The sequence below is a fragment of the Camelus bactrianus genome, chromosome 10 (genome assembly GCF_048773025.1).
Source record: "Camelus bactrianus isolate YW-2024 breed Bactrian camel chromosome 10, ASM4877302v1, whole genome shotgun sequence".
Classification (NCBI taxonomy): domain Eukaryota; kingdom Metazoa; phylum Chordata; class Mammalia; order Artiodactyla; family Camelidae; genus Camelus; species Camelus bactrianus.
In genome coordinates this window covers 29,500,009-29,644,187 of record NC_133548.1, presented here as the reverse complement: position 1 = coordinate 29,644,187, position 144,179 = coordinate 29,500,009, and the positions used below count along the sequence as shown (strand labels likewise).

The 144,179-nt window shown below is 39.4% G+C and overlaps 2 protein-coding genes across 4 annotated transcripts; both read left to right on the top strand.

Annotated features, from left to right (window-relative positions):
• Positions 1 to 50,404: 50,404 nt before the first annotated feature.
• FIBIN (fin bud initiation factor homolog) lies at positions 50,405 to 52,515 on the top strand. The gene has a single exon (XM_010964751.3). It carries the CDS (start codon positions 50,889 to 50,891, stop codon positions 51,522 to 51,524), a length of 636 nt encoding a protein of 211 aa, XP_010963053.1. The 5' UTR covers positions 50,405 to 50,888; the 3' UTR covers positions 51,525 to 52,515.
• A 28,763-nt stretch (positions 52,516 to 81,278) lies between these two features.
• On the top strand, positions 81,279 to 136,261 carry BBOX1 (gamma-butyrobetaine hydroxylase 1). 3 transcript variants are annotated; one of them, XM_010964750.3, is made up of 8 exons: positions 81,279 to 81,435; positions 86,452 to 86,708; positions 87,905 to 88,019; positions 106,258 to 106,456; positions 123,437 to 123,542; positions 128,381 to 128,577; positions 134,190 to 134,356; positions 135,688 to 136,261. In XM_010964750.3, the coding sequence occupies exons 2-8, from the start codon at positions 86,490 to 86,492 to the stop codon at positions 135,846 to 135,848; spliced, it is 1,164 nt and encodes a 387-aa protein (XP_010963052.2). In that variant the 5' UTR covers positions 81,279 to 81,435; positions 86,452 to 86,489; the 3' UTR covers positions 135,849 to 136,261. The 3 variants fall into 3 exon arrangements, with proteins under 3 accessions (XP_010963052.2, XP_045379843.2, XP_045379842.2); XM_045523887.2 differs by having other exon boundaries at positions 81,283 to 81,435; positions 86,449 to 86,708; XM_045523886.2 differs by lacking the exon at positions 81,279 to 81,435 and having other exon boundaries at positions 86,365 to 86,708.
• The last annotated feature ends 7,918 nt before the right edge of the window (positions 136,262 to 144,179 follow it).

Genomic DNA, 144,179 nt, shown 5'->3' with positions numbered 1-144,179 from the left:
ACCTTGAATCAGAACCTCGGTCTCTTTAAGTCTTGGTTTCATTATTTGCAAAATGAGGATGAGAATCTTCTTATCCCTTATAGGGAAATTTAAGGCTCAGGAGAGGTCCTCTGGAAGCACTTTGCAAACCATGATACTCTGATCAAGTATCAGTTACGAGGTTATTCTGACCCTGGTTCTAACACATGGAAGTGTCATGCTAGACAGCAAAGCAGAACTCAGAGCCAGCCTGACAGCTAGAATCTCTGGATGGTCAGCGTTTCCCAGAAAAACTCTTCAAGTTTTCTATTACATTCATCAAAACCCAAATGGTTGCCTCTTTAGAAGACCAACCCAAGGAAATAAAATTCCCAGAAGGGAACTTTAGGAAGGAGCAAGAAGTGAGAAAGGAGATTCAGGGAGAAAGAAACCACAAAGCTTCCATGATGCTCCTGAAATCCCAGCCCTGGAAATTTGTATCTTTTGTTTCAGTTCAGATCCGCCCTGCTCTTCGAGTACTGATTCACACTGATGTAAGTAAACTGCCCGCCACAGAGTGGACACATAAATGTCAATTAGAATGTTGTCTAAAATCTCGATATAAAGAAATACTCTCATTATAAGCTTGCATCTATTACATGGGCACAATCTGAACCCTACAGATATAAAGAAAGGGAGGAAGGAAGGATGTGTTAGCCGTGAAGGACATGAGACAAAAGGGTCTGTCCACACAAGCTGGATCGTAATGTCGTTAACCACCGTCCCAGGAACCGTTTGGGGCTATCTATATCTGCTGAAAGTCCTCAACCCCAGCCTCTAAACATAACCCGCTGGGGCTCCCAGCAACCACTACACTCTAACTGGTGTTAAACTGTCATAATCACTGTAGGAGCAAACAGAGATCAGGGAACCCTGGGGGAGGCCTTCAGGAGGAGGAGAGGTCTAAGCTGAAACCCAAAGGTGGACAGGACTGAACAAACTGAACAAAAAGGGTGGGTTAATGGAGCAAACAGCACGACTAAAAGCCAAGCTGCAGGCTCAATAAATGAGATAGCACTCATTGTAATCTGTTTTCATGTAAGAAGGACCAGCTGCCGGATTACGTCGGGGTAAGGGCAGCCCCTGGAGAGGTCAGTGTAAACATAGCAGGTTTCTCTATCATATTCCTGTGCGTGGGTGACTTCCAGGAAAGCTGATTGGAGAATCATGGTTGTTAGTAGAGGAAACAGCTTTCTACTGTAAAGGCACAAACTTATTACCCATTCATTCAGCATCTACTCATTCCACAAGTGTTGAGTTTAGGGGTAGGTGTTGGATTTGAGAGGTTTTGTTTGTTTGTCTTTTTTTAAATGGAGGTACTGGGGATTGAACCCAGGACCTCTTGCATGTTAAGCATTGAGCTATTTCCCTCCCCCTCTTTTTTGCTTTTTTTCAGAGCATCTTCTGTGAGTGAGACTCTATGCAAAGTATTGAGGATTCAGTGCTGAGAAGTTCATGATTCCTGCCCCCAGGGAGCTTACACTAATCCTGCCATTGAGAAAGTAAAGGAAGTAGGTGGAAAAGCTGTGTGACCTTGGACAAATGACCCACCTTCTTGAAGCTGCAGATGTCAGAATGTTCAACTGGAGTAATATTTAGAACCACTTTATAAGGTGGTTAAGAGTCTTTAATAGGATAAAGCACTCAGCACAGTGCCAGGAACATAATAAGCACTCTATAAATATATTAACCATTGTTATTCCTAAGCACCTCACTGGGCTTGGTTAGGGCAAGCAAATGGGGGTGGGGTGGGGGGGCTAGGTTATTCTCTGGTGCTGAGACCACTGTTAGCACTCAGCCAGCAGGCTCTGCAGACCACATGAACATGCATTTGGCTAGATTCCACAACTAACCTTATGACTTCAGTTTCTAAGCTTTTCCCAGAGATCCGCCCTCCTAGAGTTGATGAAAGACAACTGGTCATGCTTAATGGTTTAAGCCAACTAGTCCCCCACCATATGCTGGACATATGTGCTCCCATTGTAAACAACCGTGTATGAGAAGAAGAAGGAGCGAAAATGACGATTGTTGCCTCTCCAGTGGAAAGGATGGGGGTAACTTACAATGCAGACATTGTCATTTACAAGAAGTAAAAGGAGCCCTTGGACACAGCAGCTGTGAGCCAGATGGTTGCTTGTGGGCAGATCCAGGCTGGGAAACTACACGTGGCTTGTGATGAGGAGGAGCAAATGCAAAACAAAACTCACTTTCCTTTGGAAAATATTGCCTCAGCCTGCAGAGGGAATTTACTGCATCCGTAAACCACAGTCAAAGTGATGGTGATTAACCAGAGATGATGAAGATGAGCCTCCCCTTCTTATCCTCAAACCAAGGAAGCTCCGGACTCCATGCAACACTCTCATTTCTGGCACTGAGCGAGGTGATGGGTAGGATGTGGTCATAAATGACTCAAAGGCAAGACTGTTTTAGAATTGTGTCTTTGGTGCTTGGGGATTTGGCTTCCTTAATGGAAAAGTTCTTTTGAGAGACATATTTATTTTTAAAGGCCGAAATTTTTGATCTCATCTTGATGATGCAGGTTCCTTTATTTGAGAGCTTCTTAAAACCAAGGATCACATTTTAGCAACTTCTGTAGGTCTGACACTTACTATGAGATCAATAAATGGTATGTGTGTGTCAGGGGGTTGGGTGGTCAGATCGTGAGAGAGAAAGAGACAAGGAAACAAACGAAGGAGAAGGGGAAAATGAGAAGGTAAGAGGGATGTCAGAAAGTGGAGGAAGAAGGGAGCAAAGGGAGGAAGAAGGCAGCATAGACTGTGGACCATGGAAGCCAGGTGGTGGCACAGACCTCTCAAGAGACGCAAATATGGGGAAGGTTCAGCAGATGATTAAAAAGCAGGCTAGACAACTGTACCTCCTAGAAGATACAGGGTGATGACCATTGTACAGACTCCCATGGCAGGAACTGGGGAAAACTGGAGGACAAAAAGAAAATTCTGAATGGGTCAGAGCTTTCCATCTGAATTGACAGAAATCACCTGGAAGTGACTAGATCACATGATCTGCAGCAAGTCAAATGGCGGGTAAGATGAGAAAGACCAATTATAGGAAAAATTAAGTGAGTTCATGCATACTCGAAGTTTTAACATCAGCTGTGGGCTCCATAAAAGTTTCCAACTTAATTCAATAGGACAAGTATTTGTGGAGTGCCTGCTAATTCAGCTGAAAAGCTGTGTTCTTCCCATGTGCAAAATTTTCCTGCTTTGAGTTGAGAATTAAATGGACCAGGAGCTCTCTCAGTGGCGATTTAGACACTCACTTTTCTAAAGGTAGGGTCTCAAAGAAACCATCTCTCAAATGCCTTCCAGCTACGGGAATACCAATTTCAGTGTTTCTGCATCACAGTGATACCACATGTCTACAGAGCACTCCTCAATTACAGAGTGTGAAATTGTCACTATCATCCCTTTAGTAAGGAAAGGGGGAAAGAGAAAGCAGAGGGTTTAACTAAGGACTTGCCAAAGACAGTTAATGCAAACCTGAGACCCAAACCCTGGTGTTTGAACATCAAGGGCACCGTCTTTCTGCTCTATCGCATCCACTCACAGATACAGTTTATGGGCTTAGTTTTGCTGGATCAGAAACTAGATTTTTTAGCAGCTTACTCAGAGATGACTAGGTTCTGGAAGATGGATTTGCTAACCCTATTCACAAGAGACTAACTTCTACTGAATCAAGGAGAAAAAATCACTGGTTCTAGAGTAAGAGACAGTTATCTGCCCAGGAAATTCCGGAGTTATCTGGAAAGCACAGAGAGAATGTGTGTGTATGTTGTGTGTGTGTGTGTGTGTATGTGCACATGAACATGTGTCTGTGTTTCTCTTTATTTCTCCACTTATTGCCTGAAGTCTGCTAACTTGACTAAGCACCTTGCTGTTTAAAGTGGTGTCCAGGAGGGGTCCAAGGTATCTTAGGTCCTACTGTAGACCATGTGCTCATTACTCTACCTTGAGTTCTAGGCATAAGGGTCATTGCCTCTCCTGGCCCCTCTTTGTGCTGAGAGGGCCGTTTCATTCAATGGGATATCTGCCCAGGTCTAGTTGTGAGAAAGTCTACTTTGCCATAGGTCAAGGCAGAAAGCCATTGTTTGTCAGCACTTAAAGGACAAGACAAAGGCATAATCAGAGACCGGAGAGCCAGTAAAAAGAGGTCTTTCTTTGCTGGGTCACATGATCTTCACCTGCATATTCATCCCTAAGCATTGCAGTGAACCCAAATTTTTCAGGGACCATATTTTCTAAACCAAAGCTTGGTACAGGAATTTTGACAACAACTTTTGCTCTTCTTGGTGAATTAGTTTTTTTTTTTAATCTATAAGGTTATAAACGCTGAATCACATTAAGCATTCTCTTTTATGTATGTATATGAGCACATCTACATTTTTTTCCAGAGAGCTTTTATAAAAAGAATTTAAAGCACCCATTTACTTTTTAAAATTGCATGTATTGAGAATAATAAAATTATATGGAATTGGAATCATCACATTTCTATACTATTTACAGTCTTTTATATAATAATTAGCAAAATAATATTCTCTTATTTCTCAAAGTATACAAATTATATCAACTGCTTCTATTTTTAAAAATAGTTTATTGCTAAAAGCAAAAAAAAAAAAAAAGATGGATTTGGGATTTAGGCTCACATATTTTAAGTATACCTATACGGGAACTATATGGTATGTGGCACATAACATACGATGCAGTGGATATGATGATGTCCTTCCTGCTCATCAGAGAGCCTTCAGCTGTCTGCCCCTGAGCCACAGACAGCCACCTTGCCCAAAGTCATTCCCTTCCTGGGAGATCTCAGACACAGTCATTAGTCAAGGTGAAGAACAAGGGCCCAGTCATTTCAGTAGGGACAACTCTGATGGCCATTTTTAGCTCCAAGTCTCCCTGTGGGGTAGCCAAGACTGTCACTGAGCTTGCATCGCAGCTCAACTTTCCCTCTTTTTAATCCTACGTCCTTTCCTTTCTTTCAATGGATTTTGATACCAAGAATACCTCATAATTAACATCTTGGCCCTTAAACTCCATATCAGTGTCTGCTTCCCAGAGAACACAACCTGTGGCTTACAACAAGAATATAAAGTTCTTGAGAATAGAGATATTTGTCTGCCTTGTCCACAGATGCCAATATATCTCCAGTGCAATAAATACTTGATGGTTATATAAGGTTTCACCTGCATGGTAACGAATGTCAGAGAACAAAATAAGATACTTATGAAAACAGGGTGGAACTTCCAAACCAAGAGCACGCTTATGGTTTTCACTATAAACCAGCCAACCCAGAGAAGCAAAGCTGTGGAGATAGCATATAATCCAGCCAACCACTCTACTCATTCTTTCAACATTTATTGGGTCAACTATGTGCCAAGTACTAAGCGGGAGAAAAACATAATCAAAGCAGACAGTGCCTTCTCTCAAGTAGTTCACCAGGTATTTGTGGAAAGGAATATAGAAAGAAAAGAAAGGGAAAAGAGGAAGAAAGGAAGAGAGAAAGAAAGAGAGAAAGAGAAAGAAAAAAAAGAAAGAAAGAGAAAGGAAGGAAGGAAGGAAGAAAGAAAGAGAGAAAGAGAGAAAGAGAAAAAGAGAAAAAGAGGAAGGAAGGAAGGAAAGAGGGAAGGATGGACTACAGCACAGTGAAAGTCCAATGACAGTGAACACAAGGGGCTGTCAGAGCACTTGGGAAAAACAAAATATAACAATAAACCCTGCCTTAGAGAGAAGGCTTCCCAGAGAAAGTGACATCTGTGGGGTGATTTGGGTGATTTGGTAAGAGCATAGCATACCACAGAGAACACATACTGAAATCTGCCTACGTGGGTTCAAATCCCAGTATTATACACCAGAGGCAGTAGGTGGACAAGTTATTCAACTCTCACCTCAGTGATAACTGTTCAAATTGGAGAAATAAGAGTATTATGAGGGCTGAATGAGTCAGTGTCTGTGAAGAACACATTTGTCCAATAGCAATCTCTCACTAAGTGAGAGACTGTTTAATTAAATAGATAAAATTAAAATGCATAAATTGGATTATCCCAGTAAAGAAGCTCTTTCCAGACAGTAAGTAAAAGACCAGAAATGTGAGCCTGGAGCCTTCAGCACTCATTATTTTCAGGACAGTGGGGACAAGGGTGTGAATGGAGGAGGGACCAGGGGGAGAGACAGTTGGGTTGTAGGGAGGCCCTTGATGAAAGCCATCTCCCGGGAGCAGATGCAGGCCGACCAGGTTTAGGTCATAAATTCCTTTAAAGGGAGAGTCTGTTTAAAGTCCCAGTGCTTAATGTCTAAAAGTTCTTCTGAAAATGTTAACAAATTGGACTGAGTCTGAAACACTCAGTAAATATCACAGTCATCTTGCTATTGGAGCTTCTGTGGATGATAAATTAAATCTATAGGCTGAAGAGAACATGAAAACTCCCTTCCCACAGAATTTTCTTTTCTTCTCTGAAGACATCATTCACTATAAGGCCACTACTGTCTCCGAGAAAAAAAAAACATAGTATCTGGAATATTTCATTTTACACATTTACATCATTAAGGGCCCCATCTCCAAATATAACTACACTAGGGGTTAGAATTTCAACATGTGAATTTTGGAGGGGACACAAATATTCAGTCCATAACATTCTGTCTCCCAAATCCATGTCCTTCTCACATGCAGAATACATTCATTCTGCCCCAACAGTCCCAAAACCCTTAACTCATTCCAGCATCAATTCTAAAGTCCAAAGTTTCACCTAAGTATCATGTAAATCAGTTATGGGTGAGACTCAAGGTACAATTCATCTTAAGACAAAAATTCCTCTCCAGCTCTGACCCTGAGAATACAGATAAGTTATGTGCTTCCAAATACAATGGTGAGAAAGGCACAGATAGGCACTCTCATTCTGAAAGGGAGAAATAGGGAAGAATGGGATGCAAACTCTATTAAATCTTAAGGTTTGGGAAAACTCTCTTTGGCTTGATGCTCTGCCTTCTGGATCCACTAGGGCAATGGTCCCACCTTCCAGACCCACTGGAGCAAGAGCCCCACCCTCACGGCTCTGCCAGGCAGGGATCCCATCTCCCTGGTCTGCCAAGCGGAGTTACCCCCACCATGGCTTCAGGCTGAGGCCATCTAGCCTGTTGAAACCAGGGTGGCCTCCCTACCCTTTGAAACCAAGGAGGCAGCCCAGATGATCTTTGAATCAACTTCAGAGTTCTTCTTTCTTTTCCTTGATGAATAATGCACATTTGCAGCTGAATAGCTCAATTATCCCATCCTGTAGAATCCAAGTCCTTTCTTCATTTCATCTCGCCTCCATCCCATTCAATTCAAACTACCAGTGTCTCTGCTCATGTAGTTCCATAATCTCTTCATCAAGTGGTAGTCCAGACACACTCTTGGTACCCTGTTCACAGCGTGCTTTCTCATTTTTTGAAATATAAACATACTGAGAATTTTCCAAATCCTTAAGTTCTGGTTCCTTTTTGCCTAAACATTCTTTCTTCATTTCATCTCCCTCCTCTCACACTGTAATATAAGCAGTCAGGAGGACCCAGGTCATACTTTCAACATGTGGCTCAGAAATCTCCTCTATTATATATCTAATTTCATCACTCACAAGTTTTGTCTTCCACAAAAAACAAACAAACAAAAACAACAAAAAAACTAGAACACAATCCAGCTAAGTTTTTGCCACTTTATAACAAGAATTGCCTTTCTTCCAATTTCCAACAGTTTGTTCCTTTTTTCCATCTGAGACCTTGTCTTTTTCCATCTGAGGTCTTTAAGATTCACATTTCTACCATCATTCTGTTTCAGGACCATTTATATATTCTCTAAGAAGATAGATTCTTTAAGCAGCTTTCTCTCCAGCCCACATCTTTTTTTTTTTTTTTTTTTCTGAGCCCTTGTCAGAATCACTTAAACATCCTTATTTCTAACTTCTTGGCAATCTTGGCTTCTTCAAGCATGCTGCTCAAAACTCCTCCAGCCTCCACCCCTTACCCAGTTTCAAAGCTATTTCTACATTGTTAGGTACTTGTTACAGGAGCGCCCTATTCTTAGTACCAGAATCTGCCTTTGTCCACTTGTGCTGCTGTAATAAAATTACACAGACTCGGTCAGTGGTTTAAACAACAGAAACTTATTTCTCACGGTTCTGAAGGCTGGGAACTCCAAGATCAAGCTCCCAGTGGAGTCGGTGACTAGTGAAGTCTCTTTTCCTGGCTTGCAGATGGGCCAGCTTCTTGCTACATCCGCACGTGAGATTTCCTCAGTGTGTGTGGTGAGGCAGAGACAGAGAGAAAAGGAGAGAGAGGGAGGGCAGAATAAGCTTGCTCTCTGATATCTCTTTTTATAAGGACACTGATTCTCTTAGATCAGGGCCCCACCCTTATGACCTCATTTAACCTTAATACTTTTTTAGGGCCCTCATCTCAAATACCATCACACTAAGGGCACTACACGATACGAATTTTGTGGGGACACAAACTTTTAGTCCATAACAAATACACACCCCCATGATTCCCTTCAGAGTGCTCTGAATTACAAGAATTTCTAGTTGATATGCAACTAGTATAATCACAATTAGATGAAACATGTCCTGTGGCCAGCTTTAACTTCATTTAGCAAAGAATTAAGCTTTGACAAATATGAATGACCCAATCAGTGTCCCCAGTCCTCTGGTAGAGGATATGGTAGAAATGCTGACACTATAAACAAACTTCTCTGTGAGCTGCAGATGTCCTCTATCATTTTGCCCCAGTACAAAACAGTCAGCAAAGCATTGTCTTGAAAAACAAAGCAGTCGGGCAGAAATGACTGTGTTCGTTTTCCCAGAAAAACAGAATACACGGTCTATTTGCAAAGAGGATTCAAGAAGTTTGCATGATTTATGAATTATCTTGAGAGCTGGACTTAAATATTTCAATAGAAAGTCCAGCATCCATTCCTTTTGCTGAGTCCCCAGGACAGGCCAAGGTTGTCTTTATTCTGCTTGTCAAACCTTCGAGGTTTCACTTAATGAGGACCACTTTTACCGGAGTGAGACAGAACTCCTGTCACGATGTGTGAGATCACACTGGAGCAGAACCAAGAAAGACTGGAGCAAGCCGGCCCCCCTGCAGCAGTGTGAACTCCCTTTCCACTCCCTTGGCCGGCGTGCATTTGGGAGTTGAGCCTTTTCATGTCTGGCTAACTCAAGGCCAGAACCCTCCACTCCTTTTGGAAACGGAAAACCGAGACTTCCAGGTTAGTTTTCAGATGTGGGCTGGGACACAGAAGGATCCCATGCCTTAGGTAGTCTTTTCAGCAGAAAAACATTTGGAGAAATGCCAGGGTGGAGACTGTTTCCTGTTCAAATTGCATTTTAAGGCTGTGGTTAAAACAGGGATTCAGAAGGTATCGCTTCAAATGCATAGACCTGGCTGAAACCATTTTAACTGAGTTTCTTTTTTCTCTGCCTTTCTAACTTTTCCTATTGTCCCACTCTCTCTCTCTCTCTCTCTCTTTTTTTTTTTTAATTTGAAGTATAGTCAGTTACAGTGAGTCAATTTCTAGTGTACAGCATAATGTTTCAGTCATACATATATATTCATATATTCATTTTCATATTCTTTTCCATTATAGGTTACTACAAGATATTGGCTATAGTTCCCCCAAAACTGAATCAAGGATGGTTCCAGATAAATCATTTTTATTTTCTTTGCTTTCTTTCTCCTGTTTGTCTCTTGGCTTTCTTCTCATCCCATTCTTTTTTCTTCCTTCCAGTACTTTTCTGGACTTTTCATTCCTTGCTTCTTCCCTATCTCAGTTTCCTCTCTTAATTTATTTTTCTTTCCTTTATTTACTTCTTCCTATTGTCCTTTTTGTCATATTTGCCAAAGCTTAATGGTTTATAAAATAAACTTATAGCCAGCCACAAACAATGTTTTATTTGACTGAGACAATACTAGATCCGTATTAACCAGGACATCCCAGAATATCAGGCCAATCGAAAGAGAAATATGAGTATCTATCCTTCACTTTTTGCAAGGAGGAAAAGAGAGGGAGATGCTATTGAGACATGAGCAGGAAAGAAGTTGTACACATTCCCCTAGATGTGGTTAGTCGGTTTGCCTTGATTCTTCCTTTATTTTTCCCCCACCTTTATCATAATCATTCTTCAAGGTAAGGACATAGGATATTGCTAGTCCATATTATAGATTAGAAAACCAAAACTCCAAGGGATTTTTTTAGTCCAGGGTGGCGTAGTTAGTGACCTCCTCATCTCCCTCATGAGGTGGCAGGATTAACAAGTCCTTTCCCCAAAACATACCAATGGCTAAGACCACCAATAGTTTATCATTTGAATAAAAATAACAGAGGAATAATTCTAAAATAACCCTATCATGTAACACAGGTTTGTATTCTTAAGCCACAGATGTTTACTGCATGCTTATAGGTTTGCTAGCATTTGGCTACAACCATAGGTTAAAACCAATACACTTTTTATTGAGTAAATTAAGTTTAAAGTAGGATTTGTTTTTTCTTATTTTAGAAACATTATGTCATATTGCCTAAAAACAGGGTATTTGCAGTCAGGCAGGTCTGGACTCCAATGCTGACATCACCTCCTAATGGTTGTGTGACTTCAGACAATTAGTAACATTTCTAAGCCTTAAGTTCTTCACTCATAAACTAGAAATAATTACTGCCTTCAGAATGGTTGTAATTATGAAAGTACTAGGCTGATCACGGTGCCTGCACTCTAGACATTATTACTAAGTTAAAATACAGAACCATAATGTGGGGTTGATGATCATGGTTGCACAACTCTGTAAATTTACTAAAAAAAATCATTGAATTGCACATTTAAAATGGGTGACTTTTATGGTATGTAAACCATGCCTCAGTAAAGCCATATGTATATTTTTTTCATGCTTGAATATATTTATTGAGGCTTTGAAAAGAAGTGTAGGTATAGTGACATGGAAGTTCACAGGAAAAAGGTATATTCTGCAAAAGGAAGAGAGGAGGAGAAGCAGGTGGCGGGGGGAAGTGTCAAGGGACGCTTGAGAAAGAGTAAGAGTTCTGTGAGCCAACATGGGGTCACCAGGTAGAGGGAAGCATTTTAATCAGAACAGGAATCAAAGTTTGGGGTAGTGAGTCTTGAATATCATGCTGAGGATTTGGGATGTAATCTATGAGACAGTGAAAAAAAGTATGGTTTTGAGGCAAAGATTAAAAGAAAAATGCAGCTGTGTTTTGTTGATGCAGACAAGACAGCCAGTTAGAAACTTACTGCCAAAGCACCTTAGAGGTAAAAAGGACCTGACTAGCTAAGGGAGCAGTGAGGAGGGAGCAGACGGAAGAGACCCCGGGGAGGGGGCTACCGGGGAATGGATAGATCTGTTGACTGACTGATGAGAGGAATAGAGAAGAAGAAATCAAAATGACTTAGGTAGTGAGCTTGGAGTTGAAGTTGTAGGTAAGGTTGAACTTGAATTACTAATGACATGTATGGATAGATATTCAGTAGGGATGTTTAGCAGAATATTGAAATATGGGTCTGATACTCTGAAACCAGAGACAGCAATTCAGGTGAAAAATCATGATAGTTGTGTTTTGAGCTGCGAATTGAACCTTAAATTTACTTTGAGTTTCTACCCTCTAACCTCCTTGCCTGTAACTCCTGTTTGATCTCCATATAACGAAAATTACCCATGTAAGAAAGAGATTTTTTTCTAAGGAGGATGCCTGAAGCTTTCATCAAATTCTCAAAGAAGTCTGTGACCCCTAAAAGGTTAAGAACTATTGGGGTAAGCAATGTCAGTTGAATGAAAGAAACCAGAGAATTGTCTGAATTTCTCGTTGTCTTTTTCTGTCCAAAGGTGTGGCTCAGGTGAATGCATAGAGACATAGCCTTTGGCTCCACTGTTGGTTCATGGCACCAATCCCCACTTCCATATTTACATGTTAGCTTCACTGTCATGCTCCTGGGCCCAGATAATTTGTTTGTGGCTGCTCTGGTTACTGTCTAAAGAGAAATAATTTTTAAAATGCTCTGCTAGTTCATATTTACTTATGAAGAAATAGCTTCGAAAGCATTTCTTTTTTAAATTATTGAAATATAGTCAGTTACTACATGTCAATTTCTGGTGTGCAGCATAATGTCCCAGTCATGCATATATATGCATATATTTGTTTTTATATTCTTTTCATTAAAGGTTATTACAGGATATTAAATATAGTTTCCTGTGTTATACAGAAGAAACTTTTTTTAAAATCTATTTTTATATATAGCGGTTAACATTTGCAAATCTCAAACTCCCAGACTTTTCCCTTCTCACCCCCACCTCAAAAGCATTTCTGAGCTAGAACATCTCTATTAATTGCACTGGCACATCTAAGACTAGCTTTCCAGGAGTAGAATAGGCCTGAGAAATCCAGAATGTCACATAAAGTAGGCAGATGGAAAGTGAAGAAAAAAATTATATCCAGACAGTCATTATTTGATGCCATTAGCATGGGCTTGCAAGGCCAATTAGTGAAGAAAATTTCAGAATACATTGTTTTACCAACAAGTGAGCCTAAATTAGAAAAACTGCAAAATAACTCAGACATTTTTTGTTGATACGGCTCATTTTCCTTTATTGCTTGGTTTTGCTTTTTCCTGGAGAAGATATTGAATCTAAAATGCTGCTGTGTGTGGGAGTGTTTTAATTAGGCTGCGTGGTACAGGGAGTGGTTCAGTGAGGGAAACACAGATGCTCTGGGAGAGAAGCACACCCAGTTTTGCTGCTTCTTTAGCTCTGTTCTGCACTTGGAAACCACAGAATAAAGACCAGCTGGAAGATCTCAGCCTTCCGAGTGGTTGCGTAAAAGGAGAGGACGTCTCCTTCCTGAATAGGTGAATGTCCTTACAACCTAGAGAACCAGCTGACTTTGCATTGAGAGAGAATACAAATTGAGGACTCTCTAGGTCTTTGCTCTATCTGTTCATGGGAGATGAAGGCAACCAGCAGAAGGGAGACCAGGGGAGAGAGATCTCAGGATAGAAGGATCCCAGACCGAGGGGACCAAGAGCTGGGCTTATCCTAGGCGCTGAAAGGCAGCATCGCTGGGTTAAAGAGAAGCCAACGTGCTAACCAGAGTCACAGGACAAAACGTCAAGCCTTAGGGGTGAGAAAGGGATGGCTTTAAGAGAATCACAATAAAATTCATTGCTGCAAGGAGAGAATTCAGATGGAGGCAGATACAAAGAATGCTATAAGAAACCTTGGGAAGGGAGCAAAGATGGAAAATGGCAAGCGGTATCTGGGGCTCAAAAGTGGCTGAGTGGCATAGGTATAATGGAAACCCTGGAAAGCCCATAGGCTTAACTGCTCTACTGTCTGTCGTGTGCCAGAAGACTGAAAGTTTCTTTGGTTCATGTTTACTGTTCCCTGGAAAGCATATCACATACCAGGCAGTACATTTCACCTTCTGGCAACTCCAGCTTCTAGAAGGACATCCTTTTTATTAAACAGATCTACCTCTCCACAGGAGGTTGTAACGAGACCAGACTTATGCCCCCTGGCAAATCAGTGAGGCTCGGGCTCTTTCCATGACCTCAAGAGCCCACTGCCACTATGAGAAATAAGTGAAGATGATAGAAATCAAATGGTTTTCAAATTTTGAATATATTTGATGCTCTGCTTACTAAAATGCTTCAGCAGCTTCACAAAGGGGTGGATCTGCTGGATTTGAGGACCCAAGTCCCATAGTTTAGAGTTTAAGAATTATTTAGGCTTGTTTGCCAGGTGACACGCTTCCCCTCTCAGATTCATTTTCTGGCTGACGATGTCCACAAGCAGGACATGGGCACCAAATATTTGCTCCCATGCAGCAATACTTCATCCTGTATCTCATCCAAGAAGGAACGTTGAGTCCTGTGTGATAAATGCACGTCCTTGAAGCTGGTAAACACACTGCAGTCTGGGGATTTTGTGATTTCAGGCATACACCCAGAAGAGGTGAGTGTGAGCCAGTCCATGGAGCATACTGAGAAGGGCTCCCATCTCCACCCTTGCCTCTTTCTGGTACCCACTCATCCCAGATCTGCCCACGAAGATTCCCACAGTCATCTCTTAATCCTGCTGCCACGTGGCAGCCCTGCAGAAATTTTTTGGAAACTTTCATGCCAGCTCTAATCCGTTTCTTTCCTCGAGTAAATGCTTTGAGGGGATCAAACCAGTCTTCACATAACATGCTTTCCGGTCAGTCACCAACCTTGCCCCTCTCCTCTGAATGTGCTCCAGCTTGTCCCCATTTCTCTGAAGATGGCAGTGGCTAGAACTAAATATAATTCATTACCTAACCAATCTGGGGGACTGCCTCACCCTGTAGTCTCGAGATTATGATTCTGTCTACACGGCTTAAGGCCGCATTAGCCCGTACCATAATAAACCTCCCTCTCCTGCCTTGGTACTCTCATCTTAGAGACTATTCTGCCATGGCTGTGGATTTATAGGTTACTGCTAAGTAGTTACTAAATGCTGACTATGCCATGGGTCCTGTGGTAGAAACAAAGAGAAGTAAGATAATATCCTGCCTGGGGGACTTAGAGGCTAGTTGCAGATACATGTGTTCAAATGTATCTAGCGACACCCCACAGTCAGCTGTTTCCAAAGTCAGGGATGCTAAGGCAGCTCACAGAAGGGAGATGTTAGATAACGCTAGGGTGAGTTGGTGACCATTCCGGAGAGGACGTGGCACTTGGCAGTTGAATTGCTGGCTAGAAAGAAGCCTAAGGATTCATTCATTCTACAAAGATTTATTTTCACACTTCTTATGTGCCAGGAACCAAAAAGGGGAAGTAATTTAATTAGGACTCAGAATATTCTGATGTGACCTACTTTCCAAAAAATATCAAGGATTCCCTAAGTGCTCAAATTGTTTGCTAAACGGGCCTCTGGAAAGCAGATGAGGATGCCAAAATCAGTTACCACTTCCTCTGTAGTTGTCCACTGAGAAGACGAGAGATACACGAAAATAGTACATCCACATCTGTCCCTGTTACAGTCATATTTCACTCTGCTCAGATGTTTTCGGTGTGGAAACCCCCTTGGCTTATGAGACCAAGTAAGTGGCTTTCTGCTTGAAACATAGACTGTTGATTACTCACAGTATGGTGATTATATATGGATCCATCATCAAAAAGCCCAGCCATTCCCGGGATCTGGGCATGGTCTTCTCCTCATTGTGATGCTCAGAGGTTAGAAACCTAAGTACAAACACACCAAAAGCCCACCATGGATCTATCGGAAAATAGCAGAACTGGAGGGGACATCAGAAAATGTCTACTGCCAGGAACAGTGAAGGGTTTCTTTTGTTTTGAGTCTCATGTACAGTCTTGTCATTTACAAAACTCCAGTGGAATAGAAGTGGCTTCTTGTAGTGTTATGTAGAGTGTCATATCAGAAAAGAGCTCCGGCCTTACATATGGGTTCAACGAGAATGAGTTTATTAATTGATTAGCAATGTCTGCCTTGAGCATAGAAGTAAAATGTGATACAAGGAGTGCCACACGCTCACAGTCAAGGCCAATGTCCTCAGTATGCTAGTGGAAAACTGGGACCAGAGGGAAAGTCCTCATCCAAGGTCATACAGCTGATGCAACGTAGGACTAACACTAAGATCAATAACTCCTTTCCTCTTGCAATGGCTTCTTATTTCATTTCAATCTTTGTTTTGAAATAATTAAGCATTTTAAATATATATAGATACCAAGTCAGAAGATGTTGAATTTGGCCATGGCTTTGTTAACTAAGAAAATGAGAAAACTCATTAGAATTCCTTACAGTGTTAAATCCTCAGCACCAGATTATATCATACACATAGTCCAAACAAGTGCCTTCAATTTATAGATGAGGAGACAGGTCCAGGGAGGTTACAATGAGTTAATGGAAGAGCTGAGATTAAAACGCGTCCCCAAATTTCCATTCCCTGCCACTCTCTCAGGTTCTTTCCTTATTTGTAAACTCCATTTATTAAACAAATATTTGTTGAGTAACTGCTATGTGACAGGTGTTAGGCTATAGTTATGGGTGGTACAAAGACAAGCTGATGGCCTAGTGGAAGAACCAGTTACGCAAACAGTTTTCTTCCAGATTGATGAATGCCAGAAAAGATTTTTCTAAACTGCTACATAAAGAGGCAGTTGATTATTCCTGAGTCATGGCAACTTTCACAGATGAGGTGAGTGTTTTGGTGAGTCTTAAAATGTGAATAGGAGGTTTGCAAAAATACAGAGTAGACCAGGACGTTCTGGATAAACATTACCACATGGGGAAAGACATGGAAGTGTGAAGGGACGTGAGATGTCTTAGCAAGCACAAGCAGAGGTGGGCAAGGACCCAAGCAAGAATCTTATGCATCACATTAATGGGTATGGACTTGACCTAGTGGGCAGTGGAGAGTTACTGGCATGCCGGGAAAAGGGAAGTGACAAGCTCAACTCCTTGCTTTAGAAAGATCATGAAAATACTGTGACAGTAAAATAGAAGTTAAGGAGACCAGCTAGGATACAATTACAAGGATTTATTTGAGAGAAAAATGGCAGTCTGGGTCAAGCTGGCAACACTGTTGGATAGTATCAGGGACTAACTTGGGAACCATTGCAGAGGCAGAATTAATGGCCTGGATTTTATTGGATATAAGAATTGACAGAGAGGAAAAACCAAGAAATAAACATAATGCATTTTGCTTACCCTCTGGGGCAGTAAAAATGAACAAAGATTATGGATAAGAAAGTACCTTAAAAATGCAAAGCTCTTTATGCATGCGGGTAGTTTGATCACCACAATTTCAGTTTACACCTTAGGGCAAGGAATCCTGTCCAATCCACTGTGGACAAAGTAAAACCGCGACAAAGAGAAGGATGCAACATACAAATTTGAATGTGTTCACTGACTCCCCCAGCCATCATGAACACCGTTATAGACTGGGCACTGCAGAGTGGGAGGGACACAGAGATGAACCAACCACACTTGCTGTGAAGGATCAAGAGGTTACTGTTTGAGTTTCCTTTAAGAAACACACCTACCTCTGTAAAAAGACACCCTCTCAGAGCTACTGCAACCAAATTACACAACAGCCCTGGAACAGAACTTCACTCGGTGAGTGGCAGAAAATATTTACATGCATGGATCTGATTTAGCTACTCTACCAACAAGCTGCCAAACTGAGCTTTTGGGTGATTAGCAGAGCATCTGCACTAGGATGAGTATCTCAGAACCAGATGCTGCTTTCTTGGCCAGAGAAAGGAGTGGGGACATTGAGAGGGAAGAGGGTAGAGAATTTGGACACGGGCTTGACTTTAGCCCAGCTGTTTCCCATTTGAAGAGAGGTTAAAGGATAGACACTGAGTCAGTGGGAAAGCATCAAGACAAAAGTGGAAAAGGACTTGATATCAAATCACACTGGCCCTAAGCTGACTCAAGTGCATACCATTGGCATGTGGTGAGGAAACCTTCCCTTCTCTCCACAGTCCTGGGAGCTAGCCTGGGTTGCCAAAATATTTCCCAGTGAAAATATTTATATGAAAACAATACAAAGGCAGTGGTAAGAGCGCCGCTGACCTCTTAACAGTTTGACCTCATCTCTTCACAGCAACAAGAACTTGGAAAACCTCCCTCTCTTTGTGAATGATGCAAGACTCTTGGTTACACTAGATGGTTCGAGCACTTCCCCCTGGCCCTGAGCCTTCACAGACTGGCAGGAGCACATGGGAAGCACCAGTGGATTATAGGAATCTTCCTATGGAAGATGTTCCTACTGAGAAAGCCTGGGGCAAGATTTGGGCTCTAGCTCCCTAACTCGGAAAAGAGCCTGGCTGAATTCAATCATTCATTCAATCAAAGTCTTGGCAAGTATTATTGGGCACATACAGTGTGTGAGGCGATGTGCTCAATGCACAGGACGGTGTGTTACAAGGGACAGACAGGGTCCCTGCCTTTGTAGACTTCACAGCCTAGGGAGGGTAAAAGGCGTGAAAATAATGAGCCCTGAACCTCCTGATCTTTTATCAGATGTTCATAGCATCTCTTGCTTTGGTCCTACCTGTGCTATTTTCTGTATTCCCTTCTTCCAATATCTACTCAGCCTTTAACCCATTAACTCCACTCTATGCCTTATTCCTATTGATCAAAATTTTATTTCCCCATCCTGAGTATTCAATGAGACACCCATTCTAGAAAAGATTAGACGAAGTTGACTCCATTTCAGTAATGGCCAGGCTCATACCAGAGCTAGACTCAGAGGAGGCCTTTAGGCATAGGGCTGAGCAAAGCATTTGGTCAAGTTAGGAAGTAGGCAAGGTTGTCCTTGATGGTCTGTACCTCCTCAGTAGACACTGTTCCTTCCTGTTCTAGACTCCCTGGCATTGTTCAACTTCTTTCTCTGCTTGGACCACTTCTCTTCCTTGTCTCTGTCTTTCAGAATCCTATTTGATCTTCAAATCTCAACTTAATTGCATCCTCTTGGTGGGCTTTGCCTACTTCCACTTGCCTGGCGTGCACCACTTTTCAACTCCCCTAGTGTTCTGTACTATCTTGGGCGATCAGAGACTGCTTTATTTTGTTTTGGTATTTCAGTTTGCTTCTGGTGAGCTAGCGCTGTCTTACTCACCTCTGTATTTTACACAGCTAGAAGTGCAGAACTTAGCAGAGAGGAGGTGCTTAATTAGATCACTTTAATACAGGCTCTTGGGTTAGAGGGAACCTGTTATTGAACCCTGACACTGCTTTTTACAAAGTCACTATTCATTCATGTCTAAGTCTCAGTATATTAATCTCATCAAAAAAGGAAATAATAGTAATAATAGTAACAGGATTGCTCAGAGTAATAAATATTATATCATACGGAAAACCCTAGCCAAGACCCTGGCTTGTTGGAGGCATTCAATAAGAGTTTGTTCTCTTTCCTATTCTCCACATGTTTTTACTGAATTACATTGAATTGAAATTAAAGAAATTTAAATTGAGAGACATTAAACAGCCCATATCTTTCCAAAATCCTGCTTTATTTGTTTTTCTGTGGTTCTATCATTTATAGAAAAAGTCTGCAACTACAGCCCATGGGGCAAATCTGACCCCAGACCTCTTTTTGTAATAAAGTTTTATTGGCACACAACCATGCCAATAAAATTTACATTTTGTTATAAATGTAAATTTACATATTTGCTATGGCGTCTTTCTTATTACACCTATAGAGTATAATGGTTGTAATAGAGTCTATGTGGCCATGGCTGGGAGCCTAAAATACTGACCATCTGACCCTTTACAGAAAAAGTTTGCCAACTTCTGGTTTCCAATTAAGGCTCTTTTTCTTCAGAAAACCTCTGTGAAAATTCCAACATACTATCTCCAATAGGTGACATAGTAAGCCTCTTGCCCCGTTACCGTATTATCTTTGATTGAATCACCCCATGACATTTGAAGGCAGGAAATGAGAACTGATGTAAGAGCTCTTTGGCAGGAATAAAAAGAGGGAGAAAAAAAAATCTGGACCAAAGGTGTGGACTCATAAAGCGGAGAAGTAAGCTTCACTTTGCTAGTAGGAGAGTGGGGAGCTGATAATCAGCTAATAATCAAATTGAATCTGAACAAGAGGAGAGGTAGTGGTAATAGTAATAATATTGAGTGGCTTTGCCAGGATTCCCAAGAATGCAGAGACTGAGACAAAAGTTTATACACTAACTCCCAAAAATGTACTGAGATTCCAATCCTAGAAAATGGGAGTGAAGGCAAGAGGATTGGGGCAGGGAAGGAAGGAGAATCATTCTAATAGCATATTTGTAACAAGCACACTGAGAGCTCAGTCTCACGGGGCATCTCCGGAAAACTGCCTGGAACCACTGCTCACCAAAACTGTCTGTCAGGGAGTGAAAAGGAGGGATGGCTCCTGGCCTATCAGTCAAATTGTGCCCCATGGGACACTGATGCCACCACCCTGCAGGATTGTCCCTCTGGCTTGTGGAAGCCAGAACCCAAGGCAGCAGTAGTGACATTGACAGAGCAGATCATGACACAAGGGGCCAACCTGTCAGGGACTGTGAGCCTCATCTCTGCTGCCTGTAACTGAGACAGGAGGAAGGGGGCAGGGCACAACAAGTAAAAGAACAACATAGCAATGGAAGATAGGCCATAAACTGGTTAGAACCAACTCTGCCCAAGATGGTGGAAGATCTGGCTTCCAGCAGACTTTGAGCCTCATTATTCGCTCACTGTAATGTATTAGCATACTAAATGACACACCCACAGGTGTCATGACAGTTCTGAGGATGGCCGTTAAAGGCCAAAAAGTGGGCGGGGCCCAATTCCTGGAAATCACCACCCCTCTCCCCAAATAGTTGGAATAATCCTCCCACTTGTTAGCAAATGAAATTACCAAGCCCATAAGAAACAAAACACTCCCACACCTGGGGGACTCTCGCCATTTGAGACGGCCCACATTCTGCCAATGGAATGTGTATTTATCTCCTAAGCCACTTCTCCTACCTTCTGAGATGGCCCACACTCTGTCTATGGAGTATGTACCTCCCTGAATAAATCTACTTTCACTTTACTGTGCCTCGCTCTTAAATTCTTTCCTGTGCGAAGCCAAGGACCCTCACTTGCGGGGCACTTTCCAGGGACTCACCCGAGACCTGGGACGTGGCCGTCCTCTGGTGCCCCATTTTCCTGCAACATAACTAGCATCCTTGCTGGCCTGGCCAAACGGACCAAAGCACACACATCGGCACCAAGGACGTCTCGAGGTCCACAGAGCCCTGGGAAACAGGGAAGCCCTGGAGCAGGTGGAAGAGGTCAGGCAAGGCACTGCTGGGGCATGACCAGTGATATGGGGGACCAAGAAAAGTCATCTCAGCAGGGCTGGCTGACCATATGAGAGAGAGCATAGAAGACACAGCCACCCACTATGGAGTGTTGCCATGTAGCTCCCTGGAGAGCAAAACCTCCCCTTCTGTGTCCAGGAAAGCAGTTGACACCAGGCAATTTCCTCCAGTCAGTCACATAGACTAGAAACTTGTGGAGTCTGGGAAGGCACTTCACCTGGGTTTGGCACACAACAGCTTACTCAGCGCCTGCCGTGTGCTGACCTCTTTTAAAACACGTATATTTTTAATTCTCAGGAAATTCCCCTTACGGATGAAACAATGATCTCCATCTTACATAGGAGTAAACTGAGGCTCAAAGCAGTTAAGTAACTTGCCCACGTATCCTCATGTATTTGGGGACCTGTCATATAGAAGAGGGACTAGACCCATCTTAGGTGGCCCCCAGGAGCTGAACTGAAGCCAACTGGTAGAAATGACTGGACAGCAGTACTTAGAACAGGAACTTTCTGAGAGTCTGAGCCAGTTTTCCAACAATACAATGAGCTATCATGAAAAGAGGGGAGGGTAAGTTCATCAATAGCATAATGAGCGCACTGTGGATGCTTCTGGGAGAAGGAGGCAGGGTTCTCTAGTCTAGTAGAGCCTGGACCAGATGAAGGCTGAAGTCTTCTAAGGTTCCTCTGAATGACAAAAGAGTTAATACCAATACAAATATTTTGACTGTTGTCATTTTAATGTCAATGCGGGAGAAGAAAAGATACTTAAAATGATAATAATACAATAGTAGTAGCTACTGGTATTGGGCTCTTAATCAGTACCAAGCCTATTTGCAAGTAACTTCGCAAGTAGCTTTATACATATCATTTCATCTTAACAACTATGAGATAATTACTATCATTATCCCCAATTTACAGATGAGAAAACTGAGACTAGCAGAGATAAAGCAGAGAAACCTGCCCCAGGCCCGCTTGCCCATGTCCCTGCGTGCTCTACTCTGCTGCCTCCATTATTCTGCATTGATCTGCTGTCGTCAATTCAAAACCTTTGGAACCTGCACTCCTGGGAAAGATGAGCCATGTGTAAATAGACCAGAATTGTCACTCTGGCAGACAAAAAAGTCTTTTCAACAGCCTGAACATTTTTTTTTTTTCTGTGCAAATTCCCTGCAAATCCCTTCCTCACGAAACCCTTATTTTTCCATTGCATTTAAACACCTCCCAGACTGTTTGCATTGAAAATGTTCTGAAAAGCATTTTTGCAAATTTCTTCCAATGAAAAATCAACAGAATCATTAAAAAAATTGGCCTTTTTTCCTCCCCTTGCAGGATGAAAATTACTTTAAAAGATGAATGAGTCAATTGAAACAAGGGAAAAAGAGCCTCAGGAACAAGATTTTAGCCAAAGGGCACATCACAGGTAATAACTTGAGATGATTCAGGGATAGTCAAGTCTTCAGGAAATAAAGAGAAAAATGGAGAGGAACGTCAGCATTCTGAAGGCTCTGGCACCAAGAAGCGAGAGACAAGATAACCCAAAACTGCATCAGTGGAAAATCACAGCCGCAGGAAACCACAGCGGACAGCTCAGAACTACCGCTGCACTGCTTCCAATCTCTGCCTGGAACGGTGCACATTCATCAGACGTCTGTTATGCCTCACAGCTAAAAAACCTTTAAATACTTAAACCACATTTTAATTTTGAAAGGACACATCTTGCTACAATTTACTCCTTTGATTTTTTTTCCACCATAGCTGAAATGTTTTGCCTTGAATTATAAACTAACAGTTTCATCGCTTTGGAATTTAAAGCGTAGGCTCTGAAATCAGCCTGCTGGAATTGTCATGTTGGCTCACTCACCTACTAAGAGATGTGAACCTTGGATCAGTTACTTAACCTCCCCTGAATCTCAGTTTTCTCATCTGTAAAATGAAACTGATTATAGCTCATCCTTCATAGGGTTTTTACTTGAGTTAAATGAAATCATGTATGATAAGTACTTGAAATATTTCCCAGCACATAGTAAAGCCTCTTTAAAAATTAGTAATCACTATTATTTTTTATCTGATTCCATCTGTAGGAAAGAAAGAGAAAGTGATTTTCCTAAGGAAGTAAAAATCTGACAATAGACCACTTATCAAACTGTTAAAGGTCAAATTTTGACATAGACTTTCAGAAAAAGTTCATTACACACCTGGTCCTTCTGTGTCCATCATCCCTCCCTTCCACTGGTTCTTTTAAGACTCAATATCTTACACATTACTAGATATAAAATAGATAAGCAACAAGGACCTGCTGCATAGCACAGGGAACTATATTCAATTTCTTGTAATAACATATAGTGGAAAAGAATCGAAAAGAAAAAAAAATATATATATATATATGTGTGTATGTATAACTGATTTCTTTGCTGTACACCTGAAACTAACATTGTAAATCAACTATACTTCAATTAAAAAGTAAAACTAAAAAAATAAGACTCAAGTGTATTCATGCTGCCTCAGATTCTAGTCCAAGAATCATGTCCTCTAGGTGGGATGCTCTCTTAGACGCTTTCTCCACAGTTCTCTCCATTTTTACCCCTTGCTCTGTCTTCCATAGTGGAGCACTTACTTGCCTTGGTCTGCAACGTCTTCCCTCTCTTTCTACAGAAAGTTCTCATTTGCAAGATGATATTTAGCCAACAGGGCTGTTAGAGGATTGAATGAGATGATGCACGTCAAGTCCTTAGGATACTTCCTGGCACATAGTAAGAATGTCAGAGGTAATCTATAAATATTAATCCTCCTCACTTCCTCCTGCCTGTGTGACATCTTGGCACTTTTGCTCTCTGTTGCAGCAGGTCATCCTGCTGTCTTATTTTGGGCTTCTACAACCTCATACTATATACTTGGTGGCTTAAACTACAGGTATTTACTTCTCACAGTTCTGGAGGCTGGGAAGTTGAAGATCCAGCACTGAAGATTCAGTGTCTGGTGAGGGTGCGCTTCCTGGCTCACAGACGGCCATCTTCTCCCTATATCCTCACACGGCTGAAAGCGGGCTGAAGAGCTCTGTAGGGTCTCTTTATACAAGGGCACTCGTCCCACTTAGAGGGCTCCACCTTCATGACTTAATTACCTCTCAAAGGCCTCATCTTTTATACATCACTTTGGGGTTAGGATTTCAACATACGTACTTTGGTGGAGACACAAATTTTCAGTCCATTAACACCTGCCCACGTGGTATATTTCATCTTAAATACCTCCAACTCCAGGGGCATGAAAGAGTGAATTAACTAATGGTGAGCACCTGGATTCTGACCACCATCATCTTTCCCTGAAGGTGCCTGTGACCCTTTCCCTAGTTTGTTAGATGTCCTGTCATTGTACAGCCCCCGTCATAGCTCTTCTTACACTGAATTGCTTTTGCAAGTTACACTGTCTCTCCTTGAAGAGCAAAACACCAATCTTATTTATCTTTTTTTTTCCCCCAGAACCTCATGCAGAGCCTGGTATAGAGTAGGTATTCATTATTTATTAGACAATACACTTATTTACATTTTTAGATAGAGGATCCCTTGGGACCAAGTCCAAATCACAGCACAAATACAACTAAATCCTGGGTCTCCATGGGGGCCAAGCCACACCCCTTACATGTAGCAAATTTGGATGCATCATACTCGTGTGCAAAATTTAAGCAATCGGGTCTACTTTACTTTAAAACTCTAAACTCAAGAGATGTGTGACACTCTGCTGGGAAACTGCTTTACATCTAACTGGGTAGTTACCGTCTTTCTGGCTATCTTCACTGGGGCTGTTTTACAGAAAATTCAAAAATACAACAATGGAAGAAGTCTGTGGTTGCCTGTGGTATTTGTCCATCCCATCCTTGCCTGGGCCTCTTGTATCCTTGTCCACTGGGGTCCGGGACCTACTGACAGCCCTCAAGTCTGGTTGTTTAGTACATTAAGCAATATGCTAATGCTTATATATGCCTTTGTCTATACTTTTGTTTCTGGCATCAAATCTTTTGCTTTTCAATTTTTAATAGAAACCAGACATCACGTCATTAATGTGTCATCAAAAGCGGTGCCAGATTTCCTGTTCTCTCTGGGAAGGATTCAATGGCTAGTGAGTGTACGTGGAATAGGTCACCCTGGGGATTCATCTCAAATATATGCAGATCAGGAAAGCACCAATTCAGGGGCCCAAGATGTAAAATCAACTTTGCACAGAAGGCACAGGGTGGCTTCCAAATTGAACTGCTTGCAGACCTCAGATTTCCCATATTAATTCATTCTCTGGACAGATAAGGATTTGCTAACTATATGCCATTGTCAGCCAACAGGGCTGTTAGAGGATTAAATGAGATGATGCATGTCAAGTCCTTAGGATACTTCCTGGCACATAGTAAGACTGTCAGAGGTAATCTATAAATATTAATACTCCTCACTTCCTCCTACCTGTGTGACGTCTTGGCTATCCTAGAATCACAAAGATGAAATATGTGTCTATTTACATACACAGACAGATACGGTGCATTTAAAGAACAAATAGAAGATTGAGTCAATCTTCCAAAATACATTAAAATTGCATAATACTAGAGGTAACAGATGAATTATGACATAGCAATTGTGTGGGTAAACAGCAGAAAACTCTAGATGTATTATAATCAAAGGAAAAATAACCCTACGAAATTCTTCTGGTACAAACCATGTGTATGATTTTTGTGTGTGATATTATTAACTATTAATATCATTGACCATAATTGTTAAACATGTTGTGCCAAAGAGAGCTACGGTTTCATGTGGAACGTCTGCGTATTTGCACCTAACATTTGCAAACTGCTTAACTCTCTTTGCTAGCCTTGCTTGCTCACTCTATTAAATGCTTTTGGGAAGAGGCTTGTTTCTTTGTTAAGGTCTCACACAATTGCCTACAGGATGTCCATTGTGAGCGAATCTTGAAAGACCATAAACTCCACGCTTTCCAAAGGGCTGTGAAGAGGCAGGCAATGGAGAGACGGCCAGAAGCCTGCAGAGCTTCCAGTATAAAATCCAGAAACTCTTCTGTGTTCATTCACTTCTAATGCATGCTTTTTCTGGGGCAAAGGGCACTCAGAGAGAGTATAGGCTCACACCTAACAAAGGCTAAAAGCAGTAAGGGCTGTAGCTAATAATGTGTGATTGTTGCATTTAATAGGGAAATAAAAAGTACAGGAAACCCTTGGACTAATTTTGATGATGTGAAATTTTATTCTCATTATAAATAAAGGAGATTTTTCTATGTCTTGCACAGAAAAAAAAAAATGTCACCAGATTTTGGGCTTGTTGCTAGAATGGGGGGATGAAGAGATTTCCAAGCGAAAGGAAAGAGCATTTAAAAAGACAAAGTGGAGTAATAATGATGTGCACTTATTCTGTGATTGTGCTAAGTACTGAACTTAATAAGTTACATATATTATCTCAAGACACCTCAAGCAATCCTTGAGTTTTAAATTCTTATCAATGTTTTATGGGTGAGGCCAGAGTCTCACACTCACACAAGACAGAGCCAACATTCAGGATTAGGTTTTTCTAATTCCAGAACAAAATTTCCTAAATGTGAATCTATACCAACTCTTAATGGAGAAATAGAGAATGCTCCGGTTTGTTAGTTTGGAAGTAAAAGTGCACCTGAGTAGTAAAAGTAGACTTACGTTATTATTTACATTCATTATACATAGTGTATGTGTATATATAATATCATATATAATATATTATATGTATCACATTTTTATCTACTCATCCATCGAAGGACATTTAGGTTGTTTGCCTAGATATCTATTCTTTATCACAATTTTTTTTAACTTGAGTGCACTGGATTGGATTGAACAGAGCCTTGATTTACAACACTGTCTCATCATCAGTCTATGTGTGGCCCACTTATTTATTTGTTTGTCTGTGGTTAGTTAGGTATTTTAGAGAGTCTGCTATCCAAAATCTAAACCTGTTATACAACCCACATCAAACGTTTATTCCCACCCCAAGTCATTCTCTGCCTCCCCTAAATAAAGTAATCATCATCCTAAATCCTGTGTTTATTATTCCATTTTTTAACAATAAATTTTTGACACAAAATAAGCACAAATAATAAGATCCCACTGTTGAAGTAAATTGAAGTATCTATTTCATTGAAGGTGATTCTAGTAACAGCACAATCCATGCTGAGTTCAACCTCTGACCAAATTGATTCAATCCTCCACATGAACAACCTGTAGAGGAAGAAATATTGTCCATTTTCAGGTGTAGGTATTATTCACATCAAATTGTACTGTTTTTCTACACATGATATTCTACATTTACTTGAAATTAATCACACACAAAACAAGATGGATAAGAATGCTAACTCATTGTCAAGAGATAAAGCCATCAGCAGAACCAGACTTAAAGTTGACCACGATTATGGATTGAATTGTCTCCCTAGAATTCATATGTTGAAGCCCTAACCCCTAATGTGACTATATTTGGAGATACGGCCTTTAAATATATAATTGAGGTTAAATGCAGTCATAAGCATGGGGCTCTATTCCAACAAGAATGATATCCTTATAAGAAGAGGAAGAGACACCAGGCAAGTGTGTGCATAGAAAAAAGACCACCAGTAAGCCAAGAAGAGAGGCTTCAGAGAAACCAAACCTTTGAAAATCTTGATCTTGAATTTCCAGCCCCCAGAACTGTGAGAAAATAAATTTCTGTTCTTTAAGCCAAGCCACCCAGTTTGTGGTATCTTGTTATGGCAGCTCTAGCAAACTATTACAGCTATTGTTGCACTTAAAACATAAATATCGAAATAACTATGACTGATTTTTTAAGATATAGTGGAGAAGGTGAGCAAAATACACCAACAGATGGGGAATTTCAGAAGAAAGAAAGAAATGATAAAACAGTCAAATTAAAATGATCAAAGTAAAAATCACAATAATAAATATTAAAAATTATTTGGCAGTTTTACCACAAGATAGGACACAGGTGAGAAAAGAATCAGCAAATTTGAAATTTATTATAAATTATTGAAGTTGAAACACAAAGAGCAGAGAGTGGAAGGAGAAGAGGAAGGAGAAATGAGAGAGAAGACGGAAGAAAGAGAAAGGAAAAGAAGAGAACAAATGAAAAGAGAAATCAACAGAACAGAGCATCCAAACTGTAGGATTAGATCCATCTAGTATAGCTGTAATTAGAGTCCCAGAAAAAATAAGGATAAAAGAAATATAGGAAGATACATGGCTGATGATATCCAAAAATTAATGCAAGCTAGCAATCCACAGATCCTATAAGTAGAATACTTACACACACACACACACACATGCACACGCGCGCACACATGCACGCGAGCACGCACACATGCATAGATAGTTTAAGAGACTTAAAAAAGAAAGAGAAAATGTTGAGAGCAGTTAGGAAAAAAAGAGATATTACATATAGGCAAACAAAATTATAGCAGATATGCATGCCAGAAGAAAATGAATAACAGCTTTCAAGTACTTAAACAAAATTATTCAAGCCAGAATTTTACATCAAACAAAAATTGTCTTTCAGACAAACAAAAGCTGAGAGCATTTACTGCCAGCACATCTGCACCATAAGAAATGTTAGAAAAAAATTCTTCAGACAGAAGTAAGACATCAGATGAGTATCTGGATTTTCACAAAAAAGGTGGTGCCAGAAATGTCAAAAGGAGAGTAAGTATTAAAATACTATTGTCTTCATTTTAGTTGCTTTAAAAGATGATTGATGGCCAAGTGGAAAATACTAGCAATGTATTGAGGGGCAGATAACATATGTAGAAGTAAAATGCATGCCATCAATAACACAAAGGATGAGAAGAAAGAATTGAAAGTGTATGTGTTAAAGTTCTTATTCTAAACATGCAGTAGTATGATATTACTTAGAGGTAGATCTTTATAAGTTAAAGATATATATTGAGAACCCTAGAGAAAACACTTAATAAAACATAAGAGACATAATAAAAAATAGGGAAATAAAATAAATCATAAAATACTCAATTTTTTGAAAAGGGGAAAAAAGAAAAGGAAATAAAAAGCAAATGGGATAAATAGAAAGCAAGTAGGAAGATAACAGATTTATGTTCAACCACATCAGTAATCTCATAAAATATAAATGGTCTTAATCACGTCAGTTAAAAGGCAGAGACTGTCAGGTTGGAAAGAAAAAACAACTATGTGTCATTTTCAAGAAATCAACTATACATATAAAAATAAAATTAAATTAAAACTAAGAGACAAAAGAAATCAATATTTCTGTTTTGAAAAAGGGGGAAGTTAAGAATTAAAGTTTTGCTTTGAGTAACTTGGGTAGTGATGCTATTCATAAAGGTGGAGAGGTTAGAAAAATTACAGGTTTGGGAAGTAGAAACAATAATTTAGTTATGGACATTGTATTGGTCAAGATCAGAAGTTATTAACCTATGGACTTTGGGCCAATTCAGCTGGCTTTCTATTTTTGTATGGCCTGTGAGCTAAAAATAGTTTCTAGATTTATAAATGGGGGAAAATAATAAGAGGGAGAGTATTTTCTAAAATGTAAAAATATATTAAAATGTAAGTTTTAGCCTCTATAAGTAAAGCTTATTGGAGCATAGCTGCATTCATTAATTTACCCGTTGTCTGTGGTTGCTTTTGCACTACAATGCCGAGGTGCAGCAATTGTGACAGAAACCATATGTGGTACTAATCTCTTTCCACTACCACTTGGAGCACTATAAATCGCAGTATATAGTTACTACTCAACAGCATGTCATGTCACACATATTGTCATGCAGTTATATTTTATGTAATTTTTATTGCTAGTTCCTCTCCATTGTGTCAATAAAAGAAAAGAAAAAACTGGACTTTGGATAACATGTTTTTAAGGCACACTAAAGTGTAGATTATTTTGTTATTGAATTAGATAGCAAAGCATCATGTTCATCAGGCAAAGACACTATAGCTATAGAATACAATATATGATGACATTACCAGATCAAGTTTTTATCACAGTATTTCCAATCCACAGGAAAGCAGCAGGTTGAATAATTATTAGAAAGCTTAAAACTGAATATCTTATCACAGCAAAATTTCTTCACACAATATAAGTAAGGTTACAATGAAAGTAAATTACGAAGGGGCATATTTATTAGCCAGTCAAATAGTATTTGGTGAGTTAATTAAATCATGTATGATTGCAGCTGCCAAAGAAATATGTCCAGACAAAACTAAGATTATTAGCCTTTTAGCTAAAACAGTTGCTCAAAGAGTTGAGAACACTGAGAACAACATCAATAGTCAATTAAAAGTGAAACAAATGATTGTGAGTGGTTTTATGGCTCTTAATGAGTCAACAGATATTACCAATACTGCTCAGTTTTTGTTTATTCAAGGAATTAATGCAGAGTTTGAAGTAACGGAAGAACAAGCCTGAGTGATCTGTGTGGAATAACTACAGGCAGGAATAATTTCAAAGTTTAGAAAACATAATTCAGTATAACATGAAATGGAACATTTTCCATTAAGATATGTTGCAACTAATAATGGTAAAAATGTGCATGAGCAGAAAAAATCACAGTTGAGCAAAATTGCAAAGCTTGTAAGAGGTACAGTTTATATAGCCTATGATTGTTTGTTTTATTATTCACCAGCAGATATTTGCAGAAAAATTTTAGTTATCATGTAATATTATACCAGCAGAGTCAATGGTGAGCTTCCCTTGCTTTCATGGACTTAATCATCGCCAATTCTTCAATTTATGAATTGAAGCTGTTAATTGCAGCTGAATGTTACGACTTTTTCTACCACACAGCATTCAGTGACTTAGCACTGGTAAAATTTTGCTGATAATTATTGGCGTGCACAGATAGGCTTGGAATTTTTCTGAACAAAATGAACCATACCCAATCACTGTTATCAAACACCAAACAACTTTGAAAATTACATTTTGTCGTGAACTTGACAGTGTTTATTTGTGAATTCAACTTAAAATTATAAGGCAGAACAATGCTTACTCGAGATAGTTACAGTAGTTATTTCAATGGCAACTAATGTTTGGATTACAATGATGTCAATCTGCTTTATATGCTTCCTGTGCTTTCAAAAGTTAAAACAGTAAGTGAGATCTCCATTTCCACACAAATTTGCGATAGATATGTCTTCTAAATTCAAAGTACAGTTCCATCAGCTTTTATCACGTTTCAAAGCAAGGGCAAAAGAGATGCTCAAATTTCAAGATCCATGAACTGTGCTATCAGAGTTCACCTGACCTTCAATTTAAAGTGATTAATCTGCAATGTAATGACATGCTAAAAAGTAACTATCAAGAGAAGAATCTAATGGAATTCTACAAATACTGTCCAAGCAATGAATATGCTCAATTGAAATCATATACACATGGATTGATATATGTATTTGGTAATATCTGTTTTTGTACTTTTACATATAATATTACAGCTTTCTTATTAACAAAAGAAAATTTGCAATTGGTTTTGTTAATAGGAAAGACAACCTTTGAACTTCAATTAGGTGAAATATTATTCCCCCCTCAAAATGTTAATTCCATTTTTCTCATTAATGGATCTGTATTACAAAAAGTATTATATTATTTTTAACATAATATAATATAATTATTATATTTTATTTCATCAATAAAAACTTATGGAAATTTGTCTCCTCTACTGCTATAAGTGCTTATAATGTTTTTAATTTAGCTTCTTGACCAACAAAGTCTCAAGTATTTATTATATGACTCTTTACAGGAAAAGTTTGCCAATCCCTAGTCAAGATAAAGTATGTTGTAGTAGCAATGAGCCCTGAATTATCAAGGACTTAACACAGTGGGGTTCTTTTTTTTTCAAACCCATGAATGAAAGCAAGAGAATATGAAGAATTCACAATTGTTTTATCTACCATGGAATAGAAGTGACAAATCCTTTCTGCTCGAATTTGAGAGTCAGCAGAATATGGATGGTATTTAAAGACATGTGAATAAATGAGATCATCTATGAAGAAAATGGAGTGAGAAAGAAAAATTACTCAAGGAACATGCCCCAAGGCACCTCAACATATAGAGGCCGGGTCAACAAGAAGAAAATGAATATGAAAAGGTCATTGAGAGTATAGCAGCTAGGAGAGTAGAATCAGGAGATGACTCTGATGTCACAAAAGCCAAAGAAAGCCTCAAAATGAAAAGGGGGAGCATCACTTCTTGTCTAAATCATCAGTTACCACCCATAGCCTAAGGCAAGCCACAACTTCCCTGAACTGCATTTCCACATCTGTATATTAATATATCGATAGTGTCTACCTCAAAAGATCCATTATGAAGATGAAATGCAATAGTGCACATGAAAGTATTGGAATCCCTACACAAATTTGGACACTACTTGTTTTCATTGTAGTCACATGCAGATGCTCCTTGACTTTGGACCAAATCTTTCTGAAGAGTTATAATTCTCCCATAACCTACCCCAACCATTGTCTCCAAATTACCACAGCAGGTTTCACCAAACTGGTTTGGTTGTGGATAACCACAATCTAATTGAAATTCAGTGATTCCTAATCTGAAGCATTTCAGAGGCAAGATCTGCCCAGGGATATGAATCTCTCTTTCAGTAAAAAGAGTGGTGTGAAATCCTTACGATCTTTCTAAAACAAAGATCCAAGTCAGCTGGCATCTCCTGAGCCACCACATGGCCATAGGCAGACACAGTAAGCTATAGTCTGAAATTCTGGTAAACAGTGCCCCAAACTTCGGGGAAATCATAAAAGCAGCTGAATGAGAGCTGTGTCTAAAGCTCTCTGGCTGTTAGGTATGATCAACACTGAACGTAAAAATAAGCAAATATAAATGAGTCTCCACTTAACTCTAGACCTTTTGCTTCATAGATTTTTATTAAAACACATTTGAGAAAGTACAAAGGTTAGTTTGTGTTTTCTTTTTCCCTCTTTTTTCCCCCACAATGATCTATTAGAATTCTTTAATTGAAACCATATGTTGGCTCAATAATTCTCAATTGCAAAATGTGTACCATTTTAAGACCCAATAAAAAAGCAGGGGTGGGGGACTGATGTTGCAGGATAAATACTCTTGGACAGATGGAAATACTGTGTTTCCAGTCTGTTGGAAAGGAGGAAAAGCCATCTATTTTGTTAATCACCTACAGAACAGAAATATAATGAAACTGAGGTAATGACACACTGATGTACTGGGAAAACAAAACAACAACATATAACTTGGAGGGAAACACACACACACACACACACACACACACACACACACACACACACACCTTGGTTCAAATCCAGCTTTTCTACCTGTTGGCTCAGTGTCCTTCTAAAGAATTTTAATCTCACTGAGACTTAGTTTTATTTCCTGCAATATGAAGATAATAATGCCTATCTTGGATAATGGTTACATGCACTAAACAGACATAATAAGACAAAGCATATATGTGTATGATATAGGGTTGGAGCTTGACATTGAATGAAACGGACAACAACTTAGCCCGTTCTAGTTTCTGCTACTTTTCTCTGTTTTCTTCTTTTTTTTTTTTCTGTTTGTTTTTCTGGAGATTAATTATGGAAAACTGAAAAGTTGAGTGGGATAGCAAATTCGATATAATATGTCAAAACTTAAAGCACAAATAAGAATGAAAATGAATCTGATCAGTCATGAGAGCCTATGATGCACCCCTCCAGCTAGTTCGAGCTTCTCCAAAGCCAATATGCACTCCAATTTACCTAAGACCTTGATAAAATGCAGATTCGGATACAGTGAGCCTAGGGAGCATTCTGAAATTCTGTATTTGTAACAATTTCTAGGTGATGCTAATGCTTGACCATTAGTGAGCAACATTTTTGCACAAGGAATAATTTAAGGAAGATAAATGCTTATGAGTCACTTTTTTTTCTTCCAAATTCTAGTAGCTTTGCTGAATTTCAGAGAGAAAAATGCTTATTATTCGAATTTAGGGTAATAATAATAGCCAACATTACTGAGAGTTTACCATGTGCTTTTACAAAGATTATATGTTTCATCCCCTCAAGAGTCCTTAAGTACCTACTACTGTATTAGTATCTTCACAAGGAACTGCAGGACCAAAGAAGTTAAGTAACTTGACCACAATCATGTAAATATCAGAGCCAGGTTTTTAAAACAAATCTGTTAGATTTCTGAGCCTGTGAAACTTTCTGCCTCTCTTTTACTGAAAAGTAAAATATCAATGAAAAATTAGGCACCAGACTTTACAAAAATAATGTTAGTAAGAGAGCAAATTTGAAATGGAGGAATATGAAAACGTTCTAATCTTTCCCCCTCATTAAATAGAGTTTTAGAGTCCACAAATGATATTTATGTGCACTGTCTTATTTCACCTTTGAAACTCAAGTTCAGTTTAATGATAACTTCCAGTTTATATTCAATGCCTAGAATAGTGCTTGGTATATAACAGTCAACAAATGCTTGCTGAGGTCATGAACATATAGATGAATGAATGAATTTATTGGTAGTAGTTGCCTGGAGCCCTGATGAGGAAGGTGTAAGGCTAAGACAGAAAGCGTGTTGTGACAGATTTGTTATGTATGCATGGCTGTGACACAGGCTGTGTCACGTAATTCACATCTTTGTCCTGGGACACTGGTCCTAGAGGGCAAGACTGATTTAGCCTTAAATCCCCTGGCTTAGTAGTACAGACATGATGTGGGAGAAAATGAGGTCAAAAATGGAAAAATTGATGTAAATAGACTGGAGAGTCCAATTTCAAAATAAAGGCACAATAGGAGACTAGAAATTGAAATGTGCAGGGATTGGCTCAAATACAAATTAGATGTGGCAGTAACTTATTCATGGGCTCACTTTGAATGTGTCAGTCAGAAGGAAGCAGAGAGAGGATTGACGGTTGAGCCACAAAGAATGTAATATAGAAAAAAGGAGAGTCAAACAGTGCCAGCCAAGGATGTCTCAGTGAAGAATATGCTGTGGTTAAGGGTGTGGTTTCTTAAGCTCTCTTGTGGCAGGTAAAGGATGTCTGGACTTAATTTAGCCTGGTAAAGTTAAATATTCAAAATATTTATAGCTAAGTCATCTTTTGTCTAGGGTGTGCAAACTAGAGGACTTGTGTGTGCAGGCTTCCCAGAACAGATGCAATAATAATCACTAATAATTTGACATTCTCATATATAACACTGCATAAAGACAAAGACTGAGGCAGAAATTGTTACCTGGATCTTTCAGGATAAACCCGGTTATGGTGTCATAAAAAACAACTGTAAAAATCTTAGTAGCAAGCAGATGGAAAGTTTATTTCTCACTCATGTTAAGTGTCCAAGTGGCCCGGCAGTGGGCTTTGCTCATTGCAGCCATTCAAAGAAGCAGGATGATGGAAGTTCCTTCTTAACGCCTGCTTCCATAGTCACTTCTGCAGGTAGAGGGATGACCTTCAGATAAGGATACCTATTACCAGAGTTCCTCAGGAATTAGGTGATATCTAAGAAAACTCCTAGTCATAAGATCCCATGATTTATTGACTCCACGCTTTACAATGTATCTCCTAACCCAGTCTGTGCTGTGCATTCCCCAGGATGGACACTGTCTACTTGATCCCCAGGAAAAAGCTGAGAAATTATAAAAAGGGGCCTTGGTATCATTGTGAGATGTTATTTAGTTGCAGTTACATTCTGGGTTCTATCAGTGGGTGGGGATTTGGCTGGGAGAAAACAAAGGAGAAAGGAGAAAACAACGTGATTCTCAATACAAAGATTTGTATTGGAAAGCGGTTGACCCTTCACTTTTTTACTGACTCAGAGAATAAAAAGAGGAGGCACAACCTGTAGGTGTTTAACAAATACGCTTGGTAATCTCCTGTGAGTTTGGTAATCTCCTGTGACTTTTCTCCTGGGGAGCTTTAGGTAACACTTCTGCAAGGCTCAAATGCGTGCTGTTAACACTTAGGTTAACCTTTTTAAATGATTTGTCTATTTAGTCCAAGAAATGATTCAATAGGTTTTTTCCCCCAGTGAACTTTCTGCCAGGGCTGTCATCACAGCCTGAGTAATAGTCTCAGGCCAAGGAAGGACATAGAGAGGGTTCTGAAGGTCATAACCAGGGATAGCCCTTGAGAAAATTTACTCTTCACCTAAATTTGTCTCGAGTGTTACTCTCCTTCCCCTTCAGTTACTCAGTTTGGGTGTGCACACATGAACAAATAGACACACAAACACACAGTACTTTTCAGACTCTTAGCTGGCTAATAACAGAATAATAGAAAGTTAAACACAAGCAATATGACAGGAGAAAATATTTGCAATACTAATAGGATGTGGTATTTGTCCCTTACACTCTATTTATGAAGGGATGGAATGGAAGAGATGCTAATAAAAACAAAAGAACTTACTTTGTGGCTTTTAAGCTCCCAGCGGTTCAGATCCTGAAATCAACAATAGATTTGGAGGAATACTTAGCTAGCCAGAATTTCCTACTAAAGAGAGAATGCATAGAACTTCTATGGGCTAAAGGGCAGAAAATTTTCAAAGAAAGTGAAAGAGTTAGAAATAATGTGGTAAGCCTTGACTTTTTTCCACTCCAAGAATAGAGCCCTGGAGTGGGAATAAGGGAAAACAATAGAACCTCTAATATCAACTTAAACCCCAAAGTAGACAACTCCTGGATCATTTTTCTTGAGTGCAGCCTAGAAAAACGATAAGCACCTTAAACACCCCATGCTTGCTAAGAGCAGCTATAATTGATATGGTAGTGGGACTGTTGCATCTGGAGGTACTGGAAGACAGAAAGATGCTGAGAATGTTTCATGCTACCATAGCACCTGAAAGGAGTGTAAGGATGCTTAGGTAAACTGTCAGTCTTATGCTGGCTCTAGCTTCTAGTGTCCTTACCATGTCTAGCCTCTCACTCTAGCAACATCCCACTTCTGGATTCACTGAATGTGGTATATTTGTAAGTCCAGTGACTTACACCACAGTAGCAAAATGGTACTTCCAGGCTGCCTTTTCCATGGCTTTATTTTTGAAAGGTAGTTGTGCTAGAAATGAATTCTTGGTTGAGAGGTTTGGGTTTTTGTTTTATTTGGGGTTTTTTGTTTTTGTTTTCATTACTTTAAAGATGTTACTGTACTGTCTTCTACCTTGAATCATTTACCATGAAAGAAATTTGCTGCTGTCTGCACATTTGCTCCTCTGTTCACAATTTGCCCTTTTTTCTCTAGCTGACTTGTAGGTTTTCTCTTTATCACTAGTTTTAATTAGTTTGATTCATTATTCTTTTATTAGGTTTCTTGAGCTTTTGAAATCTGTGGCTTTATAGTTCTAATCAAATTTGGAAAAATATTGGCAGCTACATCTTACAGTACTCTTTCATTTATCCCATCACTTCTCCTTCAGAAAATACAATTACATATTCATAAATCTGCTTGAAGTTGTCCCACAGCTCACTGATGCTATCTTCATACTTTTCCAATCTTTTATATTTCTCTTTTATATCTGTATATTTTATAAATATATAAATGCATTCATATTTTAGATTCTTTTATGTCTTCAAGCTTGCTAATCATTTTTTCTGTATAAGTTATCTACCTTTAATCCACTCTGGTTTACTTTCCACCTCAGATGTTTTAGTTTTCATATCTATAGTTGATCTGGTTCTGTTTTATATTTTCCATGTCTCTACTTAACATCATCAGTCTTTCCTCTAGCTTCTTGAATAAGTGGAAAAAAGTTATATAACTGCTTTAATGTCCTTGTCTACTGACTCAATTATCTGTGTCATTTCTGGATCAGTTGTGGTTGATTGATTTTCCTTCTCATTATGAGTTCTGTTTGCCTAAATGAAAAGTGCCTAGTAAATTCTATATCTGGTCATTCTTAATTAAATGCTGGACATTAGTAATTTTACCTTGTTTGGTGTTGGATATTTTTTATTCTTATATTCTTGAGTGTTTTTCTGGGATTGGGTGTGTTACCTGGAAACAGTTTGATCTTTAGCGGTTTTGTTTATGAGCTTTTTTAGCCCGCAGAACAGTGTTCAGAACATGACTAACATTTCCCCACTACTGAGGCAAAATCCTCTTGAGTAATCTACCCAGCCGTCAGTGAATTATGAAGTCTTCTATGCTACCTGGATGGAACTGGACCTCTTTCCAGCCGTGCGTGAGCTCTAGAGATTGTTCCCTCTAATTCCTCTGGGTGGTTCTTTCTCCTCTTCTGGTAGTTTCCTCACATGCATGTGCTTACTAACACTCAGCTTAAGACTCAAAGGAGACCCTCTACACATTTCTAGTGCTTCTACTCTGTACAGTTCTAGCCTCTTTATAACTCTTCTCTGTGAATTCTAGCCAACCTAGCCTCCCGTACTTAGAGCCCCATTTTTTTCAACTCAAGAAGGCCACTGGGTTCCACTTAGGTCTCCCTCCCTAGACCATGTCCGGTTTCCCATCTTCAGGGGTCACTGTCCTCCATTATCCAATGCCAGATGCCTTGAAAATTGTCATTTAATATACTCTGCTTGGTGTTAGTCATTTTCAGGTTGGAAGATACTTTCAAACTCTGTTACACCATCTTGGTCAGAAGCACAAATGAATGTGCTACTTTTTAGTGTCTTAAGTTTACCTGTAGTATTTGAGTTTCCATGCTCTGATAATATCCTGGCTGAGGTTATTGGGGATAGCATTTTCCAATCAACAATCTTTCTTCCTCAAATTAAAATATACCTGTTAACCTCTTCAGGTTTAGGAGTCTAAGTCTATGTTCTTGATGGAGCAAAATATCTAGAGTAAGAACAAAACACAGATACGTTTTGCCTACACATTGCCTAGCATCCAAAATCTAATGTATCCAAATAGTCTGACGTTTGGGTTCATATAGACCTAACATTTGAATGCTTACTTTTTCCTTCCTGTCAGCTGTTGGACCTCCACGTCCACAAATACAAACCACAGTGAAGTCACCATTCCAAAGCTAATCCTTTCTTCTCTTCAAGCAACCTTGGAATGCGGCCATACCTGAGCCATGGAGGACCCAAGAGGTTAAAAATTCAAAATATTTTCCTTTAACTGGAGATTGTAAAAATCAATCTACAAGTGGAAAGCCCATTTTTCATGACAAATCACTTTTAGTTATTTTTACAGTTGTTTATGTTATTCCTGACTGGAATATTTTTCTTCTCTGGGGATCACTTTGTCCTTTTCCATTTGGCTCCTGTTTCTGAGATAAAGCCATTATCAATAAACCATTTGGGAGGAGAAAAAAGGAAGATGGCTTAAGCGGGCAGCAAGCCTCCTTCTCATCTTATCCAAACATCCACAGGCCCCAGTGACATATCCCACAGGGAAGTAGCTCAGTATCCCTTATACTAACTAAAATCTCTAAGAAAATAGTCTGAGAACATTTTTATTTTGTGTTCTCTCCATATTAAACATCAACCTAATAGTCAACCCTATTATATTACAGAGCTGTCACAACAGGGTTATTATAAGTCACAAGTCTTTCCGCTATTCATAAATTATAATTTGTTGTCAGTTTGTACCAGACACTAGTCTACTTTGAGAAAAAGAAAAAGGATTCTCTATCTTTTTATACCATTAAGAGTCTCTCTAAACATCATCAGTGACTTGGTTACTTGACAGACCTCCCTGGTAGCACATGCTCTATTTTTAAACTTTCTTAAAATCCAAGCTTTGGTGTTTTGTTTTGTTTTTTAATTTCACAGCATTGAAAAAAAAATACTCCTAAGGGCACTTTCCATGATTAATGTTAATACCCAGACAAATTTGGTTGTTAAGTTTTATTAAAACATGCTTTCTTTATTTTTCATCTTTAAAAATGGGAAATTATGACATTTCCCCCATTTTCTTTACAAGAACCACATTTTCTAGACAACTATGTATCTTCAAACTTGGTTTAAACATTCCTGAAGGAAATCTTTATTTATATTAAAGTAAATGAAAGAGAAAAAATATATAGTGTCTAATGCTATGGAGTTTTAAATTTTCTCGTGTACATTACAGAATACAAATTAGGCTATGAAGCTACCTAGGACAAATCCATTCCCTTTAGGTGATGGTTTAAAGCAAAATCTGGAAAGCAGTAGTCTTAATAAATATACAAGGGACTCGGAAGGGAGAAAGGGAAAAAAATTAAAATCCAGTTGTCTCAGATTATTTAGCTTGACTATAATTCCTGGATTTTAAGATTTCTGGTTAGAAGCTTTTCACCCAGACTAGTATAGAGAGGTTTTATCCCAAAATAACCAGCTCTACAACCTACAGGAACTGCATCTCCCCTCACCTTGCCCTCCAGCCCAACCCCTAATACTGGCAAGGAAAATTCCAATCCACAAAAAATCTATAAATTTAACCTCAAAGTCTATAATAATGGAACATGCTGTGGTTTGTGTGTGTGTGTGTGTGTGTGTATTTTTTATTGAAGTATAGTGAGTTTACAATGTTGTGTTGATTTCTGGTGTACATTATAATGCTTCAGTCATACATGGACATACATATTCATTTTGACAGTGGAATGAATCTACCAGAGGCTCCTGAATCCGAAGGGCTCAGGTATCAGGCTCCAGAGCCAAGTGCTTTAAGAGAGTAATGCACATGAGAGTCTGCTGTTTCCAGACTCAAGATCAGGATGCCAGGGAAGCATTCTGCCTAAGGAGTGTGAAGTCAGGAGCTCCGTGGGGCGAGTGCTTTCAGAATGTGGCCCAAGTTTTTCTATTTATATATACTATTTTCTTTCTTTGTTTCTCTTTTTCTTCCTAAAATTCATCTTATCTCCTATTGAGGAAAATGTGAAGAATGCACACCAAATTAAAGAAGAACACAGCATTGCCTACAATCCCTCCATAGAAATAAATATACTACCTTTTGTTATATCACCATCTTGGCTTTATGTTGCTGCTTTTGTTGTTGTTTTCTTTACCAATCATTTTAATAAAATGGGAAACAATTATAGTACAATGCCATATATAAAAACAGTATATATTATTATATGTTATATATTATATTATTAAAATATCATTAAATCTAGTTTTCAAAAGATGCAAAATATTTCCAACATATGGGTGTACCATGTATTTAGGTTTTTTCTATTTGGGACATCTTGCTTGTTTCTAGGTGTCTATTCTTGGACACAATGAAACAATGAACTTCTTTGTTCAAAATCTTCCTATGCATTTCTGTTTATGCTTCTGGTATGTATTCTAAAAGCAAAATTACTAGGTCCAATGATATGAAAAAATTTTAATTTCCCAATACAAATAATCATATTGCTTTCAGAACGGTCAACTTCATTAATATCCCACCTTCAATATATGAATATACTTGTTTTCTGTGACATTATAGCATTAAGAAATATAATTATTTTATACTAAGATATTAAGACAAACATTATTTCATTGTTATTTTAATATTTGGTTATATGCTTTATATGTTAAATATGAACAAATTTGCTGTGTTGAAAATTGCCTATTCATGTCACTTGCTCATTTAATTTCTGGGGTGCTAGTTTTTCTTACTGAGTTTTATGAACACTATTTAACACTAAGAATATTAAGCATTTCTTATCAAAATATGTTGCAAATGTCCCAATCTATTTGTGACTACAATAATTTTAATTCAATTTAAACTTAAAAAAAAAGATCATTTATTTCTCCCACCTACCCCCTCTGTTCTGGCAACCACCAATCTATTCTCTGTGTCTATGAGGTTAGTTTATTTTTAATTAAAGAAAAGAAATTTTTACATTCCCTATATAAGAGAGATCATATGGTATTTATCTTTCCCATCTGACTTATTTCACTTAGCATAATGCTCTCAAGGTCCATACTGTTGCAAGTGGCAAGGTTTCACTTTTAATGTCTGAATAATATTTCTTTATATATAAAGGAATATTATATATTACACATGTATGTGTGTGTATGTATATATATAGTGTGTGCATGTGTGTGTGTGTGTGTGTGTATATCTATATATCCATTTATCCACTTATCCACTGATGGACTCTTAGTTTGTTTCTACATCTTGGCTATTGTAAATAATGCTGCAATGAACAAGTGGGTGCATATATCTTGTTAGTGTTTTTGTTTTTTTTGGATAAATACCCAGTAGTGGGATTGCTGGGTTATACAGGAGTTCTACTTTTAATTTTTTGAAGAATCTTTATACTGTCTTCCATAGTGGCTACACCAATTTACATTCCCTCCAGCAGTGCACAAGTTTTCTCTTTTCACCACATTCTCGCCAACACTTGTTAGTTCCAGTCTTTTTGATAATAGACATTCTAACAGGTGTGAGATGATACCTCATTATGGTTTTGATATGCATTTCTCTGATAATTAATGATACAGAGTATCTTTTCATGTACCTATTGACCATTTGTATGTCTTCTTTAGAAAAATGTCTATTACAATCTGCCCATTTTTTAAACAGAATTTTTTTTTGCTCTTGAGCTGTATGAGTTCTTTACATATTTTTGGATATTAGCCTCTTATCAACTACATAATAATTTTTACATACACTTTTTTATGTAGCCAAATATATCATACTTTTCTTTCATAGCTCCTTATGATGTTTTGCTTGCTGTTCATTACAGAGCTGCAATAGCTTGCTAAAGATAAGATAGACTGTGACTCAGACTCACTCCCAACAAATCAAGGGTTGTCATAAACAAAAATTTTGCAGAAAAAGCTCAGTAAATGAGAATATTTGCCCAGTCTAAATAATCTTCAGCTACATAACATGTAAACTCTGTCAAAAAATCAACCACACTAATGAATCGTATCTCAAATCTATACTACTGAGTCCTTTTACATCCAAAGTTCAAAGCATACACTCAGTATTAAATTGGTAACCTCACTTATGTCATAGTCACTTTTGAATATTTCTGTCGACAAATATTTTCTGAGCACTTACTCTGAACTTGATCAGATTGAAAAGCACCCCAGTTTTACACAAGAACATGCCCTAACTTAAGATTCAATACCTAAAGAGCATATTTAAGTGAATTGTTATATGACAAATGTCTAGATGAGCTTACTCTTTGACCTCCATCTGCTTGACTTTTGGGGTCTTCGGGGTCATCAGAAATAAAAGCCAATGAGGAGTAGGTGGAGAAAGTGAGAAGTAAAGTGTGGGTACTCATTAGGCTACATAAACAAAGCTGCAAAATAAGAAGTGTAGTAAATTGGGTCCAGCCTGGAACTAGAGTCTGGAAATAAGCTTTTGGAAGTCTATTCAGACTTCTCCTCCCAAAGGCAGTCATGACCAGCCCTTTTTGACTCATCTTCCAAATAGCCTCTATCATCCTCTTCCAACTGCATTTCTTTAGAATTAAAAATTGGATTTGGATTAAAAACATAATCAAGGACTTGTTCATTACAGGACCATTTAAAAGTTTCCAAGTTCTGTGGGGGAAAAAAAAAAAACAAAAGCAGCCAAAAATCAAAAAACAAAACAAAACAAAACAACAACAAAAAAAACAAACCAAAAAAACCCCAAAAAACCCAAGTGTGGAAGATATTCCTCTTTACTAACAAAGAAAAGAAAGACAAATGTGAATACTAACACCCTGCCTCAACGCTCCATTTCCCACCCTCGCTGGTTTCTCAGGGGCATCTGGTTGGCCATTTTATGGGCTCCTTTATAAGCTTTATTAAGACCAGAAACAGCAGAATGTCTTAAATTAGGGGACTGACTCAGCCCCATTATTCCCCAGTAACTTCAATCAGTGGCTCTTGGCCTAAAAATTTCATGACACTTGCCCTGTTCCCAATCAGACATGAGCCATGAGCTTCCACTCCAGCGCAGTCCCTCTCCTGTGATCCTCACCAGGCACCTCAATCTGCAGCCTCTTCATGCCTAATGTTCCCCACAACCTCAACAGATTGTATAACTGTATCTACTCCTCCTTGCTTCCACATGGTTACCGAACAAAGTGCTTGCGGAACTGAAGTTACACCAATCTATTGGCTCTCTCATACTCTCTAATTTTTCTCATCTTCCCCGATTCTCTTGGACCTGACAATTAAAATGATAAGGAAAAATGAAAACACTGCTCAAAGAGGGGAGATAAGAGAGGCCAGATTCTTCTCCATCCTGGCTTGATCAAAACCGAAGCATGTGCTTTCAATAGCAGAAAAGTGAAAATCTTTACCAGGCAAATAGAAAACTATCCTGCAGGGTAGGTTATTTTTTTTTTAACACTTAAAAATCATTCAATTTTATTAATAAACATATATTAATTTCACACATGTCTAAATAAAGCCTTTTGCAATACACCATGTGATCTAGGACCATACGGACAGACTGCTGCATAGTTTACTTAGAATGGGTAAAAAGTCACTCTCTTCCAAATGTTCTGATTATTGCAAGTCACAGGGCTCCTCCCCTCCTCTCCTGCCAGGATCATCCAGATTAAGTGTGAGACAATGCTGGCTGACTGATGCCTGGACAAAATGTGCCCAAATAAAATAAATTATCTGACTATCATTAAGTAATAGAATTCCTTAAATTCTATAATTTAACTATCACAACAACTAACAAATATTTGACCTTTGCTATATTCTTGGCTCTGTGCTAATCACAGAGAAAATAAAAGCACATAAAACACATCCTCACCCTTGGGGTAGACAGACCAGTTTAACAGACAACTCAATACAAAGTGATACACATTATAAAAGAACAAAGAAAAAGCACCACTGAAACACTAACTACAAAAAGATTTTGTCAAACACTAAATAGAAAGTGATTGGCTTAACCTAGGGTGCCAACAAATATTCATGAAGCACGTCCTATGATCCAGGCACTACGCCAGGCTCTGGGGAGACAGATGTGAACATAGCTCCTATCTTCACATGGTGTCAGTTGAGCTGGAATGACAAATCTAGAACAAATAAATACATAAAGTACAATTATAAATAGGGGCAAGTCCATGAGAAAAAGAACAGCATGGTATAAAAAAGAATGCTAGGGAGAACCAATTAAAATCTGGAAATCAAGGAGGGACTTTTGGAGGAAATGACATTGCAGTTAAGACATGAGAGGTGAGCAGACACGAGGCAGGAAAGGAGTTGGGTAAGAGGATTCCAGGCAGGGAGAACAGAATGAGTGAAAACCTAGAGATGAAAACAAATTTTACTGAGAAACCCATGCGGTTTGAGCATAATGAACAAAGTGAGGAGTCTCAGGAGGTGGAAATTGAGAGTCTGGGACCAGACAATGCAAGACCTGGTAGGCTAACTAAGGAAACTGAATTTAGTCAAAGCGCAGGGGGAAGCCATGGAGGCATCTAAAATGGAGGCTAAAATCCCTCCTAAATGACTCTGGGTCCTTACAATGTGCTTAACTGACATGACCTGGTACCATATAGACAGATGGTTTTTGATCCTCTGGTTTAAGACCCAACCTCTTCGTGGCACTCTTTTTCTCTCCTCTGGACCTCCCAGCTCTCCTTTCCAATGATTCATCTTTTCACTGAGGATTTAACTGTCCCCTCCCCTCCCTACTCCCCCACCCACAGACATGATTTCTAGTAGCTGTGTCCTCAGAATCCCCCAGAGTTAAGCTGATCTGTCGTCCTCTACCTGATAGCATGCTTTCCCTCTGAACCTTCCTGGAAACCCTCCTCATGCCCTCCCTTCCTTCAGACTCTCATACCTCCACTTCCCTCCTTAGCTCTTTCCTCTGTGATGGGTGAGGACCGTGTTCATGGGTGAAATGGGTGGAAAGGATCACAGACTCCTTGAATCTCTGGTAGTGACAATAAAGTAAGTGCTTATAGCCTTTCTCTTTAAGTACACTTTCTATCCTAACTGAAAATAAATATTTGTATTATTGTGGAATATATTTCACAACCTACATACTCATTTCCTGTTTGGCAGTTCTAGAACATTTCTAACAGCCTTTATTATTTTTTTTTTTTCCTGGAAAGTGTGGTAGAGATATCTAGTGTTTGTCCACATCTCGTTTTCCTCTTCTTCTGGGCACATGAAAGGATTAGACTCCCCCTCGCTTTGTACCGAGGCAGGGTCTTGTTGGCCAATGGGCAGTGTGCAAAGTGGCATGTGCCACTTCTAAGCCAGTGCGTTTAAGTGCGGCGTGCGGCTCCCTGGAGCCCTCTTCCCCAGCCACATTAACCAAGGAGGTTTTGTGTTGTAAATGGTGAGGCAGAGTTGCCACACAGAGGAGAGTTACTCAGTCACCTTGACTTGTGGTAGACTTGAATTTGGTGTTAGCATTTAGGGGTTCTTGTTACCATAGCACAGCGTGCCTATTCTGACTAATAGAGAAAGACTGGGAGAACAGATCTCTCTCCTCACACATTACATTTATCTCCTTGTAAACTTTCTAATTATGTTTTCACAGGTGTGTTTATTGCCTATCTCTGATGGGAACTTTGTGAGTTTGTGATTATTTTTGTTAATTAACTCTCCTCTGCCCCTAACTAATGTTCTCATAGTAAATAATAATAACCACTTCACTGAGTTACGTGACAAATAGACTAGAAAATCAAAATGTATTCCACTCCCTCCCTTCTTTTCTTCATTCTGTCTTTTCTTCCTTTCTTCCTTGCTAACATTCTTCCTTCCCTACTTCTCTCTGCTTTCTCTCTCATCCATTTTTATTCCACTTGCCTTCTCACCCTCTGTAAACAATGGCTGCTTATAAATGCTACTGACATGTTCACTGATCACATAATCCCCAAAGTGCTAAATACTGTGTCCTTCTGCTCATCGTCCCCCTTTTCTTCCTTTCCTCTGTTAAGGACCCCTATTCTGGTCTAGGCTAATTCCCTTTGTTCATTTGTCTTTTTTGACATGGTCCAGGGATGAATTCCACCTGACAGTTTTGGGAAGATGTTGGGAGTGTGAGCTTCTACTTCCTAGAGGCTCCTTTTGGGTTTGTAGACTATAAAGTGGAACTTAATCTCCCCAACCTTTCTTATACTTAATGCACACAAGCCTCTTTTCTATAGAAGTTCTACCATTACCATAATCAGAAAAAGTCAATATTATGCTGTACACCAGAAATTGACACACTGTAAACTGACTATACTTCAATAACAGGAAAAAAGAGAGAGAGAGAGAAAAAAACAGGCAAAGGGTCACAAAAACCTTAAGCAAGGAGAAGCTACAGAGCTTAAGAAATCTCACAGGTCTTTAGGCTTGTGGTGCCCGCCTGAATTCCTGCTTCCCTCTCTGAAGTGGTAACTGGACCAAAAGGACAAGATTTTAAAGTGCACTGAAAAGGATAAAGGATAAGCAAGTTTTAAGCTAGCAGACCTTGATGGTAAGGATTGCATAAAACATCTGGTATTGGGCAATGGTGCTCATCTACATGACATCTACATGACATCTACATGCCTCTGGCCCTGCCCCTGAGGTTCTCCTTTATTCTTGAATTTCCCTAGTTCCTCTCCTTGAACTTGACCTCTAATTTTCAACCCTAAAACCAACTGCTGTCCCTATCAGCAGACAGTGCTTCTTGATTTGACTATTCAAAGTCCTCTGAGTGGTATGCCTGAATTGAGACATTTCTTCTGGCTCCATTTACTTTAGACCAATCCTCAGAAACCCACATTAGCTCTGACCCTAGCAGATCAGCCCAAGATGGAGCTGGACACATGTGAAGAATGTACAAACAAATGCCTTTTTAAAGTGAACAAAACAAAGTGTTTAATGCAGAAGGCTGCCTGGAGCTGGCTAGCACTGGCTCACGAGAGCCAGCTGCTAGGTTTTCAGGAATTTTTCGAGTCAGTTGTTAAATAGAGTCATTATTAAAAATTAAGTTATTTAAACTTACAATTAAATAAATTATGCTAAAATAACGTGAATGCATAAGTAAAATTCACTCTTTTCTCTTTTCTATGCTCTTGTGGTCCTCCGTGTCTGATGCATCTGTAGGATGGGAATGCTATACAATGCTGTGTCATTGCACGTCTTCCTAACTCTGCAGTCACTGACATCGGCCGTGGAGAGAGTATTTACCCCATGGAAATCGGCAAATGCTAGAAAAGGGGCTTTTTCTCCCCTCTAGTCATCTGTTAAACACTTATCAGCACATCACACAATAGGATGCCAGTACTTTTCAGAAGTGGTTACTGAAGACAAAAGCATGGGGGAGGGAGGACATTTGCAATTTACATCCCCAGAATCTATTCTCATGCTGTCCCCTCCCAAAAATGTCCCTAAGCTTCCCAGCCATACAGTTTGCATGGTACCTTGCCTTCAGCTGCAAAACCGGGTCATTATTTTCTTAAGCCCAGTGGCTTATCCCAAACCTCTGATTATAGTCAGCCTGGTTCTAGGACAGATTAATGATCTAAATCCAGCCAACTGTGGCCACTGAGGTTGACCTGAAGGACCTGCATTTGAGCTACCAGGAAATCTAACCTGCCATTCTTGCTACATGTGAACGAGAAAGTTTGTAGCCCTGAAAGACACAAGTAGCCATCTTGGAACAAAATAAAAGAGACTGCCAAGAATGAATATAAGCTGAAGAAGTAGAAACAAAAAATGGTGAGAGAAAAGACTAGGTTCTGGACCAGGCCAAGGCTGAAAATCTAATTTATATTTTCTGTAAGTCAAGGAATTCCCTTTGCTTTTAGTCTGATTAATTTGGACTTTCAGTTACTTGTACCAAAATAATTCCTTCCTGATTGGTGACATGGGGTTTGTGTCTTTAAATGCGGGAACTGCAGGAAAAACTGGATATTGTGTGTTTATATATGCCTGACTCTCCAACCAAAAAAGACTTGTTTTTGCACACCTTTGTATCTGTGCTGACTTAACACTGTTCCCTGCACGTACTAGGGGACGAGTAGTAGTAAGTGCTTAAGATAGGCTTGTTTAGTTGCATTGGTTAGTGAGTCAGGGAGGGGACTGTGCAAGTGGAGTGAATCAGAGTAAATTCCTCTTCTTTTTTTTGGCCAAATGGCCAATTTGAATCCATGTGTTGTCATTTGTAAGTATGCCAGGGGAGAAAGGATGAAGCAAGATGGTTCTCAAGTCCAAGAGTCCAGCCTCTCAACTGGAGAAGGTTGTAGTTTTCTGCTGAAACTACAGTGAAAATGTCATAGGTTTTAGTTAGCATAAACACTAAGAAAATCCCTTTAGTCTATGTTTTCACGATGCCAAGTATCTGGATAAAAATGAAAATGTGCGGCCAACATGCTCCCCCAAATCTACGCAAGTGATGCTGCATTGACAAACTATCCGATTGCTTAACCAGACCTCTCATTGTCTACCCAGAATTGTTTATGTCATAAAAAGTGATGGCAAGAAGGATGGTACTGCGGTGCTGAATGACACCAGTCCATTATGACTCTGAGAGGGAGCTAAGTATAAACACAGGCAAATCACATGAGTGTTTCAGTGACATATCAAGGCAGAAAGAGGAACTCATGATAGAAATAGGGAAAGTGCCTTTGTTTTTCCCACTCCTTCCCTGCCTTTTTCTCTATAACCCTATTGCTGTGCAACAAAAAATGTCTCTTATTTATTTATATTAATTCTCTTTCCATGTCCCAGAATGTAAGTTCCAGGAGGGCAAGACTTTGTTTTTGTTCACTGCTGCTCTTTTTGTGGCACCTAATATAGATTTTGATGTATTGTAAATGCTTAATAAACATTTGATAAACAAAGGAGATGCCCTGAATGATGGTGATTTGCTAAGCAATTCATAAATCAGAAACCAAAATGGCCTGATGAAAAAACAAATACTTTTTTTCCTAAACTAAATTAAAAGACCTGGTGACTTAGTGAGTGGCTGGCTCAACTGCAATCTTACTGGGTGACAATAAACAATTTGTTGAACGAGCATTCTATTCCTTGGTTTCTGCATCTGGAAAAATGGAGATACCAGTATCAGCCTTATACTCTTCAAAACTTTTAAGTGTCCCAAAAGAGGCAACAGCTGTAAATGCGTTAGATTAAAGGCGAATTAGAGGGGCTTACCAGGATACTTTTTCATCAAATTCAACAATTATCTCAGCTGTCCATTGACTTATTAAACTGGCAAAACTCCATTTATCAGCTTTTGTTCTTATACACACTAGCAACCACGCATTAATCAGTTTTCTACATTCCTGTTTCTTCCAAAGTATGGTTATTTCACATTGAAATTAACTAACCATTTCATTCACTTCAAATTTGCCTTCAAAGTCATAAACTTTTTAATGATAAAAATAGACATACTCAGGGAATCCAATCTAACTGATACTTATTTTAAACGGTGAAATGGCATTTCTCCAGGGTAATTAGCCTTCCTCTCAACACGTTAATAGCAAAACAGCCTTCCTGTTGTGGGAATTGTATTTATCCTCTTCCCATTTTCTCCTGCAAGCTAAATTCTATTTTCCAGGATCTCCCTTCCAATCCTCAAAAAGAGACCCTGTACCTTTAATAGCAGAGACCTGGTGAAAGGTTTCTTTCCAAACTTGTTCCCTGGCTTCCAAGTGACGAAACCAGCTGTAATTTGAGAGCAGAGAGATCCTCAGGATATCATTAGCCAAAGGAAAAGCTCTGCGTTCCCACCCAGTCCAGGAGTTGAAACAGTATCAGAGGGCAAGAGCCTTTTTCTCCAGCTACAGGCTCCATCTCCGAGGAGCGAGTGGAACTCCGAGAGCCAGAGTGGGGCCACCGAGACTGCGTCCAGCCAGAGCCCTGGAGGAGGGGTTCCCTGTCAGCCAGGATCCCACCAGGAAACAGCCGGCTGAGTTCCAGCCATCGGAGCGCAGGAGCACAGAGCGCAGGAGCTCAGAGCAAGGGTGCATCCCGTGCTGCTGGCTGCGGGGGCTGCTACCCAGGCTCTGGGGCTGCAGCCACATGAAGCCAGCTGGGGAGGGGGGGCCAGGGTGCAGCAAGCCAGCCGGGACTGAGGCTGACGCCGTCTCAGGGAGGCACTGACTCCCCAGGGGACCCCCCTTCCTCGTGCCTGGGCGACAAGTCTTCTCCAGGGGCCCCCGGTCCTCCTGGATATCCAGGATGGTGTTCATGAAGTTCCTCTGGATGGGTTTTCTGTGCCACCTGTGTCAGGGCTACTTCGATGGCCCTCTCTACCCAGAGATGTCCAACGGGACTCTGCATCACTACTTTGTGCCCGACGGGGACTATGAGGAGAACGATGACCCTGAGAAGTGCCAGCTGCTCTTCAGGGTGAGTGACCACCGGCGCTGCTCCCAGGGGGAGGGGAGCCAGGCCAGCAGTCTGCTGAGCCTCACCCTGAGGGAGGAATTCACCGTGCTGGGTCGCCAGGTGGAGGACGCCGGGCGCGTCCTGGAGGGCATCAGTAAGAGCATCTCCTACGACCTGGACGGGGAGGAGAGCTATGGCAAGTACCTGCGCCGGGAGTCCCACCAGATCGGGGATGCCTACTCTAACTCGGACAAGTCCCTCACCGAGCTGGAAAGCAAGTTCAAGCAGGGCCAGGAACAGGACAGCCGGCAAGAGAGCAGGCTCAACGAGGACTTCCTGGGGATGCTGGTCCACACCAGGTCCCTGCTGAAGGAAACGCTCGACATCTCTGTGGGGCTCAGGGACAAATACGAGCTGCTGGCTCTCACCATCAGGAGCCATGGGACCCGGCTAGGTCGGCTGAAAAACGATTACCTTAAAGTGTAGGTGGAAGGGCACATTGCTGGGAGCCGGCATCAAAGCAGCCCTATCGCAGAGGGTGGGGGACAGAACGGGGCTACCTTTTCCCTTCTGCTTGTTATTTTTTATAACCAGATTTGCACTTGGAGAATGATCCGAAGTGATCTTTGAAAAAAAAAAAAGGAGTGAGAGTTGAGTGGTTTTAGTTCTGTTCATTATTTATGTGCTTGCCATTGATTTGTCACCTGGAAAGAACAATTTAAAGCCACGCCTCCCATCTTTCCTAGAGGGCTTTATAACTCTGCAGAGACACCTGTTTCAGCCACATCTAAACGGACACAGTTCGTGCAGTAGGGGCTGACTAAACTGCTCCATCCTGGAGGTGATGTGAGAAAACCCAGGGAGCATATGCAGAGCATCTTTCTGCCTTCAGCCTTCTCTCTTGGGCTCTGAAAGCTGTCAAAGTTGCCTGTTTCTCAGATGAGGTCAGAGGTGCCGCTATGCACGCCTGCCAGAGGATGGAAGTTGCCTGTTTCTTCTCCTTTTCCCTCTTATTTATTAACCATGGTCTCCAAGGTTTTGTTTGTAGTTGTTTTCTTTTGGGTTTTGGTTTTGGGGATTTTTTTTTTTTTTGAGAGTATGGGCTAGAAACTATATGCAAATCGTCTTTTGCAGGGAGATGTCTGCAGTGCCTCTGTGGGGAGTTGCAAATTAAAGGGGCCACGGTGAAGAAGTCTGAGCTCTGTGGTTACACACTCATGCTGATATGCTGATTTGCTGTTTCTCTCATTGTGTGTCTGTGTCCTCAGTGCTGCAGTCCATCACAAAGAAGTAGGTAGGGTGCCTGGACACACCCCCAAATGCTTGTGACTTAGGTTACCAATGTATTCTTTCTCATTTGGGGGCTTTGCTTCTTTTTTGCTTATTGGAAACTTGTACTCTAAGTAGGGGGAATTCTAATTCTCCTAACTCCTTAACTAAGTTTTGTTATTCAGCCAATAAATACGTTCTCGTACAATACTGGCTTATTTTCTAATTTATATCTGTTAACTTTCACACTGCAAAGATGGGCCAATGCAAAAAAAAAAAAAAAAAAGAGAGAGAGAGAGAGAGAAAGAGAGAGAAAGAAGGCTGGGATTTAAGCCAGTTTACTTAGAGTATATGATAAAGAAGGCAGAGGGAGAGCTACATATTTGGCAACTCTCCCTTCCGTGGCCACCCTCACCATCTTTAAAAGAAAAAAAAAAGTCTAGGCTGGGCTAGAACTTGATCTCTGCTGGTCTGCCTAAAAACTCCAGTTTTCTCTGGTTTTTCCTATAGAATCAACTGGAAAAGTTTACAGCAAGGCTCAGAGCTTATACACCCTCAGAATGCAGAGGGAGTGCTTTGTTCTGTTATAGGAATGACATGATGTTTAATTGTTTTGAAGACAAGTCTACGTTATTTAATGAATAATTTTAAAAGGAGGAAATGCACTTTATTTCATATCTTTTCCCAGCCAATCCTCACCATCATCTTAAATATGCTTTTCTTTCACACATATGCACACACATTGGAAAATAAGTGTTCATAACCTACTCTTCAACAGGGAGCCATTTTTCTTTCCCTCTCCTATGCATGAGGAATCTGATTTTATATTCCTCTAAAATATCCAATATCCTCTTACGACAACAGGGGAAACTGAGGCCCAGAAACTAACTGATTCTCAGCTAGTTCTAACAGCTCCTGGTCTCTTACATTTAAGTACAAGATCTTCCCACACTGTTCTTTTCAAGGATGCTGAGAGATGGGAGGGAGTGGCCTGAGGCCTGAGCCTTTGCATAACGATCTTATTGTTTAACATACAAAAGGAACAAAATATGGAATAATACTTAAAGTAATCTTTTGTAATTTCTTTTCATGACCCAGGGGCCTGCTTTTAGCTGTCTCTTGTGTGTGAGAAGAAGACTGGTGTGTGGGAAGCAGGTAGATGATCTTTGAAGAGGGTTCCCTTCTTCTATGAAAGATGAGGAAAAAATTACTGCAGAGGCAAAGAAGATGATCTTTGGAACTTAAATGGTTGTAGTCTGTAGTCATAATCCTTCATATCACAAAACTTTTATATCACTCACAGTGATCACGTCTAATCCACAGACATATTAAATGTCATCTCAATTTTCCCAGCTGTGTTAAGAGGATATTAGACACATGATACAGGTGGAAAACTGGTTTCCTCGTGAGGGCTAATTTCAATCAATGGGTAATGGCTACATACAGTAGTATATTAAAAAGGATTTAAATGACACAGATTCCCCGGTTCAAGATGTCTTCCATGCATGCAGGTAGGCGAGTGGTGACAGCATTCACTACTAATTTGAAAACACTGAAACAGATGATGTGTGCGGTTCTTTCTAGTGCTAACATTCTGTGATTCCTACAAAACCAGAACTATCTGACATCGACTCATCCATTGAAGGCTAGAGGGATGGCCAGTAATCCCAAAGAGTCTGGCATAAACCCAGAGGGAAAAGCAGGAATTTCCAGGTGGGGAGCTTGAGCCATCCCGGCCCGCCAACCCAGAGGCTGGCATCACCAGGTGCTCCCCAGTCCTCGTGATGGGGAGCCAGGTCCCCGCAGATCTTTCTTCTCTACTTCCCCGTTATTCTTATTAACACTTTACTCCTCATACAGTGACAAATCCTTTTTTTTTTAAGTAGTGGTTCTTTATTTTTGAGACCATGAAATATTTTGAGAATCTGAAGAGAAATTATATACCTTCTTCCTTCAGAAATCTACTTCCAAGAACATTCATACAATTTAGGATATTCTTTTTTTTATTTTTAATAAATATTTGTCAATTGCTCAATATGTGTCAGGCACTGAGTTAGGTTGTGGGTAATTCTGAGATACTACGCAGTCTTGGGACACCATCTAAATCAAAGTTTAAAAAGCCTGTTACAGTTTTACTTGGAGTGGGAGGTATTTATTACTATCTTTACTATTATTGTTATTATTATTATTATTATCAACAACAACAAAGTAGCCAGTTTTCTTGAGAACTCAACTCAGCATTTTTGCTTTAGGGCCTGTGCTAATAACTTTGCTTGGGTATTTCCCTTAATTTTAACAACAAACTGTGTAGGAAAGTATTATCTAAAAGGAATTAATATATGCCAAGCACCTAGAAGAGTACAGGACACAGAGTGAATCCCCAGTAGACGTTAGTTGTTGCTATGACCATATTTATTACTATCCTTCTTTTTATAACTGAGGCCCAGAAAGGGTCGGTAATTTTCCCAAGGTTAAAACTGTGATGTCTCATTTACTTCACTACCCTCCCACGTTCTAAGCTGATGATTATCCAGTGGGATACATGACCAGATAAAAGAAGAATGTGGTGGGTAAGGGTCCACCTGGGCTGCCAGTTGTCCCCTCCAAACACCGTCCCCTCTAGGCCAGTCGGCCTATAGCCCACGGCAGTTTAGATGTCTGAGTGCTGCCAGTCAGAAGCTGAGTGGCTGCACTGTTGACAGAATTCCTCGTTGACACTTTCTCTGTGTGATGCATTGCTCAGCACCACTCATCCTCACACTCCCAGTCTGACCATGTGAAAACGTCCACAGACCTACGACGGAGCATTCCGTAGATATCTGTCCATCTAGAGTCTGCTGATAAAGGACACCAGGCCGTGTTACCCTCTGTAACTGCCAAAGCCACGTTCCCAGAAGCTGGCAGGTGTGGGTGTGTTATGGCTGGCAGCACGGAGAGGCTGTCCCATAGTTTACATACTTCTGTTGCCTTTTCAACTATCGTTTACAATTCTGCTAAGGAAACAGACTCAAAACTTTCTGAGACAAGCCTTGAAATTTCAATTGTAAACCATTTTAACAAGTAATAAAAGCGTCCATGAAAACCACTAAAGATACAAAATCTCCCCAAAGGGTAGTATGGTTAAATTTCCTTGGAGCATTTTTTCAGAGGATGGTTATTAAAATCTTGATAAGGAAGAATACTTGGGTGTGAAATATAAATACTAAATGTGGTTAACAAATGTTTTAACATAACAGGAAAAACAACTGGAGACTTAAAAAGTTTTGGTGAGAAACAGAATACAGAAATGTGTAACAATCATTCACCAGCACAGAGACTGAGATTCTGCGAGTCATCTTAGGAATTATGGAATCGGGTGGTCCTTAGGAAGACTATTTCTAGAGTCAGGATCTCCATGGATGTGTTACTTACCAGGTATTTTTAAAGTGCCACCATAGAAATAGTACAGTCGGCCCCCTGTATCTGTGGGCTCCACATCCATGAACTCACCCAACTTCCGAAAAGTTTCTGAAAAAAAAAAACTTTCTGAAAAAAAAAATTCCAGAAAATTCCAAAAAACAAAACAAAAAGCAAAAAATAGAGCACTGGCAACTATTTACATAGCATTTATATTGTAATAGGTATGATAAGTGGTCTAGAGGTGATTTAAAGTATATGGGAGGATGCGTGTGATTATATGCAAATACTACACCATTTTACATAAGGGACTTGAGCATCCCTGGGTTTTGGTATCCAAGGGTGTGCTGGGACCAATCAACTGTGAATACCGAGGGATAACCGCGTATAGATGTGTGAGGAAGCTGACACCTAAATAAAGAATTTGAGTGTGGCATCCTGGGGAGGGTGGCATATGAGCAAGTTTCTACAGAAGCTTAGCAGCAGTCCAAACTGGAATTGTCTGGAAAATGTAAAACAGTGTAAATAAAATACGGACTTTTTATAACCACCCATTCAAGAGATAAGGGAGTTTCATTGTTGCTGTTATTATTGTAGTTTGGCTTTTTAAGTAGCTTTTTTTCTGATTCTATAAACCATAGCTGCCGAATTCTAATAACATAGCACACAAGAAAATACAAAGAAAACAAAATCATTCATATTCTCAAATGTCCCCTGCCATACACCCACTATTTGCATATTGGTGTGCATTCTTTTAGTACTTTTCACATGTATCTATGTATTTTTTCTTCAGAAAAAAATGATATTATAATAATACATTGTTATGTAGTCAATGTCTATTTTAGGTGTTATATGCTCAATTGCAAAAATCTACCTCGAGTGCTTCAGGGGGCAGAAGTTCTGGGTTCAGATCTTGGGACAAGTCCCTTCAATGTTCTGAAATTCAATCACTTTGTTTGCCCAATGAAGATAATAATAGCTAATATTTACTGAACAGGCACTGCTCAAAGTGTTTTCCATAGGTTATCTTAGGTAATCCTCCCATGTGTATATTTCAGATAGATGTAATAGTTTTTGGGTAAGAAAGCTGAGGCACCAAGAAGTTAGGTCTCACAGCTAGACGAGAATGGAGTCAAGATTCAAACATAGGCGATCTGACTCCTCTACTGACCTGATAATCACTAACGATGCTTTTCCTTTCTGAAGGCAGGAGACAGGACACATGATTTCTTAACTCTCTGCTATTCCAGGATCTATGATAAGTGGCCTGTGAAATGAACGTTTTTCCTGTATGACTTCCTTCACTGTAAAAAGTTAAACCCAATTTCTCTCTAAGAACTTTTTCTCTGCTAAATGTTATGTTAGGCAAAATATCTCCTTACACCTTATGTCCCTCTGGGATTCTTTGCCTAAGAACAACCGGCTTCTTGCTCAATATTACATTTTCCAAGCACTTTCCCATGTTTTATCACATTCGATCATAACACGTGCGATTGATGCTGCATTGGCCAGGACATTTCACGATATTCACCATTTGGAGACGGTAGCCCAAAGCTCACAGCTAGAAACTGAATCCAAACATAAAGATTTCTTGTCCAAGCACTGCTTGCCTTGCAGGTCTACCTCTGACTCCTCTATGCATTCATTCAAAATACGTTCATTGGATGCCTTCTACGTATCTGGCCCTGCTGAGGATACAGTAATCAGACAAAATCCGTGCCCTCTTTGATCTTATATTTAAATATGCAAATGTAATGAATTCATTGGGACTCCTTTAGTGGGGGAAGAGATAAATAAACTAAAATACATATCTAGAATGTCAAGAAGTGAATTGTGGTATTTTAGTTAAGATGGTAAGAAAGACCTGAGAAAGCAGAAGTTGTTTGAACTGGGTCTTAAATCTTGAGTAGAAGGCCAAGAATGTAAATATTAGAGGAAAGAGTGTTCCTGGTAAAAGAACAGCAAGTACAAAGTCCTTCAGGCAGAGATAATTTTATATGCTTGAGATGATGGGTGGAAAAGCCAGTGGGATTACAGCACAGTAAATCAGAGAAAGAATTAAAGAGCTTGAGGTCAGGAAGGAGAACTGGGGCTAGATAATATGGGAACTAGAGGATTATCATAAGAAATTTGGAAATGATTCTAATTTCAATGCACTAGAAGTCTAAGGAGAGAACATATGTGGATAGTCATCAATGTATTATATATAATATTTGAGGTATTAATTAATTAATAATGTTTGGATGTTGTTCTAATTTTAAAGAACTTGGACGTCTAAGGTGAGGAGTGATACGATCTGATTCACACAAAAAAGGACCATGCTGGGAGGAGACTATAGGTAAGGCAGCATGAGTGGAAGCAGGAAAGCCTCTTGGTGAGATGGCCGCTAGGTCCTGGTGATGAGAGATGATGAAGGCTTGGTCTCAGGTGGTAGTGGTAAAGATGGCAGGACCTGGCCTCGATCCTCTACCAATACGTCCCATTTTGCTTTGGTCCCAGAAGAATGTGTGTCATTATTCCCAGCCTTCTTCTGCATTGACCCAATTTGCCAACTCTTGGCTCCATTTCTTCTGTTCCCCACCCTTTGGATTTGATGTTAGCATTGTCCCCCTTCCACTCCCCCCCAGAGGTGACTGGATATGTATGAATGACTACATCAGGCACTATATGGACCCCAGCTGATCCCTGTCACTCGAAACCCAAACTCTGGCCCACCAGCCCAAGTCTTGTCTACCTTACTTGATGGGCTGGAATGGACAGACTCGTGAAGGCAGAGGTTTGCACTCAACCACAGGAATGATTCACATGATTGACTATTACACAAAAATAACTGTGATTGCACCAAAGTTTAGACATCTTCCCTTTACTAATAATCTCAAGCATCACCACTACATCTCTATTTATTTGCATTTCTCTTCATAGGAGCTTTAAGACAGATAAGCTATATCCAACTATAAAACTTTTCTCTTGAGGGTTTTGAATGACTTCAGAATTTTGCATTGCCTGGTATTTGATAAGAGCACAGAGCATCCTATTTTGACCCTAACAAGCATTTACTTGTATGTTTCACCATCTCCCTTTTTGGCTTTTCCACGAAAAACAGAAGACATTTTGTGTGCTGATAGCTTGCTGTTTACAGAGAGGAACCTGACATCTATGATTAATGAGGCAGAGCCTCCATGCTTTGGGGTTGGCAGTAGTGGCTTGCATTTTCTAGTTGTGAAAAGTTTCCTTCTGCAGGAGTTAAGGAAATGTGTTTCCTGAATGTCTTTTCTTGCTTTGATCTTGGCCCAGCTTTCATGCCAAGACCAAGCAAATGCGGGTGCTCCACTCTGCTTTCAAAATGTGTGCTTTGCTGGCAGTCCCACTGAGTCAACCACTAACATTTTCCACATGATTCTACTATGAATTCAATTATAAAGACCAGAAAACCTAGTGGGTTCGCTTTGCTCTGAGGTATATTTTTGCTTACCCTTCAAGTGTCAGTTTCCTCCTGCCCTGGTTTCCCCTCCCCTTGCCTTAGCCAAGCTCTTTCCTGTTTCCTCCTTTGCTCGCTGTCTCTCCCTCTCCTCTTGCTATTAGGAGCATGGGAAATAGAGGCAGAATTCTGATTTGCATCATGCCTCTGCAACTTATTAGCCTCAGTGTCCTCTGTGCATGGTAGGAATCATGGCATATGGTTTGCAAGGTCTTGTGAGGATTTCATAAGTCAATGGATGGAGAGGACTTCCTGTAATAACCTGAGCAAAGGAAGTGCCACTATTCCCACATGCTAGTCACGGGCACCTCATCTTTAAGAAGGGACTCCTTGTATGTTCTTCGGTTGAAATGAAAAAGACGTATTTCAAGTAAGCCTGAGACATTATATGTATCTCATGAACCTATATGGACCTCCCCATTCTAGGCAGGCATCTCAGAAGCCAAAGAAGTGTTGCTCCCGTTCATATAAGGGAAGCTCCTAAGCTTGGGTGTGTTTATACTGCAAACATTCCTCCATATTTGGGCCAAGAGAATGAAGGCTGCAGCAGGAAATAACAGTGAGCCAACTTGCTTACCCTTTATTTCCAAATGGTAACAGTGCCTTTGCTTTGTGCCTTGAATGTGGGGGTGATGCACACGAAATAATCTCTGGAATTTCAGTATATGGGCAGCGATAGTGAGAGAACTTGCCCATCTGGGCAACAGGACTACCAAGTGAAAGAGAATAAGAATATTAATTCCTAAAATCTCTTGAGCATAAATATATATTGAGGCCTGGGTGCCCTTGAAAAGCCCAGCTTTCGGGTCTATAAGACTGAAGACCAGAGCCCATTTGGGGCACGCTGCATATGGGAAGCGTTTGGGTGACAACCTGATCTTCTGTATGTAACCCTGTACTCCTGCTGTGAGATTTGCTGCCGCCACTGCCTGGGAGTCCTCCGCAGTCTCCAGGTCATGAGCTCACTAGGGCTGGGAGATGGGACTGACTCATGCCCTATTTCAGCTCGGATGTATGCGGGCTTCACTAAAAGGACTTGGGAACGTCTGCATGTAGCTTGGCAGACTTTCTGAAGTGAGAACTTCTGAAGTGAGTAGTTCTCTAGCTTGTCTGCTTCTCCTCCAGGCAATCTCCACCAGGGCTGCCACGGAAGAGGCCCTGGCTCCGCTTAGCGAGGACTCAGGACAGGGCACAGTGATCCGGGCAGCACACACTCAGGGAAGTCTAGAATCTACACCTTCTTCAGTATAAAAGCAGACAGTCTGGCTCTGTCAACACTCAGCCATTCATATATTTAGCAATAAACAGAAGGAATAAATAAGCGATATTTCTTTTCTAATTAGAGGCGTTTTTGTTCACTTGGGAAACTTCAGAAATAGAACACTCTTTAACTGTTTGGCTCAAACAAAAACTCATTCAGACTAAGAAATTGGCAAAGGCCATACTGATGATAAATACTTATCCCATAATCACGTTTTCCATAGCCCCTCTAATTTCCAAGAGTTTCTCCATAAAAAGAATCGCAGTGAAAAATCTGAACAGACGGTTCGCAAATAATGACATCATATTAAGGGGATGTCGGGGTTTACAGGGCTCTCCCATTTCCTCTGTAAAAACCTGACCATTACCAAAATATGAAGCCACCACCTTGCCTTCCATTCATTGTTAAATATCCATTTTTCAAAGGGGTTATTTGTTCATTTTTCTGTGCATTCAACAAATATTTATTGAATACCAACTATGTGCAATTGTAGTCCTAGATTCAGAGGATAGTAATTATAATAATATTCATGATGTTGATAATCATAATAAAACAATAGACAGTATTTTCGTACTATTTATTATGTGCCTGGCACACTGTTCAGAGCATATCACATATATTTAGCACAGGTAATCCTTGCAACGACCTATTACAAGATTTGTAAATTGCTCAACGACCTTTCTAGAACGTCACCAAACGCCTATGCTGACTTTCCTTCTTGCCTCCTCCCAGCTTTGCTGTGGTCCCCTTTCTGGCTACTGGCCTCTCCTGACGTGGCCCATTCTGCCCTCTAATGGAACACTAATTCTGGGAGTTTCAGAAAGTCTTTCAATCAGGAGTTCAGCAGTATTTGGAGAAAGTTCTTCCTCAGTTATCCAGGGAGCTAAAGAAAACAAACTTTAGATTTCACCAAGAAATGTTAGAGAGAGAAAATTTGCAAGAGAAGACCTTGATCCCAGGCTCAAGTTTCCAAGACTGAGCCAGCCAACCTGATCATGAAACCCAAGATTTCAACATTATGTTAACCTCTGTCGGGCTAACATAGTAATAAAACCATACTTGTAATTATATCCCCAGATATAGTTTTGGCCCTGAGAGCTACATAGTCTAGGACCATGAGAGCTAGAAATAACCTTCACAAGTGAAGAGTCTGAGGGCTAAACAGGTAAAGAAATTTATTCCAGGTCATGTAAACTCATGGTATTAAGGCCAGGATGTCACAGAATCACAGCCCAGAGGGCCAAGTTCATCCTATTCACCTGGTCAGTCATCAGCTGCCTGAATCTTCCTTATACTACGACAGCCCTGCCAAGTGATTATACACTCCTGCTTGCACTCCTCAAATTATGGGGCACTCCTGTCTCCCTGGAGGAGTGCATTCAGTTGTCGGAGAGCCCCAGCTCCTCGAAAGTCCTTCTGTGTTTTGAACTGAAATCTTCCCCCCTGGGGCTTTCACTATTCAGGGCTCCACTGCCCCACTTATCCCTTCTCCATATCAAGTTAATCAAAGACCTGGTAGTGCCTTCGGCTGGGCTCAATAGCCCAGGTCCTCCAACCCTTCCTTCTGCAACATAATAAGCAAGGTCACTCTTTCTACCTTATTACCAGGAAGCAGTGGTTTACAGTGGTTTAAAGCATGGGCTTTGCAAACTGACAAACCTCTGGGTTGATACTCAGTTCTACACTCAATGCAGATGTCCAAGGGCAGCTTACTTATTCTATCCATACCCTGGGTTCCTTCTATGTGAACTGGCGAGAATGATCCCCACCTCATATGGTTGTTGGGATAAATAAATGAAATAGTATGCATAAAATTCATAGTCATTCAACAAACGTAACTGAATGCATGAGTGAACAAACTTCTAGTTGGCTCTTTTTATCAACTCAGCACTAATAAGGGAGCTGTTTATAAAGTGAATTGCAGATTTGGAGAAGATGCCACGAGGGGAGAAGTTCAAAGGAAGAATGAAGGGAAGAGGCGCATATGATTACGGCAAAGCTGCCACGACTGGCGGGCGTTCTGTGCAGGGCACCCTCGGCCCATTCGTTCACAAGTTCATTGACCACGCGATGAGCAGTGTCCTTCACGCTCATGGTTCTGCTCAGTAAGGGGAGAGGAGGAGTCTTACCTTCAAATCTTTCTCGACTAATTCTGGACTTTCTCATAAATGTCTGACCACATGCTAATTTGAAAGTCCAAATACTAAGTTTTATTTTGGGGATGAGAGCAAAGGTACTTTATATCTTCTCCCTCCCACCCCCTCACCTACAAAAACAGCTGAACAGACTTTCCTAACTCTTTCCCAAAAGTTTCATGTTTGGGCTGAGCTCAGCCCTGGAAGGTCTCACTCTCAGGAGAAATGCCTGAGAAAGTCATTAAAGGCAACTGAAAGCCCTGGAATGGAAATACACAGGGAAGATGGGAATTCAATTGGCTTTCTCTCCCAGGTGATACATCTCTCAATAACAGGAAGATGAAAGTAAAGCAAACTGTCTCAGGGATAATATCTTTTTCATCGTATAAACTTTAACACAGTGTTAAGGAGGGACACTCAGGTATAGCCTACCTTGCTTTGACTCACGGCGCCTCCTTTTCTCATTTGGGCTATCTGTGGCAAATGACTTAACTCCCTGGGTTTCAGCTTTCTTTATAAAATGGATATTATGGTCTTAATCTCATAGTATTCTGAGGAGGACCAAATGAGAGAGTCCAGCTTGATATATGGTCTGGCATGTATGTTACACTATTTCATTAAGTGTGAAGGGATGGAGAGCAAGCAGTCTTGGTCCTATTAACTTGATGGGATCAAAATGATTAACACCTAGAGTCCACATTCTTCCTCCTGTCTCTTGCCTGCTTGGCCTTGGTAAAAAGGAAAAACTGCACTGACACATTATCCACCCCACTTCCCAAAAAGAGGTTATAAAGGAGGAAGAACCACATGCAATAGGGGATAGAGTGGGACATGAAAGGAAAGGGGTAGAGGCCAGGGATGCGGACCAGCATCCTACAGTGCATAGGACAGCCCCCATGACGAAGAATTATCTGACTCAAAATGTCAGTAGTGCCAAGGTTGAGAAACCCTGGCCTATGATATGTGAACTATTAGGGAGCAGTCGGACAAGCGGGAGGTGGTAGTTAGATTGAGGATCTTGAATATCAGGCTAAGATTCTTCCCAAACATGATGAGTGTATTATAGCCTTCACGACATGAAACAATACAATTTTAGGAAGATTTGTATTACAAAGGTTTGTCTAACATATTAGAACGTAAAGGTACTATAGTATTTCAGGCATCCTGAGGTGAATTTGAGTATTTTATATAGCATCATGGTTATAATGCCCCAGAATCTGGCTGAAAAGTGGAAGCATCTGTCAACAGGCTAATTTTATCTCCTTGGCTTCAAAAGAAAAAGAAAGAAAAGAAAAGGCCAGATTTATGGTCTTTCCATTGATTAGGGCTCCCTCTACACGCTGGCAAGTCAATTAAAGGGGCTGAAGGAGGTTGATTTTTCTAACTAACAGTTTGGCATGATGTAGACAAAACATCTGGTTAATTGGCACTTTCATTTTTCACTTGGTGGTTTTGACAAGGAGGAAACACAATCATTGGTGGATGCTTGCTAGTCATCATCATCAACTCAGCTGATCGCAGGGTAGAATCAACTGATCCTAAAATAAAGAATTATATGTATGACTCTTCAACCTGAAAGACCATTGCTTATAAGAGAAAGGAGCTCTAGAGTTGAAAGTGAAGAACCCAAGCATAACTGTCATTTATGTCTCCTTGTGATTGCTCTCATCCAAATATCCTCTCAAAATTGCCTTAAACTCCCGGGAAGTTTGTGCAATCCATCAAAGTGTTAGATCAGGCCAGGTTCCCTGGACCAGGACTGTATCTGCCTGGAAAAAGGGGCTTCTTTTCCTTCATACACAAATTACTGTCTGCTCACAAACCCAAGAGAAAACATCTACCCAGAAGGGAAACACTGGATTTTTATTTGTTTGTTAGTTTCTCAGTTTCTTGTTTCTCTTATCTACCAAGAGGTGACATCTTGTTCTAATTCATCTAAAGGAACAATATAGACCAAAGAAGACCTTGGTCCCTTTTTTCTGCCTTTCCAATTCTCACATATCTCTCCAACCCAGCCTATTCTAAAGCCTTCTCTGGGGTTCCTGTCAATGGTGATAGAACATATAACACCTGCGACTGGTGGTAAAGACCACCTGTGTCACTGTGTCAAGAAGGATATTAAAGTCTTATCAAAGTTCAAAGAGAAAGAATCCTATGATCTGTTAGCAATGCCTTTCATACTTACAAGATGGGGAGGACGTAATAAGTGAACCAGGTATTTACTTTCCTCATCCTTTCCAGCTATTTACTGACAGTATCATTCATTTTTGGTACCAGTGCTAGACACTAGTGTAACAATAGTGAGCAGAGCTCAAAGTCTAGGAGGAGGAGTCAGTAATCAAATAATCATGTACCTTCTAAAAAATGAGAGCTAGCTCCCTTCTTTGCTTCTTCATTTATCAGAAGGTAGCATTTACTTTCCTCCCCTTGAGTCAGGATGGCCTTGTGACTTGCATTGACCAACAGAATGTGGTGGAAGTGACACTGTACCGGTTCTGGACCCACAATTTAGAAGGTCGAGAATAGCTTCTATCCTTGCTCCTTGGAAGCTAGCCACCAATGTGTGAAGTAGTTGGGCTACACTACTGAATGACTGAGCTCACATGGAGAGAGATCCGGGAAGGTGAGAGGCCATGATGGGCATGGCAGGGCCAACTGAGCCCCTAGCTGAATGCAGCCACATGAGTGACCTCTTCTCAGAGTGTGGAACAGAAAAATCACCCAGCTGAACCCAGTCAATCCAGAGAATTGTGAGAAATGTCAACTGTCATCATTTTAGGACACAAAGCATGGAGATCATTTGTTATGCAGCAATAGCTAGCTGAAACACATCCTCCATCACTATCTCTTTCTATTGCATTCCCTTGTTTTATTTTCTTTATAGCTCTTGTCACTACCTAAAATTATTCTATTTATTTCTCTGTTGTCTGTCTCCCCCAAGAGGAGAAAACTGAGAGTGCAGGGACCTTGTCTCTACTCTTTCCTTCTGTGACCCCGGTGCCTAAAACAATGCCTGACACAAAGCAGAATGTTCAGAAAATACTGTAGCTTAGGTAAATAGATGGACAGTTGCAGCTCTGATAGATGAGATAACTGAGAAGTAGATGTTGTCACAGTCTGTAATAAGGGGACCAGACCTGGTGAAGGAAGTCAGGGAAGAGAAGATTCGTTCTGATAAGATCTTCATGGGGTATATCCAAGAGGAAGGGGTGGGGGCTATTTTCTTTCCAGTTTCTGTTCAGTTAATCATTCTCGTATAAGTGACATTATCACTTTAAATTTTCTTTGGTAGTAGAGCATAGGACTTTTTCAAAACATTTTTAGAGCAACCTTCTGAGGATCCAGCTACTAATCAAATAAGCAGGTAATCCCCTGAACTAAAGAAATTAAATTTACAGAACTGCTCAAGAAAAGAAGATGTGGAATCTGCTCTATTCCTCTGCTAGAAATCTAAATAAAAGTGGAAATTCTTCCTTTTCAATTTGACTAAATACCTCTTTTTAAATGTGAAGACATTTGTAGGAGAATTCTGGGTTTCCTACGTACAGAATCTATTTGGGAATATTTACAGAGATAAAGAAAGAGAAAGAGTTCTTAAGGAGAAAGAAAGTGAGAGAAAAACATGGAAAGATCTCTTTTCTCCTTCTTCCTGGAAAATGTTTCCTTATTAGGAAAGAGGAAAGCAGAAGGGAACTGGAGTGGAGTGAACCAGAAGCCAGAGAGCTGTAGACACATAGTTCCAGGGGTGTGGGTAAGTTGGTGAGTAAGCAGCTGACATCCTTCCTTTAAACTGAAAAAAGAAGAAGAGGAAGAAGAAGAAGAGGAAGAGGAGGAGGAGGAAAAAGAAGAATAAGAAAAAGGAGGAGGAGGAGGAGGAGAAGAAGAAGAAGAAGAAGAAGAAGAAGAAGAAGAAGAAGAAGAAGAAGAAGAAGAAGAAGAGGAAGAGGAAGAGGAAGAGGAAGAGGAAGAGGAAGAGGAAGAGGAAGAAGAAGGAGAAGGAGAAGGAGAAGAAGAAGAAGAAGAAGAAGAAGAAGGAGGAGGAGGAGGAGGAGGGGGAGGGGGAGGAGGGGGAGGAGGGGGAGGAAGGGGAGGAAGGGGAGGAAGGGGAGGAAGGGGAGGAGGAAATGAAGATCAGAAAGAGAAAAGAATAAAAATGAAAACAGTAAGGAAATAATGAAGCTGATGTCAATTTTGATGTGTGTGTAAAATACACACAGTGTGTGGTAGAATTAAATAAATTATATTTTCTTCCTTATAATTGTCTGGATTTTATAAATGTTGCTTTTATACACACACATACATATACATGCACACATATCTGTAAATATACATATGCATCTTGAGTTTCTGTTTTTACATTTTTCTTTAAATCATTGTTTTGATCTTTGTTTAAAGCTTAGTTTTAACGGAAGAAGATAAATTATTAGCACAAAAGGAAGAGATATTCATGGCTGTAAAACCCTGAGATGAGTTTAAACAAAAAAATACTACCCATTCAGTACACAGACAGCAAGATTCAGACCCACAAGTAAACACAGACTCTGGAATCCTTTGGATCTTTGTTTGAACCTTTGATCCACACTTACAATCTCGAGAAACTGAGAACGTGATTTAACATTTTATCTCTGAAGAACAGGTTCTTTCTATTCAATTCAACAAATATCATGGAGCACCTTCTATGGCAGGTGATTCTGACATGACAGCAGGGGGCCAGACAGCTAGTCATTGCCCTCATGGAGTTTATATTTTATCCAGAGAAAGAGACATCTAGAAAGAAAGTTATAAGTGAAATGGCAATTTCTTTAAAAGACTTTGATTTAGCGAAGTTTCCTTATAAATTAGTTGAGAGGATTTTTTAAATGATGCTTGTGAAGTTTCTAAGATCATGCTTGGCGCATTGTAGACATTCAATAATTTGGAGTTCCAAGCCCCTCCCTAGGCATTGAAGCAAACAGAAAGTAGACAGCCAATACCTTCCAGATTTGAAAGGCTAATGATAGCAAAGATCATACTTGCCTGTTGTTCACCGTAAATCTAATGCTTAGATTGGATTCGTAAATGACTGAATTGGTACTTCTTAAAGCTTACATACAAAATAAATTATTTAAGTGTGTAGCTTTCTACACTGCCTGCTCTTTGAGAGCCAGAGAGGTGTCTCACTCACCTATTGAAACCCTTGGTAAGTAGCACAATGCTTGAGAAATTACAGAAAGTCTAGACCAATAGGGAAACACGGGACTGACAGGAGGAAGAATTCTTTCTCTGCTAATTCTCACCTGCAAATCACATCATCTCTAAATGCCAGGATACCTGTTTTCAAGTGGGTTTTGAAACCTTTGCTTCCCTCCCAAAATAGTCAAATGAGATAACATAAGTGAAAGTGCTCTGAAAACTACAAGAATATAAAGGGGCGTGACTGTGAAGACACTTTCATGCTTTAATCCCCTCCAGTCCAGCTTCTTCCAACCGTCTCTTCAAAGTGACTCATTTCTCCAAAATTACCTGAAAAGTTGGCCTTAGCAGTTTTTCAGAGTTGATTATATTTGGGGCAACAACTTGTACCGATTTGACTATCTAAACCAGGGTATGTGTTAAAAAAGAGAAATAGAACTTTTGGACAATCTTTTTTCTGTTGTACACTCTCTTCCTGTAGAAAAGTCACATGAAACCAATTTATCAAGACGTACCTTGATCAGCAAAGAACTGGAGATCTCTCGTAGTCAACTCTAGTGACTGGAATGTTTAATGACACCAGCTTGTCTGCTTCTAGGATAAGGATGGATCTGCCTGCCTTGCGAGAAATGGGTGTTTATACCATCTAATCAGGGAACTCTCCCCTCTGGCTTGTGTCTCTCTGTTTCTCTGTGCTGGCCAACATCTCTTCTGAATGACACATGCTTTCTTTAGATAAAGTAATGCCTTCAATTAGGCTTCAGTCTTTTCTTACTGCCTGAAAGGCACGCTAGCTTGCTTGCTTGCTTGCTTGCTTGTTTGCTTTCTCTCTCTGTCTTTCTTTTCTTCCTTCCTTCCTTTCTTTCGATTTCTTTCTTTTCTTTCTTTCTTTCTTTCTTTCTTCCTTCCTTCCTTCCTTCCTTCCTTCCTTCCTTCCTTTCTTTCTCTTTCTTCCTTCCTTCCTTCCTTCCTTCCTTCCTTCCTTCCTTTCTTTCTTCCTTTCTTCCTTCCTTCCTTTCTTTCTTCCTTCCTTCCTTCCTTTCTTTCTTTCTTTCTTTCTTTCTTTCTTTCTTTCTTTCTTTCTTTCTTTCTTCCTTCCTTCCTTCCTTCCTTCCTTCCTTCCTTCCTTTCTCTTCCTTCCTTCCTTCCTTTCTCTTTCTTCCTTCCTTCCTTCCTTTCTCTTTCTTCCTTTCTTTCTTTCTTTCTCTTTCTTCCTTCCTTTCTTTCTTCCTTTCTTCCTTCCTTCCTTCCTTCCTTCCTTCCTTTCTTTCTTTCTTTCTTTCTTTCTTTCTTTCTTTCTTTCTTTCTTTCTTTCTTTCTTTCTTTCTTTCTTTCTTTCTTTCTTCCTTCCTTCCTTCCTTCCTTCCTTTCTTTCTTTCTTTCTTTCTCTCTCTCTCTCTCTCTCTCTAAAAGTCACTCTTTCTTTGTATAGCTTTGGCCATCCTATTTCATCTCTTGTGTTGTTCTTAGAGTTCTTGTGTTTCATTGCTGCCCCATCTATCACCAAAAGTAACAACCTTCTAATTCACTTCTGAATTCAGTGTTCCCTTCTTGGTCCTCACTCTCCTTCACCTCTATGCAACAGGAAAGCATCCACCTTGTCTGCACTGGGAAGCTCCCAGCATCATCCCTTTTCTCAGTAGTACCCGATTTCTTTGGGGAGAATTACCTCCACCCCTGTTGTTTTTAAAATTGATGGAAGGGTAATTCCCGGCTTGCACATGCCCTCCTCCAATTACGGACCAGACTCTGGTTCAGCCAGAGTAGCTCTGTGACCACATCTCAACTAATCAAATGCCTTGGGGACTTTGAGGGGCAATCATTCTTATCTCGGAGGAGGATGGAGTGGCAATGACTACAGTATCACCAGCATACAAAATGCTAGTTCCTCCCGGAGATATTTGCTAAATAGTCCAACTTTCCTGCATTTGGGGCCTCTGGATTGATAAATGTTTTATATATTTTTTATACAATATATAGAGAGATTATGTAATATATAATACATTATGTATTATTACATGATACAATACATTATATTGTTATGTTGTTACGTTATGTTATGTTATGTTATGTTATGTTATGTTATGTTATGTTATGTTATATATCAGTTTCTATAATTCTTAAGCTTAGTTTCCTTACTAACTTTTTATTGCACTTGAGGACATTTTCAACAAATACCTTGAGTCTGAGGTCTTGACTAGGTAATCCTTTTGCACTAGAAGTCAGGTTTCTCTGGCATGACTCCATCGTCAGCTATGGGATTTATTAAAACTAAAAACTCAAGCACATTGCATATTTCAATGTTGTACTCAATTGTTCATATCTGTCTCATTCGCTATAAGACAAACCAATGTAGGTGCTTAATGTATAGTGCAAATCAGCAGAATCTTCATAAAAGAAAGCAATAAAAGAATTTCTACATGCCCCCCTGCTCCCTAGTCCTTCAATAAGAGTACTCCAGTTATTTCAAGGATAATAATATTTACGCACCACTACACATGTTTTCTCAAAAATTTTAATCTAGATTCTAAAAGGCATAAACAAGGACCCATATAATCAGTCATTTTTATAAACTTCTGGTGTTTATTTTGTTGCATATCTTACAAAAATGAATATATGGAGCTAAGGACAAATGTACAATGGTAAGTGTATATTTGAGTCATCCATGGTTGTATGAATTTTGTTTATGTGGCTAATTGCTTATGCAGGTGTTGTAAATGGCAAGATAAAATAAATACATGGTCCCTGACCCCCTGAATCCTTTTGCTAAACCCTTCTGCTTAAAGCAGATAGATGGATTTTTTTATTGCTTGCTGGCAAGAAGTTTTTAGTCTCTTCACGTAAAATGAAAGCAGCAAAATGATTTCCCATTACCTCCCCCATCACAGTGCCTTGTTCATAATAGATGCTCCTTAAAGTTTACATAATTGAACTACTATGTGTTAGTATTCAGCAACTATAGTTGGATTGCATTGCATTGTATTGAATCGAGTCAAATTGCTTCAAATAGAAATGGATTGAACAGGATTTTTCTTAGACCTACAGCAACTATAAAACTAGAATGTTTGACCACCATTCAGAAAACTGCACTCACAAGATTACATTCTGGAATCTTGACAGAGGAGATTTCAGCAACTCCTTATTTAAACGCATCTTAGACAAATTATGTGTCTCACTGTGTTACTGGGGTTTCAGGCAAGGATTTCCAAGGAAAATGTTGTTCCAAAGCAACTGCCTATGTTTGTAGGTGGCGTGTCGTCGTGAAGACGCTGTAAAGGACTGCAGCATAGTTAATGCCTATGGCTTAACCACAGACTTTGACTCAATGGCAACATTGGTTTTCAGAATCAGATGAAGGAATGTATGCTGGATAGGAATTGCAGGTAATAGCATGGATTGGGTTTTTTCTTTCTGAAGCTCAAAAAAAAAAAGTTTTCTCTCTCTGTTACTGGGTTTCTATACTATCTCCCTTATCCAGCATTAGATCAGCTCTATCTGGCAGTTGTGCAAAAGTCTGTTAAATAAAAATGAGAGAATGCAGTTATGCCGCTGGGAAACTCTTCTTCTTGGGCAACTTATTCGATAAGATACATTTTAAAAAGTATAAGAACAGATTTTGATTTTTTTTTGAAGTGACCTGTATTTCTGTGGCTCAAAAGTTTACTAAAACCAGGCTATATGCCAACTTCGTCAACTGGTATTTTTACTTTTTCCTGAGAATGAACCTCTCTTGCTGCTAAGAACTGTCATTGGAAACCACTAGTTCTTGTTAATCACAGAGCTCTGGGTTTTATCACTGAGGCCACAGAACTCGCTGAACACACATGCCACGCAGACAAAACCATCTCAGCAGCTTTTCACTCTTGCGCCAGTGTGTCCTTCCCCAACTTTGCAGAACACTCGAACTTACATTTTCTTCCAAGTGCCCCTTGAATTTCCTGGATGAAACCTCTCCTGAAGGTGATGAGACACTCCATGCACACTTGCCTCATCTTCAGTCATTGATTGTGATCAAGGAGGGAGGACTTGGGGGCAAAAATATATGGGTTTGGAAAAAATCACCCTGAAAACACTTCTGTGAGAAAAATGGTTTAAAGCAAAGCAAATCAGAAAAGTTTACTACTAAGAAAAATATAAGAAACAAAATTTAATCAGCTTCACTTAAAAAAAAGTAGCATCAGAGAGGACAGAACCTTCCCTCGCTAAGTTATGATGGGTAGACTTTGTCTAAAGGAAGAAATAATGTAGCCCATTCTGTATCCTGCATGATTTTAATCCATATAGAATGGCAAACCCAAATCCCAGAAGTCAAATGATGTAATAGACAGACTGTCACAAAATGGTCATCCTTACAGGAAAAAAAAAAAAATTGGATTCCTGCCTGCTCCATAAAAATCAATTCCAGATGGGTTAGAGAATTAAATGTCAAAAGTAAAGATTTTAGTGGAAAATACAGGTAACTTTCTTTCTGATCTTAAGGTAGAGAGATTTTTTTTTAAAGCACAAAATGTGACAGTGTAAGTGGAGAAAATGGATAAATGTAACTATATTAAAGTTAAGACCACTTGCTAATCAGAAGACACATTAAAGGAAATGAAAATACCTGTTATTAACTAGAAGAAGATATTTTCAACATGTAGAACCAATAAAAGATTAATAACAATATATTAAGAACTTTTGGAAATCATAAGGAAAAGACAAATAATGCAATAATGAATAGTCAAAAGCATGAGCACGCACTTCGAGGTAAAGGAAACACACTTCACCAACATACATCCAGAGAAAGGTTCAGTGCCATCAGAGTTCTAGAAAATACCAATTCCAACATAGGATGCCATTTTAGACCCTTTTGATTGGCAAAATAATAAAGGTAATTGACAATGTTTCCCAATTGCCAAGCGTTGAAAAGAATTTAGATAATAGAATTGAGGAAGAAGTACAAATTAACACTCCAAGACCAAGCCACTGCAGGCTGGTCTCCCAGAAATGTCGAAGATCAAAAATGGCTTTGGAATGTCACATGATGATAGCAGATCATGGGCCGCCAGTTCTGGGATGCTGGGGTACATGGACTTTCTGAACTAATGTACTGATTCGGCCAGAGTATTAAAAAAAAAAAAATCTATCTATCTATCTATCTATCTATCTATATAGATAGATATATATATATCCCCAACAAAGTTGCATGAGGGGCTTCCTCTGTATGCTTGAATCCACAGATGCGTGTTAAACAACTGTGCTGTACAAAGAGCTGGCCACCCTTCATTTGATAACTATAGGAGAGCAGCTGCACTGACGAAGTAGTGGTGTGAGTGCACTGGAGCGAGTGCAGGGAAATAATGAAAAATGCAAACACTCAGAGAGCTGAAAAGCAGTATATGTGGGTCAACATCCAAGACCACATTTCCTGGGCTTTGCTTCATAAAATATAGCATATTTTAAATTCATTTTTAATTTTGGCTAGATAGTCATTTCAAGTCTAATATATTAAAGAACAACCAATATTACTCATAAGTTCTCCAGAAATAGGACTTTTAAAAAGAGAGTTTTTCAAACAAAATATGTGACTGTGTGTGTAAGCATAACTTTATGTACATCTATATAAACATCAAAAATCTGGAGCCATATTCTCCAAACTGTTACCGTGATTCTCTCTGGCAAATTAATTTGAGGAGAAGGGAGAAAGGAGAGAAATTTAGTCGTGTATTTACATAGTTTTATATTGTTTAAAATTTTATGATCATGTAAGGTTTTATAGTAAAGTGATACAGATAAAGATATTTCTTTAAATATAAAACAAAGCTCTTCATTATCCAAAATTATACAGCTCTAATCTCAATTAATGATTTCTTTTATTTCTGATCTCACTGAGAGATAAAGAAATTATATATTCATGTGATATGTCACAATTCTTCTGTGCCTGGTATTTATGATTAATGTTATTTAATTCAGTAATACATCAAATATAGTAAGTTACAATCAAAAATTTTTTAAACATTATTTATTGATAGAGTAATAATAATAATCCTCATATTAATCAAGGAGGGATGAAATTTTTTAAAAGCCTCATTCTACTTGTATCTGTGACTGGGCTCATGAAGGTAACCAAGCAATGCTAATGTATTATGTAAAACAAAGGAGTTCCAGATTTCCATTTGTATTTCAGTCTCAGAGCTCTGTGTTTACCGATTTTTTTTAAAGCCATTAATGGGCCAGCTAACCCTTTTAAGTAATTTATTAGAAAAGTAAAACAACCTTTCCACTGAGTTGTGTTTAGATCTCTAGTTTATCCAGCTAAAAGCATCTCAAAATTAAAATTCACTCCTACGTTTGAAAATCAAGCACACATGTCTGGATTAGGTATTTTTAGTGGCTTTCGATACTCAAGATGATATATTCTCTGAAGTCGGAAAAAATAGAGTATTTTGAGGAATTAAAATTTGGCTAGGCAAATAATGAACCCACAAATCATTGTTTCCCAAATGTTTCATATAAACAGCATGTTAACTCTCTTTTCCCACTGTTCAAATCACACAGTGAGTAAGGAGTTACCCTCTTTAAGCCAAAAATGCCATCAGAGCCTCCTCATGAGCTAATTAGAAAAATGATCATGAAAGAAAAACAAAGCATGTTATGGAACCCTATAAAGCTAAGAACAAATAAAAAGTATTATAAATACATCTGGATGAGAAAGGAATGTGATATTTAGGATCTAGTTTCAAGGGAGCAAAAGACATTTAATACGCTTTCTGAAATAGAAGTTTGCCCACAAATTGCACACGTTGGACCAGGTTCTTGAAGGCATTTCAGTGTAGTATGTATTTTCTTCCAGTCACATTCTGAATTCATCTTCCACAGCATATTATCAAATCTTAAGTCCATTTGCCCACACACAGATTTCAGTCTTTTGTTGAGGTATTCAGATAGCCTGGAGAGCACTTCATTTGTTAAATAACAAATCACAAAACAGAACTATCTGTTACTTTGTTGGAGTAAGTTGATTGCTGGCTTGCAGAAAAGATTTCTGCAGGAGACACACTCACAAGAAAACAGCAAGGAAAGTTCCCATGGGTCCCCCCAGCTCTCCTACAATTTAGCGGAAGAGTAAGAGACATGCTCCATCTTTGAGATCACTTGAACTTAGAGAAGACCCCTAATTTCAAGGTGAACCTGTAAGATTCAGACCCATGTTACAGTATTGATTTGGGGACCATTTAATAATCTTAGGAAGGCATGAGTTTATCAGTTTATGTCCTCAAATCCACGGGTACCATTTATTTAGTCCCATTTCCAGCTATTTGTATTAACCTCAACCACCATCAGTGTGTTACAGTTTTCTAAATGTAAAAATTTTAGTTACAAACAGCTGCTCGTAATGCAGGTTGACCTGACTGCGTTCAATGCTGTAGGCAATCTTGCGTCTTGTGTTCAACAGGTGCTTGAAGGAATGCAATGGTTTGCATCGCTAAAACCAAATCTGCAGTACATGTCACTGAGTGTAGGGTTGGGCCCTGGAAAGAAATATTTTTAAAGAGCTCAGCTTTCCAAGACTCCTCAATTTTTCTGTCTTGTTTCTTTTTCTCTCGTTCAAGAGCAGACGCTGCTCCCCTGCTCTCATCTTCTGCCCTAAATGATCCCTGCCCTTAACTAATGAGGTGAGTGGAAGTGATAGGTAACACTTACAGATGGGTGCCTTTAAATTCCAGGCATGATTAGCCATGCTTGCTGTCCCTCTGACGCTCCAGGTAGTAGAGACTTCATCAGCCCTGATCCCCAGGTTTGTGGAGCAGATGCCGCAGCCCACACAGGATGGGCATGTCACATGTGTGAGAAACACCCCTCAGTTGTTTTAAGCCCCTGAACTTTTACCATTATCTAGCCATGCACCATAGCCCACCCCATCCTCACTAATACAGAAATGAAATTGCTAGAGTGTCCCTTGATGATATCTGGTTTTTCTTTTGTTTGGAAATAGTCCAGATTCACCTTCTATGAAGTAAGATGAGAAGATGTCTAAGGTTCTTCCAAACCATAATCATACACCTACATTTACTGGTGATTTTCCTGAGCTCTGCTTTCGGTTGATGTGCATGTGGATGAATCTGTGTTTCTGTTCAGTAGCCTGTTCAGATGGGTTTTCAACACTTTGGGATGTCATCCTGGGATACTCCTTTTTGGAGATCTTTTGGAGAAAGAACTGGGTGTTTTTTTTTTTTTTTTTTTTTTTTTTTGGATAGTATAAAGGAAGATTCCCAGACAAGATTTTTACTGTTTATAAGAGATTTGTTTCCCAGAGTTTGAGTTTATAGAAACAGAGCTCAGCCAAGCGACTTTTTCGGAGGAACTGGGAGGGAAAACAGAAAGCTATCTGTGGCACCGGGAAGAAGAAAGATGGCTAAAGCTAAAAAATATTGAGGAGGGTGAAAAATAGCTCATTGAGTACATGGCAACAACACTGAAACACTTCAGGAGGAAGAAGACATCCTCATGAAAAGTAAAATACCTGCTATTAGGAATTACTCAGAAAAAGCAATGCTTATACCAAGCGTATCAATAACCAGTCAATGGAATGTGTTCATGGGTAACAGCTATCTCAGCAGAAATGATTACTCATCATTAAGTTTTATTCAATTGGCCAAGCAGATGAGAGGGAGAATGCCGCTGCTGAATCTTTCACACGTCTTTATTTATCACGTGTTCACCTTAAAAACCCAATACATTCCTCGCTGAGGGTAACACATGACATGACTTAATCTCAACGATTAGTTCAAAGCCATTTTTCTCTTCACTATCCCAGGGTACAGAATATAGCTGGGAACAAAGAGCGTGAAACACAGCCTTTCCTCCCCTGGGCTCGGATAACAGACTTGTAGCCAAATGGAATTTGACCAAACTTTCTCCAATGAGTAACATTGTGTGAGCACTGTTCCCTTGGGAACTGTATGAAAATGAGATGTCTATCACAAAGGAGTCTCCAAGGAAAACCCTGAAAGAAATGGGCGTTTGTCTTGACCTACCAACAACTGCAAAATTACCAACACCTAAGAACAGCTTAAAGTAAAGAAAACTTGAATTTTTCCCAAAGATGATAGTAAAAAGATATGGAAATTTATTGAATGTCTATTATTCATTCTTTCAACAACATTTATTGATTGTATATAAAGGTATAAAGGGCCAAGAACTCTGCTAGATGTTTTCATACAAACTGTTATCATTTGGTCAAGAATTCCATAAAGTACAGATTGATTTATAGATGAATGGCTTACCTAAACTAAAGTCATGCAACTAACAAAGCCTCTTATCCAAGACGTATTTATTAAAGGTCTACTACATGCCAGCACTTATCTCTGCACTAGGGTGCATTATTAACATTTGGGGTGGGGGCAAGAATGGGAGTGCAAATTGAGGCTCCAGTACCAAGGGGCTAAATGTTTAAGATGATAAACAATGTTGTGCCAGATCCAGTTGTTATCAGCTCAGGAGAGCCAGCTACAGGCATGTCTTCCCGAATTCACGTTCAGTAACGTTGCATGGTAGTTGGAAACTGGCCTTGGCGGGAGCATTTACACCACAGCAAATGGCAGACACTATAAATTGGGTCACTGCTGCCATTGCTGTTGTTGTCACTGTTTCCAGAGAGCCTCTTGTTAAACATTTATGAGCACACCCCTAGTTATGACAGCTGAACCATTGAATAAAATATGTTCTACCCCCAACCTTGAAAAATATTCCTTCAAAATAACTTAGAAGGCCAAGCTTGAATTTAGAATTCCCATTTCTTGTTGTTCTACCTGAGAATGACAGAAGGGAGAGATAATCCCTAGACTCTAGCCCCCAGCCTGCAGCCTGAGGTCCGCAGCTCTCTTCACTTCTCATTCCATCTGAAGTTTCATCCTGTGCTGGGAGGAAGATTATGTGGACACTCCAGAAAACACATCTAAGCTCATCCCTCTGTACACCGCACACACATACATAGTCATCCCTTGACCACGTATTGAGTCCAGGGGTGTACGTGCCATGGGTGCTGTACAACCTCTGTTGCCCAAGGGAGGTGAAGGGAAGGCTTACAGACCCTGGTAGTGGATGCAAGTCTTTGCAGGCCTGAAATGTCAGAGTCTGGGCTCACATAGTATCATCTAGAATGGAGGGTTGGTGCAGGCTTTGAGTGGGCCCATATTAAATCACCCATGGGGAGTGGTTCAGATGGAGGAGGGCCAAAGTAGAGCTTCCTAAAGCACAGTTTCTATGGTCTGTTCTAGGAATGATACTAAATACAGAAGTCCCAAAGCCTATGGAGCTCATGTTCCTCTAAAAGGACATATAATAGTTTAAATGTTAAATATTTAAAATAAATTATTTCCAAGATCAAATTGGTTATATTACCACCCCTCTTTTCATCCAAGTAAAATAAAATGTTAATGACTATTTGTCAACAGCTTATTATTTATTCTGAAATTACTAAGTTCTTGGAGACTGAATGACTAAAAATTCAGAGCTTGGCTATTGATTTTAGTTCACAAAATGATCACCAATATTTATTTTTCAGCAGCGTATTTGCTATCAGGACACAGAATAGCTTCCCACTCAATACAAGTGCTCTTTCTAACTCCCTGGCTGAGTCCTTTTGCAAATTCTGGACTGGGCTCCAACCTTTTGCTCTCGGGTCCTGTCACCCTGGATAACAAAAGCACTTTTGTTATTTATCTGAGAATTAGAAACTTGTGGGCACACAGAGCTGGCTATTCCACGCTCACCAGCATGCCACTGGGTTACACATATGGATAGTAATTACTTCAGTATTGACTTTAAAAAATTATTAATAGTGATTACTTTTAGGAAAAGGAATTCAGAAAAGGGGGAAGGAAGACTTTCCATGTATTCTATTTCCATATTTTTCTTAATAATATGAGAGCAGTGGGATTACAGGCCATTTTGGTTTTCTTTTTTATATAGAAGTATATATAAATTATTGTCTTTCTGATAACACTAACCTATTTTCCATTTTTTTAGCTTTTATGAAATTACTAAAACTTGAATGAAAAAGAACGCCGCTCTCGGTCGACTGTACAGGAAGTATCCTTTGCAAATCTTGCTGTTTTTCCTTCTTTAAAATTAGCAATGGTATAAGCACAGAATCTTTCCAGAGGTACCAGATTTCACCGAAGCTAAATAGTTCTGCCACTTATAATATTTTCTTAAGCCCAAGACAACCCCTGAGCATCGCCAGATGCTAAATATAGTACAAGTATGTTGTCACTGGAGTCACCAGGCTCCAATGGCTTCCTCCTTTGGAAATACCACCCACCTTCAGATCTCTGAGTGAGATCTTGCTCTGCCTCATCGAATTCTACTGCTCCAACAAGACTGAAGAAGTCTTTCAGGTCATCCAGGGCATCTCATCCGTGCATGCTCGCTGAAACGAGGGCACCATCATTCATTATACTTCTGTTTCAAATAAAAACTGAGTTTCTATGTTTTTCTAATGCCTAATGCATGGGCTGTCCTTAAAATTCCATTAGCTGGACTTAACAGGAAATTAATTTTTAAAATGAACTTTTCTTAAATCTAAAACTAAAAAAAAAAACCCCAAAAAACACCTGGGCAAAGTGTCAACTTTTCTGGCCCTGGCACCAATGCCATGTCTTGCACGTTTTGTGATCTTCTGTAGTGCATGAACCTCTCTAAGCTGATTTTCTCCATCTGAAATCCAGAATACTGGTCGTGTTTACACTTCCAGGATGGTACACTGAGAGGCCATATGCGAAAGCAAGCTGGGAACTGTGAAGGATTCACACCGATAGGAGAGAGAACCTAAGGGAAACACTTGTATATATTTTTTTCAGTCTTAAAGAGGCTTCTCACAGGTGAGAGTAGGATTTGTTTGTTTGTTGTTTGTTTTCCACGCAGGAATTCATTCTTTATGTGCAGGTTTTTAAACTTTAACTCTTGTTAGGTTTGTTTGTTGTTGTTTTGTTTGTTTTTACTCCTTGATTATGCTCTCCATGCAACACATTTTTTGGACAACTTTCTGAAAGCTGAACAGAATTTACCTAATTTATTCCAGTGATTGTTATTAATGCACAAAGTGTGAAATAAAAGTTAGTGGAGTGTATTTCTATTATGTCATCTGGATGTTTAAAATATAATTAACTGGTTGCTTCTGGCAGACCTAGAACCTCAGTTACTGTGAGCTGAAGATGCGGGCCACATTGCTAAGGGCACCCCCCTACACACACACACACCCTCCTCCCATACGTGGGAAACCTGACGTTATTTCTGCTCATCTCTGGGTGTCAGTAATTTAACCTGGAGACTTGAGGGGAGGAAGGAGGAAGCTGGAGGAGAAGGACCACAGATGAAGGGACACAGCTTTAATTTTTTACTGTGAAATGAGTTGCCAGAGCATCCTTGAGGGAGGGGACGCTGTAGTTCTGGAAGGCAGAGTTGTCCTGGGCAAGAAACCGTAGAGAAGGCCACAAGAGAGTGGGGCTGCATTCTCTCTCTCTCTCTCTCTTCTCTGTCTCTCTCTCTCTGCTTAGCTCTTTTGTTCCTGCCTGTCTGAGCCTAACAGCTCCTTTGGGCAAGAAGCAACAAGTTGTGGGCTGAGGCTGTTTGGGTGTCTTCCTGGGAAGGGTGGTGTTTGGGGGGAGGAGGGCAGAGGCTCATGTGCCTCTTTCCTGGACTTAGTGGCCACCTTCAGGCATTCTTTTAATGGAGCCTGGACCCTCTGTGGAACTGGGACTTGAGACATGCCCACCAGCTCTCCCCCTGCATTGGGCAGTCTCCGGCTGAATGCCTGGCAGCCAGGCTCTGAGTCCCTGGCATGCTCCCCTTTCTGGCCTTTTCCTTTTGTTGCCCTAAGGGCTGTGAATCAAGTCACTGGGCAACCAGGTTCCTTCATGTGTTCTGGCCGCTACTGTTCACTCCAGCCAAAGAGGCAGAGAACAGAGGACAGCAGGCTCCGGAGAACTCTTCCCAACCTTCCACCAGCCCCTGAGAACTGCTCAAGCTCCCTCCAAAGAGTCTCATATGGAATATTCTATGCGCATGGAGATACCACCGCACCTTTGCTCAGGTGGGAGCTGGTAGCTCCTCCCTGTGACACGTGCATCTCAATGTCTTTTCTCCAAGAGAGTTTTGCAACAATAAAGCAGGACAGGAGTGAAGAGTTCCTTCACCTGCTTCTGTTGCTGCTACTGGCTCAGGGGCAGGAGATGAGACCGCTCTCCTTTTGTCAGGAAAGCTTCTAACTAAGGTGATGCCTTGAGCTCAGTCCTGGAGTTTTGCAGTTTCAAGCACTAGAAAGAGTTAAAGTATTTTCTCTTTGTAACTGCTTCTCCTTTAGGCCATAAAAGCTCTTTACCTTTCTTCTCTTTCCTTTTTTTTTTTTTTTTTAAACCTCCAAGCTCCCCTCAGCAGTTGCTACACCTTCAGATTGGGACATCCTCCCTCATTTGCAAACCTCAGCTGTGTCTGGGGGCAGGGCAGTGGAGCTGCCAGGAGCAGGCAGAAAAGCTTCCAAATAGAAGCACTGCATCAGACAGAAGGAAACAGGGGACAGAGCCATCTGGGAGGTGACGGATACCAGGAGGCTCCTGCCCAAGGGACGCTGAAGATCAAAGCTGACGTTTCCCTTTCCTTGGTAAATTCTGCACGGTTTGGCGCCTAATGCACATCTGAGAACAGGTATGATTGAGCTCAACTTGCCCTTATGTGAACAGCTTGTGGATTCGAGTCAATGTATTGGGGGCAGAGGGAACATCCAATTGGAAATCCAGTCACATGTGTCTCACAGCCATGTGGGCTGAGATGGGGATGGTTCCTCAGGCATTTGGAAGAGGCTTGGTTTTGGAATCCTGTGGATCTGATTGCTTCTTGGCATCTTCCCTTTCCCAATTATGTTTGGCTTTGTCTAGTAGTCAAATTACTTTGCAGTCCCTAAGCTGAACCAGAAAGCAGACAGAGGGGACAGAGAGGATACTGTCTAAAAGGAAGACTGGATGGTGGGGGAGGGAGGGTTCCAGCTAGATTTTGGAAACATTCACTAAACCACCCGCAATCCAAACTAAAGAAAGTGGCCACGTATTATACCTGGGCCCTTTGTTAAGCCCCAAAATTGAATGTAGCTTGCTTTTTTAGAATCTTGGTCGATTAAGACTATTATACCTCCTTTCCATTGTTTTGCTCCCTGAGTATACTTCAAAAAGACAAATGTTAGGTATTTTGGATTGATTTTATTTAAAGACATAGGACTTATAATAAATATAGGTTCTGGTTCAAAGATTTAGAAACTTTAAAACCTAGACCCAGGACTCTGTTTTCCATCGGTAAATAAATGCCTTGATAATGTGAATTTCGATCTGAATGTCTTAATTCCACCAGAGAGAAGCTGCAATTTTCCTTTTTTTAATTTAGGAAGGAAGCATATGCACAAAATGTGAGGCTTTAAACAAGCAAACATGCAGAAGAGCAAACCTCTACTCAAGAGCAGGGACTCGTTTTGCTAATGGCTTCATAGAATTCATTATTCCCATGAGAGTATATTCATGAATTATTAAGTAACTCAGCCACTTATTAAGCCAAGTTAGGAAAAAAAAAAAAACCCTAAAAGTTGAAGGGGCTTATATAGCAAGTGTAATGAGTAGAGTGTGTATATATTCAAACCATATTAAGGTTCAGACACTAGAAATGCAGTCTGGTCAACCTCTACCTTACCAAGTGGAAATTAATTGAGTTTTATGATTTAAAGGTTGATATATAAAAGAATAATAATATTTTAAGCCTTTATGGTGTAATGTCTGGAAAACTTCTTCCTATCCTCTCCTTTCAATGATGAAATGTCGGATGGTGAGATCAACTAACAACCAGCAATCTTGAGATTCAGCTACTATTTTAATAATACCTTTTTGGTAAATTGAAGTTATTGCCTGGAAAATTATTCAGCCATTAGATTCTCCATGAGGTAGTCCTGTATAGTGGTCAAGATTTCTGTTTCCTCTGTTTTCGAGTTGGTTTCTTCACCCCTTGAAGCACAAGATCATCTGTGAAATGGAAGTGATGGCACATATCTCAGTGTTTTCTCGAGGATTAAACAAGGTTTACGCACTAGAAAGCCTCCGTCGAGCAGCTAGAACACGAAAAGTGCTAAATGCACGGTTTTGTACATACACCTCACGCACACACCATACAATTTGCATTTTGTACCCTAGTACCTGAAAGCAGGAGGTCAAACACGGAGACTCCTGCTATGTGACAGCAGGTCTGATGACTCACCTAAGCAAGAGAAGATGGGCTTCAACAGATACTGACATTGATAACATGAGTCCACTCTGTCTTGTCTTATGTTACCAAAAAAAACCCCAAAAAACAGTCAAAAAATGATAGCCTTTTATTTTGGCGGGTGAGTAATCTAGTAGATGATTTAGCCTTCTCGGGTATATTATTAACCTTCATCAATTTTAATCTTATAAATGGTAAGACATTTCTACATCAACTTCCTGAGAATCCTACCCAAAATCTGTGGTTCAAGTTAGTCGTAATTAGGGTTTGAGACATTTTTACACTCTCTTGTATGAGACCTTGAAGGTGTTCACCGTGCATGCGTATCCTGGACTGGCAAAGCTGGGTCTGGGGCACCCTCTGCCACCAGCCGGCAGTATGTGCTTGGACAAGTCACAGCCAGCATCGCTGGGCTTCCATTTCCCTTGTGTAACCAGTGAGGCCACTGCACCCAGTGATACTGACGGTGGTTTCTTTCTGGCTCTGAGCGTTCTCATCCCAAGTTTCTCTTTTCTCCAACATCAGCACATAAACTAACTTTCAGGGCCACTTTCTTGATTTTCCAAACCAGCTGGCAAAAACTGAGTTTATAAGCTTTTAAAGAAGACAAAGATCACTCCCATGGCTGAAGTGATCGTCTCTAAAACAAACAATTTAGTTGTGCAGAATAGGAATCCCAAACAAACTTCCATAACTCTGAAGGGGAAAAATAATGTAAGTGAACTAGGAAGGAAAACACCACCACCAATATATACATACACACACGCACACACGCACACACACACCCCGCCCCAAGTGGTGGGATGAAATTAAGAGAAATTTATCCCATTAAATAGGAATCCTTCCCACCGAACCCAAGATCTATTTTTCAAGAAGTAAAACAGGTAGAACTACTTCCTCCCACCAAAACCAATTAAATATTTCATAAGCTAAATTATAACTGTGAATAATAAGCAAAATAATTAAGAGGGAAATAAATAAACATTTTTATCTTATAAAGACCTCTTTAATTCAGCAAAAAGTTCCCACCGAGAAAAAAAATAGAGCGAGCTAGGAGTATCAACTTTTTTCTTTTTTTTTTTCTTTTCTTCAGAAGAACTCAATAGTTTATCAAATAACTAAATGGTCATCATGCTTCAATGGGGCTCATTTTTAACAAGTCTAATTGAAAACCAGATTTCAACAGATCACACTCACATCCAAGCCGATGAATTTTCAGAAAGAATTTGTTTTCAAATACTGATGACCCTTGATGAGTTTTTCTCTTTTGAAATTTTCATCCCATTTGCCCCAACACAGCATTAAATAAATGAAGAAAAGTTAAAGAGGGAAACTATTTTCCCATTACTTCCTGCTTTTGTTTGGACTACCATTCACATTTGTCATAAAGTTGAGAAAGGGATTATGAAGTATAGAAATAACCCGCCCAGCTCCTTCCTAGATACCCAAACAATTTAACGCCAGCCACACTCAGGTCTTTCCAGTTCTTCCACACCCTCCCGGTGCCTCGGGCAGCCACCATCAGCCACCCTCCTGACAAGGCCACCCGTCTTGGGATACCCTCCTCAGAGCACCCATTTGGCCCCTGGGCTGGGGGAAGAATGAATGAATGAACGTTACTGACAATGAGTTGACTATAGAATATACACCAACGCAAGTGCAAGTTTAATGATAAAAATAAATAAGAAGGAGTTTTTTTCCTCTTAATTGTCTTACTCCTTTGGAGAACTGAAAATGGTAACATCTCTATTCTGATATTCTCCAGCCTCTTTCTCCTGCTGCTTATTTGGGTAATTACAATAGATTTTTCACTGGACAGTGATGTTCCCGTTAATCTGGGATAATAGAACCAGATCTTTAAACAGCATATGATGCATAAGGATAAAAAGAGGAAATACAGTAAATTTTTATCTTACTTACAGGTTGGCAAATATTTTCTGTGAAAGGGCAGTGTGTTTTTTCAGCTTTGCAGGTTGTATACATTCTCTGTTGCATAGTCTTATTTTTTTTTAAACTTGTAAGAATATAAAAATTGTTCTTACCCCATGAGCTGTACAAAAACAGACTATAGGTCATATCAGGCTGACAGGCAGTAGTTTGCCTGTCCTTGATCAAGTGATGTAAGTGGTGATTTTACTAGAGTAGATACAATCTTACTTAAAAATAGAAAAGAACTCTCTTTCCTCCTCACACGTAAAGCTAAAATTATCATTCAAATATATATTAAGCATCTTCTATGTGGCTGCTGCACCAGAGAATACAAAGATCACCATGAAGTTCCAGACCTCAAAAAAAAAAAAAAAAAAGAGAGACATAATTATGAAAGTAAACAAAAAATAAGGACAGCTGGCCTCAAGTGGCATTAATAGTTGTCTGAGGGCTCCAGGTCACTTCTTAAAGATGTCTATATGAGTAAGTCTTAAAGGATGTGATCAATGCTGCTGAATGCATATTGATTCCATCTTATTTTCCTTCCTCACAAATAAAACATTGATTTCTGCAGAGCAAGCATGTACCTAGTAAACAGCTATATGTTCCAGCCTCCCTTGTAGCTAAGGTTAGAGTGTGATATAATTCTGGCCAGTGAAATATATTTGGACGTTGCTGGATGGGGAAGTGTTTAAAAATGAGGTGGACTTAGCTACCACTTGATGTTTGCCCTTTTCCCTTCTTCCTCCCTGGAATGTAGACATAGTACTGGCGGTGGAGCAGTCATTTTGTAAACATGAGGCAACAGGTAGAAGGATAAAATCTACAGGTAGCCTGGGCTTCCCATGGTTCTGTGAAATCACGTAACCAGTACCGGATAGTCATTCTGGGAGTCCTTTTTACACAAGAAAAATGAACTCCTTGCTCATTTAAGCCTCTATTTGCCAGAATATCTGGATACAGATAGGCTGGATCACGAGAAAAGTCAGTGAAAGCTCATACCAAGCAGAGGTGGCAGAATGAGCTGAGGAACTAAAATTGGAAAGTATGGAGTTTGAACAATAGAAAATTTTTGGTTTGGCTGGAGCCTGTGTACTTGGCATCAGTTAACATAGCACAGGTATGATTGTTACACTTTCAATCTGCAGAGTATTTCCCTCCCTTAAAAAAATTCCAGTGCTTTTATGCAAACATAATTATAAAAGTGCATGTGTCATTGGTTCTGAACGTATTACCTAAAATTTCTGTGAGAAAAACAAGGAATTCTTTTCGCCTGGATCCTGACTCCACACGTTTATCTTGTTTACTTTTTAGTCACTGTGTTTCTGTTTACAGCACATGAAATACTCTCATCGGAACAAAGGTCCCAGCGTTGATAAGATAAACTGCGAACGTGAGCGAATAGCAGAACTCAGAGTCCATGTGAATCATTAAGAGGTCAGGTTTCGACCGGATCTGCCTGAGATTCCTTTTAACACTGATTTGTCATAGCAGGTGGCGGATAAGATTTAACCCCCCAAAGGACCAGCAACATGCACTGTGCCATCCAAAAGGCAGAAGCCTTGGATGGGGCTCATATGATGAGAATCCTCTGGCAGGATGGTGCAGAGTCTCTCTACCCCGCAGTATGGCTGAGGGACAACTGCCAGTGTCCTGATTGCTACCTGGATTCTGCAAAAGCACGGAAACTTCTTGTCGAAGCTCTCGATGTGAACATTGGTATTAAAGACTTGACATTTGACAGAAAAAAGGTAATTATCTCTAAATTCTCTCTCCCTTTTTACCAATTTAAATAGAGACTAGTCTCCAATCATTTAAATAATGATTTTTTTTTAATTTGATCATATATATATAAGCAGTTTGCATAGTGCTTGGTGCAAAGTAAGCGTGCTCACTACCTAGAAGCTTCTGCTGTTATTTTTAATTTTACTACTCACTTTGATAAAAATTACCATTGTTGCTCATTGTGTCTGCAGTGAGTGGCAGCCTTGAAGACACAGTTAAACTATTTCCATAATAAAAAGAATGCTTCTAGGCCTCAGTTTACTCATCTATAAAATAGGGATACTAACAAAATGTGTTTCTAAAGATGATGTGACGATTCAATGAGATATTATGAGTAAAAATGTTTAACATAGTGCCTGGCATATAGGGAACACTAAAAACCTTGTGCTAATTAATATTTTTTAAATCAAATTAGTGAGTAGAGGTGCAAAGCTTTTTCTGGGATTCTTAAAAGCGTAGCCCTCAAAACCACAAACTAGATGTGGCCACCACCATGTTTCAGTCCTCCAGATTTGCTGGGAGCATTATCAGAAGAGCCAGTGTGACCAGCAAGGTCAATCTCTCCCACTCCTGTCTTCATCTCCACTCAAGGGCTTTATTCCCGGGTTCACGGCTTGCTAGCTGTGGGACCTTAGAAATGTTATTTACTCTTCCTTTCCTCACCCCAAAAATGTGAATATTAGTAGTGCCTTCTCCCTTGAGTTGTAAGAGGACTGAGTTATGTTTATAGTACTTACTGTACTGCATACACTCAACTTGGTGTTATTCTTAATATTATATCTGCCTCACCATCATTGCTATTTCTGATACTCTCAGCAGGAATCTGAATTCATCTCTAGCTTCAAGTCATCACAGAAAGTTTGGAGACCACAGGTTTTAAGAATATAAAACAAGAACTTCAGATCTATCCTGGTTTTATTTCTTGTGTGATATTTAAGGGGTCTCAGACCTCAGTTGTATCTTCTTGGCTTTCAGTTTCCTTGTTTTCCAAAAGCTTATCCAATGCCTGTGGATACATAAATTAAAAAAAAAAAAAGGTACAATGGCTAATTGGATTTCCTGATTATCTTAAGTAACATTCAGAAACAGAGGAATAGCGGAGAACCAAAGTACATAGAATTAGAATATACAGACACGTGATATTTGCTTTCTGTGTTATAAGGTTCACATCACGTGGCCAAATGACCATTACAGTGAATTCGAAGCTGATTGGCTGAAGAAAAGATGCTTTTCGAAGCAGGCCAGAGAAAGACTCCAAAGAAAATTGTTTTTGCCAGGTAACCTTGTTACGTCTTCAATGTCCTTTAAAATTTGTATGGTAAGAAATTTGCTCAGAAGCCAATTCAAACTCTTGTGCTTTGGTTAAAATATTACTATAAGTTATGTGGAATGTTTAATGATTTACCAACACAGATCATGCGGGTGAAGATGAAAAGAAACACAGAGAAGTTCTAGGCATTGTAAAGAGACAGAAAAGAAAAGCCTCAAAGTGGTGTCCTTGTCATCTAACACGAAAACTGGCAGACCACAGACACTCTGTGATGGTCTGCTGCAAAGGAGCAGGATGAACCAGAGGCAGACTTGCCCTTCTCAATAATTTTCTCTAAGGGCTGAACAAGACAAAATCAACAAGGCAGAACTTCTTAACCGGGCATCCACAGATAAAATTATGTGATCCACGAATCCCATGAAATGATACATACACATTGAGTGTGCGTGTGAGTGTGTGTGTGTGTGCGCGCACAGATGTGTGCACAGCAAATCTGCTTGGGGGAAGTTTTTATGAGTCCCAAGGGAATCTGACCACAGAAACATTCAGAAAATCTCCCATAGACAGATTCAGTTAAGAAAGATTTTATTATTGCTCTGAGACAAAATAAATACTTAATACAGAGATTAATTTATTTTTAAAATATGACTTCCTGGAGAAACACAATTACACAGCTCAAAGAGAGGTGCTGGGGAGAAGTGGGAAGTGTTCAGAATTTGCTTTCTGTATATTTTGAAGGTTTCTATCACAAGATGATGTGGGTCAAGGCAAATTCTAAAAACACGCTGATTTACTAGAATCTTGACTTCTACAAACACGCTAACAAGGCAAGTTTCCCTAAACCTTCTTTTCCACTGTTAACCAGATATATTGGACCACTGTCTCTTTGGGCAACTGACCAGCCTTGTTGAATTTTGTAACAAAACTCTTCTGGGAATTCTGGGTCATACACCAAGACAGAGGTTTTCTGCCTTACTCCTTTCAAATCTGAAATTCTCAGACATGTGGGGTAACTCTCCATGGTTTTAAATGCTAAACTTACAATAGTTCACTTGTGTGGAGTTACTACCAGGTCTGTTATCCTGTTACCCTACTGGAGTCTCGTGATCAGGAATTGAATGTTTCTGAGTTCAGGGAGCCTGAATGAGTATTTTAGTTCTAATTTAACTAAACTCAGAGCCAAAGTATTTCTGGATCTGTCATTTTTGTCATCAGTTCTTGGCTTTCTTGCCAACCCATTACACCTTGCACCTTTTCTTTAAAAAAAAAAAACATTAGTCAACTTAACCACCCAGCTCCACCTTGTCCTGTGGTCCTCATTAGGGTGTGATGTCCTTTCTGTTCAAGGTTGGGCCAGTCTTGTCAAGAGCTAGCTTCCTCCATCCTCTTCATCTCACCATTCTGACAACAGACAAAGTTTTGTTCTGGTGCTTTCTGTCTAAACCACCAGGAATCCATTTTCCTCTTTATCTAGTCCAGCTAGCTGGTAGATGGATATCCAGGGAAAGATGTTTTTATCTGCCTTCCCCCAGGGAGTGTGTGGCTAGATTCTTCAAAGAGTCTCCAATTACATAACTGAGTAGCAACTGTCTGGGTCGAATAGCAATATCACAAATGTCTTACTATTTTTTATTTATTTTAGAGTTCTTCTGGTACTCAAAATATTTTTCCTTAACCCTGCCCTAATTTTATAATCCCATTGGATTTTACTTTAATTTCCTTCAAGTTCTTCTTTTCACTCTTCCAGGGAATAGAAGCCAGCTTTTTATTATTACAGCTTAAACTCTGAAGCATTGTAAAAGTCCATGGACACCCCCTCTATTAATATTTCTTGACGAGAGCAGTTTTATAGCTTATATTTCTCAGGACTATCAAGCAGTAGCAGGATGGAAATGATACCACATCCAGTTAAATAGTGGAAAAAACCGGTCACACGGACAGGCTGCAATCATGAATAATATAAGGAGAACTGGCTGCCATTTAGACAATGGAAAATATTTTAATGGTTTAAAACAAGATCAGATTCTCAAAATACATTCTCAAGCTGTGCAGTTGGTAGGTTAGAGAAGACATTAATAAGCCATTTTTGAAATATTACTTCTATGGCTTTTTGCCTGTAGCATTTGACACCTTATTTCCTGGCCATTGCATATTTCCAGACAGTCATACCCCAGAACAAGTAAACAAGCTCAGCTACATTTGTGAAGGAATTGTGTCTGTCATCCTCAGTGGAACGGTTTCCTCTGCTGCTCTTTCCCTCAAGTGAGAAAAGGTTTTTGTAATCTGGCTTCAAGATGTAGCTCATGTGCCCTGGGTCTCCCCTCGGCACTGGGAGTTGAGCTCAAAAGCGAAAAGACACGTGATCATCAGCCAAAAAGAACTCTTGTCACAGGACAGTGACAGCTGGAGAGAAGACGGGTAACACGCTCTCCCTCAGAGATCTCTATTGAGTTGCACATATATCAGGCACCTATTTGGGTCTGGAAACTGTAAGGAAATACCAAGTTCAAGGAAGACATGGATTCTGCTCTAGAGGATTTATCAAGTCTACGGGAGGACAATAACGAGCCTTGGAAACAAATATGTACAATACACGTTATTTTAAGGATGTGAAAGTGTGCATGGAAAGTTAATTCTAACTTAGAAGGACTCTGATGAGATGAGGAAATGGGACTGTGATGAAAGCCAATACTTGACCTGGGTTTTGAGGGATCCTTTTGTCAGGCAAAGATAGAAAGTAAGGAAACTCTCAGCAGAGAATAGGGCACGAAGAAAATCAGAGATGTGTAAAAGAGCAGAGTAGGTTTAGGAAACTGCAATGAGCTTAATACTGATGAAGTCCAAATTGTTATCCAACAAAAAAGGAAGTGGCTTAAGTGCCCTACTCAGAGGCTCACAGAGGTCAGGTTTATTCCCTCTGTAAGTTTCCTGGGCTGGTTCTCTTCCTAGAAGGCCAGAGAAATGAGTTCAGGTCTTTATAAGTTTAAGAAAAAGATCGCTTTTTTTAAAAAAAGAAAAAAAAGATGCATTTTGCATTTTCAGAGTTGTGTCTTTCTGATTGTTACCAAACGCATATAATTTCTCAAATGCCTACCAGTCTGTGAATGTCTCCTTAGCTTCCTTTTCCCCTGTTGCATCCTTCCCTCCTCCAGTGGACCCCTTTGGTTCTCGGGTTTGTGCTTGTCTTACTAAAGAGGGTGAAGTGGTCGGATCTCTGTCGTTGAATGGTCACGGTCATCTGTGCTGGATGGCTTGGCGTGGGGAGTGCTTGGGAGCAGGGTAACCATAGCATGACCTAGAAATCATCCTGAAAGAGGCATTAAGAACCTAAACCAGAGAAGTAGCAGAGAGGATGGGGATAGAATTTGTACTCAGGAGAAACATATATTGACCTGGAGGACAGTGGGTTGCTGGTCCTGTTCTTCAGTCTCTACTGACTGAAAACCAGACTGCTGAAGCCCAGCATGTGGATGTTTCCAAATAAAACATGGATGAAACTGGAGACTTTAACAAAACATTGGAAAGACGAAGTTTTTGAATGTAACCATATTTTAGCTTCCATGTGAAATTGCCGTAATTATATACTCATTTTTTGTGACTAACTTCAAGATGCTCAATTCCAAACATAAAATTGATAGGACTAAAATGGAAAAAAAAAAAATCAATGCACAGTGTGATCTTATACATAAGAACCTAAATATTTGTTCTTTTTATTAACACTTAGTGTCAGAATGAACACGTGTTTTCCTAGCTACCTCCTTGGATTCATACTGAAATAGATTTGTATATTATTCTCTGACATTAGTACTATTTGTTGTTGCAAATTGAAATTTTATAGGTGGGAATTTGAAGAAAATCTTGGTTCCATGGAAGCCATCTGCTCAGTTTTCTCAGCATTTCCAGGGGTCAGAAAAGAATATTTTCCCTTGCTCCAATATGTCCCTCTTACAGTGGAGCAAGTCTTCACCTGTCTGCTTAATTGGACTACAATCCCTCAGTCCATGGCTATGTTTATCTCATTTGTTTCCAAAGGAACATGCCACCGGAGTGGAAACCAAGTCGTTGTCGGAGCCCTCTAAGATCTCTGTGCCTTGCACATGGTGATAAAAACAGATCTCCCTCTTTCTTGCAGAGGGCCATGTGTTTTCTTGAACATTTTTATTACACTGCAAAAACAAAAAAAACAAAAAAACCCCCAAAAAACAAAGAGTTGGTTTGGGACACAGGCTGTTTTTACAGAAATTTGCCAAAAAAGCAAAAATCACTATTTTTTTTTTTAATTAGCAAGTAATGTACACAATAAACATGCCTAACTCCCATATGACGGTTCACCCATGTCTCTAAGCTTTGCCCCATCTTCCATCCTGAAGCCCCGAGAAATGGAAATCTGCAGTGCAAGTCAAGCATGGAATGAGAGTATTTGTCTCACATATTACTTGCTAATCATAAAAAGGGCTGGGAGTTTGTTTTTTTTTCAGGCTGCCTTAAAATGTTCCAAGCGTATCAGAACTTCCAGGTCAGAATGGCTTCAGCAGGGCCATCTCAGAAGATGCGTCTGTTAAAACAGCTGTGTCAGAGTCATCAAGCCACTGTGTCACGTACCAAAATGCATTCCCTTCCCAAGAAAGGCATAATAAAAATTCCTTCCCTGAGGTCACCCAGGCTCACACTCTGATGCACAGTTGGGAGAATGGCTCAAAATCTTTGCATGTTTAAGAAGCAAGTCTCTGTTCTATTTTGCTTGCCATATGCAAAACGGACCTATCGACTTTCAGAAAAATGCTTTTGGGGTTTTGATGAAATCGATACAAGGATCTCAAATGCCTGTGAGTTTACGAATGCGTATTTTGCTTCACTTTTTCTCTCTGCTATCGTGATGTCTTCCAGTGTGTCCTGTTCTTTACTGAACTACGTATCATTTATTACCCCACTCAGTTTCTGCACTGTATTTGGTATGCATGGGCATAATATGTAAAGGGTCTAATATCCTCCCATGAGCTGGGGCCACCCTTGTCCTGTCAGTGAGTCCACGATGAAGGTTCACGGACTGAGAAGTACACCCGCAGTGCCGTGTACTCAGCCGATGCCCCGACTCCGGAGTCTCTTCCCATAGCCATCTGCCTAGCTTTTGGTTCCATTTGTAAATGCTAGGTCAGATCCTCTTTCTTTTGCTTTTTCTCATCTCCATCCATACTTCCAGCTAGAAAACACTGAACCACATATTAAGAGTTGAATATAAAAGACAAGTCTATTTTACAACTGGATACCTTACAGAAACAAACCCCCCCACACACAAAAAGGCCTGAGCACATCTATTACTTTTCAAAACATTTTAGCTAAGAAACATTAATTAGATTCTTTTTTAAAATCATTTTTTATTACTTAACAACTTCATAAAACAAAGTATCATAGCATCACCCAATGTTAGTGCTGAATAGGACTTTGAAAAGCTGGTGCCTCTAGAAAGCTGATAGCTTTAAAAGCCTTGAAAAAATGTGAGGATATTTTTGAGAACCTAAAGCAGATCTATTTTAAGGAAGAATTATTACAGTCTATTTCCTTTTCATATTTTTTAGTATACTCACCACATCAAAAATTAAGGAAAATATACTAGCTTTTTTTATTCTTGGAAAAGTAATTTTCTAGGGTGACACTGAAGTAAATTTCTTTCTTTTCTTTTTCTTTTTTTTTTTTTTTTCAAACAGAGTAAAAGTAGAGTGGGCTTTCTTCAATGAAGGAAAAACCCATTTCTCACAAACAAGGCTTACTTTTTCTTGCAGCCCAGGAATAAGTTTTATAACATGGGCAAATTGGACTGCAAATTTAGAAAATTCCAAAGTTTGGCAATTTCAAGAAGTAAAGTTGGATTGCTTTATATGCTGGCTTCATTTTTACCAAACTTACACATAAGTTATAAGTTTAGCCTGCCAGTTTTGCTAGTGCTTACACATTAGGAGATTCGCCACCACCAACAACACAAAAAAGGACAAATGATGAAAAACTATTATTTCTCACTTCTGGTTCTACTTGCTTCTTCAAGATGACAGAACATGGAACCACATGACTATAGTTTTGGGGTAGTGGATAGCTTCATCATATTTAAATTTCTTCTTTAAGATTCCAGTCCCAAAGTTTCAAATGTGCTTATGGAAAAAATGATTTTTAATTTCTTTTTAAATATTTCTATCCCTGTAGGAAAACAATTGATTTTTTAAAAAGACTTCTGATGTTACTATTCCCATTTTATTGATTTGCCTAACTTCTATCTGAGTAAATTATTTATTTTTATTGGAGTATAGTTGATTTACAATGTTGTGTTAGTTTCTGGTGTACAGCATAGTGATTCAGTTATGCATATATATACATATTCTTTTTCATTATAGGTTATTACAAGGTATTGAATATAGTTTCCTGTGCTATACCTTGGGGCCTTGTTGTTTATCTAGGATCTTGGTTGTTTATCAACTAAGTACATTAGATAAATAATTTTTAATCTCTCCTCCATTCAGTGAATTCTCTAACTTTATTCCTTTCATGAAAACTCTGTATTTTTCTCAATCTGTAACTTTGTTCTTCATCAAAAGAGCAGTATAGCACTGAAATTAAAAGTGCTCTTGACCCTGGGACTTGCTAGGTCTGTGATTTTAGGCAGTTAACCTTTCTGTGCCCCCAAATCTTAGCTGCATGATAAAGATGACACCTACTTACCCTCCTGAGTAGCGCCATGTTGAGTGAAAAACAACATTGTGCTTTACATGTTAACTCACTTCATCTTCACAAGTTTCTGGCGAAAGCAGTTGTGAATAACTATAGAGAGCAGCCTTGAGAGGCTGTTGACCCTCTTGAGCAGTGTATCAGTTTACAAAAAAAAAAAAAAAATCCTATGAGTGAAATTTGTTCTCCTTTTCTTCCATCGGCTGTCAAACTTCCTTGCACGTTGCCTGTTTGCCCACAGAAGATTGACATTCACAAGGTTTTAGGGGGAAAAGATTGCATAGGGGTGTCCTTCTTGCCAACCTTAGTTGAAGTCTTTTATTATCTGACACTTAAATCACTGAAATAACATGAGCTTTGTGTTCACTCCCAGCTTGCACAGCTCTGCAGGGTAATCTTCTCAATGCCACCATCCTTTCTCCTCCCCCTTGCTCTGGTGTTTCACTGCAGCACAGTAAAATCCAGAGTCTTCTCTGGAACTTTCTAATCATTGAATCTAGTGGCTTCTCCACAAGCATATAGATTCTTACTTTTGTCCAAACTCTGCTTATTTCCTGGATCTTTTATTCTATTCTTTCTGTCTGGCCAGACTTCACCTCTCCAGCCTGCAAGGTCCAGCTCACATCCCGGGGAAGCTCTTTACCAACAATCCCACCCTATTTTTATATTTATCCTCTAGTCAAACTACAAAATACAGACCAGAAAGAAACTAAGCCCAGGAAATGGACATCATTTCACTGGTAACATAAAAATGCAAGGTTGTAGTATCTTAATGGAAGCATATATATTTTCCAAAAGAATTTTGTTCAAATTTGTTAGGAAAGGAAGTGAAAGAGTTGTGGCATGCCAAGAAAGCTCTTCCTGGGCGACAATGTAGCAGGATGAAAAAGGAGAGCGGCTTTGGATTCAGCAGAGGGGCTCTGACTCTCTGCTCTGGGAACTTGACTTAGTGTCATAAATGATCTGACTCTCATTTTTTCCATATGTAAGAGAGGCAATGCTTCTTAGCTCTGGGACATGAAAAATAAATGGAAAAAATGTAAGTCCTGTGCTTAGCTCAGTGCCTGGAACGCTATGGATGTTCAGTCCTTGTTAGGTCCTTTCCCGTCCCCTGTCTTCTCCTACTTAAAGAGCCATGAACATAGAAGCAGAGGCTTAGTAAGAGGCAAAGCATTTGGGTGAGGACAGGAGAGAGAAATGGTGGTATGGTCACATCTCATGCTTGAGTTCCCCTAACATGAGGAATAAGCTTGTCATGGTCCTGATTAAGCACATGAGAGTGACTCACAGGTGAATTATTGCCATGAAAATGATTTTAGTCATTCAAACGTTGGTTTGAAATTTGGACCAAAATTTTACCGACCTGTCGGTTGGTTTCCTTTAAACAAAACTAAGGGAGGTAGTGAAAAGACTGGTCAACTATGACCCTAACTCTAATCAGGGCTGTAAAAATGTTTGCTGAAGCTGGTATATGATCAGCAAACTTGGGAAAAGTGCTGTGTTATCCACTCATTAGTCAAGGATCACTACAGATGGAATACCAGCCCTCAGCAGATGTATTTCATGTGCAAGCCAGACACTTGGATGAAAAAAATTCCAGACCCAAACTAGATACAGTCTCATGACCACACAAAACCAGATAATAGTAAAGAAGATCAAGGGAAAATATCTAAAGAGAACAACGTGTTCATACAAGGAGGAGGCAGAGTCTCTCAGCTCTAACTTCAGTGGGGCACAGTGGAAGTTTCTAGCCTAGAATAAATTGATCAAGCATAATACATGATAGACAACCAAAAAAGGGGGTTTAACAAGTGATCTACTTGGAGCAATAAGAAAAAAAAAATGAGGAAAGCCAGAGGAAAGATGAATTCTCTGATGGGAGCAGATGGCCTTAGATAATCCTGCTTTCCACAGAGTCTTTCCTGTCTCAGTAGATGGCAAGTTCCTCCCTCAGGCAGCAGGATCATCCTAGGCTCCTCATTATCTCTTATTCTATGCATCCAATGTGTCAGAAAAATCTTTTAGCCCAATTACCAAAATAATCCAGAACCCATCCACATCTCACTGCCTCCACCACCAACCTTCTGTCTAAACTACCAACGTCACACGCCCCCTTCTCCCTCTAGCTCTTCCCCTCCTTGGCCAACCTTCCTTCTTCATATTTTTTAAAGCACTGCTATATGCCAGGCACTGAGCTCAACGCTTAGTATTTATTGCTTTCTTTAATCCTAGCGACAACTTTACAAAGGCAGCATTATTATAACTCTTTTACACATGAGGAAAATGAGGCTGACAGAAATTAACTAGTCCAAAGTCAAAGAGACAAAGAAGCAACAGAGCCGAGATTTGACTAAAGAGCATCTTCTCTATTAAGTGCCATTCTGTCATCCTCCCCCTCTTCCACGTGCTCACAGTAATTTGCGCCACCTTCTCTTTCTGTGTCACTGCAATTATTACACTGAAGGGTCAATGTCTATGTATTGGTCTTCCCCACTAGGCAATTGGAATCTAGAGAAATAAGTGTTCGTAACAGATACCATTTACTGAGCATCTACCAGGCACTATGGAATTTACTCAGCAGATACTGAGTAAGTGTCCGCTATGTACCAGGAACTTTTCTCGGTGCTGGGGATGTGGTGATGAACAAAACAGAAAGACTCTATCCCTAAGGAGTTTACACTTTGGTAGAGAAAGAGATCACTAAATTTCCAAACGTATATACAATACATCAGGTGGCGATAAGGACCCAGACTCAGGCAGGTTGGTAGACGTGGTGGTGGGGGTGTGTGGAGGTCTCTTTTGAGTCCTTTTAATTTTCCACTGAAATAGGAAGCAAAGCTGTCAGCTGAGCCTGAATCGGAAGAGGAAGTGTGGGAAGTCTGAGGATAGAGAATGTGAGAAACAGTCAGCAAGGGGAGGATAAGAGAGAGTTAACAGGAGATTAATGGGCATGCAATAAAATCGGTCATCATAGTGTGTTTTCCTCCAGCCACATTCAGCTGCTCTGGTTCAAGGGCGGATTTAATCGGGTACAACATGTTAAGTTCTTTCTAGATATCATCTCATTTAAATTTCCCAGCAACCCTGCAGATTGTTTCCACCCTGTACTTTCCACACGAAGAAATCAAACTGAGAGACTATTTCACTCTCTGAAGACCAAGCAGAAGGAAAGTACCAGAATTCAGATTTAAATCTAGATCTGTCACCTTCCAACCTTGAGTTCTGAACTTTGACACAGAGTCCCTGTCGAATCGGACCCACACCCCTATCTCTATGTGGGCTTAGTACGTTCTCAGTGAACCAGCTTCAGAAACAAAGACTTGGCTGACCGGCAATTCTGAAACATTTTTGTTGACTAAAAAGTTAATATGTGTCAACAGAGTTGAGACAGTCAAAAAAAAAAAAGAAAAGATTAATTAGATTTAGGTTGCGTGAATAAAAGTAGCAAGCCCACCAGGCAGGCATGGCCAGACCACAACTATCATGTTATGTCTGATTTAGAATACCCACACTGGTGTGGGGGTATCAGCAAACTTGAACTTCTCATCTGGAGGAGAGCATCCAAGTAATGCAGGGCTTGGGAGCCATAAAACACGAAAAATGTGGGCAAGAAAGAGGCTATTTAGCCTTGGAAAGGCAAACTTAGCACAGTGGCTGTCTTTATACACATCGCTAAGACTGTAGTATTCTGGAGCACAGAATTAGCACAGAGAAAGGCGACAGAGGAGATGTGTCTCAGCGTAAGGAAGAAGACTGTGTCCATTGGCGCCATCTGGAACCAGGACAGGCTGCTCCGTAGGGAGACCTGTGCTGTGTGATGAAAAGCCGTCAAGAGGGTGTTCTGTAACCTTTTCATGGATGTCAGAGGGGACAGTCACACCGAATTCTCTGTTTGCCTCACCGACTGTCGGGAAGTCAGAGAAAATAATCTCCCTTCTCGACAGCCTTTGGTGCTCATTACCCTTCAACGCGTCTTTCTCTGAATATCTGGAGTCCAGTTCTCCGTATGCGTATCCCAGCTCTGACGTTATGAGCTGGGTGATATTGCATAGTTTCCCTAAGGTCCCGATGCCTGTCTCCTCGACTATAAAATGGGAACAGTAAAAGAAGCTCTATCATGGGGGTTGTTGTGAAGATTACATGAACCACTCCTTGTGAAGTGCTTAGAAGAGTGTCTGGAATTACAAGTGCCCAATAAGTGTTTGTTTTCATTTTCCCAGAAAATGTAATATACCACGAACCTAAGAGTCCAAAACAAAATGTTTTTCTCTTCTTTCTAGCAACTTAAACTTGTTTAGAAGCATCTTTTGTACATTCTCAGGGAGACTTTTCAACTTTGAAAAGGAAAGGTTTCTAAATTTCTCCATCTTTTAAAATAATAAAGTGTCCTCAAACACTGTATCCTTTTTCAGGGGTTGCTTCTAGTTTCCAGACATCATTAGGAAATAAGCAAAGATTTGTTTAGGATACAGAACATATTACTTTTCTGAAAATCTACTGGGCTCCAGCCCTGGGCTAGAAACGAGGGGAAGGAAGAGTAAAGGGCAACTGTGGTGAGGAAATAAAGCTAAGAGACACAATCTCCACAGTTTGCAAGGAACTTACAGTCTGGTGAAGGAGAGAGAGGTGAGGACCCTCCTGACCCACTCTTGCTTACTTTTCCACTTCATCTGGGACTGTCACCCTTTTGTCTCGTGGGTTCTATCCTCAGTGACTTTGAGTTCCTCCAACAAACTAAGAGATCAGCCCTGTTCCTACTGTCTTTCCTTCTTGAACATGCTTTGCCTGCCCTTTGTATGACTGGCTTCACTCACTTCTTGGGACTGGCTTAAACAGCATCGTCTTTTTAACTGAAGTATAGTCAGTTTACAATGTTGCATCCACTTCTCGTGATAACAGCATAATGTTTCAGGCATATATATATATATATATATATATTCCTTTTCATATTCTTTCTCATTACAGGTTACTATAAGATATTGAATATAGTTCCCTGTGCTGTACAGTAGAAACTTGTTGTTTATCTATTTTATATATAGTAGTTACTACCTGAAAATCTCAAACTCCCAATTCATCCCTTCACAACCCATTTCCCCTCTGGTGACCAGAAGTTTGTTTGCTGTGTCTGTGAGTCAAACAGCATCCTTTCAGTTAGACCTTTCTAAACTGCCATGTCTAATTAAGTTCCCCATCCAGCTCCCAATCAACATTCGTCTGTATACCTCATTGGTCATACCCATGGCACTTGCTACAGTGTTTATTTTTATGTTTTTCTTTCTTTGCTTCCGTGATTATTCACTTTTTGCCTCCCAAGGGCAGCATCCATCATGTCTATTTTTATTCACTAATGTGACCGAGGTATGTCTTGGTGCTGGGGGACCACAGAAGACAGCCATGTCATCCATGCTTGCAGATCCTGAAGGAGGGCACAGCAGAGGCTGCCCGAGCAGAGCACCTCAGCACACTTCCTGCACCTGCTAGCAGCTTCCCGTCACGGGACTGCCGCTCTCCTGGAGGGTTTTCTCTCCTGGGGGAGCGTGCTTGGCCAACACACAGGGAAGGCCAGAAAGACCCAGGAGAGAATGCCTGGGGAAGCATCTCTCAGCCAATCAGGGGAGGGCTTAGGTGGCCTGTGTCTCTCGGTTCTTTTGCCCCGGGTGGGACAACCCTGCATCTGAAGTCTAGTCTACAGTGTCGCTGTGAGGTCCTGCAGTGCTGAGCCCTGACTGCAAAAGCAGGAACTCACCCATGAAAACACTTTCTAGGGGCTTGCTTCCCTGTCTCCCTTCCTTGCTTCCTATTAGTGCTTCCAGGGGGACCTCTTTCATAAGTTACTTGCATTCAAATCTTCATCTCAGGGCCAGCCTCTGGAAGATCTCAGTCCAAAATAAGGCAAGTGACCAGAATCCTGAAAGGCATGTTGAGTTCACCAGACAAGAGGTGAAGGAATAGCCAAAGAAGGCAGGATACCCTTAGCATGGAGAAGGGCGTCAGCCCTATTTCCACTGCGGTGCCTTTCTCTCCTGGGGGTCAGATTTTCATTTTGGCTGGACCCCTATAAGGTATTTATTGGAAAAGATAGTAAGAGATCAGCTGATTTTAGGCACATTAGATGAGCTGTTTCAGAGCCAAATGCACAGTTCTGTGCAGGTGGACTGATGGTCCTAAACTCTCTAAATAACACCTTGCAACCCTGCCTGCTACACCCATGAATCTTTAACTAAAGAGCTGCTTTGTATCTTTTCCTTTTTTGAAACACAGCTCAGGATCCAGGAATGTGAGGCTTAACCCTGAAAAGGAAGCCTTGTACAAACGGTTTCTTGAAAGTCTGCCTGTAGCCTGTTCATAAATTTTATGATGTGTGAAGCACATGTTCAAGGAAGTATTTATTAGTAAGGCCATAAGTTAAATTAGAAAGGGGGGTTCATGCCTTAAATATTCCGTCATTCTCCATACTGTTTATGTATCCAGACCCAAGTGTGAAATTTAAATTTGCCTTTAATGTATTCACCTGACCAATGATTTACTCTAGTCAAACGTGCTTTCTTTTGGACCCCAGTAGTCATGTTTTGTAGTTGAGGGGACACTGGGAAAATGCTTCGAAATTACTTTTTCAATGTCAGAGTTTCTGTACAGGTATCATGGAATGATCTTGCTGGTGGATTTAGTAAGATGTAGATTATTTTTCCCAGAAAACTATTTTATATTGGGGGTGTTATGATGCATTTGGAGATTGGTCACGCACAGCGCTGTCTCTGCAAGTCACAGTTGACGTAAGTGTGTGTGTGAGTGTCTCATATTAGGCACAGATTCTGTGATGGGCTGTGGTCCTTGGTCACTGATTTTTTTAAAGCTCCTGCCGGGGTATGCCAAAATGAGAGCCATGGTTGGAAAATCGTAAACACTGTAGAGCTAAAAAGGTACTGTAACCACCCCCGATAGTAAAATCCTGTAAATTTGAAATTATTTATAATCTATGCATGGTATTGACAGCCTTGCTTTATGCTGGAGACTGTGTGTGAATATGGTTAATTTTACAGACACAAAGAGTAACATTTATTGAAAGAATCTCACTCATTCTGCATTTTTAAAACAAAGAATATCATGTGTGTGTACACATGTGTCTGAGAGCATATGTGTGTGTGTTATTCTATAATGGGAAAATGACTCACATAGAAACAAACATTCATTAAACCATGCTGTAAAGATAAAAAGATGTGTAGAGTGTGTGCCCTAAGGAAATCCTTCCTGAATCTACAAAGTGCCCAAAATACAAACTTAAAGTTCTGAAAATATTCATATCTAGTGAAAATGTTTTTCCAATCTCTATTTATTACATTTCCCTACTACACAGTCACTGAAACTCTCTGGAAAGTGATAATGGCCTTGAGTACAGTGAAAACAGCATGGATTGCTAAAATACACTGGCATAAACTGAAAATGAGAAGCTAGCCAATTTGTAAGCCTGGGTTCGTTTCACAAAAAGTGAAGAGCAGTGTTGTTATAGAGTTGGGCAGTGGAACCTGGTCCTGAAGTCTTTTTCTGCATTTAGAATCCTGAGTAGGAGCCAAGGTTTATCTTTAACCACTCCTGCTTGGACAAGTCCAGACAAAGTGTTCCTAATGGTAACTTGCCCTGCTTTCTTTTTCATCTGGTAGATTTCCTTTCTAAGGGACAGGATAAGCTGTGGACATTCAGACAGAGGACTTAAAAATACAGATGACAGCAGTATTCCAAGGCATTCGGTGTCTCTTTTCTGCAGAGTTGTTAGAATTACAGACTTTGGAATCAGTCACCCGGATTTGACTAACTAGCCCCACTAATCATTAGCTGCATGACTTGGATCTCTGTTCTCTTCTCTGTAACATAAGAACACTGGAAGCATCCATCGCATGTATTTATTATGGACTTTAAAAGAAATACTGTGTGGAAAGCATGTAGCACTGTGCCTGACACCCAGAAAGTACTCAGCTAATATTAGCTATTATCATTATTATTATCATTATTATTATTATATTATTATTCTACTATGCGCTGAGCACTGTGTCAGGCTCCTTGCATAATTTCATTGCATGGTCAACATATGACCTACAAGGTAAACATAAGAATGGCCATTTTATAAATTAAGAGACGAGACAGAGGCTCAGAAAAGAGACCAGGAAATGAGCTGGTAAGAAGCCAGACAGTGATCCAAGCCCAGGCCTCTTTGCCTCCAAGTCCTTTACTCTATTCATGTCTGATTTCATACAGGACCAGTAACATATGGCTAATTAAATTTAAATTTAAATTAGTTAAAATTAAATGAAGGAAAAAAATTTAGCTCCTCGGTCCCACTAGCCCCATGCCAAGTCTTGACAGCCACATGTGGTTAGTAGCTCTGGTACCACATGGGGCAGGTACAGACCATTTCCATCATCTCAGAAAGTCCTGTTTGACTACACTTCAGTCTAAACCATACTCTCTCTCCAGGCTGGTTTGCCCTCAGTAGGACATAAGATTTTTTTCTTTTAAATATTGTAACAAAGGCTCATGAATAACTTATGTAACCCTTTGTAATGAAGACAACACACTGCTATAAACGGCCACGTAGGCAACAGCTAACCCATCTGACAGTCTATGCAGGAATGGAGAACATGCCCTTGGCCCATCATCATCTTGCCCAAGACCTAGGAGAATCCCCAGCTGCAGTTTAGATGGCCTTTTTACACAATAATAAGAACCAATGGTGATGGGAGATCCTAAAGTCCATGTAAAAATGCCACGTGAGTCCCCAACGTCACATCTGTCACTAATGCTCTGTGGGCCTTTAACTGTCATTGGGGACTCAGTAAGCTTAAAGCTGTTTTCAATCTTTTTTAAGTTTCTGGGTGTAGTCTGCTTAGGTGTAAGGTTTGGAAAGAAGACATGATGATTTATTATGTATGTCCATAACACGGTATTTTACCCAGGAAATTTTTCTCCTAACGAGAAGCCAAATGACTTTCTAGCTAGGTAGGCCGTAAGTAATACTTATGACATTTATTGCCTTCTTTTCGCAGACGTTTTTGATTGCTATCAGGTCTTACAGCCTCGAGATTGTAAATGCAACGAGCAAATGGGAGTGGCAAAGCAAACAACCCATATAATCCTATATTCAAAATACAGCCAAGTAGATCGCCTCTTTGAAAAGAAGCTCTTCCATATAAAACCAACTCTGTGAGAGAGCAGAGTGGTGCAGTCGAAGTCCGCCGGGCCCACAAAACCAACTCTAACTTCAGAAGAAATAGTTGAGGCATGAGGGACAGACCTGGGAACTTCATGGACGTAAAAGAGTAGCTGGCATTGCAGAAGGAGCGTGAGATAAGGGATCAGAAGACCCGACACCTCCGTGGTGTCCTGAATGTACTTCAACTATAGCATCTACCATGTTGTGTTTTGAGTGTTGGTTCCTACGTCCAAGTCTCCCAGAGACGATGAGCTCCTTAAAGCCTCCTGCCTATCCCAGTGTCTCACGACGTGGTGAAATATTAGGCTTATTGAAAAAAATAGACCGACAAGTAATTATAGGGTAGCTAAGAGAATCAAGGAAGACCCAAAGCTTGTATTTTATACCCTACTCACCCTGCCAACCAAGAAAAAACTTGCTGCTTCTATCCCAGGTCCTTCACACCTCATTGTTATCGCTTTGGCCAACTTGCTGTGCCATAAACAACCTGGCCCACGTGCTGAGGTGCTTCTCTTTGCCAAGCTGACTTGGTTAATATTAAATTCCAAGGCTTTCTCAAATGTGGGAAGCACTTAAAAGCGCTTGATAAGCAACACTGGGAAAAGAAAAAAAAAAAAAAAAAAAGAAGCAGAAAAAGCTCTAACTCTTTCAGTTCTGGTTAGTCCCACAGAGAGAAGAGTTAAAATGAAAACTTAGGAGCCAGACGCTGAGTATAAGCTCAACTTCCTGAGAGGATCCAGTAAGTCACTGGGGCCTGTGGAATGTGTTCAATACCAAGCAATATTAACATAGTCCCGGATAGTGAACGCAGCCACGAGGGAGGCCTCAGTTACAGTTTGCAAGTTAGGCCTTGGAAATTCTGCCTCGTTATGCAAGCTGTTACGCTTAATAACCCAGAAACTTTGACAACATAGGCATTTATAATCTGATTAGGTCTTCCCACATACACACACCTGCTCGCCTCTGCAAATGCCCTTGTGCAGCTCAGTGGTAGAAGATCAGAAAGTGGCTTCCTGCACCTCCAAGTATCTTTTTTGTGACTAAAGCCTCTGTCTGGCAGCTACTACAAAGGAACCCTGACCCACTCCTTATTCTTTTTTTTTTTTTTTTCATTCCTATTTTTTATTGAAGTGTAGTTGATTTACAGTGTTAGTTCCAGGAGTACAGCAAAGTAATTCAGTTATACATATGCATATATATATATGCATGTATTTTCTGTTTCTTTCCCATTACGGCTCATTACAAGAAATTGAATATAGTTCCCTGTGCTATACAGTAGGTCTTTGTTGTTTATCTCTTATATATACAGTAGTGTATCTGTTAATCCCAAACTCCTAATCTATCCCCTCCCCATCTCCACCTTTTCGCATTCCTTTTTCTTAGACTGGGGTCTTTGGGGTGGTTTTCTGTAACCTGACGTAGATTCCCCAGTTAGACAAGGGAGGCATTGTTCAGGATGTTCAGGCGTTGTTCTGTCACCTGTTTGCCTTCCTAAGGCAAATTCATTCCCCCTAAAATGGATTAGCTGGAGTTAGGTCTTTCCTGAATGTGGTCGTTCATATCTGAGTTATTTCCCTTGGCAAAACTACATTTCTTCTCTGCTCCACCTCCTGTGAGAGAGCCTACTTTGCAAGCAGATTGTTTTCCTTTCTGTTTTTTCAAGTAAACATTTTTATGAGCAATTAATTATGAGAACTCAGAGATCTAGGAAAGGCATTTGACTTTATCCCGCTGGCATTGTCAGCAAAGGGTCTATGCATCCCATGACCACAACTTTCATCTTTTCCTCCCCCTGGACAGCTTCTGATGACTCCCATGAATGAGTGGACCCCAGAGAAAGCTTCTTATCAAGCAAAATAAGAGGAAGAAGGAGCAGTTCCTACCATGGCAAACACTGCCCCTACCCCCACCTCCTGAACAGGCATACGCTGTTCTAACACACCATTCTGGTTTTATCATCTATTTGAAGTTGCACAATGTAACGCAGTATTTCAGGGTTACTTCTAAGCAGTGTCCAGGCAGAGAAGCCCTATGGACATATGTGTCAAGAGCCGTCCATAAGCTAAACAACATTCTCTTGACAAACACATGACAGTGAATCATGTCGTGGGTCCAGCACAGTTGTAGGCAGGAGGCAGAAAGTACACTGGCCTGGCTCCAGGGCAGAAGTGCTGGTAACTTGGCCATTTTTTAATAGGACTGAAATGTGGTCAATTTCATGATAGACCAATGGTAAACTTTGACGAACCAGCTCCTTCTCTGAGGGTCTCATTGTATGTAAAAACAATGTTTTCCTACCTGGTGTCTTCTTTTTCTCAATTCACAGAATGTCAGTACTGGGGCTCAGAGCTCCAACTGCCTACTCTGGATTTTGAAGATGTTTTAAAAGATGATGAGCACGCATACACGTGGCTCTCCAACCTCAAGAAGGTCGGCATTGTGCGGCTCACAGGAGCATCTGACAAACGAGGAGAAATTTTAAAACTTGGGAAAAGGATTGGTTTCCTTTATCTCACATTTTATGGGTAAGTCACCAAAGAGTTGGTATTCTGCCATTATATATAAAGTTTGATGTGTTTCCCAGAAGGGGGATTTTTTTTTCGATTGATGATATAGAAATGTGCGTAACGTCTTGAATAGGGAATCCAATGGGAAGGCAAGTCAAAAAGTGAGATTTCTCTGAGGATGACTGGAAAGACATCAGATGCCAAAGGCTGGACACTTATAGGTGATGAGTCGTGTGCTAGGGCTGCCACAACAGAACACCACAGACTGGGTGGCTTAAACAATAGAAATTTAGCTCCTCACAGTTCTGAAGGCCAGAAGTCCAAGGTCCAGGTGCTGACAGGTTTGGCTTTTGGGGAGAGAGTGCTCTCTTCCTGACTTACAGATACCACCTTCTCACTGTATCTTCACATGGCCTTTCCTCAGCGCATCTGCACTCCTGGTATCTCCTCCTCTTATAAGGACACCAGTCTCCGGGCTTAGGGCCCCACCCTTACGACTTCATTTAACCTTAATCACTTTAATTCAAAAAGATACCTGCACCCTAATGTTCATAGCAGCACTGTTTACAATAGCCAAGACATGGAAACAGCCTAAACGTCCATGGACAGATGACTGGATAAAGAAGTTGTGGTATATTTATACAATGGAATATTATTTGGCCATAAAAAGTAATAAAATAATGCCATTTGCAGCAACATGGATGGCCCTGGAGAATGTCATTCTAAGTGAAGTAAGCCAGAAAGAGAAAGAAAAATGCCATATGATATCATTCATATGTGGAATCTAAAAAAAAAAAAAAAAAAAAAAAAAGACAAGCAAACTTATTTACAAAACAGAAACAGACTCACAGATATAGAAAACAAACTATGGTTACCAGGGGGAAGGGAGTGGGAAAGGATAAATTGGAAGTTCAAGATTTGCAGATACTGACTGGTATATATAAACTAGATAACAAGTTTATACAGTATAGAACAGGGAAATATTTTCAATAACTTGTAGTAGCTCATGGTGAAAAAGAGTATGAAAACAAATATGTGTATATTCATGTATGACTGAAGCATTGTGCTGTACAACCGAAATTGATACAACATTGTAAACTGACTATACTTCAATTAAAAACACACACACACACACACACACACACACACAGAAAGCCCTTAATCACCTCCTTGAAGGCCCTATCTCCAAATATAGTCCCATTGACGGTTAGGGCTTCATCATATGAATCTGGGAAGAACACAGTTCAGTCTGTTAACAGGTGGGATAGAAAACTGTGTTTCTCTATGACTTTTTAAAAATATTCAGCTTTACAAATGTTAAAGTTCATTGAAGTTTTACCTCCCAAGAGTTGGCGCAAAATTCAATGGGGCCCTGGGGTATTGAAACCAGCCACCAGATGTGTTAGATGAAACTAACATACAGAAAATTAAGTCTCTGAACCTTAGCAAGTAACAGGAAACATAACTGATTTTAGCTTTGGAACAAGAGGCTGTTTGCATAAGAATTGCCTGGGAGGTAGCATTAATTATGGGTAATAAAACACTAACAACAGGAAACACTTCTGGAAGTGGGGGTATGACTGTGTTTCTAATCTTCAGGGTGAGCGCATCATTTGCAATGGATACATTTAAACTTGGACTCATAGAGTAGAGGGCACTAAAAGTGAAAAGGACCTTCAAAATGCAAAGGTTGCAAACTCGAAGCACGCAGGTGGTATTCAGATGTGTTTTGTTTAGCCCACGTGATGTTGAAAGAAAATGGAATTCGTGATCAACACTTAAAAACTGGGAGATTTTAGGTTAAATATGGACCTGACTTTTCTTGAAGAATTGAATGTGGCAACTAATGAGCTTAACCCCCTGCTTGCTGACAACCTGCTGGATATGAGATGAGGCTGGGTCCTGAAGAGAGCATATTCTCAGTCTCCAGTTTCACAAATCCTGCCCCAACTCCCACCTCGAACCTGCAAGGGCCCTGCTAGTCTTTGACTTTGCCACTAGGTTTGCTAATCCAGAGTAAGACTTTGTCTGTAGATAAACAGGGGGTCAAAAATATTCAGTCACTGATGCTCCCAATGATTCAAGCAAGTTTATTCATGGCAGAAGATTCTATCTTATTTAGGCTTGGATGATCCAGCGCCCACCCCCACCCCAAGAACTTACTTTTACCATCAACAAATTTGTGTCATACAAAATTTTTATTTCCCCTACATCTGTAAGAATTTAAGCTGCCTAAGAGATTACAACAGTAACAACAAAGGAAAGAGGAGGAACAGTCTTGAAATTAGTAAGAGCCTCAACTGTATTATTTGTTCTTTACTATTTTCTGCAACTTTCTGGAATAGATATTATCCCTGAGTTCACTGATAAGGAAGCTGATGCCCAGAGAATTAAACTATAACCCAAGTTCCCACAGGTAGTAAAAATGGAACCAGAGTTGGGTCTGTCCAATCCCTGGGCTTCCTAACCCACCTCACTATCAATAAGAATATGAAGATAAAACATAGGAAAGGTGCTCTCAGGTACCGGAGGTCAACAGAACACTTCAAAACAAACCTCTTCTATGTTATTTTACTTAGTTTTTATTGGCTGATAACAGTCTTTTTGTATCGATGCCAGCACATTTCACAATTTCACAACACTGGCCAAATTTGGGGGCTTTTTGTTACAGTTCCCTAACTCCCATTCCCATCCATAATTTTAAGGGTCAGATTCTTAGTCCTGATTTATGGCTTGTGTTTTGTTTTTGTTTTGTTTTGTTGTTAAACATTGTAAAAAGGCTTACTCTAGTATTGTGAAATTTATTGGAATAAATACTAAAGGTTTGTTGTCAAAACAAATCAGATCTCCTACTGCTATTCCATTTCCTTTGTCCAAGATCTTCGCATCTGATCAGGTACGTTTAACCTACTCAACGTCACCTTCAGCGGGTGATCACACTTCTTCCCTAAATGTCTCAAACTATACCTCACTCCAGGAAATGCCTTTCTTTCCACCTTACTGCTTCTTCCACCAATGATTACCAAGATCTCCCTCTTTTTTTTTCTTGGAGTATAGTCAATTTACAATGCTCTGTTAGTTTCTGGTGTACACCATAGTGGCTCAGCTATACATTTATATATATATATATAATATATATATATTTCTTTTCATATTCTTTTTTCTTACAAGCTATTACAAGGTATTGAATATAGTTCCCTGTGCTGTACACAGGACCTTGTTGTCTCTCTGTTTTATGCACAGTAGTTAGTATCTGCAAATCCTGAACTCCCAATTTATCCCTCCACCCTCTCTTCTCCTTTAGTAGTCACAAGCTTGTTTTCTATGTCTGTGAGCCAAGATTTCTTATTTTATTTTTTATTTTAATTTTTTTGGTAATTTTTAATTCCCTACCTCAAGAACTTAACAGCAGAGAACAGTTTTGTTGTTGTTGCTTTGATTTTGTTTGTTTGCTGATTTGTTTGGGGGGGGGTTGTTAATAGAATGAGAAAAGTGAGTATTTTTGCTGAAGTTATTTGCCTTTTCTATACTGAAATTAGGATAAATGAGATTTTAAAAAGAAGAGATATTTTAGAACAACGTTTCTCAACCAAGGCTGCACTTTGGAGTGGCCAATTTAAAAAAATACTGACATCTGGGTCACATCTCCAGAGATTTTTTTCAACAGGACTGGGATTTGGCCAGGGTATCAGGACTTTTAGAAACTCTGCAAGGGAGACTCCTTTGCAGCAAAGGTTATAAACCTCTGGTTGAGAGGAAAGGTTAGTTCAAGAGAAAGCAGGTCTCAATTGGCGTATAGCTTGGGTTCCTTACGTCGTCTGAATTCTCACGATGATATAGACTAAGTGGCATTTGTCACATTCTTCTTTGTGCTGTGGGAATGGCTGGACATGACTTATCTTTATAACAGAATCAGCAGTTGCCTTAAACAGGGCCTCTCCCTTTCATATCTTTGTTTCTCCACTGGTCCTACTCTTGTTTGAAAAATAGCTGGTTGCTGAGTGAGTGAACGGAAAGAGTAAATGAAGGCAATAAATAATGGAAAAGAAAAAATCGGAGAGGGACAGAGACAGGAAAGTGGGGAATGTTAAAGGTAAACTTTGCTTTCCGGGTAGATTTTTCAAGGAGCCCAGTTTCCACTCTTGCTTAGATGCCAAAAACAGTAATAGCTTGGTGCTACTTTAAACACGCTTGCCTTGGGAAATGAATATCCACCTAGTACTTTTCCATTCAAATAGGGCTACTAGTTTAGAGAATTTGAATTGCATGGGTCAAAAATGAGAATTATAATACCTATTTTTGGTTCTTGGCTGTCATCTTCATTGTTAAATGGTTAGTTGGATAAACCAAAACAGTAAATTCCAGAACTGTGTGCAGTCTTAGTTTAGAGTAGGCAAGAAATAAATGCGTAATCATAAATTCACACCTAGATGCTTTAAAGGGATATAAAGCAGCAGATGAATTCAATAATCATCAGAGCATTTCATAATTATAAAATTACATTCACCTACCAAGGCAAGATGGCAATAGCTTTGAGGGCAAAAGTATCCACCGTTTTCCACATCTGTATTTTCTCGGATACTTGACAGTGCATCACCTAGACAGTATTTTTTTCATGCAGCTCAGTAATCTTACTGCCTTAATGATGAAATCTTTCCTAGGAGAAAAGAGTAAAAGTTGGTAAAACAACTCTCATTGTCAATTTTGTCAAATATATATATTTGTGTGTGTGTGTATGTATGTGTATATATATATGTGTGTGTGTGTATATATATATACTGTAGATCACAATGTAAAAAGATAACATTTTCAGGGGGATTTAACCCTTTGATTTACAGCAATATACCTTTCATAGAGTGGGGCCAAAAGCCTCATCCCATGACCCTGACCCCCTCTCCTCCAAAATCAATAAAAATAGCTTTCTGGATCATTTCTCTATTGAAGAAATTTTCTGAATTTCATGACATAATTTAATCCAATGGGAAATAGTTATTGTAAATAAACTACTCTTTACCTATATACTGCCATCATCAATGATTATATCAAGTTAGAATAATGCATTCAAAGGTGCATCCCACAGAGTTAATCTGAAAGAAAGAGCAATCACGTCAATCAAAGAGAATGTCTTGATTAGTGGTATTGTCATTTGACTCATCCATGCAATGACCATTCCTTGAATACTTTACCATGTGCAAGGCGCTGTGTTGGGCATTTTGTTCTGAACTAGACTTGGGTTTCAATTTTATGAAAAACTATCTTTGGTGATTTTTGTTACTGAGTCTAAACTTGTTCTCTTGCCACACGACGGGTCAATAAATCAAGAGAAGAGGTGTTGGGGTAAGGAATAACAACTGTGTTCAGAAAGCCAGCAGACCGCGAAGATGGTGGACTGGAGTCCTAGAAAACCATCCTTTCCTGAGTTTGAATTCAGGCTTTTTTAAAGTAAAAGCAGAAGGGGTAAAGTCCTGGCTCCAGCCAGGCTCTGGAAGGGATGTGTTCATTTCTTCCTTCTTCACAGGTGGTCCTGGTCAGGATGCTTCCTGTGAGCTAAACAAAGGCATTTTAGCTTAATGCTCATTACCTGGGAGGCAGGGTTCCCAGAGATAGGCCATTATGCATATTTTAAGCTTATAGGCAAGGTTCCTTTAGTGGTTAACAAGCAATAGAATACAAAGCTTAAAGTAAAAGAAAGAGATCTAACACAGAGATATTGAGGACTTTCACTTGGTCAAGACATCAAAAATTCTTTCTTAGCATTGTCAACACTTATCAATCCTTAGAAAATTGACTTCATGAATAAGCCATCAGAAAGTCAAGCAGAAGGAAATACAGATATCGACCTTGGCTAGCGAGAGCCCAGAAGTTCAGATTTTCTTCTTTCTTCTTCTAAGAATGTTTTATTTTCTGGCACAAGCAAGGCACAGTAACACATGTAGCAAGGGTTAGACAAAGAAGAATAATGAGGCGAAAATTTAAAAAAAATTTCTGAAACACTAACATCAGGAATAAAATAAAGACAGTGAGAAACGATGAGAAAAGGAGGTAAAAGAAAAATTTAACAGATCTTGGTGTTAGATTTTATCTTGTGGAGACAAGCATGAAAGCTGTATAATTGCTAAGTAAAACTTCTAAGGCCACCAAATATAGTGGAAGAATAAAAAGAAATACTTTGGAACACTTCATTTCAAAAAGTTTAGGAAAGAATTGAGGACTCAATGCCCTAGGACATCTATGTTGCATTACTGCCCAGAGAGCTGACCACAGGACCGATGGGAAAACAGAGCTTAATCATGGCTTCACCACTGGCTACTTGGTGAAAAGGTGATCTAAACTTTTCATGTAATTTTCCAGAGTTATGATTCTCCTCTACTGAGGAGTTGCTTCTCTCTTTCTACAGGAGTGTTGTAATATCTCTCATGCCTTTTGAAGCCTTTGGATGAAAATTTGCTGGAAAAATATAAAATATTACTGCCCAGTTTGCATCTTCATGAGTGCCTTGTATGCAGACTTCAATCGGATGAATAAAATAATGTCAAACAGCAAATGTTTCTGTTGGGCTGTTTGTCAAATACACCAGCCAGGCCAGTTAAGAATTAACAATATTGAAATGGCCTCTGGGGAGTACAAGTATCTCTCTTTTCCAGCATTCACTGGATTTCTGCTAGCATTTCTGTAAGCCAGACCAGCAGCATTTCACACATTAGGTTGTATTAGAGACTGAGAATGTATGAGTGAAAAACATATTATTCCTTGGCGTCTGGCCCCTTAGAAATTGTTCCTACCATTAGTGTTGCCTCCAAATCTGACTTTGAGACGGCTGCTTGCTTGATAATACATGTTACCAGAAAGCATTTGTGAAATCTGGAGCCTGAACAGGCAAAGAAAAAACAAGTTCACCCATTTTGATGAGGTTTCTAGTCAAGAAAGAGCTTGTGAAAACCACACAGCAACTTCTTAAATAAAAATGGCTTCGGAGTTAAGAAAAACCAACGTAGGAGCAATTCAGATTTGGGAAGAAAACTTGTCTGAGTTCTGAATTTAGTTGTAATGTCGTGCTACTTTGTAAAATAAATCTCACACTGAGATTTCTTAATGAGTTGTTTTAGATTTAGTACTGAGCATAGTGTTTGGGGCGGAGGAACCTTTAAAATGTGTGTTCTTGTGAGTTTCCTAGCAGAGTCACGGGCTATGTTCTTTTGGTTATTGTGAACCCCAGCTTATGTTACCAGCCAAGAGCCAGTCCTTGGAGTTCCCTTTGTAATATTAGGGTTTGCAGTAATGTTACTGCCAATAAAACCACTTGAGTATGAGGTCATCTCATGAATGAAAAGCAAAATAATTTCTATGTCTCGTGCTCCTCCAGAAATCACTTGAAGAAATTTATAAGATACTCTAATAAGGCAGTTGCTTCCCCATAAGCCCTGTGACCACCATTACCTCCTTGGTTATGCTCTGTGCAGCCCAGACAGGCAGCTGCTATTATTGAGATGGGAGAAAATAATTTTCTACTAAGCATCTCTTATGTGCTAAGTATTGAGCTCCATGCTTTACTGTCATTATCTTGAATCTTGACAATTCTGATAATCATCATCCCCATTTTAAAGGTAAGGAGACTGAGGCAGAAGAATCAGCCGCAAACCCAGGTTTACTCGATGCAGTGGTCTGCAGGCTTTCCTTTGCACCATGCTTCTACAGCGGCTTGTTACCTAACGTTTTCCCATAGCTCCTAATGCCATAGTAATTGTTGACTCTCCAGTGTGGTTGCTACTCATATTGCTAGCTCAGATGCGAGGGAATCATCTGACAGGATCATGTGGAAAATTCTCCAACTAAACCATAATGACAGCACCAGAATATTCATTGCCTTCCCTGCTATTAAATTCAAATCATAGCCAACTGTTTCTGCAGAAGGAAAATGACAATTGGCAAAGAATCAGATAACTTGTCACAAAAGAAGATAAAGTTTATATTTGACTCTTTCACACAAATGAGCTAAACTAGCTTCCAGTTCTTGTTCTGATGAAATAAATTAAGCACAATTTCCCTCCCCCCTCCAAAAACTATTAAATATGCTTAATATGGAATTCTTATAGTTGTGTGTGTGTGTGTGTGTGCAATGTACTGCATTCTAGCTTTTTTGTAATGAAGGCTTTTGGACTTTGGAGCAAATTGCTATAACTTTTTTTCTTTATGTTTTTAGAGGTACTTGTTATCTTTCCATCATTACCTATCTTCATTTTTATTATTGGGATTATAAATATAATAATATTATTATATTTATTATTATTATTAACCTTTAAAACTAAATTTCCAAAAAAAAAAAAAACCAATTCTCATGGTAGAATATGATAGAGACAGAAAAATCACATAAACCAAATGTATAACTCAATGAATTATTATAAGGAAACACACTTAAATACCATCCAGAACAAGAAATGGAACATAGCCAGCCACCCCGTAGTCTACCCACAAGCCCCAAGCAATTGCAAACCTCTTTTCTCCCCACGTGTAATGGCTCTCCTGAATTTTCTGGTATTCACTACCTTATTTTTCCTATTTAAAGTATTATCACCCCAGTGTACCTCCTTGAGCACTACAGTTTGGTTTCCCAACTTTTTAGTTTTTTGTTACTTTTCCCCTTACCCACAACTAGTTCTATTGGTAAATATAAATGTATTAATCAGCACGAGTGCTGTCAACTATTTCTATTCACTTCAGTTGTCTGAGCCCATTCTCTTGTAAATTCCTCAGGAAAAACTCATGGGAACAATATTCTCTGAATTCTTGCATATTGAAAACAACTTAAGACCTTTATACTTGAAAATCAGCTTGGCTAAATGTAAAATTCTTGGTTCACAACATCTCTAACATGTCGCTATAGTTTTATTGGTAATCCAATTTTCTTTTCCTTGTAAGTAATTTGATATTTTTATCTAGATTCCCAAAAGGGTTTTTTTTTTTTCTTTAAAGACTTGAAATTTTATAGCCTTGGTGTTGGCTGTTTTGGGGCAAATTTTTCGGGGAGTATATGGGTTGATCTTTCAAAGTACAGTTTCAAATCCTTTTTTTTTTTTTTTTCTTATTTCAAGGGGTCTTTTTTTTTTTTTTTTTTTTTTGAAATGTAGTTTTTAGCATTTGTTCTGTTCTTTACTTTGGGTTTCTTCTTTTGAGCACCCCTGTTATGTATATATTAAATCTCCTTTGCCTATCCTCTTAATTTGTTACTTTCTCTCAAACCTTTTATCTTTTCCTTTTTTGACATTTAAATTTTTCTCCCTTTTATCCTTACTGATCTAAAAGCATTATTTGTTATGCTTATTTGATCTTGCATTCCTTCTAATTTAGTCTTCATTTTTAATGATTTTTTTTTCTTTCCTAAATGTATCACCCATTTTTGAGTTTCTAACTCTGATGTAAGTTATTCTTTCATATGTTGTATCAAAGTCTTCTGGATTCATTAGAACCAGCTATAAATAGAAAATAGAAGTTAGAAACAAAATATTTTTTGTCTTTTAGGGGAATATCCGTCTGGCAGGTGTGGTCTATAGGTGTGCTGTTTTACCATTCATTCTTTCTCTCTTTTTTAAAATAACTATGAGACTAAACCTTAATCATTTTTATGTTACTAAGTGTTACGTAAAATTTGTTTTCTTAACTGTCAAGGGGAGATATGACTCAGAAGCCTTTTGTAACTTATGGGTTTAAGCTATATTTCAAACCTATGACTAATAATGTTGTAAGACCTCCTAGGTCTTCTCTTCACTTTCACCTACGTCTTCTTTTTTCCCGGCCCCTGTAATGCTTGATGTGGGGTCTTTTTCTCAGAAGGAAGCTTTATCATGGAACGGAGTTTGTCCGGTGAGGTTTTAGAGTTCATGGGGCCCAGACCATTCTGATCCCTTGCCACAGGCAGATCTCTTGTACTCAGCTATACTGGAAGGTGAAAATCCCCTCCCAGAGTTAACAGCCATCCTCAAATTGCCTTCCTATATGGTCCAGTGAATATCTGTCGGTGATGTGGAATTTTTCACATCCCCCAGGTACCTAGTTGCTCCCCTCTGCTTCCTCCTACACAGTTGCTGGTACCACGTATTATGGCTTTAGAAGGTCCATCTCTATACTCACTCATTCTGTGGGTTCGTGGAAACATCTTGTCACTTAATTTTGCTTAGATATTGCCCCTGAGTTTTTGAGTTTGCACTCTAGATGTCTTGCAGGGAGAATTCAGTGAGATTAAAACTATGTCACCACCCTCGTTCCAGAATCCTCCTTGTTGACGTCATATCTTTATGTCTTATGGAGATTTCCATATTAGTTCAGTGAATTGAGTAAGAGCAACAGTAGATATACGAAAGATTACCTTTTTCTTGTTTGTGTTTAGGGATATTAATGGCATAATCTTTTTTTTTTTTTCATTTTCAGGAATAAATGCAATATAAACATATGTCCACAGTACAAGTAGGACTGAAACGTTAATGACTTTTTAAAGCACAACTCTAGCAGTTTCCCCTAGAAATAAGTCAACAACAACCATGATTGGTGGCTAAAGCATTCGTGAATTATATATACCTAGAATATATAGCTTAGGCTAGGATTAAAGTTAATAGACACTCAGGAAAATAATGCAATTTACTATCCTAGAGTCCATGTCATCATTCAACAAACATTTTTGGCAGTGAGTTAAGCGCCATGAGATAAAGAATGTTGGAACTCAGTTCCCTGATGTAATGAGATGTTTTGGTAAGACTTTACAGGACTATGAGGGAAGCAGAAATTTGAAGAGAAACAAGAATAGCCACAGAGTAAATCCTCCTCAGTTCAGCCCAGATTCACCATCTCTCATGTCCTCTGATAAACCATATTCTCTCCTTCCACTGGGCCTTCTCACAAGCTATTTTTTGGCCTGCAATGACCTTTACCCTTCTATGTAAATCCTACTCAGTCTTCGGGTGTTCACTTGATCATCACTTCTTTATTCTCATAATACCCTGAACATTAGCTTTGGAAGATAAATCACCACAATGTGTCTTTCCCAGAGGCTGTAAGTTCCATGAGGTACAAGTACCATATCTATTCTATTCACTCCCGCATCTTCAGTTCCTGGCCCATGGTATGTGTCTAATAAATGATAATGGAAAAATAAATCTCAGGAGCTCTGGTGAGTGACCGCACCTGGGAAGTCATATGTGGCAGTGTCATGATTGTAGTTAGAAATAATATGCAACGTGATGTTCCTTTAGATGGTTAATTATCCAATTTTTTTTGTTTATTTTAGCTAGGAGAGTGTTTTTCACGTTAAAATGCAAAGACTGAAAAAAAGATATGAACATTATGTTTTTGATCCAATAAGATAAGTAATGATTTCAAAAGAAGGCATTCTTCCATATCTGACAAGAAGACTTTGCAGCAGGTCAGCATTGGAGGCTATAGCTGCTGGTGACAGTGAATCGAGGGTGCATGTTTAGAACACCGTTTCATATGAGTAGTAGTACTTCAAAAATGAAAAAGAGTATAAATAAATTCAGCATCATTTTCCAAATGTGAGCCATGAGCCAAAAGAGTATAAAATTTATCACTATGGGTTCAAAGAACAAATCTAGCAAAAACAAATTTAAGCATTCCATGAATACTGATTCAAATTTGTCACAAAATACTATTAATATCATGAAATGCCGTGGTATGTAAGATTGGCCATCTAGATTAGAATGAATCTAGTAAATCAGCTTCCTAAACAATTCCATGAAATACTCTCTTAAAGTCATGATTTTAATGTACAGGAGCTTTTGACAAAACTCAAAAGGGAAAGTTCTAACAATTAAAATTTAAGAATGACATGAATAGCTCAGTGGAAATACTTAGGTTTGCTTAATAACATCTTTGGCAAAAGCAGTATTATTTGTACATTTACAATTACCTGCCCCAGTACAATACCAAGGAAGTCTACTCCATTAAATTAAGATGCTCGACTGAGCCTGCCTCTTCAGCTTCAGAACAATCTGGTCCAGCACCTCTGCTTCGTCATGACATTTCTTGATAATCTGCTTGAGTTGTTACCTTACTTACAACCTAAGAATAGGTCTTAATGAGAGGTGCCTATAAGTACACCCTAATCTCATCAAGGGCCCACAGTGGGCTTTTAAAAAATGCTTCCTACACAGACCAGTGAATCATGTTTGCATTTATTTCTGTTGTGTTTTATTGGAGATTTAGATTCAAGAGGGATAAGTGAAAGCTTAGAGTCATAGACAACCAGCAGCAGCCTTCCTGGCATGATTCATTTCTATGAGGAGGTAAAAAGGTAGATCAAATGACATTTCTAAGATTTTCCCAGACTTATGCTATAACTATTAAGAGAATGTTTTACGATTGGAACAGGCAAACTCCTTTCCTGGGATGTATCATTACGTGTGAGCATAGACTTTTAGGCTATACATCCCATACCGTGCCTAAGACACTTTAGGGCTGAAAAATGTTTATCATTCCCTGCCAGTTAGCTCAGAGGGCTGGAGAACTGCTCTGATGAAGCCAAGTCACAAGCCCCATCCCTGTAGAAGCCAGTTAGTGTCAAAGAAAAGATCTGTTCTCTGGCTAAAGCTTGCACCTCGAATCTGAGCCAGCTCTTGACCACAGCAAAACTCAGTTAGTTTACCCCTGATCATAGGTGGAACCAGGAAAAAGAACGTAGGTGGATCAATGCACAACCAGCATCATTCTTGGAAAGAAAATCTAAATAAGTCATTTCCTCCTGACGGTGTCAACAGCATCATCTTCTTAGAAGATGTTATACATTCTACAACTTGATGAAATCACCTTTTTTGTACCCTAAATCCCTTCCTACATGTTGATTATTCTTGGAATGCTGAAGTTGACAATCGTCTGAATCTGTATTGTGGATGGGCCATGGAGTGACACAAAGAGAACATATATTTCTTGGCTACAGTCGTGACAATATAGTGGATCATCTAACTTATACTTGAAATGAGTTGCAGCAGGCTATATATATCCTCTCCTCCTTTCACTAAGCCTCTTTCCAGTTCATGGCCACCTATGGAGGGCTCTTAAATCTTCAATGAAAGATATACAGTCTTTCTACCCTAAATTTAAATGAGGAAAAAAAAAAAAACACACAGAGCAAAATAGCTAGTTTCATCCTCAAATCCCAGAGGACAAGGAAGAAACCCTACCTTTCCCTTTCAGATTTCTCTGCCTAAAATGCATCTCCCAGGAATTCGCATTTCTCCTTCCCTTATTTTGATCAGATTTCTGTGAAAAATTGCGGCTTTTTCTAGAGCACTTTCAAAAGCATCATTTCTGGCATGATATTCTCCTGCCCCCAGTGCTTATATCCTTGCCTTGTTTTATTTGTAGCACTTATCTCTTATATAAGATTTGGTAATTACTTGTGTGTTTGTCCTTTTTGTTCCCTGCTATATTTCTAATGCTAAAACAATATCTTGAATAGAACAGGTGTTCAATTAACAAATAGACATTTTAACAGCAATAAAATGGCATGAATATATAGTGACTTTTTTTTTGAGCCAGCTTTGTTTTATTTTGAGACATGGCTTCCTTCCAATTACCCCTTGCCTCAATATTCCAAGGGAAAAGCCTTACAAAATCTGAATAATTGTTGCTTTTCTTGCCACAGAGTTGCAAGTAATCTCTAGTTCTTTTTTTAATTAACTTTTAAAAATGTGTAAGTCAAGCTATTTTTTTGGTAATGAGGGTAAAAGTAACATAACATAAAATTTTAAATTTTTAAGTATTCAATTCTGTGTAATTTAGCACATTGACAATGTTGTGAAACCATTATCTCTAATTTTAAGACATTTTTATCGATACTATTATTTTTTTAAACTAATTATTCATCTTAGAATGATAGAAAACTAATCTATTACATTGCACAACGGTAAATAAAGGAGAGAATTAAGCATTTATCTCATCATCCCTATGTAAGCTATTATATGGAGTAACCAAATAGTAGATGAGGGAAAGTGGATCTTTTTAAAAATATTCCAACTGATAAATTAAAAAGAAATTATTTATTTGGCATTCCACTATTTGGAATTCCCAAAGAATTAGCGGACCAAGCCACTGAGCATGAACAAGTACAAGTAGCACCAAAAAATAAAAAAAGACATCTAGATATTCTGTGCCTTGTAATAAAAGAACATAATGACATCTATAGTTTTGCCAAAGAGAGAAAAAAGAATTTGTCTGAGCTTCTGCATTTAGCTTACATTTTTTTAGGAAAAAACAGAGGACGGGAGAATATGTTAAACTACATTATGAGTATATTACCAGCAAAGTTCAGACTCTGAGGAACTCTATTGGCCAAATTCCCTAAGTTCTTCAAACCATAAATTGTGATAATAATAGGCTGGAAAATAACCATATAGACTAAGAGACTTAAAAGACATAACAACTTTTTCATGTGCAAGATTAAATGTAGTGCCTAAGGATATGCACATTCAGGAATAAAAATATAAGGAAGTGATAAATGTAGAAGTTATGGTCATGGCTACTCTAGAGAAGAGAGAAAGGAACCGTGACTGGGACAGGGCATATGTTTGAGCTTAAAGTTATATTTCTTGATCTGAGTAAAGTTACAAGAGTATAATTAAAAATTCATTAAGTTCCCTCTAAGATCAGGAATAAGACAAGAATGCTGTTTTCACTGCTGCTGTTCTACAGTATACTGGAAGTTTCAGCAAGAGCCATTAGGCAAAGAATAGAAAAAATGGCATCCAAATGAGAAAGGAAGAAGTAAACCTATTCCCTAACGGCATGACTGTATATGTAGAAAACCCAATAGAATGCATACAAAAGGGCTACTAGAGCTAATAAATAAATTCAGCAAAGTTGTAGGATACAAAGTTTATGCACAAAAATCAGTTGTGTTTATGTATATCAGCAATGAACCATCTGAAGGAAATTAAGAAAACAATTTCATTTACCATGGCATCTAGAAAAATAAAATACCTAGGGTTAACTTTAACCAAGGAGGTAAAAGACTTGTAAAAGAAAAACTACAAAACATTGCTGAAAGAAACTAAAGAGGGTCTAATAATGGAAGGACCTCCTATATTCATGGATTGTAAACCACACTATTGTTAAAGATGGCAATACTACCTAAAGTGGGCTACAGAGTCAGTACAATCCTTGCCAAAATTCCAATGGTCTTTTTGCACAAATGGAAAAGCCAATCCTCAAATGTACACATATATGTGTGTGTGTGTGTGTGCGTATAATGCAAGGAGCTCTAAGTAGTGCAAACAATATTGAAAAATAACAAGGTTGGAGGACTCACATTTCCCGATTTCAAAACTTACTGCAGATCTACAGGAATCAAAATATCATGGTACTGGGATAAGGATAGACATATAGATTAATAGAGTACAATTGAAAGTCTAGAAATAAATTCCATACATCTATAGCTGATTATTTTTATTCAATGGGGAAAGAACAGTCTCTTCAACAAGTAGTACTGGGACAACTGTATACACAAATGGACCCCCTTCCTCACACCATTTGCTTAAAAAAAACCTCAAAATGGGTTGATTATAGAGCTAAAATCATTAAACTAGGGGGCAAGTATTCATGACCTTGAATTGGGCAATGGATTCATGCATATAACATCAAAACAACAAATAGAAGTTAATTGGACTTCATCAAAATTAAAACCTTTTGAACATCAAAGGACATCCCAAGAAAATGAAAATCAACCCTACAGAAGGGGCAAAAATATTTGCAAATCGTTTATCTAAGAGTCTAGTGTAGGATATATAAAGAACTCTTACAACTTAACAGAAAAAGATAATCTAATTTTAAAATGGCAAAATACCTGAATACATTTTTTAGAGGAGATATACAAACAGCCAACAAACACATGAAAGATTACTCAACATCATTAGTCATTAGGATATTACAAATCAAAACCATGAGCTACCACTTCACATCCACTAAGATGGCTATAATAATTAAAAAAAAAAAAAAAAGACAAGAAGTGTAGAGAGAGTGTGGAGAAATTGGAACCCTCACACATTGCTGGTGAGAATGTAAAATGGTTCAGCTGCTGTGGAAAATAATTTGATGATTCCTTAAAAAGTTAAAGATAAAATTATGATATAATCCCATAATTCCACTCTTAGGGATTACCCCCCCCCCCAAAATTGAAAACAGTTACTCAAATAAATGCATGTTCATGAACATGTTTGCATGATCATACTAGTACTACTCACAATAACCAAAGGGTAGAAACAGCACAGGTATCCCCCAAAAGATGAATGGATAAACACACTGTGGTATATCCATACAATAGAATATTATTCAACCATAAAAAGAATGAAGTACTGATACATGCTACAACACGGTTGGATCTCAAAAAAATTATGTTAAGTGAAAGAAGCCAGACACAAGAAGTCATGTATGATTCCATTTACATCAAATATTCAAAAATAGGTAAATCCATAGAGACAGAAAGCAGATCGGTGTTTGCCAGGGACTGGGAAGAGGGCAGAATGGGAAGAAACTGCTTACTGGGTAAGAGGTTTTAGTTTGGAATGATGGAAATGTTTTGAAACTAGCTAGATAGAGGTGTTGGTTACTAATGCTGTAAGTGTTCTAATTGCCACTGAATTGTTCATTTTAAAATAGTTCATTTTATGTTAGGTAAATTTTGCCTCAGTAAATCATTTTTTTCAAATGCATTAAGCTACCAAAAAACATAACCTACAATCCCATATACACCTCTTTATAAACTCTGTAGGAGAGACTAACGTGTAAACGTATTCTTTTTTGGAGAGGAGACGAGAAACGAGGGGATGCTGATTCTGAAATAGTTACTTTGGGCAAAGAAAGGTCAGCCTCCTTTCCTGGCTCATAGTAATTATTTTATAAAATGAAGTTTCCATTTCCCCCATGTCTCAAGTTCATGCTAACACATTTCCTCTGGCTTAGGGACAGCCTGTTACAACATATGTTTCTTGTATTTTACAGACATACTTGGCAAGTGCAAGATAAACTTGATGCAAACAACGTGGCTTACACAACTGGGAAGCTAAGCTTCCACACTGATTATCCAGCCCTCCATCACCCACCTGGGGTAAGGTGAGCCTCGACATATTTTCCATGAGGCAGGCCAAGAACCAATATCCTCCTCAATTTTGAGCCTAGAAGATTATATGTTTCACTAGCTAATTTGTCATGGAGCTCTTTCTCCAAACACAATCCAAGCTCACAAAATCTCTGTGCTTAAATCCTGAACAGCGTCCCAAGGGATAGAAGATTTCCATGTTGGTTTTTTTTTTTTTTAACATTTCTTTGTTTCTCCCTGGAAATAACTATTGGTGCTTTTCGCTTTGCTAAGACATTTTACCATAGCAGTACATTTTGAGGTCTTTTTGTACATTTACTGTTCTCAAGAGAGTTAAAAGAGAAAATGAAACCAGGGAACACAATGTAGAGTTTTTCCCAAAAGTCACGTGGCCATCATTCATATCAGTTAGCTATTGCTGAAAACACACACACACACACACACACACACACACACACACACACACACACACACTATAACTTAACAACTGAAAAGAACAACCATTTACTTAGCTCATGTTTTTATGATTTGGGCTATGTTCAGCTGGGTAGTTCTGCTGCTTCTGAGTCTGCTAGGGACTGGCTGACGCCGGTGGTGCCTGAGATGACTTGTCCCTGCTCCATTTGATCTGTCATCCTCTCCCTGCACCCTCACCCCTGGTTAGCCCGTTAATGCACACAGAAGGTGGCAGAGTTTCCAAAGGGCAAGCCAAACCGTACGAGGTCTCTTGAGACCTAGGCTAGTCATCAGCACAGTGTCACCTCTGCCTTGTTTTATTGGTCAAAGCAGGTCATAAGTTTAGCCCAGATTCAAGGTGTGAGGAAGTGGAGGCCACCTTTTATGGGAGAAGCTGCAAAGATGTACTACAAAGGAGTGGGAATACAAGGAGCAAAATAACCTTGGCTGCTTCTGGAAAGCATTTGCTCGCCCATCTATCAGATCCTTCATCAAGGAGGGAGATGTTCACCACAGAGCCACAAATCTTCCCGCTACAGTTTTACAAAAGTATCATTTTGCTAAACTAAGAAATAAATGATGAGGAAACTACCTTTGAAAAGATATTTCCCCCCCTATTTTTAGAGCTAATGGGATGAAATGAAATACACACACAGAAATCTGTATCGTCAAGGGTAAATGAAAGTGAAAATTTGGGGTTGTTCTCTAGCTAATGAAGGTAAAATGCGGGAAAATCAAAATTCATCTTTTTTTTTTTTCCATCACATTTTCTCTGTACCTTTGCTGTTACCCGTTGTCCTCACCAGTATTAACTAAGCTAAGCTAGTATTTGACTTCACATGTTTCAAATTATTTTGTTGATTATAAAACACCACGTAATTTCTGAAAACTAAATGACGACAGTGAATGACCCCCAACAGTCACCCCTTTTGGGTGGGGATTGAGGGGAAGGCACACAATGTGATTTGTTTTAAATCTGGGCCAGAAATTTTCTAAAACCTTGGAGGTTGAAAGCCAAACTAATCAACTCAGTTCATCTGCAGAGGACAGGTTGGAGAAGTTAAATGGAATAAAGTTTTTAAAATCAGACTAGAGAACTAAAGATCCTATTTGAATTTTTAAATTATCTGCTTTTTAAAATGAGTTTAGTTTTTATTTCTCTGTTAAAATTGAAAGCCTATGGAAGAGCAATTAAATGACTTCATAAATATTCCTGAAGTAAAGTATAAAGCTTGACATTCTTAGCATTTTATATTCTTTTTCTTTTGCATTATATATTCTTTCAAAGCATTTTTACTTCTGTTACTTTATTTGATCCCTCTTAGCATTCCCTTGAGGTAGATAGGAGTGCTCTTGTCTTTTTATGTTAAATGAAGAAATGGTTCCTGGCATGCTTAAATCCTTCCACAGGGTGACATCTGAGTAATAGGGAACTTGAACTTGGAAATCAGCCTCCATCTAGTTTTTTCACCACACTATCCTGATCTTGAGTTGGACTTTCTAATTCCCATAATTTCTATATCATGTTGATTATTTATAGACATTGTCATACACTACAAACTCTTGAAATACAGGAATTGAATCTTATACTTCCGTACATGTCAAGGCTTAAACCAGCTCCTTGCATGTAATAGAGATTTAAGAAATATGCCAAAGAGAGGTTAAAAATGCCACAAAATTGTACCAATCTCCACCAGCAAATGAAATATCTGAAGCTAAATGACCTGATAGGAGATTTTTAAATAAAAGATGATTCCTGAAATGTCTAGTTTCTGGTAAAAGAATGATTTAAATGTAGGCACCTGCTTGTGCTATTGTTCAGGTTTCCATTTTGAATGGTTCAGGGGTTTTTGAACCAATGTTTGAGCTCTTTTTAACAAACAGGATAAGTCAATGTTATTTTCAGTACAGATGAAATGATCTGGATAATGAGTTACCTGTTGAGAGTTCAGTTTGATCAATTTCAATCACGTGGGCCAGGGAGAAGGAGCCACATCTTTAATGAAACACAGATGCTGCTTCGTCCCCTGTCTTTGGGCCAAAAGTCACCTGCTGCCATAAAGTAACATTTAGAAAGAAAAGTTTTTTGGTTCTGAATGACTTACATGACATGAAACTGCGTTTTGTACACACCAGGCACATATTTACCTTTGAATTCACAATGAAAGTGTTGTCTGGCCCCATTGCCTTTCTCCTTTCAGAAGATGGCATTGAAATGCAAATATACGAAAGAAGATTATTAGTTGGCCTCGCCATATGTAAAAGACATCAGCTGACCCTTTTTAAAGATTTATATTTGAAATATTCTGTGACTTCATTATGGCAAAGTCTACAAGGATTTTAAAGACACTCAGATTCTCCCAAAGACAAAGTTATGCTATTGCTTTGCTTTCTTGGAGTTTGGGAGACTTGAAATTGATACTTTCACTTCATCTTCTTTTGAATCGTGCTGCTTCACCCCTCCTTGTCCTGGTGATGTGATGACTTTTTGCAATGACTTGATCAGCTTATGCACGTGTTTTTTTTTTTTTTTTTTCAAGCTTAAAAAAAAATGGCATCAACTTAAGGACTGAACCATTATTCATTTAGCTCAGCTCTCTCCTAACATCAGAAAATAAGGTGTCATCAACCTGAAATGGAAGGTTTGGTTTACAATACACATATACACACACACCACAGAATACTGAATTAGTAAGAGTCCTGTGAAGGGATTTCTCCCTTTATAGGAAAGGAACTTGCTCTATGAGGATTTTGAAGCAAATAGGCCAAGGTCTGAATATTGGCTTTGCCATGTATTAGCAGAGTTCCTACCAGCTGGCCAGTTTTTACACCTCTGAGTCTCAGTTTCTTCATTTATAAAATGGAGATGAAAGTAGAAATTCTAAGTACTGCTGTGAAGAGTGAATAAATGTGCATTATACCATCATAATGTAAGAACAAGTATGTACAAGACTTTAAATATTGAGAAATTTTGTGTGGTTTGGGAGGGAGGCAGGATTTGTGTTCTAGATCTACACTGTGAATTATGGTAGTCACGAGCCACCTATAACTGTTTAAGTTTTAATTAAAATTAAGATTAAGTGAAGCTTAAAATTTAGTTCCTCAGTCACACTAACCACATTTCAAGTGCACAATAGACAAATGGGACTAGGGACTATTGCATTGCGCAGCGTGGAAGAACATTTCCATCACAGCAGACAATTCTAGTGGACAGCACTGCTCTAGCCATCTATGGAGATAACCAAGCTAAATGAGTATTTTCCCCTCTTATCTTAACATGCCTGTAGTCTGAGTACTTGATCATATTTGCCTCTTCTTTTCTACAAGAACTGTCAGACATTGGTTTGTATTTTTATTTTACTCAATAAGAATGAAATTTTCACAGCTAAATAGTGTTAGTCTCTTTAAGCAGAAAATCACAGTCTAAATTTAGGTATTCAAAATCATCCACTCATGCTGACTTACCAAAAGGAGTCACATCACCAAAGAAAACTAACCAACTCCATTCAAAAGAATATTGTTTAAAATATTATTTATTACACTTTGCTTTCCAAAATGAAATGATGTTAAACATTTCCCCTTGAATCTTAGTAAAAGTAACTATTAACTTATTATCCTTTTGGTTTCTCATTCCCAATATTTCTTGGGTTTATTCATCCTCATAGCCCCCTCCTGCCTCATTTCCTTATCATTACACTTGAACTATTGCATTAGACTCTCACAGTTACTCTCTCACTAGTTCCCCCCTTCAAAAAAATTTATCTCTGTTGACACCACTGGACTAATAATTTTCAACTCAGTCTTGACTACATTACTTCCAGACTCAAAATCCTTTAATGATTCCCCTCTGTGCACAAGACAGTTCAATTTCTTTCATCTGACATTTAAGAGCCTCCACGATGAGGTACTGAATTACCTTTCCAACTGGATCTACTATTCCCAGTTGTAACCCTCTATTGCAGCCAAAATTTTGGATGCCCAGCGAAGGGTGAATTTTAGCATACCCATCAACACGGCCACCTGGTTTGCTCTCTCCATTCTCTTCTCCATATTCAAAATCTTATCCATCCTCCTTTGCCCAAATTAAACCCTATCTTCTCTGTAAAGCCAGCATGAAGCGCTCACTCTCTACTACTCTTATGATCTGTGGCTTCTGTTTACTAATGAATATTAGCTCCCTGTATCCCTGTCCTCAATTTTAATGATATTTGAACTATAAAATATTGATTACAGGCAACTTTTTCTCCCTAACTTCTTTCTCTGTTGACACAAAAGACACATATAAAAAAGAAATCATTTTAATGCATTTACCTCTATGAATCTTCCTTTAACACAGTGTCAAAAATGTAAGTGTGTACCATTTTAAAAGACATTTCTATTTCTTTTTATAGGTTCAGCTTCTGCACTGCATAAAGCAGACAGTCACTGGGGGTGATTCCGAAATTGTAGACGGATTTAACGTATGCCGAAAGCTCAAGGAAAAAAATCCTCAGGCGTTCCAGATTCTGTCCTCTACCTTCGTGGACTTTACAGACATTGGAGTGGATTACTGCGATTTCTCTGTACAATCCAAACACAAAATTATAGAGTAAGTACTGTTTGTAAATTTCTCATAGCCATAACAATTGACAGTGAAAGCTTCATTTACCTAAATCTTAAGCAGCAGAATGCTTCAATTAACTCCAGAGTTTTACTTTTTAAGAACTGCTTAATTCAATTCTAGAGTGGAAGAGAAGCAAAGAACTATTTCACCATTTAAAAAAAAAAAAAATCTTTATCAACTTCTACGAAATCTCTGTTCTTAATCAATATTTAAAAAAAGTAAGATTTCATGTACACTTCATTTTTAAAATATAAGTTCTGTATAGTGATAATCAGTGTGATTGTACTGGTCAGGACACTTTCAGGAGTGAAAGAATATAACTCAAATTAGGTAGATCCAGCAGTTTAAAAATATCATCTGAGACTGATGTCTTTTTTACCTTCACCTCTTAGACCACGTATCCTCTGTGCTGGCTTTGTTTTCAAAGATAATCATAGAAGCTCCAAGTTTTTATTTTTCTTAGAGTTGGTCATCATAACACAGAGAAGCCACTTATTTCCCAACAGCTACAACAAAGATGTAGACTCACTGCCCAGATTGTGTCCAAGTCTATCCTTGAAGCATCACCACGGCCAAGAAGTCAGAGAATTCTGACTGGCCATTCCTAAATCACATGTTCATCTCAGGAGTGAAGTCAGCCTCACCTGAACCACAAGATCTGAGAATGAAATAGTGATGTCTCCCCGGATTGATCCCCCCAAATCATGTTCCCTACACAGAACACTTTGTGTATCTTTTCATTTAACATTATTTTGTAATAATTTTTCAAGGATCTACAAAGGCCACAAATGTAACCTCCTATTTGAGAATTATCCTACATTGTGCTTCTAGGACATGTTTTATTTAATCCAACATCAGCTAATGAATTTTGGGATGTTTCCAATTTTAGAATAGAGTGTGTATTCTTCTTTTAGGAGAAATAACCAAATAATATGAAAAAAAACCACATTTAATAAATAATCAAATCCCCAGTATACTAACTCAGCTTTCTTTATATACACATATGATCTTTATTTATTTATTCAACAAATATTTATTGAGGCCAGTCACCCTTCTTGGTGCTTGGGTTACGGCAGTGGACAAAACAAAGATTCCTGGCCTCACGTAGCTAACTTCCTAATGGGGGAGGGGAAGAATTAGGAATTTTAAAATAAATGAGTAACTTGTAATGAATGTTAAAACATTTTAAGTGCTTAAGAAAAAAAGAAAAGTAAGGCAGGATAAGGGAATCTGTAGAGCCAAAGACTTAGGGAGGATGAAATTTCTATCGTTAAATAGTGTGTCAAGGATAGGCTTTACTGAGTAGGTAACATTTGCACAAAAACCTAAAGGAATGAGGGATTTTTGCCCAGAAGATGAACAGTTTCCAGAATCATCTAGAGCCAAGATCCTAAGATGACCCTAAGAAGATACCCCGTGTGTGTTCCAGGGACAGCAACGAGGCCAGTGTGGAGCAGGGAGGAGGTCAGATGGGGATAAGTTCACCTAGAGCCATGTTAGCCATTGTAAGAATATTAGCTTTCCTTTTCAGTGAAATAGGGACCTTGAGCAAAATTTTGACCAAAAGAGAGACATCTATATTTATATAAATGTGTTTACATTTAAAATGGATCACCCTGGCTGCTGTGCTGAATGTAGCTCAGGAGAACAAAGGCAGAAGCAGGAAGACCAGCCAGGAAGCTACTCCAGGGCTGCAGGTTAGAGAGGAGGTGGCTTGACCAGGAGTGGTCCGAGCGGTGATGGCAGCAGTGTGCATAAGTGTCCGCTTGAGAATATACTGCTATATTTTGCATATCAATTCAGTATGTTTTCCTGACAGATTGAATGAAGGGCATGAGGGAAAGACAGATAGACATCAAAGATAGATTCTAGTTCAGAACCGCATCCTCTGAGAGGTCAGTCATCGAGGTGGGAGAGAGAAGAAGCAACTCTTGAGATTCCTAGTCTTAACACGACAGTTTTTAACTATTTAAAAGTTATCTTAAAAGCCCATAATAAATTACCATGTTGTTGTAACACAATAGGATTGTAGATTCCACAAGGCTAGTGAATACAGGCAAAAAAAAAAAAAAATACAACTTAGCTAGTGAGTGAGAGTAACTGAATATCTACCATCTGAATCATGATTAGGCTTTGTTATTTTTTGCAGTAAAATTCCAGAGTTTGGCCATTATCAAGGTCCCAGGGATATCCCTAGAGAATATCAAGTGGTTAACATTAATTCACTTGAAAATATATTTTTAACAACAGGAGATGAAACAAAGAGGGTTTTCAGTTAACCAAGGTCCTCTGTCTCCTGAGTGTTTGGGTTAATTTTCCTCTGGTTAAATCTTTTAACTCTTTCGAAATGCTTATGTCCTATCTAGTACAAAAAAAACCCTTGGAGGCTGCTGAGAGAGCTAAGTATAATGCAGAACAATAAAAAATAAACAAAGAAACAAGGACAAAAATAATCATAGTGAAATTAAGCTAACTTACGGCATCCTGATGGTTACAAATTCAGTCACATGAACACAACTCCTGTTGCCTGTGCGCTCTTGGTCAAGTGACTTGTGCTTGCTAAGTAGGCCACAAAAAGGAGTAATAGTGCCAATAAAAAACAAAAGGAGCCCTAATAATACCTGCTACATACAATTACAGTGGGGATGACTGTCCCGGTGCCTGGCTCAGAAAGGGCAGAGTAAATTTTAGCGAGCTATCCTTTTCATAGTCCAACACACTTATTGGTAATAGATTTTAGTATTGGCTCTGAGTTTCTAAAGACCAAAACAAGGAGAGACCGTCATCAACTTGCAAGATTCAAAATCCTTCTAAAATCAGAAATACACTTTTCCCGCAGGTCCTCATGAGATGTGATGGTGGGCCAGACCGTAGCGATATCCCCACAGCAAATTCACATCGCATCTCTCAGTGAGACATCACTTTGTACGCAATGAGGAGTCTCCACAGCGCCCTGATCCTCTGATCGCAGGAGACGCACGACCCTTTCATTGGGTTCTCCGTTGGCATCACTAACGATGTTTTGGTTTTGCTGGTTTGCACTCAACACGTTGCTGGTTTATGTGTAAATGCTGGTTCTTTATGCACAGCTAATACATAGCTGATTACTCCTCACCTTGGGGGCTCTTTACCCTTCCTCAGCATGCAATCCTGCATCAGGACCCTCCTTTCATCCTGTTTTTTGCCCACAGAATATCCCACTTAATAAGGTTCAATTTAGCATTTTAGGTTGATTCTCAAGATGCCAGCCATCCATCTCCTCTAACATGCTCCAGTCCTCAGAATGACGTCTTCTCTAGCCCTCAGAACTAACTTCACTCTCCAGTTCCCCTCAGGTCACTGCTGAGAATGCGAAATAATGAATTTGGGTCTTATTTTCTCGGAGAAAAAGTAAACACCAGGGGGAAAAAGACACAGACTGTGATACACACACACACACAAACACACACACACACAGAAACTGATTCTTTTTGCCCGCGTATGTGAGCTCTCAGAAATGAGAGCGTAATACAGTGTACTGTGAGACACACAATTCTGATTTCGTGAGATCAATGAATCATGAAGTTCCTTTCACTGGTATGTGATCCACACAGAGACTCTAAAAGAGAGAGCTGTAACTAGCATAGCCATCACCGTGCGGGAATCAGGGTGTTAGTGAAAAAAGAAACAGGTCACCAGAGGGGCTGGGATAGAAGAACCCCCAGGAAGTTTCAAAGTCATGACATCCTTGTCAGCAACACGGAGCATGGCGCAAAGGGTGTCATTGTTATACGTACAGAACATAAAAGAGGGGGTGAGGTGGGGAGGTGGGTTGGGAGCAGCTGGGCTGGTATTTTGAAGATAAAAGGCAAAATGTCCTCAGCAGCTGTGAAAGGGTCTGAAACCAGCAGGATGGGTGCTAACAGCGCAGTTGAAAGGCCAAGAGCTGCCCTTCGTGCCACTCAGACCTGGAGGTCCGCAGTCTCTTGTGCCGACTGACCTTTTCCTTAATTCTTCGTTCGTGAAGCCACAAGCTGCAGGCCACAGAGCGTTCTTCATCTATGTGGAGAAGGTGGGGTGACAGGGGAGGGCACTGCGCCACCTTTTCAGTCCTATTTGTATTTTTATCAATGTATACAAATTCAAGTTCTAAGAGTCTAAGAGCCTTTTTTGAAAACCTGTTTCCTTCTTACACTTCCTTTCCCTGTGTCGATTCAGTAGGTAATTTTCGGTTACTATTCAGTAGGCAAAGAGTTGCTGCCGATCACCATTTCTTAGAATTGATCATTGTACTTGCCATTGACCCAAAGGATTGACTATTAATCCAAGGCACAAAGCACAGGACCCTGATCGCCATAATTTTTTAACTACGGACAACTGCATCCTTCCTCCTGTAACCTGACTTGTTGATAATGGTTCATTCTGTGCAAACGGCCAGCTAAGTGTAATCGAGACCCCAAATCACTGTCACCAAGCCCTGGAACATGTGACAGTTTGTCTGGTTTGACCCATCATGCCGGGATCCACTCAGCTGTTGGCTTACGTTACCACCTCCTAAGCTGGTCCAGCAATAGTTTTTGGCACTTTGTCATCATCCTCATTTGGCCCACCATCAGTTTTTATCCACCTAAAGAAAAGGTAAATTTGGTTGATGCTTTAGAACTGGCTGAAAGCCCACCTTCCCAATAAGCTAAAACGATTTTTTTTCTCTTCCTTTTATCTCTGTGACTAGACAATACTCATGCCCTGCTAATCATAACCAGCAAACTTAAATTCAGAAATAATACTATCATTTCTCACCTTGAAAACAGTGTTATGGTACATTGTCATAATCATGAATCGTATTCAAAGAAAGAATATCGAAATCACAGTATTAGGATCTCCTGAGGTTCTAAAAATACCTTGGTACTCTCCCAAGGTACTGGAAAAAATATAAAAAGGTACATATGCAACAGATATTAACTGTCCATGTCCTGTTATGTCCAGGCTCTGTGTTAAGTGCTGGGAATACAACATTAAAGGAGGGACAGTATCAGTCTTCTAGAAGCCTATACACAAAGATACTTAGAGAAAGAGCCAAAGAATGTGCCTCAAGCTAGAACCTTCTTTTCTCTGTGCCTCAGTTTCCCCATTTGTAACCCAGGGATTTCAAGTATATTTCAAACTTAAAAAAAAAAGATCTTTCTTCTCAATGATGCGCCAATAAAATCATATCTAAAACCCCAATAGATGAAACATATAAAGCGACTAACCTATGAACTTATAACGTATTTTAATATGTAAAAGCTACTGTTTTTAAAGAATGAAGAATGAATTCATTTTCTTAAAGAAACAAAAAACTTTGAACTGGAATTTCTGAATAACATTCATTTTAAATTAAGTTGAATCATTCTGGAACTTACGTAGTAAGATGTTGAAAAATACTTGCTAAATGAATAGATGAAAAAAAAAACAAGTTACTACATTATGCCACAGATAACCTTAATATCTTCTGTGCATGCATTTGGATTCTTTAATATTGTATTTCAGAAACACGTTCCAAGATGCAATGACACTTACAAAGGTGAATGGATACTTTATGACTTCCATATTTTATTTTTCTCTCTTCAAAAAAATAGATTAGATGATAAAGGCCAAGTGGTTCGCATCAACTTCAACAATGCAACCAGAGACACGATATTTGATGTGCCTATTGAGAAAGTTCAGCCTTTTTACGCTGCCCTGAAGGAGTTTGTTGACCTCATGAACTGTAAAGAATTCAAGTTGACTTTCAAGATGAATCCAGGTCAGTGAACACATTTTCTCAAACAACTGGGAGAATGGGTTTTCTTCAACCTTAACCATCTAGCGCACTGTCTAGAGCAGGTTTTCTCAAACATGGTATCTGGGACACTTACAGCAGACGCCTGGCCCCTAGCCTTGCTCTAAGCTGACTCTCCACACTTTCAAACAGTGATTTGTGATAAGCTCCTAGGCAATCCTGAAACAGACCAGAATTTAATAATCTCCAGCCTAAAGAATAAATATTGAAAGACAAGCTACAGGCCAAATACAATCTCATGTCTGAGATGAAGACTAACTACTTATATTTTCCATTTTGATAGCCAGTCAATACAAACTGAAGCTTGTACTTAACTTTTCTCTGTCTTGGTAAACAAATAAAATTGGCCCTATGATTCTCCCTCTAAAGCACATGAGTAATGTTTACCCATCATGCGTATCTGATCTGGCAAGCATAGTGCTACCTGAAATAGACGTGCCTGGGGTATTCCAGCCACCTGGATAAAGGAGCAGAAAGCATTGTGCTTTGTTTTTTATTAATCTGGACCACCTCTACTCAATGAAGTGACATCAGACTTGAGGCTTTTGAAATCTAAAATAATAAGCGTAATTTCTCCCTGCTGCTGACTGGGCCACATGGAAGATACTTTTCACTTGTAATTATTTTTGAATTGATCTTTGGCATCATAAAGTAATACTAGAAATCTCCACCAGGTGGCCACACCAGGTTGATGTGAAGAGCAGTACCACATAAAATGGAAATAGCACGGTAGAAAAGTAGCCCCCAAAACAGGGTCAGAATCCAAGGTTCCCCCGTGGAGGCAGCGTATCTTCTGACAGCTGCTTCCACCTCCCAGAGCTTCTGCTTCCTTGTGTGTGAAAAAATGAAATAATGCTCTCTTTTCAGGATCCTTATGAGGCTTAGAAATAATGTACACAAAATGCTAGGAACATAAAAGACAAACCACGAATGGTACTATCCTTAGAATTATTTGAAGCTGCTAAACTAGAAATAAACACTTCCAAGTAAGAGGTAAATCACAATCAGAAAGAGCAATTCAAACGTGTTGCACAGACATAATATTTTAAGTCAGAAGGATAAACATGTCTACGGGGGCCTGCTGGGTTATGGCCAAAGGTTTAAATGGCAAAAGGTCTAATGCAGTGCGCATCCAGTGGCCTGATTTGTGTGGAAACTCAAAAGTACAGTTTTATGTAAAGAAATCAGTATACTGTTTCTTGATGTGAACCAAGCATGAAGTGCTGCTTTGCATTTTACACTTTCGAGCTCTGCCAATCATGACTGGATTCATGCTGAGAAACCCTTTTGTCTAGGGGACGTGATTACCTTTGATAACTGGCGCTTACTTCACGGCCGTCGCAGCTACGAAGCAGGAACCGAGATATCCCGCCATCTGGAAGGGGCTTATGCAGACTGGGATGTGGTCATGTCGAGGCTCCGGATCTTAAAAGAGCGTGTCCAGAAGAGAAAGTGAACCTCTCCCGTCTCTACTTTCAGTAAGATTCCAATGAGGGTATTTTGTAAGACATGCAAGGTTATTGTGTCTTCAGAGGCCACGAGCCATGTCATTTATGTGTTAATTTCTTTAACATTGAACACGTCCTCTTTCTCACAAGAGTTCTCTTTCCTTTGTAATCGTGCACAGTGCCAGCTTGTTTGATGTTGTAGCCGTGTTCTCTCTCTTCCAAATAAAGCAGCTCTCCTCTTCCATTGCATGTATGATCTAATTTTTCTTGCCCATATGTGAGAGTCTCCAGAAGGCCCACAAATAGTTTTGTATCAAGAAAAATCTTTCTTCAAATAAGCTCTCTTTTAAATAAAGCTTTTGTTTCAAATAAAGCTTGTGTTTCAAATAAAACTTGTCTCAAATAAAGCGTGTTTCTGCTCTGTTGCCTACAGGGTCTCATTTTTTATGGCTGCACATGACTGTCTTTAGCAGGCTTGGGAAAAGTCTTCATATTTTCAAAATCTCTTTTATTCACTTTTATTATAGAATTCTATTACTCAAATTTCCAGACTTCACCACCTGGTGATCTCAACATTTCCTTTGGTACCTAAATTATGGCACCACATCCAACAATATGGCAAATTAAGAGAAAATGTAGTCCCCTCTAAGTCTCTCTTGCCCCAAATAAATCCTCCTAAGAACTGCCAGCATAGCTCACACCTGTCCGTGACTCAGTTCTCCTCATTCCTTGCCTTCGATTATTAACTAGAAAAGGAAGAACCAAGATGTACGTGATACTTGTAAATGGACACGATGTCTGTTAATCTCTGGACAGCTTCACCTGTGGTCTTGGCTTCTTCTATGAGCACCTCATCCCCATTGGTGGAACACAGGTGTCACCACCAACCATGCAAGTCCCTTTCCTGCTGCATCCAGTCTCTTCCATACCCCACTGCTAAGGGGAGCCTTGGTGTTACCATTGGCTGAAATCTCGTAGTACGTGAATTTTAAGTCCGTATATTTTGGGACCTCACCAAGCCTCCTACTGTGAAAGTCTCAATCACCACCACCACCGTACAGCTCTACCTGCCTTAAGCCCGAGTGGAAACACTACTGCCATTCATGTGTCAATTTTTCTTCAAACTCACGTTGTGCCTATGGCACTGGGAATCTGGATCAAAAGTGCCTTAAGCCCATGCCAGCACACCCCTCTGTTTTCTGAACCCTGGTATGAACTCCACCTCGCCAGCCCAGACTCCTCTTTCCCTTGAAACCCCGCCCTTCCTGGGGCCTTCATTGTCCTCTCCCATCATCAGGTCTTGACTGGGGCTACTACACATGTTTGATTCCTCTAAACTTCAAAAGGTATGGGTTGGGTTCTCAATCCCATCTCTCCTAAGAGACTCCTAGAATGAAAACAGGTATGTTCAACAAAGTTATGGCCCAGTTCGAAGAGGCAGCATTCAATACCTAAAAACACATACGCTCTTGGAATAACTCTAGCTCCATCCATTTTCAACACCTAAACCCAGGTTCTTGCGACGCTAAAAAGTGACATGATACTTTTATTCATTCAACAGATATTTAATCACACACCTGTTATACATCAGGCACCCTGCTGGACTAAGGTTGTAGAGGAACTCAAGATCTGCCTGCTTAGAATCTGGTAGGGGAACAGGTAAGGATACAGATGATGATGTGTTATGTTAACAGAATGGTTCATAGGAAAGCAGGTAAGACTGGAGAGGATTCATGAAAGCTACAGTCTGAATTGAATGAGGGTTAGTAGTAGTTCTCCTGGCAAAGATGGGAAGATGACTTTCCAAGTCAAAGAGCACAAGAGGCACAGAGAATTGAGAGTGAACACAGCACATGTGCTGATGTACAAGTGAAAGATAGTAGGACGCAGCAGTGGTGTGAACCCTGGGATTGGATGCCTAGGTACAAATTGTAATAGTGATAATCAGGTAGCTGCATGCCTTTGGACAAATAGCTTCTGCTTTTAAGCCTCAGATTTCTATCTATACATGAGACTAATAACAGTTCTTATTTCATTAAATTTTTACAAGACTTAAGTGAACATTCATGTAGAACAGTGTTTTTCCAAACTTCTCAGATGATCAGTCGTGTGTGTGTGTGTTTATTACAACTTCCCAGACTCACTCCCTAAAGATTATGATTCAATATGTCTGGGCTGAGAGCCAGGAACTGTATTTTCAGCAAAGATCCCAGGTGATATGCATCACTGGAGAAGTCTGGAAAACATTAATGTAAAGCATTTAGCATAATTCCTAGCTGAGGGTAAGTATTCAATAGATGTTAACTATTATTAGTTATAATAGCAGAGGTTGTAGAGGGAGAGGGTAGATAAGGATGAGAAGAGATTATATGATGCCAAAGACAGAGATGGGGATGACGTCATGAAATGTCGAACTGTATGTTGCACTAAAGAGTTGATATTTTATCTTGAAAGCAATGAGGAGCCATTTAAAGGTTTTTAAATAATAAAGTGCCTTGATCAGATATTCACTTTTTAAGGATCCATCTGGCTACATTGTGGAGGAGATTGTAAATGAGCAAAGCTAGAAGCTATAAATCCACTTATAAGGTTATAAATCTACTTACTGCAGGAAGCCAGAGGAGAGATTAAGAGAGATTGAATTAGAACACAGGGAGACAGTATGGAGAGACACTTACAAGGCTAAATCTAGAGAACTTGATGACTCACTCACTGCATGTAAAGAATGAGGGTGATGACCAGGCGGCCTCCTGGGTTTCTAGTTAAGAGAAACAGATTAATAGTGAATCCATGCACAAGAAGGGAAGCCACAAGAGCAGGCGCAACCTTGTGGACAAGAAAATGAATCCAGTTTTGAACAGACTGAACTTGAATTGCCCTCGAGCTAGTGCATTTGGCAGTTGAGTCTTCATATACATACAGCTCAGGACACAAACCTGGACTGGAGATCGGCATTTGGAAAATATATAGATGATGGATGAAATCATTACTTGTTTTCCTGGAGACAATTAGTGATCGTGACCCAGGTTACAAACCTCATGGTATGATGATAAACTAATGACACTGGCCTAGTTTGTGGAATCAGTTGCACTCTGAACATAAAGGAGCAGTGGTGGCTTATGCTCAAAATCAGCTAGACCTCTCCAGTGCCCTATGGACTAGCTGTTTCCTTCTTCACTGAAAAGATTATTTCTGCCCTGGAAAGGAGGGACAGAGGGATTGGATGCTGTTGCAACAATTTCTGAAGTGTTATATAGGACATGACATATTATGGGCTACAGCAGCTGGTGCTGACTGAAGATGATTAGATTTCCTGGATATAAAGATTTGACTGTCCCCCAAACTCATAATAGATCTGATGTAACTTGGATTAGAAGTTACCCCTATTTGGCAGTCTGGACTCTAACTGTCTGTTCTATTTCTCTGATTTGACTTGCAGGATATTAGCTTCTTGGCTGGTTAAGCGGAATAACTCCACAGGTCACCAGAACGACATGTCACAAGGTATCTTTGTTGGTCTCTATTTCTCCCCCAACAGACTATTAAAAGGTGAATACATAAATGAACTTCAGTCAAGGGAATTTATGCAAGAAGAGGAAATCCATGGAAAAACTGAGTGACACTGAGGCTAATTTCTCTGTTTAGGGATTGAAACTAAGAAATAGGAGACATTTTATAAGCAAAACTATGCTTTTATCTTAAATATCATTTTAAGGATAGATTTGAACTGAAACTTCTTGCAGTGAAAATGTGATTTGTTTGGACATAATGGATTAAGGCAGAGCTCAGTGTCTCTGCACATATTTTTCCAACAATCTGGACTGCTCCTCCCTGTCACCTGGGAAACTCATTTTCCTCCTTCAAAATCAAGTGTAAGTTTTACCTCTCCTGTGACTCCTTCCCTGGCTCTCCCTGTCAGGCTTAGCACCTTTTCCTCTGCTCCCACTGAGCTTTACATAAACATTCGGATATTCATCCATTTATTCTAGCAACATTCGTGAGTACCTACTATGTGCCAGACACAATTCAGGACACTGATAACTCAGTGGTGAGCAGGACAGGTGTAAGGGTCCTCATAGGGCTAATAGTCTAGTGGTAATATCGGGCACTGATCAAATCATCATGGAAATAAATAATTACAAATTGTGCTAAATGATAAAGATGAAAAATCTGAGAAACTACAAGGGCATACAATTAGAGGCTAGGACTAATTTGAGGGAGGAGGGCTCAGCCTTCCCTGAGGAAGTGATTTGTGAGTTGTTTTATGAAGAATGATATACAATAATGTATATATTTGACTTTTGACTTCAATCAACAGAAATGCTGAATCTAAGAATAAGGACATTTTTTGTCTCCCGAAACATGGAGCCCTGGAATGAGGCAGGACTCCCGCATCACATGTCCTCAGTCCCACGCCCTGTAAGCTCTCTTGCTCCTGCTTTATTTCATGTGTGTGCTTCATCCTCAAGCTGATAAAATGGCTACAGAAGTTCCAGGCATCACATCCAGACGTGGCTACGTGGGGAGGAATAAAAAGACCGACTTTCCTTCTTGGAAGCAGAAAAACCTTTCCTAGATTCTCTCCTCCCATGCCTCCTCAACCACAATTGTGTCAAATACACTCTCCTAAACTAATTACTGACCAAAGGAAATGGGATTTCCAAGTTAAACTTAAATAGGTCAAGACGCCCCCAGGCAGGGGGGTGGTCTCTATCACTGATGCTCATGGTCATGTGGAGGAAGAATGGATAATTAAAACACTGGGATGAAGATGAAGGTTAGATGATGTGTAGGGAACTGCCAGCATCTGCTCCAGCATAGGACAGACCTCACAGATACAGAGAAGACACTGGTGGTTTCCAGAAGGGAGGGGGTGGGGGATGGGTGAAATAGGTGAAGGGAATTAAGAGGTACAAACTTTCGGCTGTAAAATAAATAAGTCATGAGGATGTATTGTACAGCATAGGAAATATTGTTAATGCTACTTTAATAGCTTTATATGAGAACAGATGATACTAGACTTCTCATGATGATCTATTCTTTATGTGTTTAAATGTCAAATCACTATGTTGCACACTTGAAACTAACATAATGATGTACATCAACAATAGTTCAATTTAAAAATATATTAAGAACTCATACTACTCAACAACCAAATAAAAAAAAAAAGAAGGAAAAAAGAAAAACACAATTCAATTAAAAATGGGCAGAGGAATTAAATGGACATTTTTCAAAGAAGACATATAAATGGCCAACAGGAATGGAAAGATGATCAACGTCACTAATAATCAGGGAAATGCAAATCAAAATCGCAGTAAGACATCCCCTCACACCTCTCAGAAGGCTATTATCAAAAAGACAACAAATAACAAGCGTTAGCATAGATGTGAAGAAAGGGATGCTTGCACACTGCTGGCATGAATGTAAATTGATGTAGTCACTGCAGAAAACAGTATGACGTTTCCTCAAAAAATTAAAAATGGAACAACCATCTGAGCCAACAATCCCATTTCTGGGCATACATGCAAAGGAAATGAAAACAGGATCTCAAAGTTATATCTGAATTTCCATGTTCATTGCAGCATTCCTTACAATAGCCAAAATATGGAAATAATGAAAGTGTCTGTCAACAGATGAACATATAAAAACACATGAATGCAATGGACCAATATTCAGCAATGAGAAAGAAGGAAATCCTGCCATTTGCAGCAACATAGATGGCCCTTGAGGGCATTATGGTAAGTGAAGTAAGTCAGAAAGAGAAAGCCAAATACAATATGATATTATTTATATGTGGAATCTAAAAAAAGCCAAACTTGTAGAAACATAGAGTAGAATGAGAGAGCAGAGAGTTCCCAGGGGCTGGAGGGAAGGAAAGGGGGAGATGTTGATCAAAGAGTATAAACTTCCACTTAGAAGATGAGTATGTTCTGGGGATCTAATGCGCAGCATTGTGATTACAGATGACAATACTCTATTATTATTACATACTTGGAAGTTGTTTAAAGATTAGATCACAGATGTTCTCACTACAAAAAGCAATGGTAATTATGCGATGTGATGGAGGTGTTAGATAACACTATGGTGGTGATCATACTGCAATATATAAATGTATCAAATCAAGATGTTGTATACCTTAAACTTACACAGTGATGTAAGTCAGCTATATCTCAATAAAGCTAAAAAATGATGCACAATTAGTATACAGTGAACAAATTAAGAATTTCATTTCAGCTAAAACTGTAATAATTTTTTTCTAATCCCATTCTAGTTTTAATGATTTGAAAAAAGAAACATGGAGTCAGCAGATGTCTTTAAGGAAAATATTTCTTGCTTAAAGACTGTATACTTAATATAAGCATTTAATTAAACATTCAGTAGCATTAAATGCCATGTCTTTTGAGGGAAAAAGATCTTTGTGTTTTTCACAGCTTTGGTCATGAAATTTTCACCTGATAATCACCCAAGGTTGATTTTTCAGAAATTGCTTCTTAAGTTTAAAACTTTTTTTCTCCAGAAATAATGAAATTACCATTTGCATGATACTCCCATAAATACTTAGATTTATAAAACAGAAAATGGTCTTAAACGTCATTTAATTAGTTGTTTCCCAAAGTCTGGTAACAATATTATTTAAGGTAGATGAGATTATTTTAGAGCTTCAGAAATAGAATTTTAAATTTTTAATTATTTTATGTTTTATACTTATGACTTTCTGATTATAGTGGTGGTTGGTTTTCCATTTACAGTAATGATATAAAGTTCATTTTTCAAATTAAACTTAAGTAACCATTAGAAGAAAAATATTTCTAATAACACAGGTGATACATTTTTGAAGGTGATACTCTATTGACTGAAGTTGGAAAATGCTGATCATCTTAAGAACAAACCAAATGAGAGAGGAGAAATGACTTTCCATGGCCACACGTAATGAATGACAGAGCCAGAATTCAAACACACATGTTGGCTTCCTGTTCAGATCTCTTTCTGCCTCCCCACACTATGAGGATTTTAATTCATGTGGAATTAGGCTGGCTTCTTGCTGCTTCCACATGTCTGACCAATGGGCTTTACTTTACATTCCCTGTGAAGTAATCCCAGAGGTGATCCAGAGACAAGAGTGAAAGGGCACAAAGGTCATTTGAGGGTCTAGTAAACATGAGAATCTAAATCAGTGCAAAAGTTCTCAAATTACAGATTATGTGAAAACCACTGAGAAGCTTGTTTAAGATGCTAACTCCTGATACACCTCCATTTGGATCCAGCAGGCCTAGGTCTGGGAGTCTTGATAATTAATAAGCATCCCCAGGGACTGGCTGTAAGTGGTCCATGGATCACACTTTAAGAAACAGTGTTCTGATCACATGGTACAAAGAAAGCAATGCAATCCCTACTGAAAAGGCCTCTGGGACTTTTAACAGCCACACATGGTCTGCACTTGCTTCTCTCTCCTCGTTCAAAGATTTCCCTTCTTTTCCTTTGGTACACTGGTAGCAAAAGAAGTGTCACGGAGAGGGGCTCCTTACCCTATTCTATATTATTAGAGGTCAGCAACTACATCCCTCTGTCAGCCCCAGGAAGTCATATTTCTTCCTCAGCCTCTTGCCAACCACACATTTTCTTTACAAACTAAGCATTTCCTTGGAAGCATTTACCATAACTGTAATAAAAGGGTTTTCTGCATAATTAATTATTCAGGTTTTTTTTTTCTCCCTGGACATTGCTGTATTCTTAATACACAGCATACATGAGACACTTAATGAAGTGGACACTTAATGAAGAGTTACTGGATAAACAAGCACTTTTGGGCACAGATGTTTTTCTTTTGAAAATGATCCAAATTTCACACTTGCTAGGTAGAAGACAGGGAAGTTTTCCCTTCTTTTTATTTTTGGAGAAAGTGGTGTTTCCAAAGGCCATTCTGTGATGTGGCCCAGAAGATGCTGGTTATAAATGTTCTCAAACTGCTGACATCAATATAATGAGAAGACACTTAAAATGAGTGCAGAAAGGGTGTTTTGGGCTTGTTTATGTATGATGTAAGCAGTGGCACTGAGCTAAGATTTACATTACCTGGAAACCATATGGAAAATATCACTGTCAATGATGCTTGATGAGCCCAAATATTGCTATGGTTTCTCTCCAGGAAATATCAGTGTGCTGACCCAGCTGCTTAGTGTTCATTATGTATTTAAAGATACAAATCACAAGGTTTCCCTTTTAACACATTTATGCAAAATTACAGATCTGACCACCAGAGTTCTGGGTTAAGTCATGTACAGAGAAACCTAACTCTTCGACTGGCAGTGAGGAAGCAGGGTACAAAAGATGCAATTCAT

What these genes read in the sequence shown, in the direction of transcription:
- FIBIN (XM_010964751.3), top strand. Translation starts at nt 50,889, where the DNA reads ATGGTGTTCATGAAGTTCCTCTGGATGGGTTTTCTGTGCCACCTGTGT.
- BBOX1 (XM_010964750.3), top strand. Translation starts at nt 86,490, where the DNA reads ATGCACTGTGCCATCCAAAAGGCAGAAGCCTTGGATGGGGCTCATATG. An exon ending in AAGAAAATTGTTTTTGCCAG is followed by an intron (nt 88,020 to 106,257) that starts GTAACCTTGTTA and finishes CTCAATTCACAG; the next exon opens with AATGTCAGTACTGGGGCTCA. An exon ending in GACTTTCAAGATGAATCCAG is followed by an intron (nt 134,357 to 135,687) that starts GTCAGTGAACAC and finishes CCTTTTGTCTAG; the next exon opens with GGGACGTGATTACCTTTGAT.